At 51.6% G+C, this 135,940-nt stretch overlaps 4 protein-coding genes across 7 annotated transcripts; 1 reads left to right on the forward strand and 3 right to left on the reverse strand.

The window, feature by feature from the left end:
* Window positions 1-9,785: 9,785 nt before the first annotated feature.
* ADGRA2 (adhesion G protein-coupled receptor A2) lies at window positions 9,786-45,959 on the forward strand. Of its 2 annotated transcripts, XM_061134722.1 has the most exons (19): window positions 9,786-10,052; window positions 22,452-22,523; window positions 33,326-33,397; window positions 33,663-33,734; window positions 33,883-33,954; window positions 34,229-34,392; window positions 34,766-34,979; window positions 35,799-35,963; window positions 36,567-36,765; window positions 37,227-37,376; window positions 37,501-37,662; window positions 38,651-38,875; window positions 39,050-39,266; window positions 39,849-40,057; window positions 41,003-41,130; window positions 41,397-41,520; window positions 41,966-42,111; window positions 42,775-42,864; window positions 43,027-45,959. In XM_061134722.1, exons 1-19 carry the CDS (start codon window positions 9,787-9,789, stop codon window positions 44,285-44,287), a joined length of 4,008 nt encoding a protein of 1,335 aa, XP_060990705.1. In that variant the 5' UTR covers window position 9,786; the 3' UTR covers window positions 44,288-45,959. The 2 variants fall into 2 exon arrangements, with proteins under 2 accessions (XP_060990705.1, XP_060990706.1); XM_061134723.1 differs by lacking the exons at window positions 9,786-10,052; window positions 22,452-22,523; window positions 33,326-33,397; window positions 33,663-33,734 and having other exon boundaries at window positions 35,837-35,963.
* On the reverse strand, window positions 45,952-50,226 carry BRF2 (BRF2 RNA polymerase III transcription initiation factor subunit). Its single transcript, XM_061134724.1, has 4 exons — window positions 49,984-50,226; window positions 49,238-49,297; window positions 48,000-48,321; window positions 45,952-47,178 (listed from the first exon to the last, which is right to left on the reverse strand). Exons 1-4 carry the CDS (start codon window positions 50,135-50,137, stop codon window positions 46,458-46,460), a joined length of 1,257 nt encoding a protein of 418 aa, XP_060990707.1. The 5' UTR covers window positions 50,138-50,226; the 3' UTR covers window positions 45,952-46,457.
* Window positions 50,227-55,987: 5,761 nt separating this feature from the next.
* Window positions 55,988-93,430, reverse strand: RAB11FIP1 (RAB11 family interacting protein 1). 3 transcript variants are annotated; one of them, XM_061134818.1, is made up of 6 exons: window positions 92,968-93,430; window positions 75,629-76,068; window positions 71,280-72,069; window positions 68,454-70,172; window positions 67,604-67,712; window positions 55,988-59,378 (listed from the first exon to the last, which is right to left on the reverse strand). In XM_061134818.1, exons 1-6 carry the CDS (start codon window positions 93,342-93,344, stop codon window positions 59,160-59,162), a joined length of 3,654 nt encoding a protein of 1,217 aa, XP_060990801.1. In that variant the 5' UTR covers window positions 93,345-93,430; the 3' UTR covers window positions 55,988-59,159. The 3 variants fall into 3 exon arrangements, with proteins under 3 accessions (XP_060990801.1, XP_060990802.1, XP_060990803.1); XM_061134819.1 differs by lacking the exon at window positions 92,968-93,430 and adding an exon at window positions 78,939-79,070; XM_061134820.1 differs by lacking the exon at window positions 68,454-70,172 and having other exon boundaries at window positions 92,968-93,428.
* A 26,948-nt stretch (window positions 93,431-120,378) lies between these two features.
* GOT1L1 (glutamic-oxaloacetic transaminase 1 like 1) lies at window positions 120,379-125,767 on the reverse strand. The gene is made up of 9 exons (XM_061134762.1): window positions 125,589-125,767; window positions 124,283-124,464; window positions 123,302-123,413; window positions 122,932-123,041; window positions 122,609-122,701; window positions 122,365-122,515; window positions 121,382-121,547; window positions 120,805-120,947; window positions 120,379-120,544 (listed from the first exon to the last, which is right to left on the reverse strand). Exons 1-9 carry the CDS (start codon window positions 125,701-125,703, stop codon window positions 120,393-120,395), a joined length of 1,224 nt encoding a protein of 407 aa, XP_060990745.1. The 5' UTR covers window positions 125,704-125,767; the 3' UTR covers window positions 120,379-120,392.
* Between the last annotated feature and the right edge of the window lie 10,173 nt (window positions 125,768-135,940).

The raw sequence follows: 135,940 nt of genomic DNA on the forward strand, positions 1-135,940 counted from the left end.
GGCTTTGAAGAGGAAGAATCGCCCCCCACCACCCGACCTGGGCCCCGGGGGGAGGTGACCTGTGTCTGGCCAGACCCCAGACACACCAGGCCAGCCTGGGCCGACCTCCACCTCCCCGCCTGCCCAGAATAACACCGCATCCTCCACCACCAGCTGTCTGCTCCTCTTCTGTTTGCCTCAGCCTCCCTGGGGTACCACGGGGGCGGGCGGGCGAGCCTCGGCCCTGGGGTGCAGAGACTGACCCGGGACTGACACCCACCCACCACGGGGCACGGGGCAGTCACTGTGGGGGGTGTCCCGAGAGCAGGGCCCACCCAGTGGCTCCATGGAGCACCCCAGCACAGCACGGAGAAGTGGGTGGCTGGTGAGCCATCCCCACCACACACACTCACATGCTCACACACATATACACACTCACACTCACAATCACACACACTCACATGCTCACACACATACACACACTCACACACACACATGCTCACACACACACTCACAATCACACATACTCACATGCTCACACACACACTCACACACACACTCATATGCTCACACACATGCACACACACATACACAGAGTCACACGTTCACAATCACACAAACACTCACATGCTCACACACATACACACACACACTCACATGCTCACACACACACACTCACACACACTCACATGCTCACACACACTCACATGCTCACACACACTCACACTCACACACACATGCTCACACACATACACACACTCACACACATACACACTCACATACACACACTCACACACAGACTCATACACACACATACACTCACGCACACACATACACTCACACACATACATATACTCCCACACATACACATTCACACACACACACACACACATACACACTCACACACACATACACTTACACTCACACACTCACACACATACACACACACAGATATGCACACACACATACACACACACTCACACATACACATGTACACTCACACACATACACACACTCACACACATACACATACACACACACGCATACACACACTCACACACAGATATACACACACACTCACGCACACACATACACTCACACACACCCACACATACACATGTACACTCACACACATACACACATACACTCGCACACATACACATTCACACACACACACTCACACAGTCACACACACTCTCCTCACCAGAGCTGCTTCTCCTCCCTCTAGGCCCTGAGTACTCTGACCCCAGTGGGGCTCTGGGAGGGGTTGCCGGCCTGGGACTGAGCCCATCCTCTCCTCTGCCTCTGAGGAGAAAAGGCTGTGGATGGAGCAGCGCCTGGCTGGAGGGTGGGGGAGGACGATCTGAAGAACCAGTCATGACCCCGAGGAGCCCAGAACCAGGTGGGAAGTGAGGCATGCGGGGCACCAGGAGAGCCCACCGCACCTCGACCCGCCGAGAGGCCCCCGGGGCCTGAGCCACCTGGGAGATCCCAGGCAAGAGAGACGCAGCGTCCCCAAGCTCTGGGTGCCCAGGAGCTCACGGGGGGCTCGAGCGCTGGCCGGAGAGAGGCAGGTGCGAGAGGGGGCCCTCATCCACCCTATCTCCCCCTGCTCCCCCCAGGGACAGGCGTCTGTCCTCAGCCCAAGGCGCCAAGCTCCTCCCTGCCCCAGGCCTGATCATCCTCCAGGCCGCTTAGCTGTCACCTCCTCAGAGGCCCGTCCTGACCCCCTCAGGGTCCTCCACCCCTGTGGCGCTCTCAAAGGTCCCCTTCCCTTCCCAGCACTCATCACGGTGTGTGATTAGACACCCATTCGTGTCCTTCCCAGCCTCTCATAACTGGCTCATCGACTCCATGAGGGCAAAATCCAACATTCTTCCCATGACCTTCCTCACCCTACGCGACCTAGACCTGAGGTCAGGGATACCGTGACCACCGCCCTCTTTCCCTCCCTCTCACTGCCGGCGGGCGGCCTGGTCGCTGGCTCTTCCTTGATGGGTCACAGCTGGGGACCTCCCATCATGCTGCCCTGTCCCCCCAAACCCCTGGGCTTCTTCCCTCATTCCTTCAGAATTCGGCTCTAAGATCACCTTGTCAGAGAGGTCTTCCTCACCACTCTATTTTTTTTTAATTGAAGTATAATTAATATACAATAGTATAGAAGTTACAGGTGTACAATATAGTGATTCACAATTTTATTTTTTTTCCCAATTATTTTTATTAGTTGGAGGCTAATTACTTTACAATATTGTAGTGGTTTTTGCCATACATTGACATGAATCAGCCACGGATTTACATGTGTTCCCCATCCTGAACCCCCCTCCCCCCTCCCTCCCCATCCCATCCCTCCGGGTCATCCCAGTGCACCAGCCCCGAGCACTTGTCTCATGCATCCAACCTGGACTGGCGATCTGTTTCACAATGATTCACAATTTTAAAGGTTATATTCCATTTATGCACGCATGCTCAGTCACTTCAGTCATGTCTGACTCTTTGCCACGCTATGGACTATGGCCCACCTCCTCTGTCCATGGGATTCTCCAGGCAAGAATACCAGAGTGGGTTGCCATGCCCTCCTTCAGGGGGGATCTTCCTGATCCAGGGATTGAACCTGGGTCTCCTGCGTCTTCTGCGTTGCAGATAGATTCTTTATCGCTGAGCCACCAGGGAAGCCCATATTCCATTTATAGTTATTACCAAATATTAGCTATATTCCCTATGTTGCATAATATATCCTCAGAGTTTCTTTTATACGTACTGCTTATACCTCTTACTCTTTACCCCTATAGTGACCCTCCTCCCTTCCCTCTCCCTACCACTGATAACCACTGGTTTGTTCTATCTGTGAGTCTGCACCTTTTCTGTTATATTCACTAGTTTGTTACATTTTTTAGATTCCACATATAAGTGTGCTATCGTACGGTATTTGTCTTTCTCAGTCTGATTTATATTTACCTCTCTCCAAGTCCACTATGCAGTTACAAGTGGCAAAACTTCTTTTTTATGACTGAGTACTATTCCACTGTATATATACATCTTCTTTATGTACTCATTGTTTGATGGACACTTACATTGCTTCCATTCCCCCATTATTCTTTATTTCCTTACCCTGTTTAATTTTGCTTCATTGATCTTATCCTCACCCACTAGATTAACATATTCATTGGTTTATTTACATATTATCTGGCTCCCTCTGCTATAACATTACCTCCATGAAACCATGGACTTTATCGTCTATGCACGGACTGCTGTGTATTCAGTGCTCAAAGCAGTGTCTGGCACATAGTAAATGCCCAGTAACTGTTGTTTAAATAATTAGAAACTCAGGAACACTTTGCTGAGCAAGTTAATTAAATGTCTCTTCTCTTCGTTCTCTTCGTTGGTCACTAAAACAGGCTGGAAATCATAGAAATAAGGAATATAATAGCCTCTTCTTGGACCTTCCGTTCTAGTGGAAGAGTCAAATAGGTAAACAGTGAACTATAACAGGACAAAACCAAGCAGGTTCCAATAGGAAACACTGCAGCAGGCCCTATTGACGTTGACTGAGCATGTGAATGTGTCAGGCTGGGGTGTTTTGTTTTGTTTTTAATTTACTTTTATTTATTTGGCTGCTCTGGGTCTTCGTTGCGGCACATGAGATCTTCAGCCTTCCTTGTGGCACATGGAATCTTTAGTTAATGGCATGCAAACTCTTAATTGTGGCCTCTGGGATCTAGTTCCCTGACCAGGGACTGCCCAGGTCCCCTGCATTGGAAGTACAGAGTCTTAGCCACTGGACCACCGGGAAAGCCCCTGGGGTGTTTTCTGACTCCAGTCAACTCTCCAATTCTCCAGCCCCTACTGGGAGTCCTGTAATTTCATTCAACTTTGACACTGACTACTTTACACAGACCACACAAGCTAAGGCCTCAGTTCCCCAAGACTGCCTCTACTTCAGACATCTGGGTCACCCATACTTCTGACCGACTGACTATAAATCAGAAATTCCCGTGACCCCCTCTTCAAGTTCTATAGTTTGCTAGAACAGCTCACGAAACTCAAGAAAACACTTTATTCACATTTGTTGGTCTATTATAAAGGATACCACTCGTAAGTATACCCATGGCTGATTTATGTTGATGTATGGCAGAAACCAACACAATATTGTAGAGCAATTATCCTTCAATTAAAAATAAATAAATTTAATTATTTAAAAAAAAAAGGATACAACTCATCGCTTCCACTTCCAGCCAAGTGGAAGCAATGCGTAGGGCAGGATGTGGGCAGGGGGTGGGGCATGGAGCTTCCGTGCCCATCCTGGGTGGACTCCCTCCTGCCACCATGACTGTTCACCAACCCAGAAGCTCTCTGAATCTTATTGTTCAAGACATCTTATAAAGTTCAATGTCCAGGCCCCCCATCCCATCCCCAGAGGCCAGTGGATGGGGCTGAGACTGTCAACCCTGGGATCACTTGGTCTTTCAGGAGACCGGCCCCCATCCTGAGGCTAAGAGTACAACCCTCATTAGCATAAACTCAGCTGTGCCCAGAGGGATAACAGAAGATACTCCTGTCCCTCAGGAAATGCCAAGGGTTTTAGGAGCTGGGTGTCAGGAATGGGTGGGGATGAAGACCAAATACAGTACTTCACTGGGGGTCCAGTGGTTAAGCATCCACCTGCCAATGCAGGGGACACGGATTCCATCACCGGTCTGGGAAGACTCCACATGCCATGGAGCAACAGAGCCATGAGCCACTACTGAGCCCACGATCTAGAGCCCGTGCTCTGCATCCAAAGAAGCCAGTGCAATGAGAAGTCCGTGCACCTCAACTAGAGAGTAGATCCCCGCACCTAGAGAAAGCCCACACTCAGCAACTAAGGCCCGGCACAGCCAAGAAAATAAAATCCATTCATTAATTTTTTTTAAAGACCAAATCTCTTTTTATAGTATATCACACAGGCACCTATGACAAGTAATGACATCATCAACACAGCCCTCTGAAGTAAATATTTTTTTCACCCCATTGCACAGATGAGAAAACTGAGGCCAAGGCAGACTAAGTGAGTTGCCCAAAGTCACAAGATCAATAAAATGGAGAGCCTGGGATTTGCATCCAGCTTCAGAGTCTCATGCTCTTAAGCATGACAGTCATGGTGCAGAAAGTCATCCATCATTTCACTTAAAGGGTGAGTCAGATTTTCATGGAGACAGAGATTATGAGCCCCTCCTGTGGGATGGTCTAAAGTATACACAGGTACCCCATAGGGGGTGATGTCCGATCTCTGAAGAGAAGTCCTTAGAGGTCCAAATACTTATCTGGGTAGCTTCCCACAGTTCCTATTCATCCCTTCTGGGTTGAGGCATGAGCACTCTGCCATGAACCCTCAGTGTCACAGTTCCAACAGGACAGGTGGCTTAGCGGAGTCCCCACGGGGAAGTTCAGGACAGGAAAGAGAGGACAGAGCTCAGAGGACCACCCCAGAGAGCATTCCTGGCGGGCAGGTGGGATAAGGGGGTGGCGTTCACGGGCTCTGAGCCTTCATGTCTTTCTAAACTAATGGAGCCCTGGAGAAAAGTCATGCCGGCATTATCGATCCAATTATGGGCCATGACCTTCTCCACTGTTGTCCTGGGTCTGTGTTAGGCTCCTGCCTCTGGCATGAGTAGGCACAGAGCAAACTGGAAAAACTAACAATTAAATTCAGACATCCCGGGTGGGGCCTCTGACGGCCAGGAGAAGAGACCAGGACGTGGAACTGGGAGGTGCTGGATACTGTGAGCTCTGATTCTATATGTGTTTATAATCTCTCATAGCCTTTATTTTATTTTATTTTATATATTTTTATCTTTTGGCTGGGCTGCGAGGCACGTGGGATCTTGGTTCCCTGACCAGGGATCAAACCCAAGTCCCCCTGCATGGGCAACTCAGAAGTCTTAACCATTGGACGGACTACCAGGGAAGTCTCCCTCCTAGTCCTTAGAGACTATTCTCTTCTAGCCGAGGTGTGGAGCTCCTTGGGAAAGCTTCTGCCTCCCTTGAATCTGCTAGAAGAATAAGGACTGGGGGTCCCCATTCCACCACTAGCTATGGTTTGGGGGGTGGATGTCTGTAAAGGTTCAACTCAGAGAAGGCCAGAAAATCAAAATGGGACAACCTTAAGCGGAAGTGAGGGGATTTCTTGGGGTGATTACTGAGATTGCCCTCCTACCCCAGCAATTATAAAGCTCAGTGGTTAAAACTGGACTCTGGGACTTTCCTAGGGGTCCAGTGGTTAAGAATCCACCTGCCAATGCAGGGGGCATGGATTCGATCCCTGGTCTGGGAAGATTACACAAGCCACGGAGCAACTAAACCCCTCTGCCACAACTACTGAGCCCATGCTCTAGAGCCTTGGAAACGTAACTACTGAAGCGCCGAAAGCCCGTCCTCCACAATAAGAAAAGCCACCGCAGTGAAAAGCCCGAGCATCGCAACTAGAGAGTGGTCCCCACCTGCCGTGACTAGAGAAAAGCCCAAGCGGCAATGAAGACCCAGCACAGCCAAAACAAATAGATAAACACATTTATATTTACAAATCCTGATTTCCATCACTTCCGGGCTGTGTATCCTTGGGCAAGTTTACTATTCACGGTGCCTCTTCCCCTTTTGTCCATTAAAACAGCCATCCTCACCCTGCTATGAGGACAAAATGAGCTAATTCTCGTAAAATGTAGTCGCAAGTGCCCAGCACGTAACAAGCCCTCAGTAAACGCTGGCTGCCCTGTGCTAGCTCTGGTCTGCTCTGGGCTTGGAGGAAGGGGACACAGATCATGACCTCCCCATCTTCCACTCTCAGCTGCCCCCAGGGGAGGCTCTGGTCAATTGTGGGAGGAGAGCCCCCCACCCTGATGAAGGGGAATGGATCAGCATTGCAGCTGGAGGCGAGAGACAGGCTGGCCAGCAGCTAGCACCCAGCAAGGGCAAACTTTGTCCCTTTTTTTTTTTTTTTGGACATTTTTTCCTCTATTTGTTTACTTGGTTGAGTCGAGTCTTCGTGGCAGCACGCAGAATCTTTGTGGCGCCTCTCAGACTCTCTATTTGCAGGACTCAGACTTAGTTGCTCTGAAGCACATTGGATCCTAGTTCCCCCACCAGGGATCAAGCCAGGAAGTCCCGAGGAAAGCTTCTTTAGAGAGGGCTTAGAGGGTGTGAGCCCCAGGGCCGTTAAGGGGACAATAATGGCCTAGTAAGTTCCAGTGGGTTACATTTCTGCCCTAGATTGGACTAAAATTTTTGATCGGGCCCCCCTCATCCCCCATTTTGTTACAGGCAGGATTAATTCAGCCTCCTCCCTGTATCACGCTACCTTATCCCGAGTTCAATGACGAGGTTATCCCACGCGATCAGGGCCAGGGCCCAGCTTCCTAACCAGATGTCATGAGGGTGGGAACTCAGCTTGAGTCATCTTTTTATCCCAAACAAACTGCAACACATGCAGGCAACTCATTCATTCCAGCCTGTATCTCTAAGAACAGATAACCAAGAAGGTTTTTCATGGGGAAAGCTTTGAGTGGCTCAGAGAAAAGAGCATGCAAAAAAAGGAAGTGGAGGATAAGTCCCCAACCCTGTCTCTACCACTCATCTATCACCTTTCTGGATGGGAAGAGAGATCAAAAGCAATGACCAGCAGGACAGGACAGCATTTTGCAAATGTTTCCACCCCGCACCTCATTCCCACCTGTGAGGAATCACTGCCTCATTAAAAGTCATTTGGCCTTGATTCAGCCTCAGAGAGCGGCTGTTGCAGTGGAATTCCTTTCCGGACTTAAGAGTGTCTCCGCTGAACAAAAAAAAAAAAAAATGACAGGAGAGCTGTGTGACCCAGGACCAAGGCGTCCCCTGCACTCGTCTCTGAGAAGTTCCCTGGCCTGGGAACAGGAGGGCCGGGTGGCAGACCTGCCCGTGGCTCTCTGACGACCCTTCCTAGGAATGCAGGCCTGGCCCCTGCACCGCCCTGAGGAGGGCTCCTGCTGCGGGGGAGGGGGCCGTCCCCTTCTCCCTTCCTCCATTTGCAATCACTATTTATTTATCTTTGGAAGTTGAAGGAACCAGAGCCTGCAACTGGGAGAGGCTTGTGGAGCCAGAAGAAGCCCTGTGTCTGGGCTCAGCGTCTGCCGCCCACACAAGGGAAAGAAACCCTTCCCAGGAAAGAGGGTGGGAGGGGGGGAACCCCGCTGAAAGGCCACCGTGCTGGAAAAGGTACCACACAGGCCCGTGGCACCAAAGAAGGCGGCGGTCATCAGAGAGACCACTTTGGTGGCCCAACGGAGGACGGAGAAAGGGGGCTCACCTCAGGGGTCCCCCAATCCCGGGCAGCCTGCGTCTCCACCGCAAAGGTGCTATTAAGTGGCAGAAAAGGCCGCTTTCGTGGGGAAACTGAGGGAGTAGGCACACTGGGCCACACTCACTCGGCCCTTCCGTCCGCAGCCGGGTTCCTAGGCGGCATTACAGCCCATCTAAGACCCACGAGAGTTTTCATCGCCACCGGAGTCGTCCCCGCCCACTCACTCATTCGCAGGCCACAACTTGCAGTCACCAACTAGGGGGCGGAAGGGCCCCTTTGGACTGCGGAGATTTGACACCCCAGGATGTCAGGGACTGCGTCCTTAGTCAGAGCCGCCCAGACCAGACCGGGCCCTCCTGACTCACTGCAGTGCTCTTCCCACAGCCAGTGGGAATCCCTGCTTTCGCCTTCTCAGTTGTGCTCATTCCCACCCACCAAGCCACCCTCACACACACCCGCGCGCGCGCCCATGCGCACGCACAGAGACGTGGAAAAGGTAGGCCCCTAGATCTGACCTGCCTCGGCCTTTGACCCCTCCTGGCCCAGTGACATGCAACCCCCGCTGGGCGAGGTCACCCGGCGGGTCCGAGAGCCTCCTTCGTCTCCGGCTCTTATATCCTGACTGGAGCAGGGCTGCGAGAGTGAGCTCCGGGCTTCCAGCCTGGCCCACCAGGTCAGGGGTCAGGGGAAGCCGAGCCTCGGCAACCCCGGAGCGGGGTACAAAGTTCATTCCCACCCAGGGACATCTCTGGTCAAGCCCGCGGGTCGATGAAAGCCCCAGAAGCATCGGGGTGCAGGCTGGACGGGCAAGAGTGAGGCAGGATTCCGTGGGAAGTGCTAGCGGTTGGCTGGGGTTGTGGAGAGGAAGAACCTCGGCTCGGGGGAGAGGGGCGGCCGGGAGACGTCCAGGGTCAGGGCGGGCGTGGGGGACGCGTGGGGCCTCCCGCCGGCGGGCCGGCTGCGACTCGGAGGAGGGCAGCGGCCTGGCCGCGCATCGGGAGGCGCTAGGGCCTCGCGGACGGACGAGCTGGCGAGGGGAGGGCGCCCTCTCGGGAGGGCGGGTGGGGGCTGGAGGCGGCGGCAGCGGCGCCGCGCCGAGCTGCCTCCATCCATGGCACGGAGCGGCGGCGGCGGCGGCGGCGGCGGCAGGAGCCCGGCGCGATCCGCTAGGTCCCAGCCCCGCGCAGAGAGAGCAGGCGACGCGGAGGGGCCCGGCCTTATCCGGCCCAGGCGCACGGCGCCGAGGGTCGGGCCGCGCCGCCGGGGGCCGCCCGCGCCTCGCTGACAGCCGCGCCCGCGTCCTCCCCGCCGGGGCGCTCGCCGGACATGCCCCCGGGGCGCGGCGGCGGGGACCCCGGGGCTCGCCTCCGCCCAGGGCCCCCCGCCCCGCCCTCGGGCGCCCCGGGCCCCCGCTGAGCACGCCTCCCGCCCGCCCGGATCCCTCCGGCCGGCGCGCAGACGGGCCCTGGCGCTGTGGGTCCCCGCGGGGCGATGGGCTGATGGGCGCCGCGGGACGCAGGATGCGGGGGGCGCCCGCGCGCCTGCTGCTGCCGCTGCTGCTGCCGTGGCTGCTGCTTTTGACGCCCGAGACTCGGGGCGCGCCCGGCTGCCCGATCCCCATTCGCAGCTGCAAGTGCTCGGGGGAGCGGCCCAAGGGGCTCAGCGGCGGCTCCCCCAACCCGGCGCGCAGGAGGGTGGTGTGCGGCAGCGGGGACCTCCCGGAGCCTCCCGATCCCGGCCTTCTGCCGAACAGCACCGTTACCCTGTGAGTACCCTACTCGGGCCGGCCGGGCCCCAGTCCCGACGAGGGCACGACAGGAGACCAGACGGGAGGACTGGGGATTGGGGGACAGAGACGATGCCACCACTTCAGAGACTTCAGGCCTGAGTCCAGAAGCCGAGAAGGGAGGCTTGGGAGAAGCAGAGGAAAGATTAGGGATCCAGGCGTGGAAGGAGGGAGGAAGGAGCACTGGGGACGGATGCACCCCAAAGAGAGGCACTGCGGGGCTCCCACTCACCTGCACAGGTGAAGGGGAACGCGCGCTGGCGGGACGCCCAGACCCCTTGGCTTTCTAGCCGGGGCTGGTGTTGCGGACTTCGGGGACCTGAGGTGGATGGGATGGGAGGAAGGCTCAGCGGACATCGACGCCCGCGGCCCACTAAGTGCCTGTGGTCGTTACCACCGCGGACGCTTCCCTGGCCGCACTGGGGGAGTTGCCCGGATTCACCCCGCGGGCCTGGATCCTCCAGATGGGGGCGCCCCATCCGACCCCGGAGCCTGCCAGCCCCGCTTGCAGCCCGTCTCTCTAGCTCAGTCAGGATGGTGGGTTCGGAAAAATGTCTATCCTTTGGGTACACGCGCTTCTGATGTGAACGAGACCCCCCGGCGTCCCGATTCCTCTTGGGCCCCTGTCCCGCCGCGCGCATCTGTGAATTGACCTGCGCTCCCAGTCCTGCATCCCTTCCTCCTCTCTCCCTCCTCGGATGTGAAGACGAAGTGTGGCCGTTTCTCGATTGACTTCACGCAAAGATCGCAGAGAAAGAAACCTGGCGGAGGGGAAGGAGGCTGCCTCCCAACCTCCCTCCGTCGTCCCGTTTCCCTTCTCAGCCCGGGCCTTATTAAGCCCTCACTGGCAACCGGCTCTGCCCGCCGCGCCACAACCCAACCCCCAGCCTCCCCGATGGGGGTCCGAGATCCCGGCACCCCGCAGGAGAATTAGCGACCGCTCCCCACCGCTGCGATTTCCTGCGGGGACCACGTGCTCGGAGCTCCACGCGCGCCGTGGAGTGGGGGCTCCGGCCCTGGCGGCGGCCCCTTCCTGTCCTGTCCTAGACCCAGCCTCCAAGCCACTTCCCCTTCCCTGTCCTCCTGACCCCGGTGGCGACCGTTTCCCCACCGCCCCTTGCCCTGGAGTTGGGAGCTGGCTCAGGGTCTATCCGATTGTGTCCAGAACAATACAGTAAGGACTCTGGTTGGGTGAGTTCAGAGGCTGTGCGCTTCCTGACAGGACACGACTGGTCAGCCTCTGACGTTGGCCGCCTGGCCTGGGGTGTGTGTGTGCCTGTGTGTGTTAGTGGGGTGGAAGCCGTGTCTCTCTGCTCTCTACCGGGTTCTCGCCGCTCAGGGGATGGGGCCATGGCCTGGGAAGACAGCTGTGGCAGCTGATTCCCGCCCCCCTGAGAGTCCACTGGTGTGGAAGTGTCCAGACAGGCCTGGGCATTCCCCAGCCCACTCAGTTCTGGAGGAGAAAAATGCTTGCTGTGTGGAATGGTTGGGCCAGTGGGTCTGTGTGAGTCCCCGCTGGGTGATGAGAATTGAGTTCCAAGAGGGGTGTGTGTGTGTCTGCCCTGGATCTTTCAGCCCTGCTCACACACATCTGCTGAGATTAGGGCATCCTAACATACTGACGGCAGAAAGAAGGGGAAAAACATTAAACGTGGTTTTGCAGTACATCTTAGAATGATTTGGCAACTAATGCTTTCCAGCCACGGCTAATTCCTGTGGACGCCACTCCAAGGAGACAGAGTGGGGTGAGAAGATACATTCTCAGCAAGAGAGATGCTAGGTGAAAAGATCTGGGGACAGGTTGGCAGTCAACAGGATCCCTAGCTCACCTTTCCGTCCCTAACCATCCCCAGAGGAAGGGCCGCCCCCCTTTTGTCCCAGGCCACCGACCTACCTGGCTTAAGATACCTTCCAAAGAACAGCCTCCCACCCCTCAGCCAGGCTAGACATATCTGCAGGGACAACGGACAGCACAGGCCAAGCTGGAGCAGCCCCTGAGAGCCCGCTGGCCCATCAGCCCGCCCTGGAGTGGGACTGGGACCAGCCACGGACGTTTGCTTCAGAGACTACCCCACGGACTCCACCTAATCCAGATCCAGACTGCAACCCGTCCCCCAGGCTGGCTTCTAAAGGAAAAGAGCCCACATTCTCCTTCAGCAGAAGCTGGGCACAGATTCTCTTCTGGGGGCTCGGTCCCCCCAGTAAACCCATCCCTAGCCAGCATGCATCTCGAGGGAAGAAGGGCTGGGAAGGGGCTTCAGCCACTCCAGTCTGGCAGCAAAGGAAGGCAGAGAGCACAGAAACCTTCACACCCTCCCAAATGCCTCCCTCCTTTATTATTTCCGCCCCCCCCCCTCCAAATTTCTCCTTTCCCCTTTCTGCCCATGACCTAGGGCAGACAATGGACTCGGGCCAGTAGCCTTTGCATTATAGCTTTCCCCTCTCTCCTCCCCTGTTCTCCTCCAGAATGGGCCGCCAGCTCTCAGTTCCCTCACACACTGCCCTGCGCATGTGGGTCCTGGGCGGGCAGGGGGAAAGTCAGGCCTCTACCTTGGGAAGCCTGGCAGGCTCTCCAGGCAGATAAGTGCTAGATAAGGTGCCCGTCTGCAGCCAACCTCCAGGCTGATCAGGGGCAACCCTGTCAACAGAGCCGCTCACCTCCAGGGAAAACCCTTCCGCCCCCACCCTCTTATCTGCAGTCCCGCCTTCTGTTTTGCAGGCCCCTCTCTCCACCCTTGGCTTTTTTTTTTTTTTTTCCTCTTTCCTCTAATGGATTTTCATTCGCAGTTTTTCCAGGAAAGTAGAACTCTTGGCTTTCTTCCTGATCCATCTGCCCACCCCACCCCCGAGTCTCACAGCTGGTCCAGGGGGCAGCTGTGGGCATGTCCCCACCACCCCACCCCGCCCCCAGCCCATAGCAGGAGCCTTTATGGGCCTCCCTTGAGGGGCAAGTTCTCTTGGGGGGAGTGACTTATCACAGGCAGGGGATGGAGACACAGACCACTGTGAGCCCCCTACTCACCCCTGGGCAGCAGCTGATGCACCTGCCCTCTGATTCTGGGCTCTGGGAGTTACGGAGATGGGGAGAGTGGAGGGGGGGGTGTTCAGGGATTCCACGAAGAGACTGATAATGGATAACTCTAGAAGGAAATCTCCGATGAGGACCTCCCAGGACCTCTGAGCAGGCCCTCAGAGGATACCTACCAGGCAGGGTCATAAGTTTCTGGGCCCCTGAGCCAAAAAGAGCCTTAGAGACCAGCGGGTCCAACCCCTACATGAACATCTGACAGCTGAGCAAACTGAGGCCAGATGGGGAGAAGGCCACGTCTTGCCCAGAGCCTCACAGCTTAGCTGGATCATGCCAGCGTCAGGATTAGTTGGTGGGGTTCCCCTCATGTTCCTTTCAGGTGAGAGAGTGTGTTCACCTGGCTGGACTTGGGAGCCAAAGAACACAAAGGCTGATTTAGAAAACCCGGTTCCTTCCCAGCAGGACCCAGGCCCCTTTGACCTGGGAACATTCCCAGGCTGGGTGGGGATGGGAGGCAGGCATGGGACAGGGGATGAACCCTCATCCACTCAGTCTGGAGGGTTGCCCACCACATAGGCTGCACAGGAGAGAAGGAGCTTGGGCCATGCAGATGTGCCTGGCGGTGGTGAGGGCCCTTTGCTGTGAGTTTGGTGGTCTTCAGAGCACCATGGGGCAGGGAGGCCCCTTCCCAGCCCTCCCCCCGATCCCCTACCCCTGTGTGCCCTCCCTTCAGCGCCCCTGGCCCCAGCCGTGGGGTCCAGTTAGGGGGAGCTGGGGGCAAAGTGTGCCAACGGCCTGCAAGGAGCCCCAAGGGGAGGGGAGAGATGCTGGCTGGAGGGGCGGGCCCACGCGGCCTCCCCACCCCCTTCCCTTCCACCCTCTTTCCCCCATATGGTTCTCATAAGGTCTGGGCTCAGAGACAGCAGCCAGAGGAAGTGGCTCTGTACAGAGAGCTTTTGTGCGGGAGAGGAGGGGGAGGGGGAGGGAGTGAGGAGGAAGGAGGGAAGGAGGAAAGGAGGGAAGAGGCTGGGGACTCTAGCACACTCTCCCCTCAGGGGGGCTCTGGGACCCGCCCCCCCCCCGCCCCCACTTGTCTGAAGTGAGGGGCCCAGAAGAAATCCACGTGCCTCCCTGACTCTCCCCCGACCGCCTCCTGGACTTGCTGGAGGCCACCAGAGCCCAGATTCCAGGACTCATCAACCCTTTCTGGAGATGTTAGGAACCCGTAGGTGCAGGGCCCAGGGTCTCACCTCAGAAGCATTAGGCAGACAGCGGAGCCATCCATGCTTCGCTGGGTTGAGTCCTTCTTGCACCCGAGATGGTGGACCTAAAATTCAACCCCCATTCATCCCCGAGTGGGGCCAGGACTCAGAATGGGTTATTTACAGAATTATTCAGAACCCGTGCAAGAACCCAGACACTCCTGACCCCCCCAAGGAAGTCTGTGTTTGCTACTTCGGCTCACCCCTCCGGGCTGGGCTTTCAGGGGATGGGGAGGTGGGCTGGGATGCGATCCTTAGTCCTGGTGAGTCTGAGAATTTCCCCCAAAGGCACAGGCAAACCAGTGTAATTTGAACCTCACCATAAATTGACCCTTAAATTTGGGGTCATGTTTTTAAAGGGAGCGAGTGTTCCTAAGTTTATGCCACATGGGAGTCATTGGGGTAAGAACTCTTTCCTGAAGGAGAAAAAGTTCCAGCCACCTCTGAGTTGATCTCCATGCTTCCATTCCGGCAAGCATGTCATCCCCAAAGCCCAGAGAGGGGAGGCAAGTTCCCCAAGGCCACACAGCCTGGACTGAGACCCCCCTTCACTCCCCCCCACACCCCTGCGGTAGAGCCTTGGCCTCCAGGGGCTCAGACGGAGAGCAGGGGAGGGGAGGGGAGGGAAATGGCCCTGGGCTGGGGAACCAGAAGGAAAATCCGGTTGACGGCTAAGACAGGGCTGTTCAGAGGGGCTGTTTATTTTCATTCCCCCAGCCCAGCCGCTCTGTTCTATTTAGAGCTCAGACACTGACAGAACAAAGCTGCCTCCTCCCCTTCCTCCCTCCTCCTCCTCCTCCTCCGGGGGGCCCCCATCCTTCCCAAACTCCAGAACATTCCTTTGCTTTTAGGACTGGGTGATGGGGGTGGGGGAGCAGAGACACTGCAAGTGTAGCTAACGCCCGGCAGCCTCTCAGGACATCGCTTTCCCAGCCCTGGGAGTGGGGAGAGGCCGGCTGGGGGAGACAGGGGTGTGCAAGATGGATGGGGCCAGGTGAGGGGCAGGGGACAGTCTGTCACGGAGGAGCAAGGAACCGGCTGGAGGGAGCAGCCCGGGAGGGAGTTCCAGCCTGAGCTCGAGGGCCCAGACGTCTCCCAGCTGGAAAGCAAAGAGGAGGTCGAGAGCCCCCACCTCCGGCTTCTCTCTCTCCCGCTCCGCCCCCCGCCCCCAGAGCGCTTCGCCTCCTGGGAGCTGTGTGTTGGAGCAGAAACTCTAGACTTCAGGAGACTCAGGGTGGGAAAAGCCGTCACACTGAGGAGTGGGCGTTTCCAGTCCAGACCCTTCTTTTCCTAAGAAAGCACCCCAATTGCAGCTGACCTGCCCAAGGTCACCCAACTCCCAGCCGGATCCCTTGACTCGGGGACCAGGCAGGGAGATAACCAATCCACTTCCTCCACGTGGGGCACCCACCCACGCTGATACACGTGTGCTTAGGGGACCACTGGGCAACATCACTGCACAGAGGACTTGCTGGGGAAGCAGAGGCAAAAAGGAAACTGCCTCCTGAGTTGGGAAAACTGGGGGTTCATGGACCACCCCCACTTCACCTGGAGCTCTGCCCCACCAGACGCCCACCCACCGAGTCTGCCAGTTGCGTGTGCTGTGTGTCTGGCCTCCTGTGCCAGGGGTCCATAGAGAGCTGGTCTCTGCCCTCAGGGGCCTTGCAGTCTCACTGTGGAGGCTGGATACAGGCTCACAAAGCAGACAGGAGTGGAGCCTCCAGGTTCCCAAGGAGAATCTCTGGAGTGGAAGGATTAAAGGATTAATTGATACTTAGGTGTAAAAGACTGATAACGGATCCTTTCAGGTTTATTTGGGTTGTTGTTGGTTTTCTTTTTTTTTGTATTTAAAAAAAAAACCCACTTTCTTTGCCTAAAAGTCTGAGTCCCCAGTGGTGAGATTTTAGGCCGTGTCTGCAGGAAGTGTGATTGGGAGTAAGTTCCCAGCTTCCTGAAACCAAGTGGACACAGCTACATAAATAGTCCACCCTATCTGACACACCTTCTTCCACCTTCCCTGAGTGGGAAATGGTAGACATCAGGTCTCATTTGTGTTTGCAGCACTGGTGTGTTCCCCAGGGCCTAGCACACGGCAAGTGTTCATGTAAGATTGGTGTTGTTCCCCAGGGCCCAGCAAACAGCAAGTGTGCATGGAGGATTAGTGTGTTCCCCAGGGCCCAGCACACAGTAGGTGTACATGGAGGATTGGTGTGTTCCCCAGGGCCCAGCACACAGTAAGTGTTCATGGAGGATTGGTGGTATTCCCCAGGGCCCAGCACACAGTAGGTATTCATGGAGGATTGGTGTGTTCCCCAGGGCCCAGCAAATAGCAAGTGTTCATGGAGGATTGGTGTGTTCCCCAGGGCCCAGCACACAGTAGGTGTTCATGGAGGATTGGTGTGTTCCCCAGGGCCCAGCACACAGTAGGTGTTCATGGAGGATTGGTGGTGTTCCCCAGGGCCCAGCAAACAGTAGGTGTTCATGGAGGATTGGTGTGTCCCCTGGGGCCCAGCACACAGCAGGTCTTCATGGAGGATTGGTGTTGTTCCCCAGGGCCCAGCACACAGTAGGTGTTCATGGAGGATTGAATAATGAGTGAGTGGACGCCCAGGGGTAAATGCTTACAACAGATTCAATTCCAGTGCTGGGGGCTCCCACATCCCCTCAAGGCATATCAACTACCCACCACGAACAGTTGTAGGTTCGCCTTCTCCAGTTTCTTGGTTTCTGCCTGCTGATCGCCAAGATGCAGTGCCCTTGCAGAGAGGGCAGGTTAGAGAAGAGGACCATGGGAAGGCCCCGTGTGGAGGAGCCATTGCAAGACAATTTTCCCTCTTGACCTTGACCTCAGGCCCTGCCTGGACAGCTCAGCTTCAAGGCTGAGGTCAGAGGCTCTCTCAGGACATGGCCCTCTAAAGCCTGGGGAGAAGAAGCCCCAGCTGGGTGACCTCCTAACCAGTAGGTGTTCAGGGCTGACGGAACAGTCTTCTGGCCAAGGGAAGGATGGCAGGAGGTCTGGGACCGCTGTGTGTCCTCTCCAGCTCCTCTATGCCCTGCAGTCAGGCTCACAGCCTTTAGGCAAAGGTGTGTGTCAGAGCCAGGCCATGGACCAGAGGCAGTCTCACATTTGGAGGCCCCATTGTCCCATCAGTCGTGCTAAACTGCACCCACATCCTTCATGAAACTGAACAGTGATTGCTAATTGGCATAATACAACATTTGGTAGTTCTGTAGTTAAACCTTCATTTATTTACATTTGTAGCATTTATATTCAGTAGTGATTTTTTTTTTTAGGTTTCAGATGCCCTTGAGGGCCTGGAAATGCTCCAAGGCCCTGGGTACTGTGCCCACAGGAGGGGGGTCAGGGGAGGTGGGAGAATGGTCTCACATTGATAGTTACGAGCCTGGGGCCCTTCTCGCGTCAGCAAGCCGACCACCCTGCTCCCCGCACTGACGGTCTCCCAAAGACACGGCCAAGGTGCCAGCAGCAGCTGTTGGTGTCGGAGCCCCCCCAGCCCAGAGGACCCTGGCAGCAGCCTGCATTCCAGGCTCAGGATTCCTGGAGAGCGTGGGGCCATGGCGTGTGTGTGTGTGTGTGTGTGTGTGTGTGTGTGTGTGTGTGTGTGCTGGGTTGGGTGGGGGCTGGGAGGACATGTGTGACTCTTCTTGCACATGTGAGACCCCTTTGGTGCAGGCATGTGCTGGCCCCACGCCCCACGGAGCGGGGCCTGCGGGACCCCTACAGGCTCATCTTGGACGTCGGGCCGGAATCTGGCGAGTTCTTGCGGCTGCCCGGAGGCCACAGGGCCCCAGCCGACGCCAGCCACCCACTCCTGTGGCCTCCAGCCTCATTAGCAGTAATGCTGCTTGCTCCTCTTCCTTAAAATAGGACCCGAGCGTGGAGACAGTTCTGGAATGGACGCCGTGTGTCCCTCTCCTTGGCCAGATTTCAGATTCTGGGGTAGAGAACAGGGGCCTCCAGGGACTGGCCCCCCTTCCTGTGAAAATGTGACCCTGGGTGGTAGTCGGGGGCGGGGGGAGGGAGGAAGAAGTTGAGGATGTTGGGCTGGGCCAGCCTGAGAGGCAAGTGGCGTGGTTGGGAAGTTGGGAAGAAAGCCCACCTCATAGGCACCCTGAGCTGCGGCTGGGGAGGCTGCTGATGCCGACGCTGTTGGGAGAGCGGGGTGGCTGAGGGTGTTAGGAAGAAGGGGTCAAGACTGCACCGTGTCTGCGACTCTGGACAGAAGCGTGGGGCCGCCCTGCCTGTTTGCCTCCCATGGGAGCCGAGTGTGGTGGGAACATTTTGCTTCCTAATGGGTGAGGCTGTGTGTGTGTGTGTGTGTGTGTGTGTGTGTGTCTGTGTCTGTGTCTGTGTGTTTCTTTTACCCCCATAAGCAGCCTTGTGACTGCCAGCTTCCTACCTCCGCCAAACGCGGTCCCAAATTCCTGGCCAGACACACAAGGGGCACCTCCAAAGAACTGAACCCGCAGGCACCGTTATTTCAGTCCCCACGCTCTGGGATGGACATAAAATCTCCTCCACCCGATCTAGGTTGTTAAGACTAAAAGATCCAGTCCTGGGTACTTCGGGGCTAAACCATAAAGGTACTGGTGACATCTTTCCGAGAACTGGAGATGTGGCAAGAGGGGTCCATTTGTTGGCCTGGGGTCCCCACTTCTGTGAGTGGCTTAGAGGGTGGGGGATCAGGAGAGCATATTCTCAAACACAAGAGAAAAAAAAAAAATCTCATTTCAAGACTCTCCAGGCTGGGAGTTTGCCCTGGGCTAGCCCAGCCGGCCGCGTGGGCTGCAGCCAACCCCGCTCCCACACCACCGCTGTTCCCTCTCCTCCCCAGCCCACAGAGGCCGCTTCAGCCCACAGGGAGCCAGGAGGGAGCTCTTCTGGACCAGAGGCTCAGCCTCACTTGCCTCGGTCACTGGGCCCCATCCTTTGCTCTGCTCCCAGGCCACACGCACACAGACACACACACACGCACACAGCACCCCAGCTGCCTCAGGATCTCCCCGGCAGCCCAGACTTTCTCGTGCGGGGCGGTGCTGGCTACAAGCAGACTAAGTCAGGAATGAGGGTTAAGGTCAGCAGCCCCATGTGGCCTCCGAGTACTTGCAGTGTGACTGGTCTGAATTAAGTTGTGCTGGAAAAGGACAGTGCACACCAGATTCCAAGACAGTACAAAAGGGAGGAAAATAGTTCGTTCATAATTTTTGTTATGTATACAATTTTTATTTTGTATTTATAATATATAAGTATATAAAATATACATGTAATATTTTCTATTTATAACATATAATTATATGTTTATAATATATAATTCTATGTTTATAATACATAATAACATATTTATTACATGTTGAAATGATAACATTTTGGATGCACTGGGGTAAAGTCTATTATTAAGATTAACTTAATTTTTAACTTTTAAAAAGTGTGGCTGCTAAAACATTCTGAATTACATATGCAGCTGGCGTTGTACTTCTATTGACCAACTCTGGGTTAAATTTGGGGTATGTGGAAGGTGTTCAAGGGTTAAAAGCTAAAGAGTCTGGGGAATGTGGGGTACCTACTCCCCAGCACTACTTCTAGACTTGTCTGGATGGGTTTCTCCAGTTAGGATCCTGAGTTTTAATATCAGGGATTTGGGAGTTGGAGACTTTTTTTTTTTTGAGTTGGAGACTTTTTAAATTTTCTGTTTTCAATTCAGCAATCTTTAAACAAAAATCTTTTGCTGATAATTTTGAGATAATTGTTTCTTAGAAGGTATTTTAATAGCGTAAGATTTTCATTCCTAAGATCAGCGTTTCTCAAACTGGGATCCACAGATATATTTGCAGGATATAAAACAGCTTTCCCCTCCCTTTAACAGGTCCGTACGCCACTCAAGCTTGGCAGTGTTCTCAGGCTTCCCCCTTGGTGCTCTGGGCTGTGATAACCTGGCTTCCCCATTCCTCTGTCCTTCCATACCCCTGACCTCTCCCTGTGCCCCCCCACCCCCGTCAGCATCCCAATCTGTCTTCCTCCCAAGACCCAGGCAGGAGTCATCCCTGGCGAGACCTTGGGGTGGGGAGGCTGAAACAGATGCCCTTTCTCACCCTCCTCCTGCTATTTCAGGATCTCTCCCCCACATAAGGATACTGAGGGGTCCTCTCGCCTTTTTTGACAGTTAATGCAATCTCTGAGCCTCAGACCCTGAGGCTGTATGAAGGAATGAGGTGCAGATGATGAGGGGCAGGTTTGGATTTAAAACTCACACCATCAAGAGCCTGTCACCACCAAGGGGGCGACCCCAGCCCCACCAGACCCTTAGAGCCGTAAGAACTGACAATATTATTTACAATCTGCCACCATAGGTAATGGGAAATAAAACCGTCCTTGGGAAGATTGCCTGGAGGAGGAAATGGCAACCCACTCCAGTATTCTTGCCTGGGAAATCCCATGGACAGAAGAGCCTGGCGGGCTACAGTCTGTGGAATCACAAAGAGTCAGACATAACTTGGCGACTAAATGAAACAAGAACAAACCCATAAAAGTGAGAATAAAGGGGTTCAAGAAAGTTCTAAGTATTCATCTGATGACTACTGTGATGTGCTTTTTGAAATATCAAGGGTGTGTGTGTGTGTGTGTGTGTGTGTGTGTGTGTGTGTGTGTGTGTGTCTAACACTCTGGAAACACAGCACTTCCCCGGAACCCATCCACACGGTCACTGCGGATGACTCGGTGGAGAGACAGTGAGGCGGGGTCCAGGAGGGGAGGAGGGGCCTCTCTGCAGAGCAGAGAAAGCAGGGAAGGAGGTGAGCTGTCCACCTCTTTCCCTTGACCCGCAAAACCCCTCCTGTCCATGCCTCCATCCAGCCACCGTCTGTCCTCCACGTGCCCCTTGAACTTGGAGTAGCGCAGATGTCTGGCATCCTCTTACTGTCGGGCTGGTGTGTGCACCCACCCACTTCCAGGAGGCTGTGCGCAGAGCTCTGACAGCCCTTCTCATGCGCAGTCCCTGCCCCCTGCCCTCTCTCTTACTGTCCAGCCCAGAGGCTGTCCACTGGAGAGGCAGCCGGAGGCCTGCCCCTCTGGCCTTCCCAGGTCTGCTCTCCACCGCTCAGAGCAAAGATGGGAAACCCTTTGCAAGAACTTGGTCTGAGAGGCTCATAAAGCCTTTTTTTTTTTTTTTTTTTTTTTGGTCTCACATGGCATGTAGGATCTTAGTTTCCCGACCAGGGATCGAACCCACACCCCCTATAGTGGAAGCGTGGAGTCTTAAACTCTGGACCACCAGGGAAGGTCCCTCATTAAAGCTTTTTAATAAGCAATTAACTCAAGGGATGAGCCCTTTGGCTGGTCTGGAACTCTCTCCTCCCAGCGGGGAGCCTGGCAGAGAAAGACTGAGTGGGTGGGCAGAGTGGGTTCCGTCAGGAGCTTGGGGCCCCCTTTCTGCCTCCCGCCAGTACAAACGAATAAATAAACAAAGACTCAGAGGCAGAGCCTGAGGCCTGGGCTCCCCGGGGGGCCCAGGACTCCATCAGTTTCTGGTCAAGGTTGTAGACAGGCTTAGGGACCCATGGGCACTCTGTTCCTCTGAGTAGGGGGCCTTTGAGGGTGCGAAGGGAGGGGTCCCCTTCTGGTAAGGCCCTCAGCTCCCAGAGTGATGGAGACCCCATGGAAGGGCAATCCCTTTCACTTGCCCCCACACCTACTAGGCTTCTTGTTCTACTTGCCAGACTTTTCTCCCCATCACTGTCCCCAGGTCAAGGTGGATGGCTCGAGCAAGACAGAGCTATCGGGGGGGCGGGGGTGCGGGGAAGGGGGTGCTGTGGGCTTGGCCCAGTGATTCCCAGGTGGAAACAGCGTGGTGTGTTTGCTTATATAGAGCCCAAGTCAGATCCAGGCTGTGGGATCCCAGGCAGGTTGACACTTCCAATCTGGGGCTCAGTGGGCTGACTATATTCTGCCCGAGCTATCCTCCCCGTGGTCTCCTGGAGCCCAGGGTGGGGCTGCTCCTTGCACAACTTCAGGGGGGCGCCACTTACATGGAAGGCAACCTTCTCCCATCTCTGTTCTCCTCGGTCCTCCAGGCTCTTGAGCAACAACAAGATCACCGGCCTCCGGAGCGGAGCCTTCCTGGGACTGTCCCTGCTGGAGAAATTGTAAGCGCTTGGGCAGGGTGGGCCGGGGAGGATGAGGGGTGCTAACTGCGAGGGGCGCCGTGACCCAGAACCTGCTGGCCGAGCAGGGCCCCAAGTCCGACTTGACCACCAAGTGGAGGTCGGAGGGCCTGGTCTGGGAAAGAGAGACCTGCTCCCTCCCCGGGGACAGCAGAGAGGCCTGGGGACACCTCGCTGGTCCAGGCAGGGGTGGGGCTGTGGGAAGCTCATTAACGCTCTTTAATGAGCAATTAGCTCCAAGGGCTGAGCCCCTTAACTGGCCAGAAGCCACCGCCCCCTCTCCCAGCTGGGGGCCCAGCAGACCGGGCAGAGGGAGGGTTTAGTGTGACTGGGGCCTCTTTCCTGCTTCCCTAAACACAAGCAATAAACAAAGCTCCCAGGGCCCAGAGTCCTGGCCAAGGGTGGGGACAGCGGGTCACATCCAATTCTCCCGCTCCATGTTTCCCTACCACCCTGATTGCTGTTGCATCAGCTGCCCTATGGGGCTGGAGGTGGTGGTGGGGCCTTCTGTTGGCAAGGGTCCTGCTAGCCCGAGAGAAGCTCCTTCCCCGAGTTGGGGACCTGCCTCCATCACGGGCAAAGTCCATGCCAAAGGAGAGGATTGAATCAAGCCCTCTCTCAGATCCCTGTTCAGTTGGCAGCGTCCGATCCACGGCCTGTACAACAGCTTTGGGTTCTGTCTTCTCCACGGGACACCTGGGCCTCCTGTCCCCGCTGGAGCCACACCCTTTCTAGCTTCCCCACCTCCAAGCCCCCCTGTCTCCCATCTCTGCTCCCACCCACTGGGCATTCCCAAGGCCTCCAGCAGGGCCCTGTCCCCTCCAGTACCATTTTGCCTAAAAAGCTTAGATCAGAGCGATGGAGGCTACTCAAGGATAAGGCGGACGCCTGCTCTCAAAGAGCCAAAGAGATTACCGTCTCGTGAGACCACAGATCATGCCATATACAGAAAAATGAAGCAGGTCGGGGTTTCTGTGAAGTCCAAAGGAGGGATCAGGGAAGGCTAGAAAGTTCAAGGGTAGTAGAGAAGCAGTATCTACGTGACATCTTTAACTGGGACAACAATCTCATGAGATTATCTCTATGACGCCCACTTCTCAGGAGAAGGGCAAGCCCCTCTGCCAGTCCTCCTGGGGCTCCGGGACACCTTGGTGGCCTGGCTGGGCTTGTGGGGGTGGCAAGGCAGAGCATGTTCCATGTGACCCAGGCATCTTGGAGTTGGGAGGGGTCCCCGGATGCTGGCCGCGAACGCACATAGCCATGACCAGTCCTGCTGACCATCTGCTCCAACAGGGAGGTAGGGCTGCCACCAAACCTCTTTTTGAAAAGACTCATTAGGGACTTCCCTGGCAGTCCAGTGGTTGAGACTGAGCGTCCACTGCAGGGGGCACGGATTTGATCCCTGCTCAGGGAAGTAAGATCCCGCATGCCAAGTGATGCAGCCAAAAATTAAAAATAAGTTAAAAAAAACACTCATGGAGATGGAAATGGCAACCCACTCCCCTGTTCTTGCCTGGGAAATCTCATGAACAGAGGAGCCTGGCAGGGTAGAGTCCATGGGGGTCTCAAAGAGTTGGATATGACTTGGCAACTAAAAGATAACAACAAATATGCATTTTACAGTTATTTTCTCACACAGAGTATTTTTTTAAAAAAACAAAATGTTTTGTTAATTAAAAAAAAAAGAAAACTTTGTATAAAAGCAAAAAAAAGCAAAATGCTCATTAGGTACCAACAAAAAGGGAAAGATTTTCTCTCCCAGGAGCCGCTAAGCACTCGGGAGCTATAATTCCTGTGCTCAGCCCAGGTCTTAGAGGGCTGAATTGCCAGAAACCAGATGCTCTCTCCAGGGATCTTTTGGAGAAAGACTAACCGCAGAAGCGTCTGGAAGCCTCTAGGACATCCTTCCAGCTTTACTGTCTTGCCTCATCAGCCCCAGACATCCTGGGTCTGCCCGCTTGCTGGGTCTGCCAGGTCATTCTTCAATCCCAGGAGGGTATATTTTCTGATGAAGATGAGAAGATGGCCTTCTCCCCTACACCCCATGCAAACCTACAGTACCCACGGGGACCTGGATCACTGCACTGCAGGTGCATTCAAACCATGGTGAAAGTGAAAGTGAAGTCGCTCAGTCGTGTCCGACTCTTTGCAACCCCATGGACCGTAGCCCACCAGGCTCCTCCGTCCATGAGATCCTCCAGGCAAGAATAGTGGAGTGGGTTGCCATTTCCGTCTCCAGGGGATCTTCCCAACACGGGGATCAAACCTGGGTCTCCCGCACTGCAGGCAGAATCTTTACCATTTGAGCCACCAGGGGTGCCTGTCAAACCATGGAGGCAGGCAGAGAACAGTGGGGACAGGAGTTGGGAGTAATGACTAAATGCTCCTGCTCTGTTAGGAATCACCTAGTTGTGCACTCTTGAGATGTTTCTTGAGCCCCCTCTGTGTGCCAGGCTGCACGCTGGGCATCGAGAGTGAACACAGCAGGCCAGGTGCCTGCCCCATGGAACTCACCTGCCACGGACAGGACCCAGAACATAGCCAAGAACTGAACAACAGATCAGGAGACCATGAATGCTGCAGAGAAAAACAACCAGCAGGGGAGCAGGGACAGAAAGCACTGCAGTGAAGGTGCTGTTTGATGTAGTGAGGTTAAGGCCTTGCTGGAGGTGATGGAGCCCGAGCCCTCGGCGGGGAGGAAGCTGACCGGCAGGTAGCCATCTGGAGGCAGAGGGATCAGCAGGTGGGAAGGCCCTGGGGTCCAGTCTGTCTGGTAAGTTTGAGGCGCCGAAAGAGGGCAGCGTGACAGGGGAGTGGTGCGAGGTGGGGTCAGACGGAGCCTTAGGTTTGCTTGTTGGTTAAAAGTGGAGAGACAGGGTGGTTTGTAAAGTGCCTTCTGGATTTTAAACTCTATGATCCTTGTGTGTGGGTGATACCCACGGTGCTGCAGGAGAAGGAAAAAAATGTCAAAAAGCCCAGTGACGTGGCCACCTGGGCTTTCAGAGGAGGGGAAGCAGAGGGGGTGCTGGTTTCAGCAGGTGCCCGCACTTCCCTGGGATGGAGAGGCAGTGCGGGGCTGGAGGAGCCCAGGGCCTCAAGCCTGGCTGAGCACCACTGTATCAGTCAGCCTTCTGCAGAGAGCACCGAAAGGAGATGGATGTGTGTGTCCTTATATAAATAGGCAAAGAAATTAGTCAGTTGGGCTTCCCAGGAGGCAGTAGTGGTAAAGAATTCACTTGCCAATATAGGAGATGCAAGAGCCACGGGCTCAATTCCTGGATTGGGAAGACTCCCTGGAGAAAGAAATGGCAACCCACTCCAGTATTCTTGCCTGAAAAATTCCATGGACAGAGGAGCCTGGCGGGCTGCAGTCCATGAGGCTGCAAAGAGTCGGAGACGACTGAGCCTGCACACATATATTTAGTTAGTAGTTATATTTTTTAGCTGCACGGCAAGGCTTTCTAGATCTTAGCTCCCTGATGAGGGACTGAACTCAGCCCCATGGTGGTAAAAGTGCCAAGTCCTAACCACTGGACTGCCAGAGAATTCTAAGAAATTATTTCTTTATCCACCTGCTAACGCAGGAGACTTCCGTCAAAGTGAATTCGATCCCTGGGTCAGGAAGATCCCCTGGAGAAGGAAATGGCAACTCCAGTATTCTTGCCTGGAAAATCCCATGGACAGAGAAGCCTAGCAGGCTACAGTCCATGGGGTCTCAGAGTTGGACACGACTTAGTGACTAAACAACAATATAAAGAAATTTATTTTAAGAAAATGGCTCATGTAATTGTGTGTGTGTGCATGCGCCCAGCTGTGTCTGACTCTCTGTGATCCCATGGACTGTAGTGTGAATTGTGGGGGCTGGCAAATCCAAAATCTGTAGAACCAGTCAGCAGGTTGGAGAGTCAGGCAGGAACGGATGCTGCAGTCTGAAGGCAGAACTTCTCTGGAAAACCTCGGTTTTTACTCGAAGGGCCTTCAACTGGTTGGACGAGGCCCACTCATGTTAACAAAGTCATCTCCGTTACTTAAAGTCAGTACCTACACAGCAGCACCTAGGTTAGTGACTGATCAAGTCACTGGGCGCTATAGTCCAGCAGTCCCCAGCTTTTTGGGGTACCAGTTTTGTGGAAGACAAATTTTCTACAGACACGGTGGGGGGTGGTTTCTGGATGATTAGAGTGCATTACATTTATTGTGCACTTTATTTCTATGTAGTGGCAATCTCAGGATATTCCGTCTTGATTTTAGGGTGAGGGTTCATGCTCCTATGAGAATCTAACGCTGCCACTGCTGATCCGAGAGAAGCCGGAGATCAGGCAGTAATGCAGGTGACGGAGAGTGGCCGTAAACACAGATGGAGCCTCAGTTGCTCACCTGCCGCTCATCTCCCACTGTGCAGCCTGGTTCCTATGGGCCATGAATCGGTGCCAGTCTGCGACCCGGGGATTAGAGACCGCAGCTGTAGTCTGACATGTAAAGTGATCATCACAGTCACTCCCCAGAGGTGGAGAGAGGCCCTGGGCTCTGGTCCTGGAGATGCTAATGATCAGGTCAGCAAGGGCCTGGGAATCGTTGACAAGGTAGGCAGGCGATTCTCATGCCCGTCGGGGTTGGGAACCAGCGGACCAGATGACCCCAACACTGTGGGCCTATTCGTGGTGAATGAGACGCCGGGGCCTGGCAAGCAGTTGGTGCCAGGAAACACTGATCTCTCTGTCTTCTCGGTCTGGGCTGCTCCAGAAAGTGCCAGAATTGCCTGCCCATGCCGAGTGCCCGTCTGGCCTCTGCGGATGGGTGGGGTGTAAGGGGCCCCTGTTTTGCAGTGCAGAGCCCCGAGGTCGGGGAGGGGACACAGAAAGGGGACCTCGAGGGAATGTGCCTGAGAGGATCCCAGGGGAGGACCTGTGCCCCGGGGAGGGGACGTGGGGTGGGGAGACACACCTTTATCAGCTAGGCAGGCTGGACAGGAGAACCTGAAATAGCCGGGCAGCGTTCAAGGACAGTCCAAGCAGGTGACTGAAGAGCCCAGACTTGTGACGCCCTGCCTCTGAGCCCCGTGGCCCACCGCCCCTCACCGTGGACTAGCCTGTTGTCCAGAGGAAAGACCTTTGGGTGAAGGGGTGGGTGATGAAATGGCACAGGACTTCTCCCTGGAGTGAAAAGAGACTGGGATGGAATTGCTCCTCCATCCTTCACTTTCCTGGTGCCTGTGTGAGCCGCAGGCTTCTCGCCTGGATCAAGGGGCAAGGCGCGGCTCCCTGAGGGGCGATCACAGGGGTAAAGGGGCTCTCACCCAGGAAGACAGCAGGGGGACACGTCGGGCTCTCAGTACAGGCGGTCCCCTGTTCCTCAGAAGAGTTCTAAGTGGCAAGATGTCACACCAGCCGTCCCTGATGGTTTGATTTATCCGCAGCCCCCAGCCCGGGGAAGGCGGTGGTGGAGACGAAGTGTCTGCGCAGAAAGGTCTTGCCGCGATCGGATCGTCTCTCGGTCCCGCGCATCTCCGCGCGTTCAGCAGGGACCGGGCCACCGGACTTTCCCCGCAGACCCGAGCGGACCACGGGGCAGACAGACCCCGGGCGGGGGTGGGGGGGTGGGGCCGAGGGAGCCCAGGACTGGGAGTGCGGGCCTGCGTGTGGGTCCGCGTGGACGCGCGCACGCCCCCAGTGGCCCGAGCACGCCTGCAGCCGAGGGCCCGGGGTGGGAGCCTGGAGCCGAGGCCCGGGATGATTTGTCGTTGCCTAATGAGATTAATGAGCCCCGGGGGCTGGTATGCGGCGGCGCTGGGGCTCTCATTAGACGCGGATGCTCACGGGAACGGTGGGGGGCGGGCGGGGGGCTGCGGGTCCCCGGCCAGGTGGTTTCCATTAATCTGTGGGCGGGGCCGGGGCCGGAGGCCGGGCGCTGGCCTTCCCCACCCCCCCCACTCCCCACTCCCTGCCCTCCCGGCTCGCGCCGCCGGAGAGGAACGCGGCGCAGAGGCTGCCCGAGGGCCCCGGCAGGGAGGCTAATGGGTCCGGGGACAGCCCTCCTGCTCGCTGCTGTAGGCCCAAGGCCTGGCACGGGGTATGTGCTCCATAAATACCTATTGGATGAGGTCAGAGACAAGAGGGGCCCGGGGCATGGGGGGTGGGAGGGGGCCTCGGACCGTCTGGGTTTTCCTCCTGGACCCCAGGACCTCTCCCTCCCCCCCCCCCATCCCCGAGACATCCTCTGTACCTGCGGGGGTGTCGCGCCCACTCCGCAGCCAGCCCTCCCCACCCCCCCTTTCTAAGGAACCCTGAAAGTCCTGGAGGGCCCGAGGGAGCTGCTCTGCGGCCTCCAAACCTATAATTTGGTTTTCAAACCCACAAGCAGGGAGGTCTGTGGGGGCCAGAAGGAGCCAGCTTCGTGTGCTGCCCCACCCTGTCCGAGTGTGGGTACACACTCACACACATACGCACACACACACTCAAATACATACTGTCATACAAGCGCACACTCAATAGTTCAGTGAGACCTAATTTACGTGCCATAAAGTTCACCCATTTAAAGGGGAGGATCCAGTGGTTTTGAGTACACTTACAGCTGTGCACTCATCGTCATAATCTAATTTTAGAACATTTTCATCATCCCCTAAAGCAACCTTGAATCATTAGCAATCACTGCCCCCATCCTCCACCCGCTGCATTTCCCAGCCCTGAGCAAACGCTGGGCTTCCCAGGTGGCTCAGTGGTAAAGAACCCGCCTGCTAATGCAGGAGACTCTGGTTGGATCCCTGGGTCAGGAAGATCCCCTGGAGAAGGAAATGGCAACCCACTCCAGTATTCTTGCCTGGGAAATCCCATGGACAGAGGAGTCTGGCAGGTTCCAGTCCATGGGGTCTCACAAGAGTCAGACACAACTTAGCATCTAAACAACAAAACAACAAACAATGGTAGCTTTAACTGCCAAGCTGTTTTCCAAAGTGGCTGCGCCATTTTACACTCCCATCGATAACATATAAGGATTCCAGTCTCTGTTTTTAAAATTATAACCATCTTAGTGGACAAGTATTTCCCTAATGGTGTTGAGCACCTCTTCATGCATTCATTGGTCATTGGTATATCCTCTTTGAAGAAATGTCTGTTCACATCCCTTGCTCATTTTTTCAGCTGGACTATTTGGCTTTTTATCATTGAGTTGTAAGAGTTCTTTATATAATCTAGATAAAAGTCCCTTATCAGATAGATGATTTGCAAATATTTTCTCTCATCCCATGGGTTGCCCTTTCTTGGGTGATATTCTTTCAAGAGCAAAGGTTTAAAATTTTCAAGTCCAACCTATCAGTCGATCTCCTGTTTTATTGCTTGTGCTCACACAGTCTTACACACTCAGCTCCTTGCACTCACACACTCAGTCTTACACACTCAGCTCCTTGAGCTCCTTTTCCCCAAGAAGGGTATAAGGTGAGATTTGCTCCCAGGAGTCCCCTGCCACCCAACTTCTGTCATAGGGGGATCCTGCTTCTCCATGTGGGCACAGATACGGGGGGAGGGATATGTGTGGGGTTGGGGAGCCTGGTCTGGGTTAGGTGTGGTGAGGGTGGGGAGGGAGGTTCGCCCATAAGCTGCTTTTTCTCCAGGTTCCAAGAGCAGGGAGGGCCCTGTGGAATCAGACGGGGTGGCGGGGGGAGCGGGGGCGGGAGATTACAGAAGGATGCACATCACGGATGCATCTGTGCGTCCTTGTGACCTCACCTAAGAGATGAAGGGATAGGATGAGAAAGACCAGAGCAGGGGTTTGTAACCTGGGTTCCACGAGCCTCTGAAATCAGGTGCATAGTACTGGGGGGGTAGTGCGTTCTTCTGGGGCGGGACTCCATAGCCCACAACAGATACTCAAATAAGGATTCCGCTCAGCCAGGAAGGTGCTAAACCACCAATCAGCCCGTAGGGGCCTCAGAGGCCCACGGAAATACCCAAGTTCTATGTGAGCATCTCCTCCTACCTGCCACTCTGGAAGGTACAGCCCCAGAGCTGCGCCCCCACGTTGGGGACCAGGAGGCCTGAGCTGCTGGGGGCGGAGGGGAGTGGGCAGCCCCCTTTGGGCTATCAATTCAGTGCAGGGAGCTGCCCCTGGCCCGTCCCCCCCCCCCGCCCCCCCGCCCCAGAGAGGACCGGGTCAGGTAGATCCGGGCCAACTCTGAGGGCACTCCGTCCAAAGGCTGCCTTGCCCACCCCGGAAGCTGCTCTGCGGGTGTGAGACTAGGGGGTCAGGACCGCCAACACTCGCTGGAAGCTCCCCTCTCCGAAGGCCCCGGTCGCCGGCGGGGGCTGCAGGAAACCCAGGGCAGGAAGGGGCTGGGCCCAAGCCGCCTGCCTTGCTCCCATCTGTGGAGCATCAGTGGGGCAGCTGGGTGGGGGTTCTTGGGGGGGGGGGTGCCGGGGAGGAAATGAGAATAAACACAGTGAGCAGAGGGAAGGGGCGGGGGGCTGCGGCCCGGGCCCCTTGGCAGCCCATGAAGGGAAGTGACACAATGAGGAATGTGTTTCCCCCGCACGGGGTGGGAGGCAGAGCCCTGAGAACGGCCAGACCCCCAGAGGGGCCAGGGGGCACAGGCCAGAGCGGCATCGGAGGCGGGGGATGTGCGAGTGGGGCTCTGGGCAGCAAGGGGGGGTGGGGAGCGGGCAGGAAGGGCAGCTTGGGGTGGGGGCCGTCCCCATCTCCAGACTCCACCCTGCAGGAGCCTTCTGGGCGCTGCATTCTGGCACATTCCCCGCCTGCACCCTGGGGATGGAAGTCACCCCGTGGGACGCGGCCCTTCTGGTGGCTTCCTCTTCTTTCTCAAGGGGCGCAGGGTCATGGAGGTCTGGTCCTTGGTGGGAGAGAGCGCTGAGGTGTGAGGACCCCGGGCCAGGGGCAGGGCTGGCAGGGACGTGTTCCACTTCCCTGTGTTCATCTGTCTCTCTGTCTCTTTCTCTGTTTATGCCTTTGTCTCTCCGTCTCTCTGTCCACGTCTCTGTTATTGTTTGTCTCCGTCTCTCTGTCTCTTTCTGTCTCTGTCTCCATCTCTCCATCTCTCTGTCTCTCCATTTCTCTTTTTATCTCTTTGTTATTGACTGTCTCCATCTCTCTGTCTCTGTCTGACTCCATCTCTCCATCTCTCTGCCTCTCTCTCTGTTATTGTCTGTCTCTGTCTCTCGGTCTCTTTCTGTCTCTCTGTCTCTCTATGGGTGTTTTTGTCCCCAGCTGGGCTGGCCCATGTGAAAACAGGCCCCTTGGTGGGAAGGCGCCTCCCCATCCTGGACACCCATTTCCTCTCCCCCTGCAGGGAGCTAGCTCAGTTAACCCCCTCCTGCCCAGAATCCAGAGCTGCCCCCGAGGCTTTGGCCTGCAGAGCCAAGAGCCCCTTCCTGGGGCTGGGGCTGGGGCTGGGGGTGGCCAGGCCTTGGAAAGCAGGTTGGCCCCATCGGCCAAGCTAGGTGGGTTACTTCAGGACCACCACCGTCCCCACCCCCCCCCCAGCCACGCTGCCTCTCTCCTGGGCACTTGGGGGGCCTGCAAGGATGCTGGAGAGCAGGAAGCAGAGTGGAGAGCCTGCAGCCCCCTCCCGATGGGCAGTGAGGCCTCCTGGTGGGGTCTCTGTGAGCCCTGAGCTGGTTTGGTTCAGGAAAGACCTAGGTGGGCCTCGGGGAGTGTGGGCTGGACAAGGAGCTAGTCTGGCCAGGCCCGTCTCCCGCTGCTGTGACTACAGGAGGATGGGGCGCTGACACAAGCCGGGGGCCCGGCCCTCACCTTGGTGGTCCCAGAGGGCTGCCGGGTCTGGTGGGGGCGCTGGGGCCAGGTGGGGGTCTCTGCCAGCCCTCTGGGACGTGACAGAGGGGAGGGAGGGTGACACTCTGGCCGTGCGGTAGAGTCTGAGCCACAGACTCGGCTACCCTGCAGATCACTCCTCCTGGGGGTGCCCCTTGGCCCAGGGGAGCCCGGGGGGGGGGGCGGTCACCGTCTTGCCTTCCGTCCATCTGTGACCTGCTGGAGGCCAGCCTGAGGTGACACTTCCCCTGCCGCCTTCTGTCTGCACTGGGAGCTCCGAGGCGACCTGGCGGAAGGTGGCCGGTGGCCCCTGTGGCCTCAGCTTTCCCATCTGAGGGCTGAGGGGTGCGGCTGGGTGATAGATAGCAGGCAGCATCTTGCAGCAACCAGCCCGCCAGCCAGGGATGACTCCTCCCCAGCCAGGACGAGAGGGCCACAGGATTAACTCCAGCACATCTGCCCGCAGCCAGGCTCGAGAGGACTGCCTTTGTGTGGCAAATCCCCGTGCACGGAGGAGGAGCCTGGTGGGCGATGGTCCGTGGGGTCACAGAGAGTCGGACACGACTCGGGGCCTGAGCACGGGCGTGGCAGTCTGCCAAGGACGGTCACGCCCATTTTCAAATGCTGCGACGGCAGCTCTGAGAGATGGAGAAACTCGGGCCGCTCCTAGGAGCTGGGGCCTCCCGACACCAGGGTCGGGGGGTCGGGGCCCTCCCCTCCCATTTCCACCGGGTTCGGTGCCTCGTTCGTCCATCCGTCCGTCTGTCCAAGGCCCTTCTGCACCCTCCCTGCGCCGGTCTGACCAGGGAACCAGGGAGGCCGCGGGCACCCGTCTGATGGGCCAGGTGCTTCATGCGGCCTCCCGTCCGGCACTCAGGAGAGCAGGGATTTAGAGGGAAACAGAGACCCTAGCCCCGACTAGGGCAGGGGCTGCCCGCCCAGGCGGGCTGTGTGCCCCCCACCCCGAGTGGGCGAGGTGTCAGGGCCCCCCCGCTTGTCTCCCGCAGGGACCTGAGAAGCAACGTCATCAGCACGGTGCAGCCCGGCGCCTTCCTGGGTCTGGGGGAGCTGAAACGCTTGTGAGTGGCGTGTCCTGACCAACCACGCCCCCGCCCCCACCCCCCGCCAGGCCCCGCATCCCTGGAGGAGGTCCCATGGACCCCAGTCACCCACCGTCCCTCTTCACCACACATACGTGGTGGGGGGGCAGACACTTCACGCCCCAACCCCGTCTCCTTTTTCTCCGCTCCCCACACAAGCCCCAGCCTCACACGTGTGTCCCTCACACGTGGGCCCATGTGCTGCCACGTGGCCAACATGCTGAGGGTCTGCGTATCTCTCCAGGGACCTCTCCAACAACCGGATCGGCTGTCTCACCTCCGGGACCTTCCAGGGCCTCCCCAGGCTTCTCCGGCTGTGAGTGCGGGGCGGGGAAGGTGGGAGGTGGGGGCCAAGGGAAGGCTCCCCAGACCCTCACGGGCCCTGCATTCTCACGGCTCACCCCCAGCCTCCGCCCCGTCAGCCCAGGGAGAACCTAAGATCCTGTCTCCCTGTTCCCCTGCAGAAACGTATCTGGAAACATCTTCTCCAGTCTGCAGCCTGGGGTCTTTGATGAGCTGCCCGCCCTTAAGGTGGTGTGAGTATCCTTTCCCCAGGCCCCTGCTTCCTTCCTCGGCCGGGAGGGGGACACATAAACGCTGCGACCACGTGGCCAGCTCTCTGGGGAGGCCGGCAGACAATGGGCTGCGCAAAGCCCCTCCGAGTGCGGTGGTGATGGCCGCAGGGCACCGCAGGGCGCACGCACGCGGAGTTTGCCTTCTTCAGCCTCAGTCTCTCCCTGGGGCTCCATCCCCACCCCGGGAGCCCCGGGAACCCCTCTGCTCTACCCTGGGTCCCTCCACCCTCTGCAGGGACTTCGGCACCGAGTTCCTGACCTGCGATTGCCGCCTGCGCTGGCTGCTTCCCTGGGCCCGCAACCACTCCCTGCAGCTGTCGGAGCGCACACTCTGTGCCTACCCTAGCGCCCTGCATGCCCAGGCCCTGGCCGGCCTCCAGGAGGCCCAGCTGCGCTGCGGTGAGCAGACCCAGGCCCTCAAGGCTCCCTCTTGCAGGGCCCCCACGGACTCAAGGCTCCCGAGGCAGTGGGCTTGGTCTCCAGGGTGTCCTCTCCCTTAGATCCCACTGGGGACCCATCCTCCATCCGATTTTCTAAACTTCCTTGGGGAGCGCTGCTTGGTTTATATTTTCTTCTGGTCCCTCCTCTTGGGGTGACAAAGCGTGCTGTGGAAAGAAGCACTTTTACTCATTCAAAACCCAACTGCTCCTCTCCTCTGCTTTAGTCTCTGGAGATGCTCCAGCCCCCTCCTTCTGAACTAGGGTGGGCTCCAGACAGAGGGGCCTGGTCCCCACCTGACACTCAGTCTCACTCCCAGTGTCCCTGCCCACAGAGGGGGCCCTGGAGCTACACACACACCACCTCATCCCATCCCTCCGCCAAGTGGTCTTCCAGGGCGACCGGCTGCCCTTCCAGTGCTCGGCCAGCTACCTGGGCAACGACACCCGCATCCGCTGGTACCACAACCGGGCCCCCGTGGAGGGTGACGAGCAGGCGGGCGTCCTGCTGGCCGACAGCCTGGTCCACGACTGCACCTTTATCACCAGGTACAGGCCCCGCAGCCCCTTCTCAGCCCAGAGCACGGACGGGGGGAGCCAGAACCCTCACCCACCCACCTCCGACAGGAGCTGGTCTGCTCCTGGGAATACCTCTGGGCGCGTTTATGCAGATCCAGAACTAAGTCAGAAATGGTCTGCATGAGGGATACACATTGAATTGTTGTTTTAATCAGTAAGTTGTGTCCGACTCTTCTGCGACTCCATGGACTGTAGCCGCCAGGCTCCTCTGTCCATGGGATTCTCCAGGCAAGAATACTAGAGTGGGTTACCGTTTCCTTCTCCAGGGGATCTTCCCGACCCAGGGGTCAAATCAGAGTCTCCTGCATTGGCAGGTGGATTCTTTACCACTGAGCCACCTGGGAAGCCCTACAGATTGCCTGATAGGAAAAAAACTGATTAAATCTGACATTTCTTCAGTGCCTTTACAATGATACAGAGGGTCTCACCTATATTGTTGGACTTGCTCTCTGCAAACGATTTGCAAGAGAGGTTTTATTACCTCCATGATGAGGGTGGGGAGACTGAAGCCCAGAAAAACACTATCGTACGGCCAGCGTTAAAGGAGTATGAGCCTGTACCCTTGGCTCAGAGCCTGGGGGACTTGCTTGGTGGTCCACTGCCGGGGGCCCAGGTTCCATGTCTGGTGGGGAAACTAAGATCTTGCATGACTCAACCAAATAAGAAAAGAAAGAAAAGAGCCTGAAGCTGGTGCCCTGCGTGCTGCGGCACCCGGGCGCTCGGAGAGGGTGGCGCGGCCGCCAGGAGCGCCTCCAGCCAGACCTCGCCCGCCTGCCCGCCCGCCCGCAGCGAGCTGACCCTGTCTCACATCGGCGTATGGGCCTCAGGCGAATGGGAGTGCTCCGTGTCCACGGCCCAGGGAAACGCCAGCAAGAAGGTGGAGATCGTGGTGCTGGAGACCTCGGCTTCCTACTGCCCTGCTGAGCGCGTCGCCAACAACCGCGGGGACTTCAGGTTCGGGACCACCCCTGGCCGCCCCCATGCCCCCCAGCCTCTGAGATGCGGCTGAATAGTCTCCCTGCCTGCTCTAAGATGGAGAAAACACTTTCTGTTGTCATTCAGCTCCGAGTCCTGTTTTGGTGTGTTTACAGAAACCATATATCCTTTTGTATAAAATCACCCTTCAAGATGTGCTGTGCAGAACAGGGGTTTGGGGATTTTTTTTTGGGGGGGGGCAGTTGCTTCCTTACATGCATAGTTGACAAAACTCTCCCGTGACAGATGTCACATTTAATATCCCAGGGGCCTCCCCCTTAGTCAGGGCAGGTGTTACTCTCCCATCTTACAGCTGAGAAGACTGAGGCCCAGAAAGCATAAGTGACCTGAACTCAGGACTCCAAGGCCAGCCCCGCAGCAGTGACAGCACTCTCCCAACAAACACAGCTTAAGAACGCAGGGGGAGCTTGGGAAGCCCTTGAAGTCCAGTCCACGTGGCCTCTTCTGGACCCTGCCTCCAGCTCCCAAGGGGCCTGGCCTCACAGTTCTCAGGGCAGGGAAGGGACGGACCCTGGCCCTGAGGAGCCTGGGTCATCGGCAACCCTCCACCTCTGCCCCCAGGTGGCCGCGAACTCTGGCTGGCATCACAGCCTACCAGTCCTGCCTGCAGTACCCCTTCACCTCGGTGCCCCTGAGCGGGGGAGCTCCTGGCACCCGAGCCTCCCGCCGGTGCGACCGAGCTGGCCGCTGGGAGCCGGGGGACTACTCCCACTGTCTGTACACCAACGACATCACCCGGGTGCTCTACACCTTCGTGCTGGTGAGGCTGGGGTGAGGGTGGAGGCCGCGGGGAATGGGAAGGGGAAGGGGCTGGGGGCCCCTGCGTCCTTGGGAGGCACGGCGAGGAGCCACAGGACCCGCGCTGTGTCTCGTGCTCATCTCCTCTTCCAGGGGATTCAGACTCCCCAAGGCCACACTCGGGACGTGTGGGCCACCCCGAGCATCTTTGTCCCCCAGTATAGCAAGGTCAGCCTTAGGAGGAAAGCGTGAGGTCGTCCCGTTGTCCTTAAGCGGTGGCGCAGCTGGAGGGCGGCCCTGAGTCGTGCAGACCTCGCTCCTTATATCTGCATCTCCCATCGGGATCAGACTCAGATGTGGGCATGACCCTGCTCCCCAGGCCCCGTCGCCGAGCGTCAGCACAGAGAAGGGGGCTCCTGGGGGGCGTTTTGGGGGAGAAGGAGCCAGATTGGATGGTGCCCTTTCCTCCCCTCTCCAACCCAGATGCCCATCAACGCCTCCAACGCGCTGACCCTGGCCCACCAGCTGCGAGTGTACACGGCTGAGGCCGCCAGCTTCTCTGACATGATGGACGTCGTCTATGTGGCTCAGATGATTCAGAAGTTTCTGGGTTATGTCGACCAGATCAAAGAGGTGAGATTCAGTAGGGCCTCTGGGTGGGTCCCTTGGAAATCACCCGCCCCCCTTAACTGCTCAAGCCTCTGCTGCCCCAGGTCCCCTCCTGCCCATGTGACTCACGCCTCTCCCGCTCTCCCAGCTGGTGGAGGTGATGGTGGACATGGCCAGCAACCTGATGCTGGTGGACGAGCACCTGCTGTGGCTGGCCCAGCGCGAGGACAAGGCCTGCAGCGGCATCGTGGGCGCCCTGGAGCGCATCGGGGGAGCCGCCCTGAGCCCCCACGCCCAGCACATCTCTGTGGTACCGTGGGCCAGCTGGGAGGCTGTCCCAACCAGGGAGGGACAGGGAGGGGCCTTAGAGGTGACAGGGGTCAGCCCCAGTCCTCATCATCCAGGAGCAAGTCCAAGTGTGGGCTGGCCATGTGCCCGATTTATCAAGAACCCGAACGTGACTAGGGTCCAGTCCCGGTCATGTGGCATCAAATTCCAGCTTGTCAGGGGCAGTGCAGAGGCCAGGGAGGCCAGTGACACCATAGAAGATACCCAAGGCTTTGTGTGGGGAGCCAAGCTGAAAGGCTGTGTTGTTGTTTAGTCACTAAGGTGTGTCCGACTCTTTGCAAACGCATGGACTATAGCCCGCCAGGCTCCTCTGTCCATGGGATTCTCCAGGCAAGAATACTGGAGTGGGTTGCAATTTCCTTCTCCAGGGGCTCTTCCCTGCCCAGGGATTGAACCCACCTCTCCTGCATTGGCAGAAGGATTCTCTACCACTGAGCCACCTGGGAAAGCCCTGAGTTGAAGGGCTAGGCAGATGGAAATACACAAGAAGGGGCAGGGAGGAGGAGAAGGACCAGGAGGAAGGTTTGGAAGCAGGCGGCAGTGCTGGGATGGAGTGGGGGGCTAATGGAGACTTCTGTTCCCCAAGAAGAGGGGACGTTTCCAGTGAAGGGTGGTGAGCTATTAACAGTCAACAAGGAGACCACAGCATCTCCTCTGGGCACTGGTGCGGGGGTGGGGGGGGGGGGCGGGGATACGAGGAGGGGGCACATGGACCCTGCCCTCTGGCTTAGTTGGGGCAGGAGGACCGGGGTGTGTGGGGAGCTGAGCCGGCTGCAAGGTGGGGGGTGAGTGAGCGGGAGGAAGGGCAGATCAGCAATGGGGGGACTCCACGGCCGACTTGGGGCTCCCTGGCCCTGGGCAATGGGCAAGGGACTGGGGGTTGGTCGGAGCAGGTCTGTGGTCTTGAGCAGGAGCAGGCTGGGAGAAGGTGACGGGGTCCCTGTCCCTAGAACTCGAGGAATGTGGCCTTGGAGGCCTACCTCATCAAGCCACACAGCTACGTGGGCCTGACCTGCACGGCCTTCCAGAGGCGGGAGACGGGTGCACCTGGCACACGGCCCTTGGGCCCCGGCCAGAGCCCATCGCCCGAGCCGGAGCCCCTGGCCGACCAGCAGCTCCGCTTCCGCTGCACCACCGGCAGGCCCAACGTGTCTCTGTCGGCCTTCCACATCAAGGTGGGTGTCAGGGAGGCAGGGTGCTGAGCAGGCGGGTGGGCGGGGGGGAGGCGAGGTGCCTAGGGGGGCGGGGGGCACAGGCGGGGAGGCGGGGGGCCACATGGAGGAGCCCTGGGGGCCAGCAGAGTCCCGGGGACCCTGGGTGTCTCTGAGGAACTCCCGTGTCCCCCCCAGAACAGCGTGGCCCTGGCCTCCATCCAGCTGCCGCCCAGCCTGTTCTCGTCGCCCCCGGCGGCCCTGGCACCCCCGGCGCCCCCAGACTGCACCCTGCAGCTGCTCGTCTTCCGCAACGGCCGCCTCTTCCGCACTCTGGGCAACACCTCCCGCCCCGGAGCCGCGGGGCCTGGAAGGAGGCGTGGCGTGGCCACCCCTGTCATCTTTGCGGGGACCAGTAAGGGCCCGGGATCCTGCCCTCTGTCCTGCCCTGCCCCGCCCTGCCCTTGCCCGCACTCCTGATCCCCGCTGGAGGCAGGGGACGGTGGCCCCCACACCAAGGACAATGCTGGACGGGGGCATCCCGTGAAGGAAGAGATGGGAGGAGAAAAGGCTCCGGGGACCCGGGGTTTCACATCCCAGACTCTCACATTTCCGAAGGGCTCGAAGCACAGACCCTCCACCTGCCTGGGCCTCCCTCTCCTCCCCGTCATCACCTGGTGCCAGCTCCCGCCACGGGGTGCCTGCCCCCCCCCCCCGTATCCTCCCTTCACTCTCACCGCCCACCTTCTTGTCCCCAACCCCCGAGTCCTCCCTTCCTGGCCACATGGCCGCGACCCCTTTGGCACTAAGCTGGGCCACCAGCTTGCTGTGCCTTTACTTTCATTCATCCTTCCATCTCCCCAGTTAGGCTGAGGCTCTGGGGTGGGGTGGGGGGGCGGGCCTGCACGTGGCATCTAACTCTATCCCCCAGCACCCCCCCAAGCCCCCGCACACCCACCCAGGCCTGAGTGGACCCCCCCTCCCCTTCCCACCCTAGGTGGCTGCGGCGTGGGGAACCTGACCGAGCCGGTGGCCGTCTCGCTGCGGCACTGGGCTGAGGGGGCCGAGCCCGTGGCGGCCTGGTGGAGCCAGGAGGGGCCGGGGGGGCCCGGGGGCTGGCGCTCCGAGGGCTGCCAGCTGCGCTCCAGCCAGCCCAACGTCAGCTCCCTGCACTGCCAGCACCTGGGCAACGTGGCCGTGCTCATGGTGAGCCGAGCGGGCACCCGGGGGCAGGGGCGGGGGGCACTCTGACCGCCTGGGACCACAGGGAAATATGGAAAGAACGGGGGCCTGATGGGGCCTCGAGATGGGGAGTCCCTCTGGTCTGCCCCACATCTCTCCATCTTTCAGGAGACAGGGAGGTCCTCAGGCCCTCTTATCAGGAAAGGGAACGTATTAGTCACTAACTCATGTCTGATTCTTTGCAACCCAATGGGCTATAGCCTGTCAGGCTCCCCTATCCATGGGGATCCTCCAGGCAAGAATACTGGAGTGGGTCATCATTCCCTTCTCCAGGGGATCTTCCGGACCCAGGGATCAAACCAGGGTCTCCTGCATTGCGGGTGGATTCTTTACCGTCTGAGCCACCAGGGAAGCCCCAGACCCTTTTGGGGGGAAAAAAAAAAGGAAAAAAAGCCCCACGGCCTTTTGGGAAAAACAGATAGACAGGGAGGTCCTCTATTCCCATGTCGAGAGAGATGGCTCGGGGACCACCAGGCCGGGTCTCCACATCCTTCACTCTGACACCCGCGTTGTTAAAGTGAAAAATGAACCTGGGAATGTCTGCCCTCTGTCACCCTCCCCGCCCAGCCCTGTCCAGCCCCCCACCTCCTGCACACTTCATAGCCCACATTCCCAGATCCTGAGCAGGTATGCAGCTGTACCATAGACAGTACCTTCTTCCTCTTTCCTCATCACTGATTTTTAGGCTGGGAACCTGCCAAGTTCTCAGAAAGGCAGATCAGGAATGCCACCTAGACCAACTTTCTAAGAGTAGATGTGGTGGTGCCCGGATAGCAAAGGGCCAAAGTTGGCGCCCAAGGCTGACTGCGCTTGGGAGGGGAGAACCGGCGTGGGGGACTGGCCCAGACCCCACAGGAGGCCTCTCGGCCCCTGGCTTCCTGTTCCTCACTCCCTGTCTTGTCTCTCCAGGAGCTGAGCGCCTTCCCCAGGGAGGCGGGGGGCTCCGGGGCGGGGCTGCACCCCGTCGTGTACCCCTGCACGGCCCTGCTGCTGCTCTGCCTCTTCTCCACAATCATCACTTACATCCTCAACCACAGGTGAGCTCCTGCAGGAGACAGTTTACGGGGAAGGCCGAGGGGGTCGCTCAGCCCTGGCAAGTGTCCCTTCCCCAGGCTCCTGCCCAGCATTTCCTGCGAGCGTTCTGAGGTTGGAAAACACGTCTGGGGCTTAAGGTGTCTGTCCCATTTCACGCACGCACACCAATGTCTGCCTTCTTCTCTTCGACTCTCTCAGTGGTCTTGAGAGCCCACGGGCCCAACCTTGGGTTGCACGGTCCACTAACTAGACACCGTTTCTGCGGCAGCTCCATCCACGTGTCCCGGAAGGGCTGGCACATGCTGCTGAACCTGTGCTTCCACATGGCCATGACCTCCGCCGTGTTTGCAGGAGGCATCACACTCACCAACTACCAGATGGTCTGCCAGGCGGTAAGCAGGGGGAAGGGCTGGGGTCTCCAGGATGGGTGCCAGCAGCCTGGGCACAGAGGAGGGAGGCACACAGACCGGAAGTAGGGGTGGGTCATGGGCTCCAGCTCCACAGTTCTGGGCCTAGCCTTTCGGGGGGTGGTGTGGGCATGACAGTAGCGGGTGGTGAGAAGAAGAGAAACTAGGAGCTGGGGTGAAGTAGAGGGTGGGGGGCCTGCGATGGAAGAGCAGTCGGGGACGAGGCCGGCAGCAACGACAGGGTCATGGAGCCACCCCAGTGCGTGGAGCAGAGCCCTGGGCTGGAAGTAGAGAGGGTAACAGCAGGGACGCAACCCTGGGGATGGTCTGGGTGGAGCTGGGGGCCGGGCACGTGGGAGGCGGGGGAGAACACTGGGGGCTGAGGCTTCGGGGTGGCCGGCCCCCCAGCCCTCAGCCCTTGACCCCGCAGGTGGGCATCACCCTGCACTACTCTTCATTGTCCACACTCCTCTGGATGGGCGTGAAGGCCCGCGTCCTCCACAAGGAGCTCACCTGGAGAGCAACCCCCCCACCAGAAGGGGATGCTGCCCCGCCTGCCCCCAGACCCATGCTGCGGTAGGCGCTTCCATCTGTCAGCTTTGTGGTGGGGTAGGGCTCCGGGGGTGGGGGAAAGACATCAAAGGCAGTTCTCCCAGGGTGGATGCAGGGTGGGTCCAAGGTCCTGGGAGGTCACACTCCCAAGACACAAGAGGAGGTGGGGGGCTTCCCTGGCGGTCCAGTGGTTAGGACGCGGTGCTTTCATTACCATGGCCTGAGTCCGGTTGCTGGTCAGGGAACTAAGACCCTGTGGTTCTGTGGCCATTAAAAAAAAAAAAGGCAGGAGGGGCAAGGCCTTAGGTGGCACCCAAGTGTGCGCAGTGCTATGGAGGGGTGCCGCCTCAGGGTTTTCAGGCTTGCCATGGCCAGGCAGTAAGCGGCTTCGCGGGGCACTGGGCAGGAATCCTGGGAACCGGAGCGGCACTGAGTTCCATGCTGTTTAGGGGGACAGAAAGCAACTCTGGCCTCTGTCCCTTGGAACAGTCTTGGCCAAATCCCCTAGGGACCTAGACCTGCCCTAGAGGGGCCTTGCATCCCTGGAAAAAAAACAAAAACAAAACAAAACTCACACACGATTTTCCAGGGAAGAAGGATGGGGCGGAGACCCCTCGGTGAGGGTTCCGAGCACCAGGTCCCCTCCTTGTTCCCCATCTCTCTGACCCCCAAACCCCCTCTCTCCAGGTTCTATCTGATAGCAGGAGGGATCCCGCTCATCATCTGTGGCATCACAGCCGCTGTCAACATCCACAACTACCGAGACCACGGCCCCTAGTGAGCGCCTTGCCCCCGCCCAGACCCCCCTGCCTGGCACGGGGCACCGCCCACCCGCCCGGCCAGTCACCCAGCCCCAGCCCCTGCATGTGGCCCCAGCCGCCTCCCCACCCACCCGGCCTCGGGGCCCACCTCATACACGCCGCCCGTGTCTCCCCGCAGCTGCTGGCTGGTGTGGCGCCCGAGCCTAGGCGCCTTCTACATCCCGGTGGCTTTGATTCTGCTCATCACCTGGATCTATTTCCTGTGCGCAGGGCTGCGCTTACGGGGTCCCCTGGCACAGAGCCCGAAGGCGGGCACCGGCCGGGTCTCCCTGGAGCCGGGGGAGGAGCTGAGGGGTTCCACCAGGCTCAGGAGCAGCGGCCCCCTCCTGAGTGACTCGGGTTCCCTCTTGGCGGCTGGAAGCACAGGGGTGGTGACGCCCGGGCCCCCGGAGGACGGCGACGGCCTCTATTCTCCGGGGGTCCAGCTGGGGGCGCTGGTGACCACGCATTTCCTCTACCTGGCCACGTGGGCCTGCGGGGCGCTAACGGTGTCGCAGCGCTGGCTGCCCCGAGTGGTGTGCAGCTGTCTGTACGGGGTGGCAGCCTCCGCCCTGGGTCTCTTCGTCTTCACCCACCACTGTGCCAGGCGCAGGGACGTCAGGGCCTCCTGGCGCGCCTGCCGGCCTCCGGCCTCGGCCCCCCGCGCCTCCCCCCGGGCTGCGCCTACCGGCCCCGAAGACGGGTCCCCGGTGTTCGGAGAGGGACCCCCGTCTCTTAAGTCGTCCCCGAGCGGCAGCAGCGGGCACGCGCCGCCCCCGGGGCCCTGCAAGCTCACCAACCTGCAGCTGGCGCAGAGCCAGGCGTGCGAGGCGGGGGCGGCGGCCCGCGGGGAGGGGGAGCCCGAGCCCCCGGGCCCCCGGGCCGGCCTCGGCCCGCGCCACCCTAACAACCTGCACCACGGCCGCCGGGGCCACAAGAGCCGCGCCAAAGGGCACCGTGCGGGGGAGGCCGGCGGCAAGAACCGGCTCCGGGCGCTGCGCGGGGGCGCGGCCGGGACGGCCGAGCTGCAGTCAAGCGAGAGCGGCAGCCCGCACCACAGCCCGTCCGAGAGCTACCTGGGCAGCAGCCGCCACAGCCCGGGCGCCGGGCCCCGGCTCGAGGGCGAGGCCGCGCTCACGCCGTCTGAGGGCAGCGACACGAGCGCCGCGCCGCCCCCCGAGGCCGGCCGGCCGGGCCAGCGCCGCAGCGCCAGCCGCGACAACCTCAGGGGCGGCGCTCTGGAGAAGGAGAGCAAGCGCCGCTCGTACCCGCTCAACTCGGCCAGCCTCAACGGCGCCCCCAAGGGCGGCAAGTACGAGGACGTCCCCTCGAGCGGCGCCGAAGCGGCCAGCGGCGGCTGCATGAAGACCGGCCTCTGGAAGAGCGAGACCACCGTCTAGGGTGGGCGCGCGCGCCGCTTCGGCAAGAACTGGCCGTGCGGGCTCGTGGCCCCGCTTCTCGGGGCGGGGCGGGGGGCGCCTCAGAGACGTCGATCGGTACGCCCCCAGGTTGGAGCGGAGGTGCCTCGCTGTAGCTGGGCTCTCCAGCTGTAGTCCTGGAGGCCGGGGGCGGGGAAGGCGCAGGCCCACCACTGCGGAGAGGGCCGTCTCCCGGGGTAGCGACAGACAATCCTTGGACCGCAGGCGGGGTAGGGTTCCGTCCCGGCCCAGGCCGGTTTTCGGCAGCACCTGCCGTCCGGGCTTGAGGGCTAAGGTCCTGCCGGTCTGCGGCGCGACCGAGAGTGGCGGGGACAGCACAGCTCGGGCGGGCCCCTTCTAAGGTACACCCGCCTCCCTGGCGGCGGCCGCCTTACTGGGAACACTGGTGATGGAGCCTGAGTGAGGCGTTCTCGCCTAACCGCCCTCCTCTGAAGTCTCCTCTCTGTGTCCATACCCCAGAGCCTCTCTCACCCCGACTCTGGCTAACTAGGGAGCCTAGCGGATGCGCCAGGTGACCAGGACAAGCCGGAGGGAACAGGTGCTGCTTTTTGGAATTAACTATGCAAGAGGAGGGGTGGCGTGTGAAAGGCAGCTGCCGGGATCAACCAGCTCTCTGGGAGGGAGGGAGGGAGAGGGGCAGGTGGAAGGGTGCAGGATTAGGGCTGGAGGCCATCCCCACGGAACTGGGACAAGAACCACATGGCAGGATTCAGAGGGGGCACTTCAGGACAAAGCTAAGGCCCCACACCTAAGACGCTGACTGCCAGGCACCTGGGGAGGATGGGAGGATAGCAGAGCTAGTACTTCCATTTGGGGCTGAAGGTAGTCCTGCCTCAAACCTAGTCCTACTGAAAAAAACGCTCTGAAGAGGGGCGCCACTGCCAAGCTGCAGGCGGTGCTGGAAAAGCACTTACTGTTAATCGCAGAGCCCATATCCCCAGTCTCAGCCTTCCACCTCCCAGGGACTAAGAGCCCTCCCCACCTCCATGAAGTCAGACAGGAGAACCTTATCGATGATCTGATGTCTAGGTCCATTTTAGAAACCTCCAAAAAATCAAACCAGCTTCCTGCCCCACTGAAGCCCAAACCAAATCCCCAAGGCAAAGGGTAGGGCCCCTGCAAATCACCTGGGACCTGTGCCTCCACTACTTTTAAACACCAGCACTCATATTTTCCCCAACCTAGAGCAACCACCAGCCTTTGATTACAGCACACAATGAAAGTGGAGGGAACCTTGGGCCTCATGCAAAGCAACAGGGAAACTCAGCCCAGTGTCCATGTCACTCCAGCCTGATCGCCAAGGCGAGAGCAGACAGACAGGGGAAAGGAAGAAAACCCACATGCCCTGAGATGGATCCTGTTATTTATGCTTGCTGCACAGATAATATTAGACAGAAAAAAAAAAAAAGGCAAAAAAAAAAGCTTCATATTATTCTTCCACGTATGCTGGCTGCTGTTTACATACCCCGCCAATGCCTTAGCACTGGAGAGCTTTTTGCAATACGCTGGGGAAAGGGGAGGGAGGGGATGAAAAGTGCCAAAGAAAACATGTTTTTAAAAGCTCGGGTTTTATACAATAGAATGTTTTCTAGCAGATGCCTCTTGTTTTAATATATTAAAATTTTGCAAAGCCCTTTGAGCTATGACCTTACTCCTCCACCCACAGTCCTTTAGTGATGAGAGAGGATCTCTAACACTGTACGCATGAGCCCACAGGGTCTGTGAACAAACACAGGGCCGAGGGTTGCTGTTTCCATCCTCTGAGGGCTGGTAATGCTGGGAATACCCACAATCCACACCAGGAGAGGCCCGCCAGTCCGGCAGCAGCCATGTATCCAATCCAATCAGAGAGCAGGAGAGCCCGTCGCTGCTCCAGCAGCCCAAGAGAAAGCCAGCCCACAGAACAGGGAGGGAGGCAAGCTGCTCTCTGGGACCAAGGGATGGGACTCTCTCCAAGCCGGGCATCCCCACGCTCCTTCTGACTTCACCTCTGGGACTGCACAACCCCTCTTGGGTCCCTTAAACGAGAATGGAAACACCTGAGGGCTTGTGGACAGTGATTCCTCTGGCTGTGTCAGGCCGGTTAGCAAGTCATCAGATGAGGGGAAGCGCCCTCAATGCCCAATGTGCATCAGGGGGGATTCGGAACACTCTGGGCGGCTTGTCTAGCTGCCTGGGCCTTCTGGAAGTCCCTAACTTCCTGAGGGGTACGCAAATACTGCTCGATTTCACTATCAGAAATGTCTTCATCTCCAGTGACCGTGGAGACAGGGGGGGTGGAACAGACTCGCTTTGGGGGCTTCAACATGCAGGGTGGGAGGAGGAGGGCAGGGCTGGCAGGCCGCTTGACCGCAGGCAGCTCTAAAGAGCTACTCCCCACATCCTCCTCTTCTGGTCCTTGCCCCTGCCCCTGCAGCTCCTCCCCAGGGTCCATCTCGGCTGTTCCGTCCCGAAAGGCCTTGCGGACCAGCATGTGGCGGTGCTGGAGGAGGTCGCCGATGTGCTTGACCACAGACCGTTTGTCAAGCTTTAGAACCTGCAACCAGGCCAGCTGCTCGGCCATCCGCAGCAGCACAGCCAGCAGCTCCTGCAGGCGGGAGGAAGCGGGGTAGGGCAGGTCCACATTCGCCAATTTACAAAATCGGGCAAGGGAACAGGTCAGCCGATCTGAAGGCCGCAGGGACTGCCACGCCAGGAAAGTGGCGGCGGTGATGACGGGCAAGGGGTGCCGCCCGGTCACCAGCCACGTCTCATCGGCCAGCTCCACCAACTGCAGTGTTCGCGACAGCATCTTCTCCTTGTCTTCCACGTACTTGGCTGGCACAGACGGGGAGGCTTCAAACAGCTTGAAGCTGAAATAACCAAAATGAGGGTCTGGTCTCGGTACCTCCAGGAGACAGCTCCTCCAAAGCGCAGAAGATAGGCAAGCTATGCTATCCTTCCGGGAACACACAGCCTGCTGGGTAGCAACTTTATTCAGGTACCAAGAGAAATCAGGGTGAGTCTCCTGCAGGAGAGGTGAAGGGCAAGAGAGTGCAGAGGGGCGCTAATGTCTAATGACAATCCCGCCCGCCCCCACCATCAGCCATCATTCTGAGTAAGTGCTTTACAAAATGTTCTCCTTTACTCTACTCAACACCCTGTAATGTGTATTTAAGAGTCAAAAAACTTGCCCACAGTCATCCAGCTTGGAAGTGACCAAGCTTCAAACCCAAGGTCATTCAACACCGACAGCTTTTGCTTTCTACCGTATTTGTCAGATATAAAGAAAAGAACACAGCTACTTATTAAAGAAAAAAATTAGCTTCTAAGTCCAGCTCTGTCAGCTTGCTCGTACTCTCTCAGCTCTAATCACACACAACGTGATCCCGCTGAGGCAGGGCTGTGGCATTTCATCAAGCAGACCTGAGTGGTAGAACCCAGAAGCGCCGTGCCAAAGCTGATACCTCCCTACAGCATCAGGCTGCTGTGACAGCAAAGGGATCTGAAAATGATACAACATTCTAGAAACGTAAAACGGGATTCACCCGACCAGTGCCAGGCACAGGAGAAGCAGAAAAGATTTTTCCCCCACATCCTCGTAGAATGGACTTTGGTCAAAAAGAGACAACTAGAGTTAAAAGGATTCGGGTCTACACCCACCCCACCCCTGTGTCTCCCACCAGGCACGTACCTGCTACAGTAGGTCTTCACCAGGTCCACCAAGCACAGAGATGGCACGTCCAGCCCCAGGAGCTTCACTATCTGCATGTAGGTTCCAGAAAACACATCCAAATCTGCATACAGCAGGGTGCAGATGGTCCCCATGGTCAGGGGCCAGTTTCGCTGCCGGCAGGTGATTAAGACACAGCAACCAACCAACACCTCCTTCTTCTGCAGCCTGGCCGTGCGGATGCCAGCGTGCTGGTACGCCTGCTGATAGTAGGCAATTGCCGTGTCCTCAAATGTTGGTGGCAGCTGCAGCACTCGACAGAGGTCTCTCACTCGGCGAAGACCTAGGAAAACCCGCGGCAGGAGTTAGAGGGGTTCCCAACAATACGTTAACAGTACCAGACAATTTGATCAAGTGGGATTTTTCCCAGGGATGCAAAGGTTTTTCAATATCCCTAACTCAATCAGTGTGATATACCACATGAACAAACTGAAGAATAAAAACCATATGATCATTTCAATAGATGCAGAAAAAGCTTTTGATAAAATGCAACATCCATTTACGATTTAAAAAAAAAAATCTCTCCAGAATGTGGGTCTAGAGGAGACAACACATAATAAAGGTCATATATGACAAACCAACGCTAGCATCATCCTCAATGGTGAAAAGCTGAAAGCATTTCCTATAAGATTAAGAACAAAACAAAGATGCCCACGCTCGTCAATTTTATTCAACATAGCTTTGGAAGGTCTAGTCATAGCAAACAGAGAGGAAAAATAAATCTAAATTAGAAAGGAAGTAAAACCATCACTGTTTGCAGATGACATGATATTATACGTGAAGGAGTCAAAAGAGCTCCCAGCAAGTTTTGTTAAACTCGCCTTGAATACCACATGCACAAATAATGGATCTTTCTACAATGATAAGAGTGACACTTGGTAAAGCCATTTGAAAAGCACAAAGACATTTGTGGGAAGCAGTCAATACTTCAGTGCCTCATCTTTTGCAGCCTGGTTTGATTTGTGACCAAGCTTTGACCTGGGTTCCTCAAATCTACCTCAAATATACCCAAGCAGACTTAAACCTTACACCTAATTGCTACCTCTCTTAGAACCACCTCCATCCTTTATTTCTAATTATCATTCTCTTCTTCTCTACCTTTACACAGTAATGCTGGAAACAGAAAAGACAAGCAGACGAGCTGGACCATAAGGAGAATTTTCTTTAAAGCCACTGTGTCATAAAACGTTGATTCTCACCTCGTTGCTCGCTTCGACTAACTTGTTCATTCTCCCCGGTGCTTCGAGAATATGTTACTTCTGTAAGATAATGGACAACAAACAGCTTGTTTAGTCTCTATTCACGGACCCCTGCCCTCTCACCACACAAAACCAGGGAGCAGAATCCAAATCATCAGGTACCCATTCCCTGTCTCACAGAAGGTGCTCATCTTTGCAGGTAAAAGGTCCATCTGGTTTTCTATGACCACAAGCAATTCCAAATACACAGAAAGCTGAAGATTAGGACTAGCACTAAAACAGTTCTAAATTTCCAGCCACCCCTCCTGTACATTCAATTTAGGCAATTTTCCTGCCTGTAGATTGTGAGGGCTGCACTGGTCAGGGACTTGGAACACAAATGAAAAAAAGAAAAAAGTTTTTGCCGATTAGTTTTCCAAACTGCTTCAGGGTAGTAGTATTTCCGGCATTCGCACTGCATTGACCTATTGATACAATGCTTCCAAATAGGCAGACTAGGTAAATTGAGTGGAACTTTGTTTTTCTGTTTCATTTATTCAACGTTAACATCTACATGTAACAGATATGCTGCTAAGAAAACATAATGGCAGCCCCTGACCTGCAGTTCACTCGTTCACTTTCCCTGTTTTCTCCCATATCTAAGTGTGCTCATGACTGGGAGAGGGCAAGAGATAAGAAGCATCTGACGTCAATCCCTCCATCGCCCCAGGCTGTATCCACGGCCCTGGAAAAGCCCTCACAGGTACCTCGGAGGTTGCCCTCGTCACTGAAGGTGGTCGTAAGAACGCCCTCGGTGACCACGCAGCCGCAGTCGGAGCACACGAGCTGGTTCTGGGAATAGTGCGAGTCTTCCACGAGCTCAGCGGAGCCGCAATCGGGACAGCTGCCTCTACCCGGCATCGCACCAGCGGTCCAGAGCCTAGGCTGCTAACTGCCCCTACCGCCCACAACAGCAACTGTGCCCAAACAGGAAGTAGGAGCGGAGTCTTGTAGGGTTGCACCTTCCTCTTCCGGCTAGCGTAGCAGCCGTACTGTAGGTACCTCCTCTGCGGCTTCCGGTCCATCCTCTGCGGACTCGGGTAGAAACCTGATCGAGGAAAGGAGGTTCCTGAAGGGCCTGTATCTTCCGATTCCCCGCAATCTGTGCTTAGTTTGAGGTTGGCTGTCTAGGCTCGGGGTTACTCTTGAGTGAGCTTTATACCGCCGTGGACGCGCGTAACAAACAAAAAATTGTTGCCAGCCACAAACAACTCTTCCTTCTAAAGCGCTAAGGGTATCGCAGATTATCCTTTTCGCTTTGGTAACAAATGTTGATTCTGGCCATAGTACAAAATTTGTGGCCTAAAAGGGAGACTAGTGTATTGAGAGAGCAGGAAATTGCTCTTCCCAGAGCAGCTTCCCTTCAGTCACGTTGTTTCCTCTCTTTGCAGTTTGTTTTTCTCCCCTGTAGGATGAGGGAGTTGAATTAAAATCCAGAGTGACAACCTGGGATGCTTCCAGAGAGTAGGCAAAGAATGTCTAAGGGAGTTGGAGAGAAAGAATATGAGGGTTGGTGAGGCCCTTGGCAGTCTGAAGAGTTTAAGCAGATTGAGATGTTTTTAAAACCTTAAGCTTTAGGATGCTCCAAGATTCTAGCTCTGAAGTTCCTGGCGTGGTATAGTATAGATCAAAGAATTGAGCAAAAGTGTGCCTCTAGTAATGTTCCAGAAACCAAGCTCACAAGTGAGAGATTTTGTATGTCATATTTGAATATAACTTAAATGTCAGCAAAGAGTGTGTGTTTTCTCGTAAGTAAATCCCGACTGCACTCATCAAGAATAAAGGTTTTCAGGAATTCCCTGGTAGCCCAGTAGTTAGGACCCTATGCCTTCACTGCTGAGGGCCCGGGTTCAGTCCCTGGCCAGGGTGTTGTAGCCACGCATTCTGGAAAACAAACTCACTCAGGAGGACAATGCAGATAGTGGAGTGCAGTTTATTACACTGATAGACCCAAGGCCGAGTCTCCTCTTAGCCAAGGACCCTGACCAGTTTTTCTGAAAACCTTATGTACCCTAAGTGTATATGCCCAAACCCACCTCCCCAAATTCCCTGAAACTAGACTGAACAAAGGAAAAGAAAGATACAATCAAAGTTAACCCGTGATTCATATGCCTTAAGCCTAGGTAGTTAACAGTGGACAATTATCAATAGGCCTGTGGTCATACCCCAATAAACATAATAGAATGTATGATTCTATTCAGTTACACAGATAATTAGCGTATTCTTTTAGGCAACAGAGAGTCTAGGTATGAGCCCTGGTGCTCTTCCATCCAGGGGGCCTGGTTTTCCAGTTGGTATGTCGTTCCCATAGATACTGGGCATAGAGCTCAAAGTCCACAGTCTGGCCCAAGATGGAGTCCTGCTTTCAAGATGGAGCCTGTTCTGTCTGTTTCCTCTTTCAAGGGAACTAAAATTCCACAAGCCATGTGGTGTGGCATAAATACATAAATAAACAAATATTTTTTTACACTTGAAAGTTTTAGAATCAATTGTGTCTGAAAAATAAGACAATTGAGTTAAAATTACAAAGAACAACAACAAAAAAAAAAAATTACAAAGAACCGTGGCCAGCCCCTCTGACTCCAAGAAAACAGATGGGAGTTATCATAGCCAGTGCTGAAAGTATGTGGGGAATTTCTGCTTCTCAGTTTGATCTTGGAGAATTTCAGGCAGGCTCTGGCATTAGCAGATTTTAGATGTTAGTTTCAGACAGTGTAATCGACATCTTTACTGGGAGGGTAAACAGGTCCCTAAAAGGAACATAACTGGCCCTGGAAGTATGTCTTTACATTCCGATAGAGATGCCGCTCATCCCAATTTTGTGCAGATCATGAACCTAACTGCATTTTTTTTTTTTTTTTTTTGAAGTGGGATTTCACTACAGAGTCATCTTCCCATGACAGAAGCCTTGAAATTCTGCTTTCCCTGACAGTTTTCATAGTAAAGTAGAAGCAGTTTTATGATCCAGCAACTCTGGGGCTTCCCAGGTGGCACAGTGGTAAAGAATCTGCCCACAATGTGAGAGACACAGGAGACTCAGGTTCAATCCCTGGATCAGGAAGATCCCCTGGAGGAGGAAATGGCAACCCACTCCAGTATTTTTGCCTGGAAAATCCTATGGACAGAGGCGCCTGGCAGACTATAGTCCATGGGGTCCCAAAGAGTCAGACATGATTGAGCACACACACAGCTAGCAACTCCAGGGGTGGAGGGGTAATTCTCTTCCAGCCACAAGTGTGTGATGGCGTCAGAGAGACTCCCTCTCAGACGCAAACAGGCTGGGAGGTAGGCAGGATCCAGGCCAGAAGATGGCGCGCTCTACTAAGACATGCAAGTCTAGGGTTCGCGTTCTCACGAAGAAAACCATTTATTTAGGAAATTCATTTGTCTTCCTCTGGGAAATCAGGACATACACATCCTCCTCGGTGCCTTTCCTTCTGATACAAACTCTACTAAGATGTAGGGCTTTCCTGGTGGCTCAGACAGTAAAGACTCTGCCTGCAATGCAGGCGACCCGGGTTAAGAATTAAGCGTCCTTGGTGATGATCTGTTTAACAGATGCTTCTCAAAGCCCTCTCCCCAGCTCCTCCCCAGGCCTGTGAAGCTGGAGCCACATTTCTGTCCCTAAGGCCAGAGCCCACGGGTACTTGGCACATCGGCTTTTGGAATGCTGAGTGCCCAGATGGGCTGGATTAGAGCAGAAAGCTACTGAGGAGGGAAGGCCACTGGAAAGGATGCCTCAGACGTGATCCAGATGTGAAATACTGACCTGGAGGCCAGAGTTCTTTCTAGAGGAGGCCAGAAAGGAAGGCACTGGTGTCCTCACAGAAGGCCCCTGGCCAGTCATCTCTGGTTATATGTGTGTATTCATTACTGGTCTGCCTGTCTGACTTTGTTATGAGTCTCCCTGGGCATGATCTGGCTGTCTCATCCCTGTGTCCCAGGAGCGCCGGTTACACCAGAAGGCTGTTCAGCTCCTGTGGACACCCGTCCTGGGTAGGCCGGTCAGAGGCCATGCATAGATGGAATTCCTCAGAGGCAGGATCATTCCTAATCTGGAGTGAGTAACTGGGGGGAGGTGGGGTTGGGCTTCTCTCAAGGCCTCACCCTGGGCTCCTTCCAGCTCAGATGACTCTCTCAACCAGTTTCACTCTGAGCCTGGAGGACCCACTCTCCTCGCCTTGGAGCTTTTCTGACTGGGTCCCCATCACTGCAGCTTTTCAGCAGATGCTGATTCTCTTCTAACAACCGTGGTGACATGACCTCAGTCCAGGGCATGACCAGGGCCCTCGCTCATATTCACTTTCCCCTTTCCTATTGTTTATTCTCTCCCTCCCCCTGGCTGAGGATCACTGTGTTGGGTTTCTTGATCTCCCAGGAACAAAGGCACCTGGAAACTCTGAGGAGCTGGCCACAGGCCTAGAGCTCAAAGACAGCCAGAACTTCCCTCCTCGGGAGCCGTGGCTTATATGGCCTTGTCTTGAGTGGGCTTGAGTCACGTGGGCTCCACTTTCCCTGCCTGCTCCCATCCTTCAGTATTCCAGGTCACTCAGAATATTATCTCCTTGGCACCCGAAGTAATCCTAGACTGGATGTCCAAAGACGTTTTCTGAATAGGGCCTGAAAAGCAAATATTTAGGTTTGGTGACTGCGAAAGTTTTTATTTTAACTGCTCAAGTCTGCTTTTGCAGCATGGACTCAGCCATAGACAATTACTGAGACATAGACAATGAACTCGGCTGTATCCCAAGAAAATTGTGTAGACAATGAAATTTGAATGTCATGAATTAGTTATTTTGATTGTTAAAAGAAATGTAAAAATCTCCAGTATCCAGAACAATGCTGTTGACTACCGTCATCACTCTGGCCATTTGATCTCTAGACTTGTTCATCCCACATTAAAAAAAGAAAAAAGGAAAAATCATCCTTGTTTTTTGTTGTTGCTGGAGTTGTACTTTTTTTTTTTTTTTTTTTTGGCTGCACTGAATGGCTTATAGGGATCTTAGTTCCTTGAAGAGGGATTGAACCCAGGACCATGGCAGTGAAAGTACAGTGTCCTTCCCCTGGACTCCCAGAGAACTACCAGGAAAAATCACCCATGGTTTGAGGGCCACATGAACAAGAGTGAGGCCATAGTTTGACACCTGTTCTAGAACCCCAGGTGGGATAGGTGAGGAGTTCAAATCCTTTCTTAACTACCTGCTGTGGGACCCCAGGCAAACTCCAGTTCTGACGCCTCTGAAAGTCTCCATTTTCTCATCTGCATAATGGAGATATTATCTACCTTGATGAGAACTGGAAACAGTGCTGAGTGAAATGCAGGAACTCAATAAACAGGCCTTCCTTTTGTGGTCAAGTTTCAGCCTGAAGTGAGCACTTGATGTGCATGGACAGAGCAGCTTCCTCTCAGTTCTGAGGGCCTGCTGGTTTCACCAGGGTGACTGTTTCTAGGGCTCAGGATACAGGTGTGTGTAAGATAGTCAAACATCACAAGGCCACATGAGGACATCTTCCCTCAGATTTTGTGGCTTTGGGAGCCCCTGGCCCCAGAGAGCTCACCTTAGAGCTTTGAACTCGAATACAGAGAGATTGCTCCCACCTTCTCAGGACGGGGAGACTGCAGAGTCCAAAAGATGGCACCCCCGATTGGCTCGGAGGCAGGGTCTGAGGGCTGGGAATGTGCATGATGCTGATGCTTTGGCTGTGGTCAGAGTGGGAACGGTACCCTGTGATGTGTTCCATGGGGAGGTGGGCAGGGTGCCCCCCCAAAAGCAAGGGAGATGAATCTCAGGGGAGAGTTGGGGGTCATTTGTACAAACATTCCTTCCCTGGAGACCCTTTCCAGAGAGCTTTTTGGTTGTTTGGACCAAACCTGGAAAGTTGCATGTTTTAAGAGAAACCACCTTTGTATCATTTTACACGGTGGTTCCACCATCCACATCCGCTTGGGTAACCAGACCCCTCCACCCAAACCAGGGAGGCCCTCGGGAAGCTTCCCCAGCCCCACCCAGGAGCTACCCAGGCCCACCTGCATCTGTCCATCTACAATGTGACTTTCATCTCTAAGAGCATCTCCTCCGTTCGGAGAGCTTGGGACCCTTGGTTGAGGCAGGCAGACCTCTCACTTCTTCGGGGAAGGGTTGGAGATTAGTAGAATGAGCTCAGGAGGAGTCTTTTACAGCCATGATCCCCTCTACTCAGAAATGATTGAGCTATGTTTGTGGAACCAGAGACCTGGCTCCTAGATCTGGGCAGTCCTGAATGCAGGGTGAATTCAAATGAAGCTCCAAAAGTCAGGATTTCACTCTCTGGGGAATCAGTGGGGCGGGGGTGAAGAGGTGTGTGTGTGGTGGGAGGGGAGGTGGCACAGGGTGGAGGCAAATCAAAAAAGTGGCCTTGTTCATCTGCTCAGCTTAAGGAAAAGGTGGCAGCTTGTACCACTAGGGACAGGAAATTCAAACGATGTCCAGCTGATAAACGCCAGAGCTCCCTCCAGCCCAAAATATGGGGTGTGTCATAGGGAGGTCATCACAGATGTCCCAACACCCGCAGGAGAAACTGCGCTGGGGCCCTTGGGTACCAGATAGAGTGGCGGCAGCAGGAACCCAGGCGAGAGACCCATGGGTGACCCACTGGTCACCCCCTAAGAGAGACTCTGCAGGAAGCCAGAAATTCTTATCGCACCCATACAAAAAACCACAGACACAAAACTTTGAAAGGTAGTACCAGGACCATTTTATTTAGTGTTGTAGGAAATTTTTAGGTTACTTCTCAAAAACAAAAGCAAAGAAATTCAAAATTCCCAAAGTAACAAGGCAGGAGATAAGAATTCTATAATCCAGAAAAGCTGGGTGAGCTTTCAATCAGAGGGAGGAAGAGGTCACGTCAGTAGCTCACACAACAGCTACGGAGGAAACCACAGGGTTGAGATTGGGGTAGAAATTGGAGGTTAAGCTCTCCACGGCCCCGAAGGCAACACATCTTTCAGCCTAGAGGAACCGTTCGTCAGTGATTGGGTCTTAAAGATAAGGGGCACCGGGGGTGAAAATTGTGCCTAATTTTACATCAAGTTGCCTCTGGCCTTCAATCTGGCAGGTGGCTGCGGGTCATGGACCCTTCCCACTCCATGCCCTTCTGAGCTCCCGCCATCAGCAGAGCTGGAAACCACACACATGTGCCACTCACTGCCCACACACCCTCCACTCCGGGTCAAGGGTTGTTCATGTGGCGAAGGGCAGACTTTCTTGCTCTTCCATTCCGCTCCCTGGGGAGGCTAACCCACAGGAAATAAAAGGGGTGGGCAGGACATGTGTCAAAGCCCAACGGCAGAGATGATGTGAAACAACTGGGCAAAGGATTGACTTTTTCTTTCCAGATGCTGACCTCCAGTGCAAGGTCATCACAGCTGTTTGGTATTTTATTGGATGCTTCCCTGAAGTACTGACTGGTCTTCTGGGGCGGGGGCGGGGGGGGGGGGCAGCCAGGCAGGGCCAAGAAAGAGCTGCTCCTACTTCTGCACAGCATGGCCTCCTCCCAGGACCCATCAGTTCAGTAAGCATTCTCAGCAGCTAGAGGCTAAACCGGACTCTCCTGGTTTACACCTAGACAGCTGGGTGTAAGCCCTCAGACCCACAGTGGCTGCAGGAGCTCCAGCCCTCCAGTCCACCTGCCCCTGTGAACAGCTCAGAGCTGGCTCCAGCTTTCTCAACTGAGTTCTCCCTCACAGTAGAGTCCTCAAGGACAGGTGTTAACTGGCGTCCTTGAGCGGTGCAGGAATGCTACCCGTGGAATTTTTTTTCCAGCAGTTGGTAGAAACCAGACACTCTTGAAGTTGATTGTCCTTCATTCTCCAGAGTTCTCGAGTGGCATCTCAGAGCAGAGGAATTTGCTCTCTTAAACACGGACCGGGTCCCATCCCCAAGGTCCTAGCAGCAGATCTCCCACAATGAAAAGTTCTCGGGAAGAACTCAGGTCTCCACGTGAGCTCTTCCCGGGAGAAACCACTCAGAGCCCCCGCCACCCAGGGCACGAGGGTTATCACAGTCCAAGTACACTGACATCAGGTAAAAAACATTGCATAACAAATATATACACGTGTGTCTCTGGAGTTCAAGCGAACATCCAGTTCTCTTTATAGGGATGTAAATAAATCTCGTAGCGCTACAAAAATAACAAGTCGTCTGAGAGGTTTACAGTGGTCCCCAGTATGTAGGAGGGTATTAAATAAAACAGCTATCGATAATTAAAAGTGAATTAGTTCAATCAAGTTACAGTATCATCCTTCAGATTAAAGTGCTCTGATATTAACTAATGTGGCAGCAAACATGATCCTAAGAAGGAATCCCACTGCCAGTCATCTTGCCTCTTAACTTTAATACAACAAGAATGAACACAGAGAGAGTTCCGTTTAATAACTGCTCTCTCCTCAAGCCCTGCCCACGCCCTTGGCCTATGACATTCTCTCCCGAGGAGAGATGTCAGGATTTGATGAGATTCTGTCTCAACTGGAACAAACAAACAAAAAAAGAGTAATATAGAAAACATGCTAATATCGGGTTACTAACAATGAAATTACATGAAGAGTCTGAGTTGTTTAGTCGCTAAGTCATGTCCGACTCTTTGCGACCCCGTGGACTGTAGCTCATCAGGCTCCTCTGTCCACGGGATTCTCCAGGCAAGAATACTGGAGTGGGTTGCCATTTCCTTCTCCAGGGGATCTTCCCGACCCAGGGATTGAACCCCCATCTCCTGCATTGGCAGGAGGATTCCTTACCGCTGAGCCACCAGGGAAGCCCCAAAGAATCTGAACTGATGCTATTAGTTAAGAAGGGGTCCTAGTTTTTTTTAAAAATGTGTGTTAATCTAGTTTTAAAAACACAGCCATCTAAAAATAGGTATCATCTTGCTCTTCACAATGTTATACCAAGGGGGGAAAATGCCAGGAAGAGCTGCCAAGGAAACCAGGGAGCCAAGTGAAGGCATTGGGGGAGAGGGCCAACAGACCCCCTGCCATCGCTCCACACCTGGTAGAACCATTTTAGCAAGTGCCTGGAGCATTCGATTGATAATCAAGGCACTGTCTCAGCCACTCCAGTCACAGGGACCCTGCGATCACCAGAGGAGGGGCTCTGACAAACCCCCTCGAGGGCAAAGTGACTCTAAGTCCCCTGGTCTGCTTCCCGTACCTCCACAGACAGGCCCTCTCCATTGATAAAGAGCATATTTTAAAGGCTACTGTGGTGTAGAGGCTGATGTCTGGAAAAGGTGGCTTGTTATAAATCTCAAAGGCACACTCTGCACTCCTCTGCTCCAGTCGAAACAAAAGACCAAGTCCGAGGAGTCAAGTAGGTTTACACGGTATCAAAAAATTTAGCATCTGCAGCCAAAACGCCACGCCTGAGCTACTCAAATGCCAAGAAAGTATGTGCAACACAGCCCCGATCGCCTGGTCCTTGTCATCTCACCCCAAGCTTTAAAGACCGGGGGCGGCGGGGAGACGTACTTTAAAAATCTCAAATTCAAAGAAAGAAAACCCCAATGTTTGAAATACATTAATTAATACCCCCCCCCCCCCCCCCCCGCCCCCAGCGCCATCTGAACCTCAGGCCAGGATCAGATCTTATGACCATGTCTCCGGTCGGGGCATAAAATATTTACAACGTGGTTAAAGGCACAGTGGCATTTAAAAATAAAATCCTGGGAATGGACAGTAGAAAGATCCATTGTACTCATTGACCTGGCTTCCGTGGGTGGGGGGAACTCCTGCCGATAACCTGGGAGGGAGATGGCAATCTGTGCCCGGCTCTCAGGCACAGCAAGTCCTCAGCCTCGGGAGCGAGTGTCGACAGACCCAGGCAGAGTCTCAATGCTGGAGGCCGGCGGCTCACATCTTTCCTGCTTTTTTGCCGACCTGAGAGGGAACCCGGAGGATGTTCGGGGTCTCCTCCATGACCCTGACCAGCAGGTTGTCGATGTAGTCTTCCAGTTGGCGCACCTGACATTCCTTCTTGCTGATCGTTTCCTTCTGTTTGAGGACCAGCTGAATGAGCTCGTCGTGGGTCAGCTGCGCGTAGGCAAACGCGGGGTCCGAGGGCTTGTATTTCTTTGGTGGGGGCCAGGGGAGAGGGGACAAGAAAATTGACAATGTCAGCCAAGAGGTCAAACATCTCAGAGAAATACAGGGACTCCCTTGGTGGTCCAGTAGCTAAGACTCCACGCTCCCAATGCAGGGGACCCAGGTTCGGTCCCCAGCGAGGGAACTAGATCCCACATGCTGCAAATGAGAGTTCACGTGCCACAACTAAAGATCCTGTGTGGCACAGCTAAAACCTGGCGTAGCCAAATAAATATTTATGAACAAATAACTGTTTGTAAGTAAATAAATAAAAGAAATATAGAAGAGGTAGCTTTTAGTGATTGAGTCTATGATCTGAGTCTCCTAGGAATTCATTTTCAATTTCAGTGGAAACCTATGACAGATGAAGCTTTCTGTAAAGGGCCAGAGAGTCAGTATCTCAGGATGCCCAGGCCACAGATGGTCTTTGCTGCACATTCGTCTTTGTCATTTGGTTTTTTGTTTCAAGACCTTTTCTTTCTTTCTTTTTCTCCCTTTTGGGCCTACCATGAGGTTGGTATATTTAACTTATATTTCACTTATTTGCAGAGTACATCATGAGAAATGCTGGACTGGATGAAGCACAAGCTGGAATCAAGATTGCCGGGAGAAATATCAATAACCTCAGACATGCAGATGACACCACCCTTATAGCAGAAAGTGAAGAAGAACTAAAGAACCTCTTGATGAAAGTGAAAGAGGAGAGTGAAAAAGTTGGCTTAAAACTCAACACTCAGAAAACTAAAATCATGGCATCCAATCCCATCACTTCACAGCAAATAGATGGGGAAACAATGGAAACAGTGACAGACTTTATTTTCTTGGGCTCCAAAATCACTGCAGATGGTGACTGCAGCCATGAAATTAAAAGGCACTTGCTCCTTGGAAGAAAAGCTATGAGCAACCTAGACAGCATATTAAAAAGCAGAGACATTACTTTGCCAACGAAAGTCTGTTTAGTCAAAGCTATGGGTTTTCCAGTAGTCATGGAAAGATGTGAGAGTTGGACTATAAAGCAAGCTGAGCGCCAAAGAATTGATGCCTTTGAACTGTGGTGATGGAGAAGACTCTTGAGAGTCCCTTGGACTACAAGGAGATCCAACCAGTCCATCCTAAAGGAAATCAGTCCTGAATACTCATTGGAAGGACTGATGCTGAAACTGAAACTCCAATACTTTTGGCCACCTGATGCGAAGAGCTGACTCATTTGAAAAGACCCTGATGCTGGGAAAGATTGAAGGCAAGAGGGGAAGGGGACGACAGAGGATGAGATGGCTGGATGGTATCACTGACTCAATGGACATGAGTTAAACTCTGGGAGTTGGTGATGGACAGGGAGGCCTGGCATGCTGCAGTCCATGGGGTTGCAAAGAGTTGGGCACAACTGAGCGACTGAACTGAGGTTGGTGGGATCTTATTTCCCCACCCAGGGATTGAACCCGGGCCCTCAACGGTGAAAGTGCAGAGTCCTAACCATGGGACCGCTGGGGAATGACCGATTGAAAGTGTGAAAATCATACTTGACTCACAGGCTGCAGACCCCTGGACTAGCCTCTAGGCCTGGGGTTTAGAGACATCACCACTGGAGGCCTGTGAACACCAGAACTGGCACAACCAGGTATCCAATCGGACCTGAGCCCCAGGCCGAGGGGGCCCGTGAAGAAACGCTAGCAGCAGACGACGCAGTAGGCAACACTCTCCTCCCAGTACAATACATGGACGTTTATCCCAGACGGTCTGCTACTGCCTCCACGACGCTCAGGAGTCCTGGCAATTAGGAGGACGGCCTGGGAAACCCCAGTCTAAGTCTTCTCATTCTCAAAACCTATGCAGAGTCAAAGCCAAGGGCCACCACACAGCCATCGGGGGGGCCCCGTCGGGGTCCCGTGGCCGCGGCTGCCCCCTCCTGACCAGACCAGGAGCCCCAGGGATTATGATCATCACCTGGGAGGCCTGGAGTCTGACTGCAAACTGCTCAGGCCCCAACCACGAGGAGACACAAGATAAGCGTTATGTAAACTAACATGTTGTACCCAGTCTCCAGAGAGATGGGGAAAAAAAAATACCCAAACTGACTTTTCCTGAAGTCTGTGACTCAGGTTTGAAAGTTGAAAGAGACAAGGTCATGGGGCAACCTCAAGACAGTTTTGCCTGCAGAGTTCTGAGGTAATCATGGTTTCAACACCGTGAGGGTGGTGAGTTTCACTGAGGAAGGCCTAGAACCACCTGCTCCAAGAAGCAGTCACGTTAGGAGCAGGTGAACCACGACACAACACGAGAGATTGCCCTGTTCGGTCCAGTGATGCAAACTGCCGGCACAGCGGCCAGAGTTCCAGAGAAATGTTGTCCCTCTTGTCCTGGCTATAAGGAACAGCACAATGATGACTACTGACTTGGAAACACTCCTGAGACTTCCACACACGCAGCAGGCTGAACTTCACACAGGAGGCCTAGAAAAAGGTGAGACGCTGGTGGTGGTTGTTTAGTGGCTAAGTCGCGTCCTGCTCTTTTGCGACCCCAGGGACTGTAGCCCACCAAGTTCTTCTGTCCATGGAATTTCCCAGGCAAGAATTTTGGAGTGGGTTGCCATTTCCTCCTCCAGGGGATCTTTCTGACCCAGGGATCGAACTCATGTCTTCTGCATTGCAGGTGGGTTCTTTACCACTGAGCCACCAGGGAAGCCCCTGAGATGCTGGACCACTTGTCAAAAACTGTTTCTCTGTTTTAACCTATTTTTTTTTTTTTTTTTTTAGCTTGTTGAAGGCAAACACCCACAGGGTCCCCCACTCTGGACCTCCATCATCCTATTTGTGACTTTCAAAACAACCCTTTAGGGCTTCCCTTCTGGCTCAGCTGGTAAAGAATCCGCCTACAATGCGGGAGACCTAGGTTCGATTCTTGGGTTGGGAAGATCCCCTGGAGAAGGGAACAGCTACCCACTCCAGTACTCTGGCCTGGAGAATTCCATAGTCCTTGGGGTCGCAAAGAATCAGAGTGATGTATGGCAGAAATCAAAACAACCCTTTCAAAAAAGTTGCATGTCTGGGAAAGAACTCTGGAGATTGGTTGTGCAACAACACGAATGTCCTTAACACTGCTGAAATGGACACTTAAAAACAGTTGAGGGAGTAAATTTTATGTTATGTTTATTTGATCACAAGTTTTTTTTTCAAAGTGGCACGTCTGTTTACACATCCTACCAAGAAAACAAGTAGTCTTTGTAAAAACAATAGCCAAGAATATATCCTCAAGGAGTTTTAGATTATACCTCTGCCACAGAAGGATTTTATCTGTTCAACAATATTGATTACAGGACTTCCCTGGTGGCACGCGGATAGGAATCCACCTGCCAATGCAGGAGACACGGGTTCCACCTCTGGTCGGGGAAGATCCCACGTGCTGTGGAGCAACTGAACCTGCACACCACAACTGCTGAGCCCGTGGTCTAGGCCCCGCCAGGCACGACCACCGAAGCCCACGGGGTCGTGGGCTTCCCTAATAGAAGCGCAGTCACCACAAGAAGAGCAGCCCCTCTCGCTGCAACTAGAGAGCCCTCGGGCAGCAACGGAGACCCAGGGCAGCCGAAAATAAATAGATAACCTCCTCTTAAAAAAATATATATTGATTACAGAAGGCGTTCGCCGGAGCGTCTGGGAGATAGAAGCAGAGACAGACACCTGGAGGGAGAGTGCTCCTCGGGAGGAGGCGCCAGGCCCCCACAGGGTCTGACACGCCTGGGGCTTCACCTGGTGCAGGGCATCAGGGTCCAGGGGGACAGGGCGTGCTCCAGGAGCTGGACAAACCAGAGGCCGTGGCTGCCCGGGTGATGGGGGCAAGCTTCAAAGATGGAGTGGTAACCTCGGACCCAGACTCTGGAGATGAATTAACATTAATTGTCTGTTCATGTTTCACAGAAAACCACCAAGTTCTGTAAGGCAATTATTCTTCAATTAAAAAATAAATTAAAAAAATTAATTTTGCCCACAATAACAGGATTGTGTTTTGAACTGTAAAAGGAATAATTTATTTATCATAGAAAATCATGTCAATGTATGGCAAAAACCACTACAATACTGTAAAGTAATTAGCCTCCAACTAATAAAAATAAATGAAAAGGAAAAAAAAAAATCTCACATCCAGAAGAGGGGAAAAAGTTATTACCCATAACTCCAACACCTAACACTTGGGTCTCTTATTGGTAATGGGCGTTCTTTGTGATAACTTTAGCCTCATACAGAATCAAGTTTTATGGCTTTTGAAAATTGGGTATTTTGTGAGCATTTTCCCATTATTAAATTTTAGAAAAATTGCTTTTTAAATGGATGTTTTAAACTTAATTGTATTTTAACCATCTCTCTGTTGCTAGTCATTTAAGTTGGTTTCAGTTTTCACAATTATATAAGAACATATTTAAAGGCATGAACACAAATCTTCGGTCATATCCCTAAACATTTCCTTAAGACCCAGGCATAGAACTGAAGTGGCATGCATACTGAAGTTACCTCCTGAGTGTTAGTCGCTTAGTCGTGTCCGACTCTTTGTGACCCCATAGACTGTAACCCACCAGGCTCTTCAGTCCATGGGATTTTCCAGGCAAGAATATTGGAGTGGGTTGCCATTCCCTTCTCCAAGGGATCTTCCTGATCCAAGGCTCAAACCCAGTTCTCCTACACTGCAGGCAGACTCTTCTCCATCTAAGGCAACAGGGAAGACTAGCGGTACCTCCTACAAACTGTCAAACAGCTCTTCCATTTGGACTCTATAATCTGAAGAAGAAATGATGCAGGACTTTGAAGTCATCAGAAATTTCTATTTATGTTACGACTAAAAAAATTAAAAAGCAATCCAGCAGTCACAGAAAGTGAGCAAGGGCCATGGAGCGGAAGAGGTGCAAAGAAAATACCCATTAACTCAGGAAACGATGGTGCCCATCATCACGTGTTTCCTTCCGGGACTTTCACATTGGACTTTTCCCCCATCGTTTTACCAATAATGACGTATATTCACGTTGGTCTTCCACTTTTCCCATATAATTTGACAGAAGACTTTTTGGCTCTAGTTGGCTGTGCTATTTTTAAATGGAAGTGTGGAAGCCACCTGAATAAATAATACATTCCTAGTTATTAATCATCTACAAAAGATGGTGGCCCTAACACAATAACCAAAAAAGAAGAAAAAAAGCCACTATAGTAATGATTCAGCTAGGTTTCCTTAACTTTAGCCATGCAATTTCTTTCCCTTAATCTCTCTCTCACTTTGCAACATTCCAAAGAGTAGTTATTTTTATAAGTACTGTTTATGCCTTAGTACAAAGCGTCTATTCTATGGCCAGCCAATGGCAGTCTCCAGGAACCTTTCCTTATTTACTCAGAGGAGTTACTAGGTCTGGTCCGGGACCAACAGCTCTGTGACAGCCAGGCAGAGGGGCAGCACTGGGGCTTACAGATCATGAGCAACATAAGTAACGGCTGCGTTTGTTTTAAGCCAAGTTACTATCAGTCGGGGCCTGGAGATAAGCCCCTGATTAAGTGAGCCTGGACCAGTAAACAGAGGGGACCAAGGGTCTTGCTGACTTCCCGAAAGCTGGGTGTTTGTTTCTCTTTGGAGCCAAGCTGCATTCCACAGTTAAAGGAAGAGGGGTGGGGAGCTGCGAGATGACCCTGGGTTTTGTTATCGTCCCTTTCGTGCTATTCTTTTGCCCAATTTCCTGGTAAATATCATACATGCCAGGAAGACAAGTGCTGCTTCTTCTAACACAACCAAAGAAGCCAGCCGAGTTGGGCTGGTGAAGTTACAGCCAGTCCAACTTTAGACTCGGGCTAAAAGATCATAGGTACACAGTTCTGGCTACAGTTGATCATTTTCAGACTGATGCCCCATTAGCACAGACTATAGGGAGGAGAAGGCAAGATGCTAAGTGGTTTTCAGCAATAGTTCCTTATTACCACTCTGCCTCTTGACCCAGAACTCAGATCTCTGGCTTTCAGTGGACAACCTTCAGCCCAGTTCCTAGAGGCAAAGACGCAACAGAGCCAGAGGCATCAGCCATCACCCCGCGCTTAAAAATACCTGCAGGAGTGAAGGAGATGTGAGCAAAAGTTTTGTTTTTAAAAAACACAAAAACTGGGACTTCCCTGGTGGTCCAGTGGCTTAGAGTCCGCGCTTCCACTGCAAGAGGCACAGGTTTGATCCCTGCTCAGGGAACTTAGATCCTGTACGCTGAGTGGTGTGCCCCTGCATTGGCCCAAAAAAGAGAAAAAAAAAAAACAACCCACAAAAACTATTTGACATCCTGGAGTCCCGGGGACTGTACAATCTATGATTGAGTGAAACTTCTAGACACCTGCAGTAAAACAGAAATGAAGTTTATGTCTCCCAACTGTAGTCTGCAGGGTCGGTTAGGAAACATGTGTTTCCACGTGCCTGAAACACAACACACCTCGGCTCATTAATAGTCTCCTGTCACTCACAGATCATTCTCCTCCATCCATGTGACAATGAGTCAAAGACGAAGAGGTTGGTAGCAAGGCAGGACTCAATCCCTCTGGTTCTAGAACCGGAAAGGGCAGGATGGAGACACTCCCCAGCAGAACTCATGTGGGTGGGAGGTGGGGGGTAGTTTTGGTTTTGGGGGGAGGAGCTGCTTTTTTCAGTGGTAGCCACTCAAGCTTTTTAAAGAGCAGAGATCCTCTCATCAAGCAATAGTCTTCCTGGGAATTCAGCTTAAGGAAGTCAACTACGAGAAGGGAAAAGTCCTATGCAAGAAACTATGGACTATAGTGTTATTCATATTGAAAAAAAAGAGAACAAGCTAAATAGCCAATTACCCAACTGGGGAGTGGGTAAGTATAGACTAGAATAACCATTTCAAAGAATAATTAAGTAGCAACGTACACAAGTGTGTATGATAAAAACTAAGCAAACAAGAGGATTTTAGAGGGTTTCCACGCAGGCAATGGGGCTGGAGACCCATCCTTCTGCTACTATCTTACATTCATCAGAGGACACTGAGGCATATGAACCGGAGGTTGATAAACAGCAGGAGGTTGCATGGCCTGAAATGAATTCCTCACACATTTCCTGCTAACTGTGAAGGGGAAAAAATAGCTACTCTGCACTGAAGAACCTAGTGCATGCACACCACCTAACCTAAGTCACCAAGTTAACACCCCGCTAAATGGACAGGGTGCTGTGGGCCGTTTACAGGATGCACTGGGACGGGCGTGTTGTTCCTATAGTTAATACCTGCTGAGAAGGCCCAGTCTCCACCAAACCACGAGGAGACGTCAGGCAAATCCAAACGGGAAAATTCTACCAAACAACTGATCTAAACTCTTGAAAAAGGTCAACGTCTCCAAAGACAAAAAAAAGCCAAGGAACTGTTCCAGAATAAAGGAGATCCTCAAGATAAGACATCAGGGTCTCTCAGTGACCCTGGACTGGAAAACAAAGAAGAAAGGCCACCACTGGGACAAACTGGTGACGTTGAAATACAGACGACAGATGAGAAAACAGTGTGATATGCCTGTTAAATTTCTTCATTTCAATAAATGTCCTTATTCTTAGGAATTACACACTTAAGTATTTAGGAGTAAAAGGAGCATAACGTGGGCAAGTTACTCTCAAATAATTCGGGGCAGGGGGGTGGAAATGTATGTAGATACAAAGAGAATGGAGAAGGTGAGGGTGATAAAGCAAATCTGGTGAAATGCCCACAAGCTGGGGATTGGGGTGAAAGGCCTACAGGAGTTCTTTGTGCTATGCTTGCAACTTTTTTCAAGTTTGAAATCACTTCAGAATAAAGTTACAAAAAAAGTCTATCTGTGCCACAGTTAACAACTACAAGAATTTTACCTTCTTGCCAAAAGATAGGAAAAGATGCATGGGAAAAAGGAGAATGTCTGATTGGCATGACCGGGGTTGGGGAAGGGGGGTGACATTTTCTTCTCATTAAAAAGAAGTACTGGTTGCCAATCGTGTTGCCTGAGACACACACACACACAAACCCAACAACAGCCAAATAAATAACTGAGGGGAAAAACTGAGTATGCCATGGGAGGTGCATGGGCTTCCAAAGATCATCCAAAGACAGAGACATGTGGTTGAGTCATCCTGGGGTTCCCCACTGCCCCCAGGAGCTGTCTGCCGTGGTGACTCAGACAGAGGGTTTTCAAGATCCCTAACTAACCTGCCTGCTCCCGGAGAAGACATACCTTCATCCCAGCTTCGTTGATCAAGTTCTCACTCATGATCGCGGCAGTTCCCGAGGTGGAGTTAGTGACCTTGGGGGCTGTCGTGTTCATGGGCTTCACGGGATGAAGTCTGGAAGAGAAGGGGGAAGGGACCCTGAGACCTGCGGGAACGGCAGCACTGAGGGACCGCCTCTCTCGGGGGTGGCAGCCAGCGAGGCAGGCAGCAGGGGAGCCTGGAGACAAGGGCTCACACCTCGGCCCCGACACACGCTGAGGCTCCTTTGGGAAGGGAGGCAGTCAGCGCGAGGCAGCCGCACACGCACCAGTCAAGCCCCAGACACCGCTCGCGAATGGGTGTCCTGACCTTCTCCCGGGACCCTCGGCCTCGCTAAGCAACGTCAGGAGAACCCTGAAGACGGTCTCCTAGTCTTGGAGGCAACTGCGGTCCAAGCCTCCGCCCTGGAGCCCTGCAGAGCTCCGACAGACAAGCCAGCTTCCCACCGGGCGGGGTTTTTATAGAATAAGCTGTCCGCCTGGCTGGCTTTTCCCACTCAAGTCTCAGCTGGCCTCTGAGACCAGGAAAGAGAATTCGGCTCCCGATGCTTCTCTGCAAGGAGAGCTCCGTATCTCTGCAAGGAGAGCAGCGACATTCCTGCTCCAAGGTGCAGGGGTGTCGTCTCTGGGGGTCTCCCTGCCCAGGGGACGGCCCTGCCAAAGGCCCTGCTCTCAACACCAGGGAGGACATGCACCACCAGGATTGCTGTGCGTGAGCAAGCCCTCGCGCCGGAGACAGAAGCAGGGGTGGGGGGTCGGGGGGGGTGGCTGGATTACACTCCCGAGGACGGTCCCCCCACTCCGCACCGGCTCTCACCTGTGCTTGGCCGGCCTGCTTCCAGCGCTCGGCTGTGTCTCTGAGGGGGAGACCCGGGCCTGAAGAAGCGGCTTCCTCTTGCCGGGATTTTCCACGTTACCCGCGGAGCCCTTGGCTGTTGCTTTTTTTTGAGATTCTGCTGTATTGGTGTGGGGGGTGTCAGAGTGTGCAGAGGGGGGGAAGGAGTGTGTGGCAGGAAGCAGGGGAAGGGAGGGGTAGCTGGACACAGGGGACCCCAGGGCAGCGGACGGAGGCCGAGGCGGGCTCCCATCTCCCGCCGGTCCTGCCTCCCCGCCGTCACCGGGTGTCTGTTCTGCAGAAGCCGGGGCCGGTGCTCTGGATGCTCCAGGTGCTCCCAGCTTGGGGTCATGCAGGCTTTCTGCTGCTGACCCGCCGGCCTCCTCACTGGATGCCCTGTCCGTCTCAGGCTGGACAGGCCCCGTACTGGAGGATGGAGCCCTTCCTCCCTGGCCTGCCACCAGGGCCACCCCTCCGCCGTCTTCGGGCTGATCACCGCTCTCGTCGTCCGACTCGACCTCGGGGATGGAGGGCAGGGTCAGGTCCAGATGGGCCGCGCCGGGGGACTTGGCCTCGAAGGGGGCCTGGAGGCCCCGCAGGGGGTCGGACAGCAGACCCTCGTGGTCACTGGCTTTGCTCTGGTTCCATGCCATCCGGGTGTCGTCTCCCTGACTCCTGAAGAGGGGACTGTTCCTCCCTGAGCTGGTCGCCCGCTGGGGACCCCCGGAGAAGCTCCCCTTGGAGGAGGGGCGGGGAGCACAAGCTGCCAGGGCGGCGGGCTGTGGTCCGGTCGTGGCCGCCCCCTCCTGGGAGTCTCCCGCGTCCATCACATTTCTGGGAGCGGCCCCTGGTGGCATTGGCTCCTGGGGGGCCCCTCTGTCCCCGTGGACCAGCCTGGGGGCCTCCTCCCCCACCTCTTCCGCGGAGAGCTGCTTGGAAAACAATGCCTGCTTCTTGCTATCCTTTCTGCTGTCATAGGCATCCGGACTCATCTCTTCGTGTCCCTGCGTCATCGCAGAGTCGGGTGTGGGGGCTGACTCCCCCGCTTCTTTAACTGCAGGACTCAGCCTGCCACCTCCACCTGCGTCCCCCGCAGAGTCTAGGCCCTCCCCGCTTGGGAGCTTTCCAGGGGGGCTGCCCCTCCTGCCTCTCCCGGGCTCAAGGGCAGATGCTACTTCTCGGGCCTCGTCCGATGAAGCGATATTGCTTTGTGGTTCTTGCCGGGGAGACCCCAGAAGCCCTCCTTCTTGCCCCTCTTCAGGCTGTGTCCGGAGAGACTGTGCCGGATCGTTAGTACTGGTCTTGCCTGGTGAATAGTCTTCCCTCCCTCCAGTCACCGGAACGGGTGTCTGCTTGGAAAGCGAGCCCGCGGCGTGGGGATCAGTGTTTGGAACTCGTGTCCAAGTCTCCTTTTCCAGCTCTAGTTCCAAGAGCGAAGGCGGTTCTTTGGAGCCGGCCTGGCCCGGGTCTGCAGAGGGCCAGTTCTTAATTGGGGTGGATGTGGAGATGGGGGCCGCTATGGGAGAGGAGATAGAGGAGCAGCCTGAAGGGGACTCAGAGGACGGTGTCTCTGAGTCACACCCCGGCTTAGAAGGGACAGGTATCTGCCCAGAGCCAGAAGGGAGAGCGGAAAGAAAGAGGGGAGAGTTAGTGGAAGGAGGGGGCCTGGGTGCGGGCCGAGCCTCTGGAGACACTTCCGGCCTGCAAAAAGGACAAAATAAAACCTGCGGGTCAGTTGCAGATGCAACATGAGAGGCAAGAGATATGTAAAACTATAGTCTTTCCAAAGACAAGAACTCTTTTTTTTTTTTTTTTTTAATATATTCTGGGGGCAGTACCTTCAGAAGTTAAAGAAGGAACACCAGTACTTAACCCATAAAAGGCATGCTTTTTATCACCAAGCACATCTGCTACAGAAAGGTCTGTTGCAATAGAAACAAAAAGGTCCAGGGAAAGCAACAGCCCGCAGTCTCTTCTGGTGATAAAAAAAAAAAACCATCTAAAAAAACGCAAAGCCATTCAAAGCGCACCACAGGGCAAGAGGCAGATTTTGAAGGGGAGCAGTGTGTGTGTGTGTCTGTCTGTGTGTGTGTCTGTCTGTGTGTGTGTGTGTGTGTGTGTGTCTGTGTGTGTGTCTGTGTGTGTGTGTGTGTCTGTGAACTCAAAGTAGGCAGAATCTCAAAAAAAAGTCTCTCCCACCCCGGCCACTAGGAATACCATGACAGTGATTATGAGTCATGCCGAAAAGCAGAACCCCCGAGGCTCCTGCAACAAGTTGCAGAGTAAACACATAGAGGACCGCCCAGACATACTCGACAGGGGACAAAGGGGCTCTTGTGGCAGCAAACCCACACCAAAGTGCCAGGAGGAGAGATTACATCTGCCTCCAAAGGAATACGTGGGAAGAACGGACTGATCCCCAGTTCTGCACACACCACCACCACGCAAACCTGGTGTTCTTCCCAGACCCTGACACTCAGAATCTGCTACAAAACCTGGGCGCTCCACTGCGCTCTGCTTATCTCACTGAGATGGACAGACCAGTCCTGCCAACTTTTGCCAGAAGCAGAAAATATTTGCAGGGGAAACATTTGTGGCCAAGATATCTGGGGCAAAGATACTTACAGAGGATATACCGGACAAGGAATGGACCACGCCTGCTGGCAGAGGCCCCGGGATGGGACACGTAGCGGCTGGCTAAGAGTGACTTAGACTAGCATATACCCGGCTGCTACAGGGACCACCACAGACCAACAAGCAAGGCCTGCTCCACAGTAGGCCTTCTTGCCAGGAAGGGCCGAGACTCACCGGGGTTTCACGGCTCTGGTCTGGGGAGCCCTGGGCGAGAGAACAGGTGGGACAGGAGCAGCCTTGGGCTCTGGGTCAGCTTCTGGTTCTGGGAGTGGCCCATCTCCAAAGGGGTTCGGCGCTCGGCCCGGTCCGGAGGCAACAGGCGCGGCCTCTTTGTCCGATCTCTTCGCAAGGTCATCAGCAGGCCCTGGCTGGTGCTCCCCGGCCCTGAGCGCGGCCGGCTCTCCCTCTCTCTCCTTCCCGGAGGCGGTGGCGGGAGGGCTTTCACCCTCGCTGCCCTTGGCCGGATCCTTCTTTCCCGGCACCATGAAGAGCAGAGCGGACTTCTTGTTCTCCTGTTTTTTGCTCTCTTTGGTTTCCTTTGCAGCCTCCAAGGTCGCCGGGGGCACGTTCTCCCAAACGTCCCTGCTGACCTGCAGCTGGGAGGACGGCAGGGACATAGACTTGAGGGCATCCTTTGGGGAAGACTCAGGAGGCACAGCGCCTGCTTCCCCAGGCTCCCTCCAAGGCCGAGAGGCCAGGTTTTCCGAAGACGAGAACCACCGCTTCTTCCTGAGGCCTTGGGGGGACGGGGAGGGCGACGGGGAGCCGTCCTTGGTCTCGCTCTTGGCCTCGGGCGGCTCCGCGTAGACGTGGTTCCCGTTGATACAGACGTTCGAGCGGGAGAGGACGTCGTTCTTAGAACGGAGGCCGCCCAGGAAGGAGAGGCCTTCCTTCTTGGGGAGGCTGAAATTGACCTGGTTCAGCTGCTTAGGATCTGCGCTTGCTGTCCTCTTGTGAGATAAGACTGCGGGGAGAAGACCCAAGAACCAAGGGGGTTAGAAGTTAAGGGAAAGCACATCTGAGTCCTTTTTCTGATTGTCACAGCTGGGCGGGGCGTGCTATGGCATCCAGCAGGCGGAGGCCAGGACGCTGCAGGAGATGCCACAGAACACGGGAAGGCTCCCGTGACAAAGAGCTATCCACCCCCACTGTCAACGGTGCTGAGGTCAGGAAACTGCAAGGACCAGGGAGGAGGGCAGCGCTCGTGGCTGGGTTGCAGAATCTGGCCAGTAGTAGGGAACTGGTCACTGAATTTCAAAATACCCAGTTAATTCAGAGTCAAGGGAACTGGATTCCTCAGCTTTCATTAGGAATGTATTTCATGGAAGCTCAATACAATAACCGATGAATTAATGAACTATCAGAATTATTGTAAGGTTCTATGGTTTTATCCTTAATCTAAAAACAAAAAACAAAATCAAAACCTTACATGCTAGCCCCAAAAGCTTGTACTAATGCTCATTAGTTATACAGCCAGACATTATGAGAAAGGAATTTACACATTCCCAGAAACTAGAGGACTTAGAAATAGAGAAGGCTTCCTAACCCTTGTTAGTATTCTTAAGTACCCACCATCATCACCACTACAATGACCATTGGAACCAGTACCAGCACCAGCATCTCCAGCACCATCAGTAAAAGCATCATCACCACCATCACCATCACCACTACTGTAACCACCACCACCTACACCATCCCCCACCATCACCATCACTACTGTAACCACGACCATCTACACCATCCCCCACCACCACCATCTACACTACTGTAACCACCACCACCTACACCATCCCCCACCATCACCATCACTACTGTAACCACCACCATCTACACCATCCCCCACCATCACCATTACTGTAACCACCACCATCTACACCATCCCCCACCATCACCATCACTACTGTAACCACCACCATCTACACCATCCCCCACCATCACCATTACTGTAACCACCACCATCTACACCATCCCCCACCATCACCATCACCATTACTGTAACCACCACCATCTACACCATCCCCCACCGTCACCACTACTGTAACCACCACCATCTACACCATTCCCCACCATCACCATCACTACTGTAACCACCACCATCTACACCATCCCCCACCACCACCATTACTGTAACCACCACCATCTACACCATCCCCCACCACCACCATCACTACTGTAACCACCACCATCTACACCATCCCCCACCATCACCACTACTGTAACCACCACCATCTACACCATCCCCCACCATCACCACTACTGTAACCACCACCATCTACACCATTCCCCACCATCACCATCCCACTACCGTAACCAGCACCATCTACACCATCCCCCACCATCACCACTACTGTAACCACCACCATCTACACCATCCCCCACCATCACCATCACCACTACTGTAACCACCACCATCTACACCATCCCCCACCATCATCACCACTACTGTAACCACCACCATCTACACCATTCCCCACCATCACCATCCCACTACTGTAACCACCACCATCTACACCATCCCCCACCATCACCATTACTGTAACCACCACCATCTACACCATCCCCCACCATCACCACTACTGTAACCACCACCATCTACACCATCCCCCACCATCACCATCACTACTGTAACCACCACCATCTACACCATCCCCCACCATCACCATCCCACTACTGTAACCACCACCATCTACACCATCCCCCACCATCACCATCCCACTACTGTAACCACCACCATCTACACCATCCCCCACCATCACCATCCCACTACTGTAACCACCACCATCTACACCATCCCCCACCATCACCATCCCACTACTGTAACCACCACCATCTACACCATCCCCCACCATCACCATCCCACTACTGTAACCACCACCATCTACACCATCCCCCACCATCACCACTACTGTAACCACCACCATCTACACCATCCCCCACCATCACCATCACTACTGTAACCACCACCATCTACACCATCCCCCACCATCACCATCACTACTGTAACCACCACCATCTACACCATCCCCCACCATCACCATTACTGTAACCACCACCATCTACACCATCCCCCATCATCACCATTACTGTAACCACCACCATCTACACCATCCCCCACCATCACCATCCCACTACTGTAACCACCACCATTTACACCATCCCCCAACACCATCACCATCACCACTACTGTAACCACCACCATCTACACCATCCCCCACCATCATCACCATTACTGTAACCACCACCATCTACACCATCCCCCACCATCACCATTACTGTAACCACCACCATCTACACCATCCCCCACCATCACCATCCCACTACTGTAACCACCACCATCTACACCATCCCCCACCATCACCATTACTGTAACCACCACCATCTACACCATCCCCCACCATCACCATTACTGTAACCACCACCATCTACACCATCCCCCACCATCACCACTACTGTAACCACCACCATCTACACCATCCCCCAACACCATCACCATCACCACTACTGTAACCACCACCATCTACACCATCCCCCACCATCACCATTACTGTAACCACCACCATCTACACCATCCCCCACCATCACCATTACTGTAACCACCACCATCTACACCATCCCCCAACACCATCACCATCACCACAACTGTAACCACCACCATCTACACCATTCCCCACCATCACCATCCCACTACTGTAACCACCACCATCTATACCATCCCCCACCATCACCACTACTGTAACCACCACCATCTACACCATCCCCCACAATCACCATCACTACTGTAACCACCACCATCTACACCATCCCCCACCATCACCACTACTGTAACCACCACCATCTACACCATCCCCCACCATCACCATCACCACTACTGTAACCACCACCATCTACACCATCCCCCACCATCACCATCCCACTACTGTAACTACCACCATCTACACCATCCCCCAACACCATCACCACTACTGTAACCACCACCATCTACACCATCCCCCACCATCACCACTACTGTAACCACCACCATCTACACCATCCCCCACCATCACCATCACTACTGTAACCACCACCATCTATACCATCCCCCACCATCACCATCACTACTGTAACCACCACCATCTACACCATCCCCCACCATCACCATTACTGTAACCACCACCATCTACACCATCCCCCACCATCACCACTACTGTAACCACCACCATCTACACCATCCCCCACCATCACCATCACTACTGTAACCACCACCATCTACACCATCCCCCACCATCACCATCACTACTGTAACCACCACCATCTACACCATCCCCCACCATCACCATAACTACTGTAACCACCACCATCTATACCATCCCCCACCATCACCACTACTGTAATCACCACCATCTACACCATCCCCCCCCCCACCACCATCATTTTAACAACTGAGGAATTGAATGAAAACCGTTCTCCTAAGATTTGTTCATTTCTTCTCTCCCAAAGCAAAGGAGGGGGAGAAGCCACGTGCGAAGGAGGAGGAGGGGACTCACCATCCGAGGCAGAGGAGGACTCGTCCTCGTCATCGTCCTCCCACCGGGACTCGAAGTCTCCAGGACGAAGCATCACTTTGTCTGACTTTGAGGTCGGCAGGACGGACATGGACTGGGAAAGCGGCGTTCTCTGCAGGTTGGGCTTGGAAAACAAGGTCTTGATCTTTGACTTCTTCTTCTTGTCTTTGGAAGGAGACTCGTCATCGCTGTCAGCCGAGGGCGTCACGCGGGGGACGATGGCTGACACCGTATCGGACGCGCTGTCCTTATTCTTGCCCTTGATCTTGTCCTTCAGTTTCCCAAACGGGTTCCGCGACTTGTCTTTCATGGAAAGGTCAAACATGCTTGCTGTCATGTTGTTTCTCATAAACTGGATGTCAACCTCAATTTCTCCTCGCTCTTTATCCTTCTTCCCTGGTTTGGATTTCAAGGTGTACCACCTAGGAGGAGAAAGGCTGAGAGGTTACCTTTGAACTGAAGAGCCTAAAACAGGGTTCACAGTCCTTTATCTGGCCTCCCCTCTCTGCTACTGCCAGCCTCATATACAAACACATCCTCCGCTCCCTTCTTCGGGGAAGGTGGGGAGAGGGGAGGGGAGGGAAGAACTCGTAGTTTTATTTCCATATACTTCTCCAGGCAGGAATACTGGAGAGGGTTGTCATTCCCTTCTCCAGCGGTACTTAGTGTATAGTCACCTAAAATCCTGAGTCAGTAGAGAGTTATTTTAAGAATAATATACACATTCCATCAAATCATTTCCTATGACTGGCTCTGACTGGTTTTTTCCTTCAAAGGGGTAAAACAGTTACAAAGATAAAGTGCAAATTTACAAGAGTATCTCAGAGAAAAACAAGGGTTTGTAGAACAGTCCCTGCCAGGGAGTAATGGAAACTGCAAAACACAGTAAAAAAATATCTATTAAAGAAAAAAAAAAAGAGTGAAATTAAGCCCGAAACAAAGTGACAAGTACTGCATGATTCCAGGGATGTGAGGCTTTCCCTGGGCGAAAGTGTTCCTCGCTCAGCTGTGTCCAACTCTTTGCGATCCCGTGGACTATACCGTCAGGCTCCTCTGTCCATGGGATTCTCCAGGCAAGAATACTGGAGTGGGTTGCCATTCCCTTCTCCAGGGGATCTTACCAACCCAGGGATTGAAACCGGGTCTCCTGCACTGCAGGCAGATTATTTACCATCTGAGCCGCCAGGGTAGCTTAAGGCAAGTCAATTTCAGAGACAGGAAAGAGAATGGTGGGTGCCAGGCACTGGGGGTGGGATGAAGAGGAGTTAGTGTTTAACGGGTACAGAGCGTCAGCTGGGGGATGAAAAGTTTTGGACCTGGGTGGTGGTGACAGCTGATGATGTGAAAGTAACTAAAGCCACAGAACATGAACATGGTTAAAACGGTCACTTCTGTTGTATGTATTTTACCACAATGGGGAAAAACGAGAAACAAGAGGAGACACTCATCTCCAGCTTAACGATCAGAAAAAGGAGTGTTTCAAACATGATTCAAGTATTTCACTCGGTCCTTTGCAAACAACCTCACGATATGGCAAATGATATTCTATCAGCCCATGAAAGAAAAACTGCAGAGAAAGGAAACTTCTCCTTGGCATATTCCATCGGGTGAATTGCAAAAATGTGAGCCCGGTGAGTGGCACGACTTCCAATGAACAAGCTCCAAATACAGGGCCTCCCCACAGTCACCCCCGGGGTCACACTCACACGCTGAGAACCACACTCTGATGCTCTTCTCGGTGACCTATTTAAGAGCGGAGGGCTATGGACTTTAAGGAAATGATGGTTTTGCCCAAATAAACACAATTTCCTCTTTCAACTTCAGCTTGTCTTAGTCGGGTGGATTGCTGCCCCCACTGTCGTAGCTCATTCTGCACTTAAAGGGGCAGAGGGAAGCAGAAACGCACTTGAGAAACATCCTCCTTTAAGTCTCCTGAGAATGGCATGAAGCGGACAGTATACCCACTTTACAGATAAGGAAAATTGAGGCTCACAAGTTAGGTAACTTGTACAAGGTCTTGCAACTGTTACAAGGCACACCCAGGACTCTGAACCAGCTCTGCAATTTCCCCAAAGCTCCTTTCTCTACACCAAGATTCCAGCTCAGCACTCTCTCTGAACTCATCCTGCCTGGGCCATCTTTTACGATACACAGAAAAACAGGCTGGAATTAACATTGTTTTTGAGGGAGCCTTAAGCTTCCAATTTAAATGTTCTAAGTCAAAAGAGGAGAAGGGGGAAAGCCCCTGTAGCCCACCTCAGCCCTAAGTCACAGGGCTGCACGTGAAGTCCAGCACACAGTGTCATCGAGAAGGACTTATACTGGGTTGGCAAAATACAACCAAGACCTGAGAACATGGTGGGAGCTTCAGTTTTGGACCTTTAGAAGAAATCGTTTAGGATTTTCAAAACTACAGTTCACAGCTGGAGAAGAACGGAGATGCAAGGTCTTTACAGACAGCCTCGCCTCGCCAGCCTGGTGTGTTTCCATTACACATCCAGGGCCTCGAGGAGAACAGTTTGCATATCTGTCATTTAGATGTTGAGAGGATTATTTGTATCTTTCTCTCCTGACAGTCATGTGCTAACGTGGTGGCCTTGGTGATGAGGAGTGGCTAGCCTTAATAAATACCAAGGGTAGGCACCTGAAAAGGGGAAGTTGCTGAGAACTGAACTCAGAGGCTCAAATGACCACACAGGTCACAAGGGGAGACCTCACCTCTCCACCGGGGCCTCCTCCCAGCTCTTTCACACAGCCTCTCTGCTCACCCTCCAGGGGATGCAAAGACTCCCGACCTTCAAAGAATACCACTTGCCCATTCCCCTGGATGGGGCCGCCCTCCCCAAAGTATCAACGCCAAAGCCTGTTTATTCTGAATGAAGCTGCAGCCAACCCCAGGATCCTCCCTGAGGGCCTATTACCACCTGATGCCTGGGTTCAGTCCCTGGGCACAAGAGTGGGATTTGTTTTGGAAATTTCCAACACCACCAGGAGGTGTGAACATGCACTTCGACTGTTCCGATTGCTTATTTTCACCAGCAAACCCCAAACCAAAGGCCAGGTAGCCAAGAACAGCCACTGGACTATTTAAGGATGTGAAAGGCAGGCTGAATCACAGGCAGGGAGGCAGACCCCTCTCAATCTGGGCTGGATATATCAAAGCTGGAAAGGAAGATAGGAACTCTTTCAGCAACATTATCCTGATCATTAAATCCACACAGTTAAAGCAAAGGAGCTTTGACACACGAATAATTTGATAGTTCATGAAAACCATAATCCAGAAATGTCTCACCCTAAAAATTTCCAAACCAGGACATATTTGTGGGTTTCAGCACTGAAGCATCAGTTCAGTTTTTCAGTGCTTCTGTGAGCTTCTCAGCGCACTTAATTCCAGCATGTCAAGGAAGTAGTTCATAAATAATCAGATCCCAGTGTGGCCACACAGCATGTGATGTCAGCCTGGGTAGGACCCGGCACCACCCTTCACGTCAGTCCAGAAAGCTTGAGTTATCTCAGAAATTAGGGCTGGGTTTTCCTGGTACAAAGGGCAGAGTACAGACAGAAAGCCATAATTCTGATGCAGAAGGTTTATTTTTAAGCCTGTATTCTTAAAAAAATCCTGCAACCTATCAAAAAAGTGAAAAATAAAAGGATCCCCTCTATAAGCAATCATCTTTACTTATAATTAAAATTTAGTTCTTCCAAAGTTAAAAGGATCTTTGAATATACAGCAAGTGACAGGACACGTACATAAACTATATTTTTTTTCATAAACTATATTTTAAAGTAATAACAGCAACCGTTATTTTACAATGATGCTTTTACAAAATGAAGATTTTCAAGAAGACTCGTAAAAAGAACTTAATCTTAACAAATGTAAGTTTCTGATAGCCTTTAGATAATACCACTGAACCGAGTAACAAATGACAAAAATTTTGCTTCGCTGTGCTCAGTCATGTCTGACTCTTTGCGACACCACAGACTGTAGCCCTCCAGGCTTCTCTGTCCCTGGAATTTTCCAGGCAAGAATACTGGAACGGGTTGCCATTTCCTACTCCAGAAGATCTTCCTGACCCAGGGATCAAACTCTCATCTCCTGCTTTGGCAGGCAGATTCTTTATCACCGCACCACCTGGGAAGCCCAATAAACGACAAAACTCGACTGAAAAACCTGTTTACTTCATCCAGATCAACAAGAATCAACTACATGGGACGGAATGAACTGATGAATATGGTTTACAACTTTATGACTTTGGGGAAAATATACTAACTTTAATCTTTGCTTTGCAGAAAAACCTCTTCTCTTATGCTATGACCTACAATGAATTGATAAAGTATACCTCTGTAAACAAACAAATGAAAAAGTAATAACAGGCATGGGGTAAAAATTCCAATCATACAAAATGGTCCAAAATGAAAACTTTAATTTCCATGTCCCTCAGTCAGGCAAGGGTCTTGGGAATAAACATTCAAGCAAAAACTGCCTGTTATCCAAACAGGCTGCCCTACTGTTTGGGGTTTGTTTTTGGTTTGGGGTCTTCTTGGTCAAACATAAGCCAAGGCTAAACAGCTAAAAATGCAGGAAAATTCATTTAAGGCTTTTACCCTTTCAAAAAGATGTTTTATGAAGAAAGCAGTAAGGGAACATTAAAAAAAAAGAATGAACAGTGCGCAGGAAGGGAAACACAGAATGCAGGACACAGGGTCTGCCTCCCGAGGGGCCTGGCTGGGGGGCTAGAGTCCAGATGCGCATTGTCAAATCTCCTGGGATTTTAAACACTCAAGTTTTGAAACAGCTAAAACAACCCAGCCATGCGCAATTCTCAGGGCTGGTTCGCCTCAGCATGTAGGTTTCTCAGGACAAGGAAAGCTGATCCCAGGGGCCCTCGATCGGAATGTGGGCAGTGTGGTTCCTGCTCTGGGGAAATGAAAGGTCTCGCAGTGCATCCCAGCAGACATGCGGGCTTACCGTTGTGTAAAGGACGGGCTGGTACGCCTCCAAAATAATCTGTCTGCAGCTGAAGCAGGCATGTTTTTCCTTTAAAACATTCCAGAGGGTAGACACAGAAAAAAAAAAAAAATGACCGCTTCAGAGATTCAAGACGGAGACAGGGAAATGATGGCTACAAAGATGCGGTCCATGTGCTCTGGCACAGCGGGCATTGGAATGACAGAACCGAGAGGCCAGACAGTGGGAGAGGGGACAGGCTCACCCGACGGTCACGGAGTGTCTGTTACACTGAGCCAACGGCTGTTTTTTCTTTCTGATTATGAAGCGTGAGAAAATAATTGAACATGAAAAGAAATTCCTGCTCGCGTATACACTTTCATCACAGATAAGGACATGTGTGAAGTCACTCAGTTGTGTCCGACTCTTTGTGACCCCAAGGATTGTAGCCTGCCAGACTCTTCCGTCTATGGGATTTTCCAGGCAAGAATATGGGAGTGGGTTGCCATTTCCTTCTCCAAGGAATTTTCCCGACCCAGGGTTCGAACCGGGGTCTCCCGCATTGCAGGCAGACTCTTGACCCATTGAGTGACCAGGGAATCCAACAAATAAGGACTGTCATACACAAAGAAGTTTCTAAGCTAAGTGAAATCCCAAGGGGCTATAAAAACCACCTACTTGGGGACCCAGCAAAATGAATTAAGTGTCTACCCTCCCGTCAGACACAGGAAGCTCCACGAAACACAAAGGCAAAGACAACCACTAGCTCCTCATTTTAACATAGTAGTGTTCATTTCAAGGGATCCTGTCTATACGGGCTCCAGGGTCAAGGGCAGACCGCCTCATTCCCTTCCGGTGCAAAATCTCCACCCTGACTTGTAGCGTGAGTCATCCCCATGGTAACTGAACTTCAAGACACAGGGGATCATGGCCTTGGGTGAGGGAAGAAGTAGGAAGAACAGAACAGCACCTGAGTTTCATGTGTTTGAGATGGAGGATGCACTTGATGGAAAAATTTTAAAAATCAGTTCCTTCACTGTCTTCCTCGGGGAAGAAAAATAAGGCTGAGAATCTCACAGGGTCAGCAGAGGAGGATATCTAAAAGGGGTTGTGAGAAGGAGTGACTCCACGTGGGTGAAGTGTCCATACTCTTCTCTTGGTAGTACAGAAGTAATGCATAGCAAACAGGGACAAAGACGTTTAAGACCTATAAAATGTTTGTGGGGTGTACCCGGCAGAGGCTAAGTAGTTTAACAGGTTTTGTTACTGACCGAGGTAGCTGGTCCTCATTACCTAACTCTGAATACAGAATCACTGATCAGCCATTCTCACCGCCCCACTCCCCTCCCCCCGTGGACTCTCCCATCTGCCCATTGCCAGCTACGTGGTGGTAAATTATGAGGATTGCAAATGGTTCCTTTTTGATCCTAATCCGTGAAACAGCCATCCTGGCAGCACTGAAAGGCTACCTGTAGCCACCAAATTCAATCCTAAACAGTTAGAAAATGATATGGTAAAGGAGAGATCATATAAAAAGCAGGTTGAAAATGCTTTTGATCTTGCGAGACTATTTGCTCAACAGAAAGTCCCTTAGAAAGTAATTATAGCAGGTTATAGGAAAAAAATTTTAACTGACTCTCTTTAATGCTAATTCAACCATTCCCTTTTGATGTATTTTCTTGACGTCTTTTTCCTGCATGTTTTAACTGAGAGACTTCAGACAAATTACTTGACTTCTCTGGCTCCTCCTCTGAAACAAGGTTAACAGCACCTACGATAAGGTGCTTACAAAGATTGTGTGTGCTTAGTCACTCAGTCCTGTCCAACTCTTTGCAACCCCATGGACTGTAGCCCACCAGGCTCCTCTGTCCATGGGGATTCTCCAGGGACTAATATTGGAGTGGGTTGCCATGTCCTCCTCCAGGGGATCTTCCCAACCCAGGAATTGAACCCAGGTTTCCCACATTGCAAGCAGATTCTTTACCACCTGAGCATAAATGGCTTAATATATGTAAAGAGCTTAGAATAGTGCCTGTCACTTAATAAACACTTGGTGTTAGCCATGACTATGACTTGGTCATAACCAGAGAACACATGCAATTCTATTTGTAGTGTGTTAAATATAGCTGTCGTGCAGTCCCCATATCCACCATTTTTAATGGCTGCATGATATTCAGTGAGTGCATTTATACCATCACTCAGCCATGCACATGGTTCTCAGAATGGAATTTAAGATACAAGCAGTTCAGACTGATGGTATTCCCAGGGATCCAAACTGACACCATCAAACAAATAACAATGGTTTGCATTTGAAAGGAGTGGGGGGAAAACTCAATCACCAAATCAGTTTGTACGATACAATTTCCAAAATTAAAAAGCAGATACGGTATTTTAAAATATCATGTTGTTGTTCAGTCGCTCTGTCCGGTCCGACTCTTTGCGACCCCGTGGACGGCAGCACGCCAGGCTTCTCTGTCCTTCATGAAGTGAAGTGATCAGTATGTAATTCCGTAATTTATCATGAGATTTAATGACCCTCAGAACTCTTCAGAGCTTCTACAGAAGTGGGGGAGACAAGAAACGGGGCCCCCAAATGATTTCAGACACAGGCCAAGATGACATAGCTGGCTGAAGGGTAAGGATCAAGGCATATTTTCTAAGTTGAGAGCAATACTCAACTCCTTGTAGGTAAAGACTACAGGAAATAACCAAGCATCAGTATTTTAAGATTCGCTAAGAATTAGAAAAATTAACACATTTATAAACATGGAAGTCTACCACTCCTGCTACCATCTAGTTACCAATGTTTTACTTGACCATATCTCAAAAAACCACAAACATTAATATTCTAACATCAGATCAGGTACCTTGCCTTTTGCCCCAAGGTAATGTATTTTACGTGATCTGCCAAAGAAGGGTCTCCATAGGGTTCTTTGTCACTCAGGCACACAGTCCTTAAGGATGGAGAAAGGAAATGAGATGGTCTGGTTCACCACCTCTTGGCCAGGACGAAAGAAGACAAACTTCAGCACGGTCGATATCAAAGAGCTTTCGGTCCTCTCTAAGGCCCCCAGACAGACTCACACTTCTTTCTTTGGGAACCGCTGGTGGGGAGCGTGTGTGTTAGTCAATCAGTCGTGTCTAACTATTCTTTTCGACCCCACAGACCAGGGCCCCACCAGGCTCCTCCATCCATGGGACTCTCCAGGCAAGAACACTGGAGTGGGTCGCCATTCCCTTCTCCAGGGGATCTTCCCGACCCAGGGATCAAACCCCAGTCTCCTGCATTGCAGGCAGACTCTTTTACCATCTGAGCCACGAGGGAAGACTCTGCTTCCTGGTTGGGGAAGCAGAGCATCTGACTCATCTGCTTATCAAGGTGAGTCCCAAGGAGGGGGGAAAAAAAAATCCATACCGAGACTATTTCAAAATTCTGTTCTAACAACAAACATCAGTAAGAATGAAGCACTCCTTTCGTGTAAGAGGAAACCCCGGAGCTGTAGGAGGCGGCCCCCTTGAAGAAACAGCCCAGGGGCCCGCCTGTCCCTCACACAGGACATGGTACTCAGGATCACAAGAGGCCTTTTCAGGCCTTCTGGAGGCTGTGGTGGTTCTCCCCGGGCTAGCCACGTCTCTTTTAATAAACGAGAAGTTTAAAAACGAAGCGTGCAGTCGTCACACCTCTAGAAAGGTTTTCTGGGATTTCTTATAAAACGTGTTCCCTCGGCTCCACTGGAAAGGGCAGCATTCAGGAAAAGACACTTAATTCCAGCTGCCTTCTTTCTCCCCATGTGCACATTCCTAAATGTGTCCCTCAGGGACACCCTGGAGACGAAAGCCCTTGATTTCTCTCTAACAGATTATCTACACGCCTCTCTCTGCAGGAAAGGAATTTCTCACCTCATTGGTGCCTAAAAGCAGCTCCTTTGCCAAAGGCACCAGCAAGCCCCCGGGCTCCAGGTGACCTGCTTCTCCGGTGCTGAGCAGCGGCGCTGACGGGCAAGCCAGACCCCAAGTTCACACCGAGGCCACCCTTCATCTCTAATCCACTCAGCTAAATGTAAGATGGCTTAAAACTCAACTTTCAAATAACTAAGATCATGACATCTGGTTCCATCACTTCATGGCAAAACAGAAGGGGAAAAAGTGGAAACAGTGACAGATTTTATTTTCTTGGGCTCCAAAATCACTGCAGATGGTGACTGCAGCCATGAAATTAAAAGACACGTGCTCCTTGGAAGGAAAGCTATGACAAACCTAGACAGCAGATTAAAAAGTAGAGACATCACTTTGCCAACAAAGGTCCAAATAGTCAAGGCTATGGTTTTTCCAGTAGCCATGTCCAGATGTGAGAGCTGGACCATAAAGAAGGCTGAGCACTGAAGAACTGATGATTTTGAATTCTGATGCTGGAGAAGACTCTTGAGAGTACCTTTGGACTGCAAGGAGATCAAACCAGTCAATCCTAAAGGAAATCAATCCTGAATGTTCATTGAAAGGACTGATGCTGAAGCTGAAGCTCCAATACTTTGGCCACCTGATGTGAAGAGCTGACTCATTGGAAAAGACCCTGATGCTGGGAAAGATTGAAGGTGGGAGGAGAACGGGCAACAGAGGATGAGATGGCTGGATGGCATCACCGACTGAATGGACATGCAACTGAGCAAACTCCAGGAGCTGACGATGGACAGGGAAGCCTGGCGTACTGCAGTCCATGGGGTTGCAAAGCGTCAGGCACGACTGAGCGACTAAACAACAACAAATTTTTGAAATTAGAACACTAATTTTAAACTTCTTGTTTATTCAAAGAGACGTGGCTAGCCCGGGGAGAACCACCACAGCCTCCAGAGGCCTGGTCTGAAAAGGCCTCTTGTGATCCGGAATACTGTGTCCTATGTGAGGGACAGGCGGGCCCCTAGGCTGTTTCTTCAAGGGTGCTGCCTCTCATAGCACCGGGCTGTGGGTTTCCTCTTACACGAAAGGAACTCTTCATTCTTACTGAAGTTTGTTGTTAGAACAGGATTTTGAAATTCTCTCGGTATGTGTTTTTTTTCTCCTTCTCCTTGGGACTCACCTTGATAACCAGGTGAGTCAGATGCTCTGCTTCCCCACCAGGAAGCAGAGTCTTCCCTGGTACATCAGACAGTAAAGATTCTGCCTGCAGCGTGGGAGACCCAGGTTCGATCCCTGGGTCGGGAAGATTCCCCTGAAGAAGGGAATGGCAACCCACTCCAGTATTCTTGCCTGGAGAATCCCATGGGTGGATGAGCCTGCCGGGGCCCCAGTCTGTGGGGTAGAAGTGTTGAACAAAGATTAAACGCTTCTCCATGTCCCACTGGCAAATGACCGCATGCCCTATGTCTCCAGGGACAGCAACTTGCCCATTCAGAGATGTCGGAACACCTGGGCTGGGTCACACAGCAAATGAAGAGACGGCAGTGGGCCCTGCACAAGGGAAAGCGGGCCAGCTGGCCTGGTCTCCTGCTGGGCCCGCTGCAGCAAGAGGTCCGACCTAGGACCCCTTCAGGGGAGCACAACCAGCTCACGAAGTCTTTCCACACCAATGCTGGTTTTCTTCAAAGGTTGATCAAGCTTCTGGTTGTTAATTCTGTTGGAATTCAAAGGCCCTGAGGCTTAGAGACCCAAGTAGGCTCTGAACCAAAGGCCACCCAGGGCCCAGCTGGGAGATGAAATAAGGCCTTAAATACCCTCAAATCACTCCCTCTGTTCGTGAAGGACATCTGAACCCTCTAGAGCTAAGCCATGTCCAACATCCTTCCCAACGTACAGGGTGCAAAGTAGCTTTCTCGGACATAAAGCAATTAAAACCAGAGCAGTGAAATGGAGACCAAAAAGATTATTGTCCAGGGGGACGGAAGAATGATGTCAGCAAATACAGGTTGGAGCTGATGACAGTTTAATAAGCACATGTATTGTTTTTAATGTAATCATAACATTTTTAAGTTAATAACTACAATTAAAATGACAGAGATACTATTTATAAAAACCTTCCTCTGATGGTGGTTGTAGAAATACAACAGAGGTCTTTGTAACCAAAGGGAAGTTAAGCCAAACAAGGCTCTTTTGTTCGTTCACCTTCCCCTGATGCGAAAAACCTTTACATGGTTGGAATGGTTGACTTACTTGCCTCCAGAGTTGTGTTTTTCATTTAAGGGGTTTACTTCCCCTCGTGTTGTGTATTATTTTTCCTTTTCTTGGTCCTATGTTCCTTGGGGCAGTGACTCCACCCGCCGTGTTGGCGCAACCGGTGAGGTCACAGCAGCTACGCTATTACAAAACAAAGACTTGGCCTGTGCTAAAATGGCAAACACTTGAGGACACACATGCACACGCCCTGGTTTCGGTGGTGTTTCCTACTCATTTGCTCCAACGGAAGACTCCACACACAGGCATCAAGGCCCATGTTGTCTTTGCCAAGACATGTTGACCTCACTCTTGTATCACGGTGACTGCTGGGGAAAGCAAGCCGTCACCGTTTCCTGGTTCACGTTCAACAGCAAGTTCTCCTTATTTTATTTGTTCGTTCTTATCACTTCCTCTCGTCACCCCCACCCACATCCAATCCACCACCAGTAAGGCCAACTGAACCTCGGAAATATTTCTGAAAGCCACCCACCTCTGTCCGTGCCCACGCCTGTCACCCTACTCCTGCCAGAGCCTCCCATTTCACCTGTTGGGTTCCAGGCTAGACCTGCTCCAAATCTGCTCTCCATCAGACAGCCAGACTTTCACAACTGGATCACATCACTCCTCTGCTTTCAACACTCAGCAGTTTCCATTGCTCTTAAAGGAAGCCCGGCCTTCCTCTTCAGCCTCAATCTAGGCAACCTCTCCAGCTTCCCAGGTCTTCCTGCCTCAGGGCCTTGCACAGCCTGCTTCCCTTCCTCTACTTTTCACTGGAAAAATTCCTCTTTATCCTCCAGGTCTCTGCCTCAGAGAGGCCATCTGCAATCTTTGCTCTTTTCTCTTATGATACCCTGTTCTCTTCCTCCACCACACTCATCACAGCACAAGATTACTCATCTTTGTGTTCATCTATGTTCAGTTGCTAAGCTGTGTCTGACTCTGAGACCCTGTGGACTGCAGCACTCCAGATTCCTCTGTCTTTCACTGTCTCCCAGAGTCTGCTCCAATCCATGCCCATTGAGTCGGTGATGCCATCCAACCATCTCATCGTCTGTCACCCCCTAATCTTCTTGCTCTCAATCTTTCCCAGCATCAGGGTCTTTTCCAATGAGTCAGCTTGTCACATCAGGTGGCCAAAGTATTAAAGCTTCAGCTTCAGCATCAGTCCTGCCAATGAATATTCAGAGTATGTTTACTGTCTATCTCCCCACAAGGCTCTGGGCTTCCTGAAAGCGGGGATCATGTCTGTTTAGCTCGTCACTGTTAATGATGTCTACCCAGTGCCTCAAAAATAGTAGGTATTAAAAAATAATTACTAAAGGTATGGATGAACTTTAAAAACAAGGGGGGAAAAGGCAGTGAGAACTTTCGCATTGTTAACTGAATTACTTGTAATTCAGTTATGACAAAAAGCATACCTTTCACATCACAGGAACTGTGTCTTTGATGCGCCCTCCCCTTCTGAGTCACTCCATTCCCCCACTGTGAACAGGCTGGGGTTACTTATTCCAGAGCCCATAGATGACCGTCCTGGACACTGAGCTATCAGTTTCCCACACTGGGTGGGAGGGGCCTCTGCCAGTTTGGAGGTGGGAGGGTTTCCAGTAAAGCCCCAATGTCATCTTTAGGGCAAATCTCAAAAAAAAAAAAAAAAAAATATTTAACCAGTAACAGCATTGCTCAAATTTTCCAGTCTGTTACAAAAAGCTGAAAAGTGCTTAGGAAACCCAGAGGTATTCTATAAGCGCAAACACTGACGGCTCAGATTTGTGAAGTTGAGATCTCTGTGCTCATCTGTGACTTCTCTGCCTCCCACTCTCCCATAAAAACAATGGTCTCACCCTTCTTCTTAATCACTTGAGTTTCCTTTGGCAACATATCACACCATCTTACTATACTTATACAGTTCTTCAAAATGTCTAACCTTTATCAGTATCCAAATCCTTTCATATGCAACCAAATTCTCTCTTGAATCTTCAGGAAAGATGAGAAAATGACCCTCCATCATTCAGTCTCTCTCCATATCTGAAAGGCTATTGTGGTATCAAATTTCACCCTATCTGGTTACACAATGGCCTTCCAGTCACCAGCCTGAATATCTATTTTAATGTCTTTAAGCGATTACTGCCCCCACTTTTATTGCTGTTGGTATTCTAAAAAGATGCTTGGTTTTGAGTTTGTTTGTTTGTTTTTGTCCAATCTAGGACCCCAAGCTACTCAAGACCAGACAGCAGAGAAGTCCACATGTTGGTCACCTTACTCTGCCTTTCAGATTCATGTCTGTTTCATAATTGCGGGACTTAAATGATTTCCATTTAACCAAAGCTCAGCTGAGATGACAGAGAAGTATGGATGAATCTGCCCTCTGTATCCACAGGCCCTCAGATTCAACCAAAATATAAATATCTCAAAAATATTCAAGAAAAAAAAAAACTCTAGAAAACCCCAAAAAGCAAAATGAATTCATGCACTGGCAACTATTTACCAGCATTTCCATGGTATTCACAACTACTTACAAGAAGCATGGCATGCTGCAGTCCATGGGTTCGTAAAGAGTTAGACACAACCAACCCACTGAACAACAACATGGCATATATATCATATTAGGTATTATAAGTAATCTAGAGATGATTTAAAGTATACAGGAAGATGTACAGAGGTTATACACAAATATGAAGCCATTTTATATAAGGGGTTTCAGCATCCACAGATTGTGGCACTGGTGGGGGGCGGGGGGGCGCTGGAACCAATCACCCTTGGATATAAGGGACAATTGCATTAACATCAGTGCAAAATCAATTCATTTCAGTTTCTTCTTACCTAAAGGGGCCATACACTCTTCCCTATTAAACGGATCCTATCTATATGTCAATCTCTGTTTAGTGTTCTAAAGATATGTATCATCACACTGCAGCCATGAAATTAAAAGACACTTGCTCCTTGGAAGAAAAGCTATGACCAACCTAGACAGCATATCTAAAATAAGAGATGTTACTTTGCCAACAAAGGTCCGTCTAGTCAAAGCTACGGTTTTTCCAGTAGTCATGTATGGACGTGAGAGTTGGACTATAAAGAAAGCTGAGCACCGAAGAATTGATGATTTTGAACTGTGGTGTTGGAGAAGACTCTTGAGAGTCCCTTGGATAGCACGGAGATCCAACCAGTCCATCCTAAAAGAAATCAGTCCTGAATATTCATTGGAAGGACTGATGCTGAAGTTGAAACTCCAAAACTTTGGCCACCTGATGCAAAGAACTGACTCAATGGAAAAGACCCTGATGCTGGGAAAGACTGAAGGCAGGAGGAGAAGGGGGCAAGAGAGGATTGCAAGAGATGGTTGGACGGCATCACCGACTCTGGACATGAGTTTGAGTAAGCCCCGGGAGTTGGTGATGGACAGGGAAGCCTGGCGTGCTGTAGTCCATGGGGTAGCAAAGAGTCGGACACAACTGAGCAACTGAACTGAACTGAACTGATCATCACCCTAAATCTGAGGTTAACAAAATCTGAGTCATTACAAAAAGCATATTCTCTTGATTCCAAATATGTGATATGTGGGGTCTTACTAAAAGAACAAATGAAAATATCAGCACAGTTAGCTCTTAACACCTTGAGTTTTAACTTCTGAACCACAACTGTTTTCTGTAAAGATTAACATACATGCACACACACATACACACACACACATAAAACTATAGGCCAAGATGTGAGCTTTTCTTTTGGTTTTGGTTTTAATGTCTAAGGCGGAGTCAAACCATTAATAACCAGTTCAAATGATCCTCCTAGCCCAACCAGTTTCTTTCTGTTAAACTTCCACCCAACAGCGTATATCTTATGCTCCAAATCGCAGCTATCTTGAGCACCCAAGTGATGTACCAGGACATCAAACAGGCCTGGTTTAAGTGAGTTCCCCAGCATCTTGGAAAGTCCCAGGAAGTGACAGATGGAAAGCTTGTGATTTTGCCTATTGCTGGAGGAGTGAAGAAGGCTTCCTTTGCAGTTATTAAAAAATCAACTAAGCATGGTTTTCCTACAAGCTGATATTGTGACTAAGTGGTCACAAACTCATATAATAGGGACAGGAGTAATCACCTAGGTTTAGAATTACATCGGAGAGGATGAGAAAATGAAGGTGCAGAGACTGAACCCTGCCTGAAATAGGGAACTTGAGGAGGTTTTCATTCCTCCCAAAGCAGTAACAGGACCTTTTGAATCTATACATGGGGCTCCATTAATCCAGGAACCCAGAAACATCTTATAAATATCAGTTAAGTCTGGCCACAAGCTCCATCTGTACATGGGAAAACTTGGTTGTTTAGAGACGGAGCATCCTGAAGCCCAACAATGAGTCAGGGCCAGAGTGGGCACCAGACCCAGGGATCTGGAATCCCCATCTCTGACAGGGAGATCCAATCTACCTTTCAAGGGAATAAGAAGCAACAGATGGTAGAGACAGACATGATATTCACACATCTTCGGATGGGACAAGACAAAGGACAGTAAATCCAAGGCCCCAAATGTCATTTAATCAAGCAGAAAATTAGGACTGCTTCGGCCCCTGGTCAGCAAAGATGCTGCTGCTCACCTTACAGCTTGTAAGCTGATGCCACAAAGATACCCCATCCATCCTCTCCTCTAGGCTCTCCCTTTTTATCTGATTCGAGCTCAGAAATGCCTGTTCATCTTTGGCTGGATAAAGGAAGCAGTTATAACATTTGCAAGAACCTACAGAAAAGAGAGTCTGGTAACATCAAATCCTCTGGTTCTTCCTGCTTCCTTCCCAAGGGAAAGTTAAAATACCATTTATATCTAAAACATACAGCGTGAATCAGAGTGCTTCATAAACCACAGGAGTTAGGTGATAACATGACTAACATATTTAAGGTCCAGTCAAGTAACCAATTAAGCTAAGCGAGGCTGTGTGTGTGTATGTGCTCAGTCGTGTCCAACTCTTGTGGGACTCTTGTGGGACCTCACGGACTGTGTAGCCCACCAGGCTCCTCTGTCCATGGGATTTCTGGGCAAGAATACTGGAGTGGGTTGCCATTTCCTTCTCTAGGGGATCTTCCCCACCCAGGGATGGAACCTGCATCTCCTGCATTGGCAGGCCAATTCTTTACTGCTGAACCAGTGGGGAAGCCCTAAGGGAGGCTAGTTCTGGGTATACCAGATGAGCATAATCAAATGTTCCATTCCAAACACTGAGAGAAAACAAATTGGTAACACTTCAGAATGCACAGGGGTTTGCTTTGCTTTCCCTGCAGGAGTGTGATACCCTAACACAAACATCTTAGGGACGGAGGGGAGCTACAGGTGGGCAGCCATACCGCCCCCTCCAACCCCCGACTCAGTAGGACCAGAGAGAACTTTGCAAACCCCAGAGCGAAACAAGGCCTACTTTTCAGTTCAGCCTGGCCAACCGCAGGCCCTGGTTCCAGCCATCGCTGGGAAATCCTTACTAATTTGGGGCCGAGGGCAAACACGGTTAGTGTATTTCGGTCTGAAAGTTAAGACCAAACTGCTCCAGCATTCCTAGAGGAGAGGAAGGAGGGAGGGGCAAATTCTCCCGATCGATCCCTAAGGCGGTGGTGAGGTGGGGGTACGGGATAGCCCTCGCTGGGCAGCCTGCATTCCCCTTTCCCCACACCCCATCCACACCCACACCCACACCCACCCCGCACAGTAACGCCCCCAGCTCGGCCCCTGAGCGAGCCTCTAGGGCTTTAGTGTCAGTGGATTTAACTGCTCCAGTTGGTTTTCCCAGCGCCCCGGCCCAGCCATTCACAGCTCGGTGTCCAGTACAATGAAATAGCCAGGAGGCTTTCCACGTAAGCTAAGGCGTACATCAAATATACACAGCTACTCAGCTAATAAGAGGAATTCGTCAGCCCACACATAGTTTCAATTCATCAAAAATTCATGAAGTGATTACTAAATACCAGGCGCTGAGCGCCGTCCCGCAGATTCAAAAAAAAAAAAAAAAAAAATCCCCAGGTACCGGAACCGACCTACTGGGAGAGCCGGGGCGGGACAGCCCAAGGAGAAGCTAGGCAAGAATCCTAGAACCGGCCGAGAGGGTGGGGGGGTTGCGGGGGTCCCCTCTGCAAAGGCGTGGCCCTGGCCGTCCCCTTGGGGAGACACACTCTGCAAGGGTCTCGGCGCTCCGGCCAGGCTTCGTGCTCGCACCGCCCGTCTCCCAGCGCTCGACGCCCGCCCGCACACTCACTGGGTCCTCCGGCGGCCCTGATCCTGGTGCAGCCGCCGCAGGTCCACCTCGGCGCGGCCCAGGAACTTGTCGAGCCCGAGCAGCGCGCGGTGCAGCACGGTGAGCTGCAGGGTGGCGGCGGCGGCGGGCGCGGCCTCGGCAGACAGCAGCGGCGGCAGCTCGAAGGTGGCCTCCTCGCGCCACACGGGCGCGCCCAGGCTGCGCTCCGACACCGAGGTGGCGTACTTCTCCTTGCCCACCTGGATCACCGCGTACGCGTCGCTCGTACCTCCGGGACCCTTGGCCCTCAAGCCCCGCGCCTGCAGTACCGTCACCTGCACGTGCGTCGGGGACCACACGGCCCCGGGGCCCCGGCCCGCCGAGGCTGCCAGGGACATGGTGGCGGTGCTGCGACCCGACCGAAAAGGAAGGAGGCGATCGCCACGACAGGCGGCCTCTACCGCCCGCCCCAGTCGCCGCGGCCTCTTTAAGGCTTCCGGTCACGCCCCCTTGATGCCCCGTCCCCTGCCAGGCCCCGCCCACCTCCCCACCTGCAGGACCTGGCCGACTCCGCCCCTTAGGGCCCGAGTCGGCCCGCGAGGGCGGGGCGGGGCGGGGCGGGGCGGGGCTTGGAGACTTCTACCCTAAGAGGTGGTCAGTTCTGTTCCGTTCACTCGCTCAGTTGTGTCCGACTCTGCGACCCCATGGACTGCAGCACCCCGAGCTTCCCTGTCCATCACCAACTGCCGGAGCTTGCTCAAACTCGTGTCCATGCAGTCGGTGACGCTAAGAGGAGGAAGGTGTACCCAACGGCCAAAGGTCGCCCAGCCCAACCGGATCGGCCGGAGAAGCGATTAGGGGAGTCAGACCTCATTTCCAGTCTGGTCTTGCCCTCTGGCAGGTGTTTGGCTTTGTACAGATTCCTTAATTACCTTTGGGTCTCAATTTCTTTATCTGTAAAATGAGAAAGCAATCACCTCAGAGAATTGCTGTTAAAAAAAAAAAAAAAGTCATGTTACCTGGCACAGGGTGAGTTCTCAATCAATGGTAGCTATGAGGATGAGTGGTAAAGTATCCGCGTGCAATGCAGGAGACGCAAGTTCGATCCCTGGGTGGGGAAGATCCCCTGGAGATGGAAATGGCAACCCACTCCGGTATTCCTGCCTGGGAAATCCTATGGACAGAGGAGACTGGTGAGCTACAGTCCAAGGGGTCGCGAAAGAGTCGGACACGACTTAGCGACTAAACAACAAAAACAATGCGAGGGACTGCGAAGGCGATCCCAAATTCCTTGCTCTTCCCACTTTGGCCGCTGGGGCCGTTACTCCGGAGGAAAGTCGGTTCGGGGAAGGTGCCAGGTGGGCGGCGATTGATGAGGATGTTTTGAGGGCCTGAAAAGGGGGAGGTACACAGGGGGGCACCTGTGGTGGCTTGGGAGCGTTCTACTTTGCCCCACCCTCACCAAATTAGGTGAGGCTGAGAGGCTAAGTCAGGGAAGGGGGCTAAAGGAGGAACTGGAAATGGGATTGCCAAACGGACCTCCTCTGGAGCAGAGGCCCTCCCCCCACCCCCACCCGCGCAGTTCCCCATTTCTCCTGGCTGGACCCTCTGCAGTCTCTCCTCGCTCTTTAACTCTGGGCTCTTGATCAGGCACTTCCTGGTCCGCAGTTTCCTTTAGATTTGCGATTCCCTTCATTTCCAATATCCTGGGGACCCAAGTACCTATTGAGCATCAGATTGCAGAGGTCACGGAAGGTTTTTAGGTTTTAGAGTTAAGGAAAGGCCCAGAGAAGCAGAGAAGTGATTTGTTCAAGGCCCTACAACAGAGCCAGGACTAGAGCCCAGGGTGTCTGACTCCCATCCAGTGTGTCTGCTGCATCCCTTGCTTCTCCCAGATCCTCAGAACCTGGATCTTGGATTGCTGTTAGTTTCCCACCTGATCTGTAGGCTCCCTTCCCCTTGAGCCACACGGCACATTGCCTGCTGGGAATTCTGCAACGTTACCTCCCGATCAACTGCATTAACCTCAGACTTAACAGAGATTCCAAGGCATTCCTATCTGGGCCCCACCCTGATTCCCCCTCTATCTCCTGAACTAACTGTAGCCCAGATTAACTTCCCACTTCAGGCATTTACTCACTAGGCTGGCCTGCAGCTGCCCAGCCCATCTCTCTCTCTGGCCAACCCACATCCTATCCACTGCAAGGCTTCACTCAGATTTCTCCAAGCTTTGACTTCCAACAGTCCTCTACAGGGCAGGACCAGGTGGTGACTTGCTTCCTCCAGCAGAAAACCTGAACACACAGTAGGCATTCAGGAAGTGCCACAGAATTGAAGAGTTGGCAAGTTATGCCAGTCAACCATGTTGTGCCTGCTTTTTACCATGTAAGAAATTAGAAGACGGGGACTTCCCTGGTGGTCCAGGGGCTAAGGCTCTCGCTGCAAATGCTGGTGGCCTGGGTTTGATCCTTGGTCAGGGAACTAAATCCTGCATGCCACAACTAAAGATCAAAGATCCTGAAAAAAAAAAAAAAAAAGATCCTGCTTGCTGCAACTAAGACCCGGTGCAGCCAAATAAATAACTATTTAAAAAAAAGAAAGAAAGAGAGAAAGTAGAATACAGACATTTTGCCTCAGGTTTCCTCCTGAGAGGTGCTACAGTGTGGGAAAATCCTATTTAGTACATTGTAAATGTTTAACGGTGATCGGAAGGGGAAAGGAAAGGAGGTACCAGCCATCTAAGAGGCAGGAAAACCTAGCATAACTCTGTTGTCTTCGTGCCATGTCCCCTGTTTGACAATCTGTTAACCTCATTCAACCTCGTGGCTCCATTCATTACTTTAAAGATTTATTGAGAACTTACTTGGCGCCCAACGTGTGCTGGGTGCTACAGGCTGAGAGCACAAAGTTCTTTGAATGAGTCCTGGTCCCTCGGCACACCCTGATAAATGCCGTGAAGGGAGTCCTGTATCCATAAAATGCTTAGGGTATTTTGAGAAGATCATGATTTCTCTAAGCTAGTGCATTTTTTTTGAATCATAGTTTTTTACAATGTGTGAATTTCTATTTTACAGGGAAGTAATTCAGTTATACACACATTCTTTTTAAAATGTTCTTTCTGCTGTGGTTTATTATAGAATATTGAACATAGTTCTTCATGCTATACAGTAGGACCTTGTTGTTTATCCATCCTACATATAATAGCTAACATGTACATAGTCGGTGGATTTTTATGAAGGAAATGACATTGAGCTGGGCGCTAAAGGAGGTGGCAGATTTGACAGGCAGAGAAGGGAGTGTGGAGGAAGGGCTTTTCAGGAGAGAACAGACAGCCAAAGCAAAAGTGTGGGGGCCAGGGTACCCCACTGGGGCTGGACTGTGGGATACTTTAGGAGCACACTGGGGGAGATAAGACAGCCCCGGTAGACCAGCCCAGATCGTGCAGACCATGGACACCAGGCTAAGGAGTGTGCACAGAGAGCCAGACCAGGTGAGCCGGCCTCCAGGGGACTTTGAGCAGTGGCGTGATCAGCCCCTAAGGCAGTTAGGAGCAGAAGCAGCCCAGCAGCCAACAGCAGAGCAGGTCACAGCCAGGTACCTGCCGTCAGTTTCACCCGGGGACGGCCTGCCTCTGGCTGTATTCCACCCCACCTCTGATCCATCCACGGTGACGATTCTAAGTTGTGGGTGCGTGCTCAGTCACACAGACGTGTCTGACTCTGCAACCCCATGAACTGCTGCCCGCGAGGCTCCTCTGTCCATGGGATTTTCCAGGCAAGAATACTGGAGTGGGTTGCCATTTCCTCCTCCAGGAGATCTTCCCAACTCAGGGATCGAACCCCTGTCTCCTGCATTGGCAGATGGGTTCTTTGCCACTGAGCTCCCTGGGAGGCCAGTTGTACTGATTAAATAACTCATACCACACTCCCCTCTGGTTGCCCTGCCTATCCCCTGCTCCCCTGCATGGCAGCTGGACAAAGATTTGACATCAAAACTGACCCTGGGAGTCAAGTTTTTCTTTTTTTTTTGGGGGGGGGGCCAAGTTTTTCATCTCTGGCCTCCCCTTCTCCCCCACCCTCACATGGTTAGTGCCGCCCCCACAGGAGACAGAATCAGGAATGAAACCCAGCAGGACAGCCCCACAGGCTGAGTAGGACTCTGAAGCATCACTTCCCTTCAGGGAAAGGACTCGAGGACAGAGAGAGGGGGGTGGAGGAGGGGAGGAGAAACCTGGTGACCTCATGTATTTGGGTTTCTGTTAGACACAAATAGTCTCTGTGGTTAAACAGAAGCGGGAGGCTAGGGGAGAAGAGGGCAGCTTCGCCCCCCGCCAAAACCCCCTCCAGATCCTTCTCTCTAGACACTGGACATGGGCAGGGGTTAACTCAGAGGAGGGGGCCTCACGGGAGGCCGGAGTTGGAAACCCGTCAGAGGAGAGATGTCAAGAGGTCCAGCCCAGGGTGTGCTTGGGAGCTGGCTTCCTGCCCTCCCCACGCCTCGGGGTGGCTTACTCCCCTCCTCCAGACGGAGCACATTTTCGGTCAAGGCTGCCCGGAGTCGCAAGAGGCTGTCTTCCTCCAGCTTTATAGACCCAGAGTCCAGGTGTGGAGGCAAGGGCCCCAGCGACAAGAACAAGGCCGGCGCCAGGCCTGTGCTCCCCCCAGTCCCCGGGGCTCGCTGACCCCTGGCTGGCTCTCTGGATTCCCCGAGTGTTTGTAAACACCTCCCACCCCGCCCCGGGTGTGGAGGAGGGTTGACTGCTCTTCCCTCTCACCCCACCCTGCCTGGGTGCTCTGAAAGGGGAGAGGAAGGCGGTTCAGCCAGACAAGGTGCCTGGCAGGTTGGACTGGCTGGGTCAGCCGCCTGTGTTCCCAGAGCAGCAGAGCAGAGAGACCCGGGGCCTCTCCCTGGGCAGCGCCAGGCTTTGCAATGGGTCTCTAGCACGGATCTGCTCTTCAGCTCGGCTGGAAAGCTCTCCCGTTTTGTAAGACATCGTGCAGGTCTGGGCCAGGCGGGAGGCAGGGCCTGGGAACCACAGTCATCACTGCCCTGTTAATTTCGGCCTACCCCCTCGCCCCTCACCCCTGGCCCCTCGGCATCCCCCAGCAGCAGGAGCACGACCTCAGAAGTCGTCCTGGGGACCCTGAATGCGCCAAGATGCTTGCCCCCAACCGAGGATGAGACGGGCTGGCAGGGCTGTGCCTCCTTCTTCATCTCAGTCTCTGGGGTGTGGCGACAGCCGTCCACACACATGACTCATGCACTGGGCGCTGCCCAAACAGCCCTCTGACTTCTCCTGCCCACTCGGTGGACAGTTTCCTACAGAGGAGCAAGCAACTCGGCTTCCTTCATGGAGTCAGTGAGCCCCACACTCGGGCTCTTTTTCCTGGGCCCAGGGGGCTGGGAGGAGGTTGAAACCATGGTCAAAGTACCATTTCCCTCCAATCTCCACAACAGTATTCCTTTGTTTAACAAAGCTTGCCTCACAGATAAAGCAAACCTATAGCATTTCCAACTTGTCAGGTCCCTTCAGAAAAGGCCCCCAGACCCCGCCGCGGAAAGGCTACAAGGCCTGGGCAGCCCTCCCCCTCCCACTTTCTGCACAAAGCTTTTCCTGCTGCCTTTTCTGGCCACACGAAGGCTTGGGGGATCTTGGTTCCCAACCAGGGATTGAACCCGTGCCCCCTGCAGTGGAAGTGTGGAGTCTTGACTACTGGATCGCCAGGGAATTCTCTCTAGCTTATTTCCAGGGTTACCCTCTGAGTACAGCACCAGGTTCCAACGAGTTTCTCTCCTTCAAAGCCCCCTGCTTCCTGGCCTCCATCATACCTCTTACGAAGCTCTGCACCTCTTTGGGAAATCCTATTCCTTCCCCATCCTAAGACACATAATACCACTCGTAAGTCTGAATCATTCACTGTGGAGTAGCATTCCCACTCCAACTATCCACACTCTAGGTTTGGGGGCTGCCTTTAGCCAGGAAGTGTAGTGATGCTAAACTCTTAGAGAATAGCTGGGGAAACAAATTACAAAAGAGCCTGTTTCATGGCACGATCAGGTCCTCCAATTTAAGTTTTCTTCAAAACCTTTTGGACCAAAAATACATACACATGTCCCTTAAACAGACATTCCTGACAGAGGGTACCACCTAAACCCATAATGAGAATGAAAATATTGTCATAATCATTCATAATTTTAATATACATATGTATTGAAATCTAATATATTCAGGAAGGGCTTCTCTGATAACTCAGTTGGTAAAGAATTTGCCTGCAATGCAGGAGACCCTGGTTCGATTCCTGGTTTGGGAACATCCCCTGGAGAAAGGAAAGGCTACCCACTCCAGTATTCTGGCCTGGAGAATTCCATGTCCAGTCCATGGGGTTGCAAAGAGTCGGACACAACTGAGCGACTTTCAACAACAATATTCTGGAAATGAAAGAAAGGTGTTTATATAACATAGGAACAGATTTTGTTTGTTTGTTTGCTTGTTTTCTATTTTTTTTAACTTTTTATTTTGTATTGGGGTACAGCCAATTAACGAACAATGTTGTGATAGTTTAGGTGAACAGTGAAATGACTCAGCCATACATACACATGAATCCATTCTTCCCCTCCCATCCAGGCAGGAACAGATTTATTTTATTATTTTAGCCACACCTCATGGCATGTGGGATCTTAATTCCTCTCCCAGGGGTTGAACCTGAGCCCCTGCATTGGAAGCGAAGTCTTAACCACTGGACCACCAGGTAAGTCCCAGGAACAGATTTTTAAAAATAAACTTTATCATAACATTACAACAGAGCTATAATCAAGGAATAAAGAGGGAAGTGTGCTGTGAAGAGGGAAATGTACTGTAAATGTTATATGGAGAAACATACCAAAAAAGTGTCCAGCCTGGTGAATTTTCACCACCCAGATCAAGACACAGAACAGGGCCAGCCCCTGCGGAATGTCCTCTTGGCTCACCCCCAGTCACTGGGTGTCCTCCTCTCCAAATGTAAGCATTACCCAGACTTCTGTCCCACAGATCAGTCTTGTTATTTTTTGAACATGACGTAAATGAGTCATACATTAGGTATTTATTTGGGGCCTGGCTTCCTTCAGTCAATATTACGTTTAGGAAATTCACCAACGGTGTTCTTATAGCTGTCACGTGCTCACCTTTATTGTTCTGTAGTATTCCACGGTGTGATGATCCCACCGTTTTTCATTCTACAGTTGCACTTCTGGCTTCCAGAACTGACAGCCAGAGAATAAATTACTAGTGCTTTAAGCCACCAAGTGTGCAGTCACTGGAAACGAATACAGGCTCTCTTGCTGTTGTTGGTTAGTTGCTAAGTCATGTCCAACACTGCAACCCCATGGGCTATAGCCCACCAGGCTCTTCTGTCCCTGGGATTCTCCAGGCAAGAGTACTGGAGCAGGCTGTCATTTCCTTCTCCAGGGGATCTTCCCGACCCAGGGATCAAACCTGCATCTCCTGCATTGGCAGGTGGCTTCTTTACCACTGAGTCACCTCCTCTAGTAGGAATAAATTCGCTGTGCATTCTCGTATGTCTTTTGGTATGTATGCATAAACATACACACACAACTAAGAATGGAATTGCTGGGTCACAGGGTGGATGTATGTTTAGCGCTAAGAGAGATTGCCAAATCATTTTCCAAAGTAGTGATACCAATTTATACTCCCAGCCGCAATGTCTGAGAGACCTAGTTTCTCCACATCTTTGTCAACCTTCGTACTGTCAATCTTTCCTACTTTGTCATTCTGGTGGGTGTGAAGTGGTTTTGATTTGTACTTTCCTGATGACTCAGGGGATTGTGAGCTTGTTTACTGACTATTTGGATATGGTCTTTTGTAATATGCCTGTTCATTTCTTTATATACATATATATATATAAATTTTTAAAATTTTACTTATTTTTGGCTGCACTGGGTCTTAGTTGCTGCTTGGGCTTTTCTCTAGTTGCACCAAGAGGGGGCTACTCTCTTGTTGTGGTGTGCTGGCTTCTCATTGCAGTGGCTTCTCTGGTTGCAGAGCAGGGTCTCTAGAATTCGGGCTCAGTAGTTGTGGCTCCCAAACTCTAGAGCAGAGGTTCAATAGTTGGGGCACATTAGCTTAGTTACTCTGTGGCATGTGGGATCTTCCCAGATCTGGGATCGAACCCACGTCTCCTGCATTGGCAGGCGGATTCTTTACCACTGAGCCACCAAGGAAGCCCTGCCTGTTTATTTCTTTCGTCCATTTTTCTTTTCAGTTGTCTGTCTTATTGATTTGTAGAATATATGTAATATATGTGTGTATATTATACCTTTGTTAAAAAAAAATCTAATGCAAATATTTCCTCCCACTCAATGGTTTCCCTTTTCACTCTCTTAGTGGTGTTTTTGGGTGAAAAGAGGTTCTTACATTAAATGAAATCTGAGTTATCAATCTTTTATAGTTGGTGCTTTTGTATCCTATTTAAGAAATCTTTGCTGCCTCGGAGTCAGAAATATCAGCTCCTTTATAGTCCTCTAGAAGCTTTATTGCTCTACTTTTGCTTTTAAGTTAGCAGTCCATCTGAGATTAACTTTATTGTAAACATAATCTGTCAAAATAAAAAATGACTCATACAGATGTAAAAATGAACAAATGTTAAAGGTTTACTTAATGAATTAAGAAGGAAAAGTGGCAAGGTATTTCAACCTGTTCCAAGGTGAATCAAGAATAGACACATGTACACATCAGGAATACTTTAATAAATGTGCAAAACTGAAGCAAAACCAGTTTTTTGAAGATTGAGGGTGTGTCCCTCCACCAGACAGAATTCATCTTCATGAGTTTTGTATTTCTATCAGTAATCTACAAGTTGCAGAGTTTCCGTTAGTTTGAAGAGGGTTTTTACTTGGCCGAGCAACACAGCACGCAGGAACTTAGTTCCCCAGCCAAGGATCAAGCCAGTCCCCCTGCAGAGGAATTGTCTAGTCTTAACCACTGGACCACCAAAGAACTCCCTCAGAGTTCTAAAACAGCCACCATAAGATCAAAGTCAGTTAACCCAGAGGAGATGTTACAGAAAATGCAGTTTTCCCTGAAGCACAAAGTTTTCCCCACCAGATCATATCAGATAGAGGTCAATCTTCCATTGGTCTATTAGTCTATTGGTGGGGGGGGGGGGGCGAGGTATTTTTATATATTTATTTTATTGAATGAAAGATTATTTAAATTCTCACACACATGATTTCATATAATCCCATGATAACCCTTTTCTTAATCCTCTACCTTTATATTGCCCCTCTGTGCTTCCCTCTCCCGACTAGGAACTACTCGTTTACTCTCTATGAGTCAGCTTCTTTTTTTGTTTTATTGACCAATTTGTTGAAATTTTTAGATTCCATATATAAATGATATCTTATGGTGTTTGTTTCTCTCTGTCCGACCTATTTCACTTAGCATAATGCCATTTGCAGCGACATGGATGGACTTGGAGGGCATTATTAGTCTACTCTTGAACCAATGCCACACTGTCTTAATTATCACAGCTTTTTTTAATACATCTAGATGTATAGATACCTAGATATCTAGGTATCTAGTCACATAAAGTCTTCAGCCTTGTCCTTACTTTGTTTAGATTTCTTTATTATTCTTGGCCCTTTGCATTTTCATGTACATTTTGAAATCCATGTTTCAATTCTTTGAAAAAAATTTTTATTGAAATTGCATTGAGTTGATAGATTAATTTGGGGGATATTTGACATGTTTATAATATTGAATCTTCCAAATAATGAACAGGCTGAATAATAACAAACTTAATATAACTTAATAATAACGAACTTAAACCATCCTGTAGAGCATTTAGAAAGTGAGGAGAGGACTTCTCTGGTGGCTCAGTGGTAAAGAATCCACCTGCCAATGCAGGAAACACAGGTTCGATCCCTGGTCCAGGACGATCCCACTTGCCACGGAGCAACATGCCAGGAACAACTGAGCCCATGCAACTAAGAGTAGCCCCCACTTTCTGCAACCAGAGAAAACCCCACATTCGGCAATGAAGACCCAGCACAGACAAAAATAAAGAAAGAAAGAAACATAAAGGAAGGAGGACCTCACAGTCTACCATCATGAGATATTTTAGTCAAGCATCATTAAACATTCATATTGTACAGGGAATGATCTTTATAAATGTTAATCCAAAAACAGAGTAAGACTAAATTCTTCTCAGAATTTATGTCTAATAGAAAAAAACAAAATAGAAGGAAACATATTTGATGATACTTTCCAAAAGTTCATAAAGAGAAATAGTTACAGCATCGATGGTCCTTGATTATATCTTTGGTCTCATGTAGGAAGACAAACAAAAATTTACAAGTTGAAAAAACTTTAGGCAGAAAATAATTTACACACAAACGTTAAAATGAAACCACAATAAGTTCTATGAGATATCTCTTATCAGCATTTTTCAAGATGTTTTGACTGGCCTTCTCCATCAAATACAGTCTCCTCAGGACCCAGAGGACTTAATACTGTAAACTTCTCTGAGAGTAACATCCAGAGGATGAATAGAAGTTAAGTGGCTGAAGATAGTCCAAGCGGAGAAAGCAGTATGTGCAAAGGCCCTGTGGCAGGAGAGAGCAGTGATGGGAGGCATTGTAAAAAGGGGCTAATTGATTGGATCTAAAGAACAAGGGCAATCATAGTGTGCAAGGAGGCTGGAAGAGTGCTTGGCCTCAGAGGCCATGGCAAGAACACTTGTCTTAGGATCAGATTTGTGTTTTGAGAAGATCACTGGGTAGAGTGGAAGACAGAGGTCAAGGGAGGTAAATTAGGAGGCTACTGCAACAGGTCCAGTGAGAAGTTATGGGAGGTGGATTGAGTAGCAATGGTGGAGGAGGAGGGAAGTGAATACAATTTACAGACTGCAGGCAGTAATTAAAACCCACTCTGTTCCCTGCACTGTTGGAGGCCTTGAAAATACAGCAGAAAATAAGACAGGCCCAGGTCCCCGCCCTCCAGGAGATTATAATCTGGCTCCAGGCTGCTGGTTTACATAACTGTGTGGGTGATGATGCCATTACTGAGCTAGGGAACACTGGGAGAGGGACCAGTTTCCATTTGGACATGTTGAGTTTTGGGTACCTTTGAAACATCCAAGAGGGTGGTAAGCAGACTGGTGGATAGTGGGGAGGTCTGGACTGGGAATCTATTTCCTTCATCAGATGTAAACAGAACAAAACCAAGCGTTCCTTATGAGGCTACTGTGGAAAAACTGACTTTAAAGTTTTTGTAAGCCTGGCTTTTTCACAGAAAGGGTGGAAGTTGGCTTCATCTTTACCCTGAGGCCACATTTTTATGACAGCACCATATAATTGATTTCCCCTCCCCTAAGCCCTTTATTGGAGAAGGAAGTGGCAACCCACTCCAGTACCCTTGCCTGGAAAATCCCATGGAGAGAGGAGCCTGGTAAGCTACAGTCCATGGGGTCACAAAAAGTCGGACACGACTGAGCGACTTCACTTCACTCACAAGCCCTTTATACTGGGCTTCCCTAGTGGCTCAGATGGTGAAGAATCCACCTGCAATGCGGGAGACCTGGATTCGATCCCTGGGTTGGGAAGACCCCCTGGAGAAGGGAAAGGCTACCCACGCCAGTGTTCGGGCCTGGAGAATCCCCATGGACAGAGGAGCCTGGCGGGTTACAGTTCACGGGGTCGCAGAGTCAGACACGACTCAGCAACTAAGCTCAGCAGAGGCCCTTTATAACTCTCCAAACCCTTTGCTGTCTGTAAACATTGTCATAGGGTTTCTCCAGTGGCTCAGCTGTAAAGACTCTGCCTGCAGTGCAGAAGCTTCAGGAGACTTGGGTTCAATCCCTGGGTCTGGAAGATCCCCTGGAGGAGGAAATGGCTGGATGAGGAAATGGCAATCCCCTCCAGTATGAACAGAAGAGCCTGGCGGACTACAATCCATGGGGTCACAAAGAGTGGGACACCACTGAACAACCGAGGGCCCCCACACACACACAAACACTGTCATGACCTCTATATCTCCTTGAAATTCTACCTGAAATACACAATTGATCCAATTAATATAATGTGATTTTTTTTTACCCTGTTAATATGATGGATTATCTTCAATGAATTTTCAAATATTGATCAAGCCTTACATCACTGGAATAAACTCCATTTGTTTGCAGTATATACATATATATATAATATATATAAAAGCTGAAAGTGCCACAAGAATTCATCTCAGATGACACCATCCTTGCCTACTGGATACTTGGAATACAGTGAAAAAATGACATATATATGAATGGTCAGCTACTACATATCTCCACACACCCACTACATACTTATACACATGTCATTGTTTGTATTTACTGATAACTTTCCCTGTTTGTGTTGCTATTGTTGTTTCACATCCAGGGGTCCTGAACTCCTTTGTCAGCAGTAACAATGTTCATCAAAATCTGCTTTATGTTAGAATTATTTAAGCACGTCTATCCTTCATGAACTTATAAAGGATAGGACCAAGAATTCCCTGATGGTCCAATGGTTAGGACACTGTACTCTCACTGCCAAGGGCCAGAGTTTGATCCCTGGTTGGGGAACAAAGATCTCATAAGCCTTTGGGCATGGCCAAACAAAAGATAAAGGGTAGGGCCACATCTAAACTTCATTGTTTTCCCTAATTCTGCATTTAGTTTTCTTCTCCCTCAGACACATTCATTCTTTCCATCTACTAGTGGTCCAGATTTGCTTCTGTGCATATCTTGAGACAAACAGTTAAAATTGTGTACATAACACAGAGTCATTCCTTGAATACTTTAATTCCTAATTCTATTATCTCACATGTGTGTATATATATATGTATGTATTAAGTGTTTGTGTATATACATCATCTACTTTTGTAAAAAAAATTCCAGGCACAGTTATACTTCTGTTTAGATGTCAAAGAAACCAATATGGGCAGTGAGGTGAGAAAAGGAGCGGTCTGGGAATTGACAGTCATCAATCTTACTGTAGACACTTTAGCTCTGGAAACTTCAGCAGGTCCTCTAACTGTTTCCAGCCTCAATATTCTGCAAGGATGGTATCCAAAGACCTCTATGATCTTGAGTGTGTGAATGCTCAGTCGCTCACTCATGTCCGACTCCTACGACCCTATTGACTGCAGCCTCCAGATTCCTCTGTCCATGGGATTCTCCAGGCAAGAATACTGGAGTGGGTTGCCACACCCCGCTTCAGGGGATCTTCCCAGACCCAGGGGGTCAAACCCTCATCTCTTACATCTCCTGCATTGGTAGGTAGGTTCTTCACCACTAGAGCCACCTGGGAAGCCCCTCTATAATCTTAGTCTCAAAAATTCTTTGAAATCCAGTTTTATGGTAAAAATGACTTTTCAACATTGAGATATCTCTGACCACAGGTCTTTGGTTGAGACACCTCACTGAAGGCAGGGAACTAATTGTAAGTATTTGGTATGGCTACATTCATCTTTTAAGACTGGAGGGGAAAATTGTGAGTTAAAACCGAAAGCCAGGGCTGGTGCTGGAGGTTGTGAAGCATCATCTGGTTTGAAAGTGATTCTAGGAAAGGAAGGACCACCTATTGGGGAAGGGGATGGGTGGTCTTACAGTTTGAGAATAGCTCAGGTTTGTTCAGTTCAGTTCAGTTAAGTCGCTCAGTCATGTCCAACTCTTTGCGATCCCATGGACTGCAACATGCCAGGTCTCCCTGTCCATCATCAACTCCTGGAGTTTACTCAAACTCATGTCCATTGAGTCAGTGATGCTATACAACCACCTCATCCTCTGTCATCCCCTTCTCCTCCACCTTCAATCTTTCCCAGCATCAAGGTCTTTTCCAATGAGTTAGTTCTTCACAACAGTTGGCCGAAGTATTGGAGTTTCAGCTTCAGCATCAGTCCTTCCAATGAATATTCAGGACTGATTTCCTTTAAGATGGATTGGTTGGATTTCCTTGCAGTCCACGGGACTCTCAAGAGTCTTTTCCAACACCACACTTCAAAAGCATCAATTCTTCAGTGCTCAGCTTTCTTTCCATGAACAGTATGAAAAGGCAAAAAGATAAGACACTGAAAGATGAACTCCCCGGGTCGGTAGATGCCCAGTATGCTACTGGAGATCAGTGGAGATATAACTCCAGGAAGAATGAAGAGATGGAGCCAAAGCAAAAATGACACCCAGTTGTGGATGTGACTGGTGATAGAAGCAAAGTCCAATGCTGTGAAGAGCAATATTGCATAGGAACCTGGGATGTTAGGTCCATGAATCAAGGCAAATTGGAAGTGGTCAAACAGGAGATGGTAAGAGTGAATGTTGACATTTTAGGAATCAGCAAACTAAAATGGACTGGAATGGGTGAATTTAACTCAGATGACCATTATATCTACTACTGTGGGCAAGAATCCCTTAGAAGAAATGGAGTAGCCATCATAGTCAACAAAAGAGTCCGAAATGCAGTATTTGGATGCAATCCCAAAAATGACAGAATGATTTCTGTTCCTTTCCAAGTCAAATCATTCAATATCACAGTAATCCAAGTCTAAGCCCCGACCAGTAATGCTGAAGAAGCTGAAGTTGAACGGTTCTATGAAGATCTACAAGACCTTCTAGAAATAACACCCAAAAAAGATGTCCTTTTCATTATAGGGGACTGGAATGCAAAAGTAGGAAGTCAAGAAACACCTGGAGTAACAGGCAAATTTGGCTTTGGAGTACAGAATGAAGCAGGGCAAAGGCTAATAGAGTTTTGCCAAGAGAATGCACCGGTCATAGCAAACACCCTCTTCCAACAACACAAGAGAAGACTCTACACATGGACATCACCAGATGGTCAATACCTAAATCAGATTGATTATATTCAATCTGATATATATTGATTATATTCAGTCTTCTCCAAAGATGGAGAAGCTCTATACAGTCAGCAAAAACAAGGCTGGGAGATGACTATGGCTCAGATCATGAACTCCTTATTGTCAAATTCAGATTTAAATTGAGGAAAATAGGGAAAACCACTAGACCATTCAGGTATAACTTAAATCAAATCCCTTATGATTATACAGTGGAAGTGACTAATAGATTCAAGGGAACAGATCTGATAGAGTGCCTGAAGAACTATGGACAGAGGTTCATGGCATTGTACAGGAGAGAGGGATCGAGACCATCCCCAAGAAAAAGAAATGCAAAAAAGCAAAATGGCTGTCTGAGGAGGCCTTACAAATAGCTGTGGAGAAAAGAAGAGAAGCAAAAAGCAAAGGAGAAAAGGAAAGATATACCCATTTGAATGCAGAAATCCAAAGAATAGCAAGGAGAGATAAGAAAGCCTTCCTCAGTGATCAGTGCAAGGAAATAGAGGAAAACCATAGAATGCAAATTACTAGAGATCTCTTCTAGAAAATTAGAAATACCAAGGGAACATTTCATGCAAAGATGGGCACAATAAAGGACAGAGACAGTATGGACCTAACAGAAGCAGAAGATATTAAGACAAGATGGCAAGAATACACAGAAGAACTATACAAAAAAGATCTTCATGACCCAGATAATCATGATAGTGTGATCACTCACCTAGAGCGAGACATCCTGGAATGCAAAGTCAGTGGGCCTTAGGAAGCATCACTACAAACAAAGCTAGCTAGTGGAGGTGATGGAATTCCAGTTGAGCTATTTCAAATCCTAAAAGATGATGCTGTGAAAGTGCTGCACTCAATATGCCAACAAACTTGGAAAACTCAGCAGTGGCCACGGGACTGGAAAGGGCAGTTTTCATTCCAGTCCCAAAGAAAGGCAATGCCAAAGAATGCTCAAACTACCACACAATTGCACTCATCTCACACGCTAGTAAACTAATGCTCAAAATTTTCCAAGCCAGACTTCAACATTACATGAACTGTGAACTTCCAGATGTTCAAGTTGGATTTAGAAAAGGCAGAGGAATCAGAGATCAAATTGCCAGCATCCACTGGATCATCAAAAAAGCAAGAGAGTTCCAGAAAAACATCTCTTTTTGCTTTATTGACTATGCCAAAGCCTCTGACTGTGTGGATCACAACAAACTGTGGAAAATTTTTAAAGAGATGGGAATACCAGACCACCTGACTTGCCTCTTGAGAAATCTGTATGCAGGTCAGGAAGCAACAGTTAGAACTGGACATGGAACAGACTGGTTCCAAATAGGAAAAGGAGTACGTCAAGGCTATATATTGTCACCCTGCTTATTTAACTTATATGCAGAGTACATCATGCAAAATGCTGGGCTGGATGAAGCACAAGCTGGAATCAAGATTGCTGTGAGAAATATCAATAACCTCAGATATGCAGATGGCACCACCCTTATGGCAAAAAGTGAAGAACTAAAGAGCCTCTTGATGAAAGTGAAAGAGAAGAGGGAAAAAGTTGACTTAAAACTCAACATTCAGAAAACTAAGATTATGGCATCTAGTCTCATCACTTCATAGCAAATAGATGAGGAAACAGTGACAGACTTTATGTTCTTGGGCTCCAAAATCTCTGCAGATGGTGACTGCAGCCATGAAATTAAAAGGCGCTTGCTCCTTGGAAGAAAAGTGATAACCAACATAGAGAGCATGTTAAAAAGCAAGGACATTACTTTGCCAACAAAGGTCCATCTAGTCAAAGCTGTGGTTTTTCCAGTAATCATGTATGGATGTGAGAGTTGGACTATAAAGCAAGCTGAGCACCAAAAAATTGATGCTTTTGAACTGTGGTGTTGAAGAAGACTCTTGAGAGTCCCTTGGACTGCAAGGAGAGCCAACCAGTCCATCCTAAAGGAAATCAGTCCTGAATATTCATTGGAAGGACTGATGCTGAAGCTGAAACTCAAATACTTTGGCCAGCTGATGTGAAGAACTGATTCAATGGAAAAGACCCTGACACTGGGAAAGATTGAAGGTGGGAGGAGAAGGTGATGACAGAGGATGAGATAGTTGGATGGCATCACCAACTCAATGGACATGAGTTTGGGCAAATCCAGGAGTTGGTGATGGACAGGGAGGCCTGGCGTGCTGCAGTTCATGGGGTAGCAAAGAGTCGGACACGACTGAGCAACTGAACTGAACTGAACTGAATTTCATCTCTGCTTTTTAGTATGCTGTCCAGGTTGGTCACAGCTTTTCTTCCAAGGAGCAAGCACCTTTTAATTTCATGGCTGCAGTCACCATCTGCAGTGATTTTGGAGCCCAAAAATATAAAGTTTCTCAGTTTCCATTGTTTCCCCATCTATTTGCCATGAAGTGATGGGACCAGATGACATGATCTTAGTTTTCTGAATGTTGAGTTTTAAGCCAGCTTTTTTACTCTCTTCTTTCACTTTCATCAAGAGGCTCTTTAGTTCTTCTTCGCTTTCTGCCATAAGTGTGGTGTCATCTGCACATCTGAGGTTATTGTTTATAACTAGTATTATGAAAAGGACCACTACCCTGATCGACTTTTGTGTGAAAGTTGAAGTCATCATACAGTGCACTGTTTTGACAGGAACAGCCCTGAAAGGCGTCATTCCAAGTGTCAAGAGAGGCAGATGCACAGTTAGAAAATGAAACCAGGAAAGGGTTGGCAGATAAGGACAATCCCTCTTTCTGTCCAGGACTTGCTTGCTAGCTCTCTAGATTTGGAAGAGATGTGTGCGTATATCCTAAGATGGTAGCACTGTCTTAAAGCAGGCTAAAGACTAGGAAAGAGGGACCCCTCTAATGGAAAATGAAATAAAAATTCCTAAACTGTCACTCGGATGACCTAGTTCCCTGTTATTTTCTGCCTCCATTTTGCTTATTTCTTTAGAAGTCATTTCAAATGTTCTGACCTTCTGGGTTTAGAGCTTTAGAAGCTCTGCAGTGAGTTTTAAGGGAAAGACCGCAAGTCCACCTCAGCAAAACAGTTAAAGGGACACAGCATCCCTGGTCCCCACCCCACCCTAAGGCTTGGTGGTAACAGCATCAAGATAGAAAGAAGCTGGGGGAAGCCCCAGAAATGCCAGGATGGAGGTCAAAGTCAAGGCTGCGCTGGTCTGTCACCTTTTCCCATAAGCAGAGCCTCTCTCTGTCGTCAGCCATGGAAGATTCTGGATGTTATGGTGGCTGAGGGATGGAGTCATTTTCTTATATTAGCAAAAAGTTCAGCCGATATCAGAGCATCTAACCTTTCAGAGCCCTGTTTTTCTGTCTGTTTATTTACCCTGTCCTGTTTCGAAAAGGACTTAAGGCTGCTTATAAAACCACATAACGAAGTTAAAGCACATAAATTAGATCAGTACTAGGGAAAGGCGAAGCAGAGAAAAAACACGGGTAGGGGTGTGAAACTGTGCTAAGAGTGAGCAACAGCCCATGGAGCCCCAAAGTCACGCTGGGCTCTGGGCTTTTAAAAACTTGCTGAAGCTGTCGAACCAGTGTTGTTTTCATTCCCCAGAATCCTGTCATTGTTGGGGACAAAGCCCAGTGGAACAATCAAATCCGGATTCCCAGGACAGAAGGAGACCTCCTACCTAACCCAGTGTCCTAACCCGTGGGGAGAGCACAGCCAAGTTCACCGACCAGTCCCTGCACAGGCTTTCCGGAAACTGCAATCACTGGACCGAAGCCCAAATATTAAAAATACGTTTAAGGAGGGACTTCCCTGGTGGTCCATTGGTTAAGAATTCGCCTGCCAACGGAGGGGACAACTAAGCTGCTGAGCCACAACTACAGTGTCCCAGAACCCCAGAACCTGCGCTCTGCAACAAGAGAAGCCATCGTAACTCGAAGACCATGCCCTACAATAAACAGTAGCCCCCGCTCAATGCAATAGAGAAAGCCTCCATGCAGCAACAAAGACCCAGTGCAGCCAAACATAAATAAATAATTTTTTTAATAAGTTTAAGGAGATGGCTTTCAGGTGTTTGCTGTTTTACTATGGCATCGAAGATGCCTCAGAGCAGTTTGAGCTTTCCGCAAAAAGGGAGACCCCTAGGACCAGGGGAAGCAGGCAAAGTCATTGAGGCCACCTCCACGCTGGATGGAGAATGAGTCAACCTGGTGGGTGGAGGGCAGTGTGAATACGCCTCCGAATTTCCTGACCCCTCCCAGACAACTGCAGGTGGCCACCACCTAGGACTTCACCTGAACTGCATTCCAAAGACATCAGGGATGCCAACTGAGAGCAGATCCAGTCCTCCCCCTCCCTGGGGCCAGCTAAGGATTTGTTTAGAGGTTGAAGAGGAAGGAGGTTCCTGTCTCCCCCACCCTCCTCTGCCTGGCCGATGGAAGGAGAGAGTTGCCAGGCCAGAGCTGCCCCACTTCTCAAGTTGAGAATTCGGGGTTCTTCTTCCCAGTTTCTAAGTTTGCGAAACAGCACCACCTACTGGCTCAAAAGTCAGGAAACAGGAGAGAGCCAATGTGTGTGAGCCTGAAAGAGTCCGGTTCAGAGAGGAATGAGTTTCCTTCCCATTGCACCCATAAGTCTCTTAGGAGAAGCAAAGATTGAGCAGGACAACCAGGCAGACATGGAGATGGCTCCGTGTCCCCTGCCTCCTCCACTCCAACACCCCCTCCATCAAAACCCACCTGTTTCCCAAGGCTTGATGCTCACCTCAACTGTGGTGTTGGAGAAGACTCTTGAGAATCCCTTGGACTGCAAGGAGATCCAACCAGTCCATCCTAAAGGAAATCAGTCCTGAATATTCATTGGAAGGACTGATGCTGAAGCCAAAACTCCAATACTTTGGCCACCTGATGCGAAGAGCTGATTCATTTGAAAAGATCCTGATGCTGGGAAAGACTGAAGGCAAAAAGAGAAGGGGACGACAGAAGATGAGATGTTTGGATGGCATCATCAACTTAGTGGACATGAGTTTGAGTAAACTTCAGGAGTTGGCAATGGACAGGAATGCCTGGCATGCTGCAGTCTGTGGGGTCGCAAAGAGTTGGACACAACTGAGTGACTGAACTGAACTGAATGCTCACCCCATCCCCACACCAACCACATCAGCAATACCTGACATGCTGTTGATAAGACAGGTCCTAAACCCAAATTCTGTCATTGAACTTCTACACTTGCTGGTAACCAAGGGACTCGTAGGGTAGACCGCCTAAAGGTTCTCATGGAAGATGTGCTGTTGCCCAGTACCTTTTTTTTTTTTCCAGTAGTGGTAAAACACACATAATACAAAATCTACATTAAAAAAAAATTTATTGGAGTATAGTTGACTTACAATGCTATGTTAGTTTCTGCTGTATAGGAAGATGAATCAGCTATACATCTACATATATCCACTAGTTTTTAGATTCTTCTCCCATATAGGCCGTTACAGAGCATGGAGAAGAATTTATACAGTATAAAATTTACATGTTTTAAGTTGTACGGTCCAGTAGTCCTAGGGGCTTCCCGAGTGGAGTAGTGGTAAAGAATCCTTCTGCCAATGCAGGAGATGCAAGAGACTCCAGTTCAATCCCTGGATCAGGAAGATTCCCTGGAGGAGGAAATGGCAGCCCACTCCAGTATTCTTGCCTGGAAAATTCCACGGACAGAGGAGCCTGGCGGGCTACAGTCCGTGGGGTCACAAAGGGGCGTGCATAACTGAGCACCAGCAAGCAAGTCCAGTAGTGTTAAGGACACTCACATTCTTGTGCAACCAAACTCTAGTACGCTTTACATTTCGACCCTGGTATCATTTTTAATATCATTCTCCTCCTAGGTCTAACCTCTATTCCCTATCTCATAGCTCAAGTTCCTCTTGATTCTGAAAAAAAAATATGATCTTCAGATTTTTAAAATATTGTTTATTTACTTATTTGGCTGCACTGGGTTTTTGTTGCTGCACGTGGGATCTAGTTCCGTGATTAGGGATTGGACCAGGCCCCCAGCTTTGGCAGTGTAGAGTTTTAGCCACTGGATCACCAGGGACGTCCCCACATTTTTTTTAAATTGATGTTATGAATCCCCATGCAAGGGCCTAGGAATCCTGCCCCTCAGAGGTAGCTGACTTTGTCTCTAAGGGAAAATTCAGGAAATGAAAACCACACTTAGGTACCAACCTGATACCCCAGTAGACTGGAGCTGCTGCAGACAGGTTTCTGCCGAACTGCCCTATCCCGGGAGGCATCTTCTGGTCCTAATGTTCTAAGGAGCAAGGAGGCCATTAGTTAATAAAAATGCTATCACAAATACTGGAGAGATAATCTTATGTGCCAGTCACAGGCTTGACAGCACAAATATATTCCTTGCGCTATTATACATTAAATTGGCAAAGTCAGAGAATAAAGCAAAATAAATACAAACTGCACCAAGAAGAATAAAGACAGCAAGAAGGAAAGGCAATGAGGTGATTGCGGAGGAGGGGAGACCTTACTTTGTAGGTTGTGTGTGTTAGTCCCTGGGACCTGTCCGACACTTTGCTACCCCATAGACTGTAGCCCACCAGGCTCCTCTATCCGTGGGATTCTCCAGGCAAGAGGACTGGAGTAGGTTGACATTCCCTTCTCCAGGGGATCTTCTTGAACCAGGGATGGAACCCTGGTCTCCCGCATTGCAGGCTGATCTTTACCATCTGAGACACCAAAGAAGCCCATACTTTATAGGCTGGTTACATAAAAACCCTTGAGTGTGTTGAGGGAGAGGAGGGGGGCAACATTTAAGCTGAGAGCTGGAGCCCATATGATGAGAAAGAACAGACCTTGCAAGAAGCAGAGAAAGCAGGAGAGACTGTGCCAAGGCCCTGAGAGAGGAAGGCTTGTTTATACTGGAGGAACTGGAAAAAGACTGGTGTGGCTGGACAGTGGTCAGAAAGCGAGAGAATGGCGCTTAGATCTCAAATCACGGGATGGGATGAGGGTCCCTGTTAACACGTCCACGGGCGAGGAGTCGGCTGCCGGGGAAGACCCTGGTGCCCAGGCAGGAGGGGAACCGCGAGCGAACGCGAAGCCTGCTGGGGGCGCTCACGAGCAGTTCCGAGCCGGTCCTCCACCAGGGCCCTACCCCCCATAGCACCGCTGATCGACCCTCCAGCCTCCGGGGACGCGAGCCCCAGCCTTCGAACAGGGTCCCAGACCTATTCCTAAGTGGAGAACGCCTTTCTCCCAGCCGTCGGCTCCCTTCTACCCGCCGGCGGGTGGTTGGCCCGGTAACCCCGCCACCGCAGTCCGATGCTCTGCTCCGGGGTACCTTCCAGTTCTTCCAGGGTCCTCTCTGTCCTGGGGCCTCCTCTCTTGCGCCATCACAGAACCCCATCCTCGACTTTCCTCAGCCCAAGTTGGGCGTCCCCCCAACCCTGCCTCCCTCCAAAACACACACAGACACCCAGGATTTGGGGGGCAAGCCTGGGGCCACCTCTACCTACGGAGAACTGGGTTTCCTAGAAGAAGCGCTCTGGTCGGGCTTCTCCTGGTACATTTGCAGCCACTCGCTGACCAGTGAAAATCAGGAACAACCTCGCAGATTTTCTTTTAGTGGAAGGTCTTGCTGGGACCTACAGCCGATGGAAAAAGGGAGAAGGCAGCCCCAGAAATGCTGGGAAAGCTCAGGGCATGCAATCACAAACTGCTGGACTTGGCGCCTGCAAGTGTGAGTAGAAACTGGGGGACACTCGTCCCTGGATCCTTTGGAATCTTCTGGAATCCTGGCGCGCCCTGGCGGGGATAACCTTGGAGTCTCAGGGCACCAACAGAGGTGGATTCACTTGAGGACCAAGACCCCCAATGGTAGATGAAGGAGGAAAAGATGAGCGTACCGTGGAATACTTCCTCCCTGGCGCCAAGCTCCCCCAAACTCACACATCAGATAATTGAAGATGCCTGGGCCAGTGGGGTTCCCCGGCAGGAAGCTGCCTGGCACCAGGGAAAGCAGAACCGCAGGGTCGGTGCAAAACTGCCTGACCCGGAGCCTGAAACCTGGCTTCCCTGCAGTTTCGCCAGCCACAGCTGCTCATTTTATGTGCAGCGCAGCGTGTGGGAATCTTAGCTCCCCCACCAAGGGTCTAACCCGTGCCTCCTGCGTTGGGAACCCAGAGCCCGAACCACTGGGCAGTCAGAGAAGTCCCAACCCATTACCCTAGAGCGGTTGGTGGCGCCCATCTTCTCCAGCAGGATTTTCTGGTCCTAAGAAAGCCTGTGGACCCGTCCCTCCCTCTTACGGTTCCTTCATATCCTTGTCCTGATCAGCCCTCAGCTTAGAGGACTATTTGCTGGGCAGGGAAGGCAGGGGAGGGGAGGATGGGGGGTGGTGCTTGGGGGCAAGTAATTCTGCATCTCTTAATTCTCTGCAAGATGCAGGAGGTAACCTGACTCCAGGCTCATGGACCCTGGAGGCTCCTCTAGGCCCTAGCAGTCTCCCTCTGGGTTCTGCTCTGGGGGCTTATTACTTCCTGCGGGTTGGGGGGCAAGAATGAAGGGGTGATGGAAGCAGCCTGCCTGGGGGAATGCAGCACCCCGAAGCAGGGGTCAAGGCACCAGGACTGCTCTGCAGCTCTTGTCAGCTGTGTGACCCAATCTGGACAGGTTACTGGTGCTCACCAACACTGTAAACAAGGATGGTAATAATAAGATTAACTTAACTGCTTGAAATGTTATGAGGATTAAGTGAGAAGATGGACCTGAAGTGCTTAAATAGTGCAGCTTCAGGTAGCATTCCACGACCATCAGCTATGATAGTAAAGGTCGTTGTTGCAGCCTGGACTCCTTGGAAGAACTGGATGCATTAACTGACAGTTTCCTCAACCCAAGCTCCCATGTCTCCAGTGTCCTACATTGCGTTTCAAAGAAAGACTGGCTCCTAATAATAAAAAGTGAAAAAATATTTCTTCCTATGTTATCACCACCCCAGTATGAAGAAATTCAAATGGAAAAATTGCCCACCTCCTACTATTCCTAACAAACCATTATTTTCAGTCTTTCATATTACTCCTGGCTTATATGCATGGAATTTTGTATTCTTATTATATAAATATTTCCTTGGTTGCATGTAAGTGTACTACCTGGTATTAATAATGATCATTTTAATGAGTGCATAATATTCCACTAAGTTGATAAGTTGATATTATTGCTTCACTATATCCTTATTGTTCAGCTCTTAAGATTTTTCACAAACTTTCATTAGTAATGCCGCTATGTAATCTTCGTTAATAAAACTTTTAAAGTAAAAGTTTAAAATAACTTATTTTAGGGAGTTCCCTGGTGGGCTAGTAGGGCTTCCCAGGTGGCTCAGTGGTAAAGAATCTGACTACCAACGCAGGAGATGCAGGAGACACAGGTTCGATTCCTGGGTTGGGAAGGTCCCCTGGAGGAGGAAATGGCAACCCACTCCAGGATTCTTGTCTGGAAAATGCCATGGACAGAGGAGCCTCGCAGGCTGCAGTCCATGGGGTTGCAAAGAGTCAGACACAACCAAAGCATGCATGCCCATACTCTACGCACTGGTGGGCTAGTGCTTAGGATTCCATGCTTTCACTGACACGGCCCAGGTTCAGTCCCTGGTAGGGGAAACTAAGGTCCTGAAAGCCAGGTGGAGCAACCAAAAATAATAATTATTATTATTTTAATATTTTCTTTTAAAGCTTATTTTTCTGAAAGTTACGCAAATCCAATCTCCAAGACTCACCTCATACATAAATTTTTAAAAAGTAGTTTTTCATATAAAAGTTAAAATACACAAATATGTTATTTGTAATCCCATCACTCAGAGATGCCTTAGAAGCATATCCTTCCAAACTTTTTTTAATATAAATATATATCGATATATAACCTGAAAGTCACTAGGATTATTTTATTTTGTTTTATTTATTTTTTCACTAGGATTATTTTATTAGGCTCAGGAGGTTGGGGAGAGCCTGGATGAATAAATTCTATCTTTATGCTTTAAGGATGATTAAAAACGCGACCCACAGGCACTAAGGGTTTTTCTAGAGATCTTCTGGCATTCAGATTAGAAGCCCTTAGAACCTGGGATATAGGAATCTTCAAAAGACCTAAGAGAATAATCTTCATCTGTAGACAAACACTGACTCAAGATAAATTCACCTTTAAGCAACAGGAAACCAAAGGAGATGACCCCACTTGCTCTATGAACTTGCTTGCAATCCTGCTCACTTACAAGACCTCTAGACAGAATCTCTGCTTCCTCTCACAAGAATTACAATTGAGGGGAAAGGAACTATTTATTTTCCAGGCAGGAGCCCCCCAGCCTTTACAAATATGTTTGGGGATCTTAAGCCCAACCCCACGAGGCTGTTCACTTTGTCTGTGCTCCCTGTGAGAACAATCTTCAGGGAATTCAAAGACGCTAACAATGGACTTGCCTAAATCCTTGTGCTGTCACACTCATAGTTTAGTACAGTGAAACGATACAGACTGAAATTAGCAAAGGAAAAAGGCAGATAGGATGGAATCCAGGAGATACCAGGCAGAAGCTTCCAGTTTCCTGTCCAGCTGTCCTGTTCCAATTGCACAGACAGTGCTCAATTCTCGCAGCACCAACATGTGACAGTATGTGTGAGGTGTTGCCAATGAGGCACACCAAGACTTTGGTATCCCCAGTTTTTATGGGGGGCTCAATCATGTGGGCATGCAGGGCCTGTATAACTGACCTTAACTCCTCAGTCTGCAGCCCCAGACACCCAACTGGCATGGAATCACCCAAGGGCTTCATCACACAAAGCCACTCTTGTCAGGCAGGAAACTCTAAGCGCTCAGACTTCATTTCTCAGCCACCGGTCAAGGGCCATTCCTGAAGTCCCTTAGAATATATGAAGTTTGGGCACTTGAGTCCTGCTGGGTTAACCTTTCCCTGAGACTTACTTACATGTCACCTTTTATGATTAGCTCCATTTTTAACACGTGAGTTGTTTTTCCCCAGCTGGGGTGGAGGGTGTCATAAGAGCATCAGCAGTGTCACACCTGCTGGGGGTTTGCAGAGTTCTATGTATTAACAGACTCCCAATAGTCACTTTAGTGGCCACAGTGCATTGGGTGGCAAAGAGTCAGACACGACAGAAGCGACTTCGCATGCCTACATGCAAGGCTCATCCTCCAACGAGATTGTAAACTTCCAGAGGAAATGAACTGGACTGTGTCTACTTTTTACATTGCTTTCAATGCCTGGATGCTATGGTCTGCATATTTGTATCCCATCAAAATGCATATGCTGGGACATCTCTGGTGGTCCAGTGGTTAAGAATCTGTGGGCCAATGCACGGGACAAAAGTTTGATTCCTGGTCCAGGAAGATTCCACATGCCGCAGAGCAATTAAGCCCCATGTGCCACAACTACTGAGCCTGTGTTCTAGAGTCTGTGCTCCACAACAAGAGAAGCCATTGCAATGAGAAGCCTGGGGACCATAGCTAGAGAGCAGCCCCTGCTCACTGCAACTAGAGAAAGCCCATGTGCAGCCAAAAAAAAAAAAAAAAAGCATATGTTGGAACCTAATCTCCGATGTAAAGGCAATGGCACCCCACTCCAGTACTCTTGCCTGGAGAATCCCATGGACGGAGGAGCCTAGTTGGCTGCAGTCCATCGGGTCACTAAGAGTCGGACACGACTGAGTGATTTCACTTTCACTTTTCACTTTCATGCATTGGAGAAGGAAATGGCAACCCACTCCAGTGTTCTTGCCTGGAGAATCCCAGGGACAGGGGAGCCTGGTGGGCTGACATCTATGGGGTCCCACAGAGGCGGACACGACTGAAGCGACTTAGCAGCAGCAGCAGCAATGTCCAATGTGATGGTATTGGGATGTCATTAGGTCACAAAGGTGGGGCACTCATGAATGGGGTTAGTGCCCTCATAAAAGAGGCCCCAGGGATCCCTCACTCCTCCCGCCATGTGAGGTTGCAGTCAGAGATGCTGCTTATGAACCAGGAGATAGGCTTTCACTAGGCACCGAATCTGTTGGTAACTTGATCCTGGACTTCTCAGCTTCCAGAAATCTAAGAATCTTAATGAATTTCTGTTGTTTATAAGACACCCAGTCTATGATATTTTGTTACAGCAGCCCAAATGGACTATAAGACACCAGATTAGGCCTCAATATGGTATGTGAAAGTCACTCAGTCGTGTCCAACTTTTTGCAACCCCATGGACTATACATGTCCTTGGAATTCTCCAGACCAGAATACTGGAGTGGGTAGCCTTTCCCTTCTCCAGGGGATCTTCCCAACCCAGGGATCAAACCCAGGTCTCCTGCATTGGAGATTCTTTACCAACTGAGCTGCAAGGGAAGCCCTATATATGGTATGGTAGGTGCTCAACAAGTATGAGATGGTTAATGAATGCAAACATTCCCTTCTTCTCTGGGTCTTTTTTACCCCTCTTTGCTGAGGCCAGGCCAATGCTTTATAGATAGATGGGGAGAGAGAGAGTGGTCTGCAGAGAAATGAATAGTAGCAATGAATAATCAGTACAGGACTTTTGTAAAGACTAAAGCTTTTATTCCAATCAGGGGTCATTTACTTTCAGAAGCTATTTCTCTGAGTCCTTTGTGAAGCAGACAGCCTCATTGATGCTCGCAGTGATGTAATCTATGTTGTAGGAATTGATACAGGTGAAGTTGATCCGACCATTCTTGGGGATATAGATATGCTTTTTACTGATCAGGTATTCCACCTGTTGGGCTGGTGACAACCATAGCGTCTCAGATCCTAGGGTGGTCCCATCCCGCTCCCCTCTAGCCCAGGGTGAATTATGCACTGTAGGAAGTGTCAGCATTTCTGGGGAGCCACAAGAGTCCCAAAGCAGCTGCACTTTCCTCAGGAAAGAATCAAAGTCTGAGGTGAAGCTAGCGACGGGTTACCTGGTCCATGAAGATTATGCTCAAATACAAGCCCAAATCCAAGGTCAGAAACGAGAGAGCTGTCCCTTCCTAGGTACTTACAGTTGAGTCCAAGATAGCTATGGGACCCTTTCTGCTCAGTGATGTGATCCCAGGAGCCAGGGGTTCCCAGAAGCCGGAGCTTCTCCTTCACCTTTTCCTTGGTCATCATGACGTTCTCTACAACCCCTTCCAGGCTCTGTCGCCTGCCAAGGGAAGGACAGCAAGAAGTGGACAGCGTAAGGTCTCCCCTCGCTCTCGACCTCTTCATTGTCTTTCCCCTCTTCTCCCTTCAAAAGCAAGCATCCATCTGGGATGGTTATAAATGGGAGGGGGTTTTAGCCCATACTAATGTAAGCAAGGGAAGCAGACTCTCCAGCCAATTTTGCCAGAGGAGCAGGTCTTTGGTGCTTCCTCATCTCCTCTTGCAAACTGAGAGCGTTCAAACAATTCAATAATAAGCAGACCTGTGCCCCCAAAGAGCATCCCGTTACCCACTCCCCCAAGGCTGGGCAACCCTCAGCACTGCCACTAGGCAACACGGGCAGGAAGGGAAGCGGCCATGGCATCCTGTGAGTCGGTGGGTCTGTGGGCATGCGGAGCCTCTGCCCACCCGTCCTGCCCCGCTCCCCGCCCTTACCATTCTCCCTGCATAGCAGGGTTACAGAGGACGGAGGTGATGATGCGAGCGCCCGTGGTGGGAGGGTTTAGCCACAGGGCCCGCGCGAAGTTCGTCAGCTGGGAGAGGACGCGCAGCAGGAGCTGGTTGTTGAGCGCCACCACCACGAGGGTACCCACTCCTTCGTCTGCAGCGATGGGACAGACGGCCTGCCTCAGAGCCCCCACCGTTCCCGGGCGGTACCCTCAGTCTCTGCTTTCAGCCTTGCAGAGGGGAGGGCTGGACGACAGGGCCCTCCGCCCAGCCTCACCAAGAAGTCCCCATCCAGGCCCCAAGCAGTCGGCGCAGGCTCTTCTTGCCAAGAAAAGTAGGCGCAAGGAAGAGTCTTAAAGGTGGAAGGCAGCCCCTCCCTGTGGTCCAGTGGTTTAAGAATCCGCCTGCCAATGCAGGGGACATGGGTTCAATCCCTGGTCCAGGAAGATTCCACATGCCACGGAGCAACTAAGCCCGTGCACCCCAACTACTGAGCTTGGACTCTAAAGCCCGGGAGCCACAGCTACTGAGCCCCTGTGCCCGAGAGCCGATACTCTGCAACAAGTGAAACCACCGCAGTGAGAAGCCCGTGTACTGCAACAGAGGAAGCCCAAGAATGGCAGCAAAGACCCAGCACAGCCAAAAATAAATAGATTGCAAAAAGTTTTTTTTTTTTTTTTTAAGGTGAAAGGGACTTGAAAGATCGCTAAGTCCCACCCCCTCATCTTCCAGGTGAAGAAACAGAAGCCTAAGGGGTGTGAGATGATTTAACCGGAGTCAGCTTTAGCGGCTGAGCTGAGACCGCACCACAGACCCTAACGTGTAGCTCAGTGCCCTTCCCTTCTGCCTCCAAGGTGCCCTGGGTGCTCCGGGGCTCCGGGCTGTCTCCAGAGGGTAGGAGACATCAAAGGTGTTCTGTGCCCCAGGTGTGGCGCCATCAGGCCCTCCCGCTCCCCCTGCCCACAACGTACCATAAATGCCAAAATTCTTGGATAGAGACTGGCTGCAGAAGAACTCGAAGCCTTGAGACACAAAGTAGTGTAAGAATATAGCATCTTCCTCCAGGTCACCGGTGGATAAGCCTTGATAGGGAATGTCAAAAAATGGAAATATCTCCTTGCCCTGTAAGAGAAAAAGAGAATGAGAAGGGGGAGGGACTCCCGGAGGCATGGGAGGTGCTGAGACGGAGGAGCGCCGGGCGAGAGGTGGGCTCACCTTCATCAGGGTCATCAACTGTGTCCACTGACTCGAGGTCAGCCTACAGTTGCCGATACTCCCGATCACAAAGATGCAGCCGTGCGGGGCATGCTGCAGGGAAAGACCGTCCTGTCGGGCGCCTCCCTGACCACACAGGTCGTGGCAGGGGGACGCTGGGAGGAGAAGCCACCCTCCACGGGGATTCCTACTAAAGGGCTGTGAATCTGAGCCTATAAAAGGTCTTGGATGACCGGAGTCGGGGTAGAGGGGGGCGGTTAGGAGAAAAGGGAAGCTGTAAACCAGGTCTGGGGAGAAGCGGCTGAGAGCAGGGGAACCTCTACCTCCACCACATCGAGGAGCATGTTGGGGTCCAAGCACAGATGTGCGGAGTCCCAGAAGGTGTGCTCATAAACTGTAAAGCCCATGTCCTGGAAGATGAGTCCATGCGGTTCTGTGGGAACACAGCGCCCCCCGCCACCAGCTGGCACGTGAGAAGTGGAGAGACGGGAGGCAGAGACCCCAGAGAACGGGTCTGGGGGCAGGGGAAGGGGGATTAGTCTCCGAAGGGAGGACAGGAACAGGAAAAGGACAAGAATACCTCGGCCTGTCCACCGTTTTTCTCAGGACAGAGTAAGGACAGCAGTGAAGATAACAGGTGGGGTGGGAATCAAGAACGGGGCGAGGGGCGTGGGGCCAGAGTCTGCCACTCACCTTTTTGAGAAGAAACGATGTAAACTATCTGAGAATTCTGACACCAAGTTTTGAGGAACTGAGCCCCGAGTTGGAAAGCACCACTGTCCCCCACGGTCTGCACACCCCCTGCCTGCCAGCAAAAAAAAAAAGGTGCTCGTGTCTCCCAATGTTGGGGAAGGAGAACCACTTGCTCCAGGAGGTCAAGGCCACGTGCTCCCACACATGCACCTCCACTGACTCATCCAGCGGGGTTTACCGAGCACCTACGAGGTGCCAGACACTGTGGTGGGCGCTTGGGATACAAAAGGGAATAAAATGAACCCCCTCCACCCCTCGTGGTGCTCACGTTCTTACCAGGCCTGGGCAGCCTTTGTCTGCAAAGGACCAAACAGTCAACATTTTATGCTAAAATGGCAACCCACACTCCAGTATTCTTGCCTGGAGAATTCCACGGACAAAGGAGGCTGGCGGGATACAGTCCATGGGGTCCCAAAGAGTTGGACATGACTGAGCAACAATCACTTGATCGCTCGTTCACTCAGGTCATATAACTACTCAACACTGCCGTTAAAGCAGAAGGCGGCTCTTGACAAGACAAGTAAATGATCATGGCCATGTTCCAATAACATTTTTCTGGACACTGAAATTTGAATTTCATGTCATTTTCATACGTCCCCAAAATATCATTGCTCTTTGATTTTTCAGCCATTAAAATTCATAAACACATTAAAAAAAAAAAAGAGTGATGGTGATCCCAGCACCACTTCAGGTTCAGATCATTCCCTTCTGGAAAGAGCTGCCACCCCAGCAGTGGGGACTGGTTTGGAGACCCCTGGCTTTGGGTCTTGATCCTGGCCCCATCCTCCAAGGACTGATCTTGGGACTTTCTGAACGTCGCAGGGCCCTTCTAAACTCTTCACTTTTGCACTCGTACAATCCCAGACCCCCAGTCTCTACTCCTCGTGTCTCAGTGAGCGAGGGAAGGGCCCTGCTTCTCACCCTGTTCTCCACAATGACTTGGCTGTTCTTTCCAAAGAGGAGGTTCAGGGAAGCCTGGATGAATGATTTCATGCCCATCACCGGCGTGTACTCATAGTTCAGGGAGGGATCTTGGGCAATCTGCATTCGAGTCTTGCGCACCACGGAGGACACCCAGGGTTTGCCTTCGCTGGTCATGCAGACTGTGAGGGGAAGGGCAGAGGGGTCTCTGGAGGCCCACCGCGGTGCCTGCAAGCTTGTGGGCTCTGCAGACAGCCCACGAATCTGTCCTGCTTCTCTTGGGGCTTTGGGAAGTTGCCTAGGAAAAGACAACTTTCCTTTTCTTCCCCCTACCCCTTTATAAAAAACGATGTGTTGTTACTGGGTATGTCTAATTTTCATCTTTTTGAAAAAGACAACAGAAACCTACGCCGTTTTAAAGGGCAAAAATGATGGACAATGGGAGAGTTATAGGTTGGGCTTCCCTGGTGGCTCAGACGGTGAAGAATCTGCCTGCAATGCAGGAGACCTAGGTTCGATCCCTGGGTCGGGAAGATCCCCTGGAGAAAGAAATGGCAACTCACTTCAGTACTCTTGCCTGGAAAATCCCACCGACAGAGGAGCCTGGTGGGCTATAGTCCATGGGGTCGCAAAGGGTCAGACATGACCGAGTGACTAACGCTTTCACTTTTCATCTGGGACTGAACAAAGGTCACACTGACTTTCACTGTGGCAAGGGCTGGCTGCATCCCAGAACAGTTTAGGAGCCATTCTTGGTTCAGGAGCGGAGGAGGGAGAAGGGGAGAATGAACAGGTTGTAGGAAACGCAGGGTCCTCACAGGCTCCAGCATGGAGTGGGGGTGGGGGGGAAGCATACATGTGTGCGAGTGTGCTAAGTTGCTTCGGTTGTGTCCAACTTTTTGGGACCCTGTGGACAGTAGCCCACCAGGCTCCTTTGTCCATGAGATGCTCCAAGCAAGAATACTGGAGTGGGCTGCCATGCCTTTCTCCAGGAGATCTTCCCAACCCAGGGATTGAATCCCAGTCACTGACGTCTCCTGCATTGGCAGGTGGGTTTTTTGGCACCACTTGGGAAGCCCGGGAGAGGATACAGCCCTTATCAAATGCCAGGAACCCACGGAGAAGGGCAGAGGGCCCAGACCCACCCACGAGATTTTCTGCTCCTTTCCCCACTGGGCAATTCTGCTCACAGGAAGAGACCTCTCTGTCTAGGGAGGTTTGTGCTCTCTCAACCCCTCTGTGGGGGTCCTCCTAGAGGAGGTCATGGTACCCGGCATCTCACACCCCCAAACGACGAGGCTTCTACCTTTATAGGCCAGGAACATCTTGTTCGGGTCGTCATCTTGCTTGTAGGTCTTGAGCAAGCTGCCCTCTAGCTTCTGGGCCATGGGCACATCTGTGAATACAGACAGAGTAGGCATCGCTGAGGGAAAATAGAACCAGGACTACACTTCTGCTCCTGCGTTCTTCTCCTGAAGGCTTCTGCCCGCAGCCAGCCTCCAAGTCTGGGGCACCCAGATCCGCCTCTTACCAGAACCTTGGCGGCAACAGGTCACCAGAGCAACAGAACCCCATCACTCACTGTGTCCATGGTGGCCCTCCTCAAGGGCTATGGGAGTATTCCAAGACGCCTGGGGAGGACCCTCTGAGAGACGGGGCAGGAGGAGGTCACAGCGAGGACCTAGAAGTCCCAGGCACTTCTCCCTAACTCACTGCCTCCTCTAGTCACCTAATCCACCAATATTTTTTTTTTTCTTTTGGCTGCACAGCATGTGGGATCTTAGTTTCCTGACCAGGGATTGAACAAGTGACCCCTGAAGTGGAAGCACAGTGTCGTAACCACTGGACTGCCCATCTAAAATAACAGATCAGCCCCTTAGAAGACATAGCAACACAGGCCACCATGAGCCCAGAGAGGGCTTCTGCAGACGTGAAACCTCAGACCCAGCAGTAATGTGAGTCGAGGGACACATTTAAAAAGCTTCTACTTTCATTTTACTCAGGGGTCCAGGTGTTGAAAAGAAAAGAAAAACAACACTGCTTTCTTCCACAATTATTTTCAAGAGTCCTATTTCTCGAAAGAGTGTAATTTGCCATTCCTGTTGTTGTCTTAGTCACTCAGTCCTGTCCAACTCTTTGCGACCCCATGGACTGTACCCCACCAGGCTCTTCTGTCCATGGGATTCTCCAGGCAAGAAGACTGGAGTGGGTTGCCATTTCCTCCTCCAGGGATCTTCCTGACCCAGGGATTGAATCTGAGGCTGCGCTGCAGGTGGCTTCTTTACCACTGAGTCACCGGGGAAGCCCATTAAGACAATCCTATTTCTCTGTTATTTATAATGAAGAGTTCTACAATTGCTAACTCTTTCAGTGGTGGCCCAGCAGCAAGTGTAGAAGGCAGAGATCAAAGGCAGAAAGCATTGGCCTCTGTAGGATGTCTTACAATTTTTTTTTTCCAAGTGACTCTGTGATTGTTACAAATGTAGTCGGTGTCTCACCCAGATACCTTTACCAGCCCTGCTGGTGGATAAGAATTTTCTTTCTCATCCACCTTCCAGATTGTGCTTGACAACAGGAAACCACCCGGCAGGTTACACTCCCATCAGCAGGGACAGCCAATGACTACCTGATCTTGGTATACAAAAAGCCAGCCGTGGGACTTCCCTGGCGGTCCAGTGGTTAATACTCCAAGTTTCCACTGCAGCGGGCACCAGTTAGATCCCCGGTGGAGGAATTAAGATTCCCACATGCCTCAGTGTGTCCAAAAAGATTTTTTTTTTTAATTTAATTTAAAAAGTCAGTCCTCAAATAAATAAATAAATAAATAAAAATCAGTCCTCTTGACCTGGGGGATGCACGTGGCTCATTTTGCACTTCAGAGCCCATCCCCCAATCAGGCCATGGCTAGACTTGACCCAGGCCCCTTCTGTGGCCCCCTCCTCTTTACAATCCTGTTTCTTTCGCTTCCTTGTGGGTTCCTCCTCCAAGGCACTCCCTCTGCAAACCACATGCCCCAAATCCCTGTCTCAGCCTGTGTTTCCAGGGAACCTGCCTGGAGCCAAATGATTGTGCAAGTTATCCCTGCTACTACAGAAACCTTTGGAAGCATTAATTTATTTTTGGCTATGCTGGGTCTTCGTTGCTGTGCTTGGGCTTCCTCGTGTGGTGAGCCAGGTTACTCTCGAGTTGTGGTGCGTGAGCTCCTCATTGAGGTGGCTTCTCCTGTTGCAGCCCACAGGCTCTAGGGCACACAGTCTTCACTATTTGCATCACACGGGCTTAGCAGTTATGGCTCCAGGGCTCTAGAGCATGGGCTCAGTAGTTGTGGTACAGGGGCTGAGTGGCCTCTCGGCACGCGGAATATTCCTGGACCAGGGATTGAGCTGGTGTCCCCTGCATTGGCAGACAGATTTGTAACCACTGGACCACCAGGGAAGTCCTGTAGAAACCTTTAAAACTTAAAAAAAAAAAAATATGTATATATATATATATAAAACAAAGAACACAGATGTTCTACAAGCAACCCACAACCACAGTTAACATTTTGGTGTACCCTTTCTGGTTTCTTCTCTAAGATGTTTATATTTTAAGATGATATATATCAAAAGCACCATGTCATTTTTCATCATACTTTTTTCACTTCACATCTTGGTTGTGAGGATTTAATATCAGTGCCAATGAGAACTTTTTATGCAGCAAGTAATTAAAAAACCAACCCAAACTAGCATGAACGGGAGAGGAAGTTCATTGCCTCTGTAAGTGGGCAGGCCCGTGTTCATCTGACTTCGAGCATCGTTCAGACCAGAGCATAACAAGTCGTCAGGGTTCCAGCTTCATTTTCTGTGGTTCCTTTGGCTCTCCTCTTCTGGAGGCTTCCACTTTGTTCTTGGGCTGACTCTGCGCATGGGAGCAAAAGCAAATGTAGCACTGATGCAAAGGATACGCATTTGAGCAATTTCCACTGCAGCTCTATTTGCAAATAAGTTAAATGCTCATTACTGAAGGAATGTTTACATTGGAATATCCATATAATGGAATTCTGTGCAGCAGTTAAAGGCAGCCCTACAGATACAAATGTATAAAAATATCCAAGATACAGATACAAATGTATAAAAATATCCAAGATACATCGTTAGGAACAATGGAGGCACAAATGGAGAGCAAAGTAGAGAACCCTTTGGGAGAAATAAAAGATCATTTGCATGTATACACACAGAGAGGCTCTGGAGGTGTGCAAGAAGAAGCAGGTAACTGTGATCACCTCTGGAAAGTAGAACAGGCTGGCCGGACGAGGACAGGGACTAACGCTGACTTACTTTCCTACCCTACTTCATCCCTTGGAAATGTTAGACTACATGCAGATGGCTGTTCATTTAACAAGTGTTGATGTTTTCAAACAATAGCTGCAGCACTATCCAGAGGAAGAAAGAGCATCTCTTCTCTTGGCTCCTTGCAAGAACCAGTAAATTTCCCTCCCCAAAATCCCCACCACCTTCTTCTCGACTGCAGTGAGTCAGTCACTGGCCCATCCCTGACCTTATCGTGGCCGAGGATGGGATACTCTGATGAGTGTAATCCAACCACCTAGAGCTGAGGGGTGTGTTCATCCCTCCCAAACTGCACAGCTAAGAATGGACAGAACCAGGAGAGCGTGTTCAGTCATGTCCGACACTTTGCGACCCCATGAACTGTAGCCCACCAGATTCCTCTGTCTACGGGATTCTCCAGGCAAGAATACTAGAGTGGATTGCCATTTCTTTCGCCAAGGGATCTTCCTGACTCAGAGATCAAACCCGTGCCTAGAAGAGTTCCCTAAAAGAGATTCCACAAGTTCTCAGAAATGAGAGAGGGGAGAAGGGGTGCTGGGAAGGAAGTCAGAGAGTGTTCACAGAAGTATCCATTTCCAAGTCTTAGGAATCACCATCTTGGAAATTCCCTGGAAGTCCTGTGGTTAGGGCTCCACGCTTTCCCTGCTAAGGACCTGGGTTCAATCCCTAGTCAGGGAACTAAGATCCCATAAGTCATGAGATGTGGCAAAAAAAAAAAAAAAAGAGCCACTCTCTCTTTTTCTTTTTTAAAATTATTTATTTATTTGGCCACACCAAGTTTTGGTTGCAGCACACAGGATATTTAGTTGCTACATGTGGGATCTAGTTCCCTGACCAGGGATGAAACCTGGACCCCCAGCATCGGGAACACAGGGTCTTAGCCAACTGGACTCCCATGGAAGTCCCAAGAAGAAACACCATTTTTAATGGCTATCTTTTTTTAAAGACTATTTATTTTTTGGCTGCACTGAGTCCTAGTTGCAGCATGTGGGATCCTGGGGACTGAACCCTAGACTCCTGCAATGGGAGCTTAGAGTCTTAGCCACTGGGCCACAAGAAGATGGACCCAAGAAGAGCTGCCATCTTTAACGGCTATTTTTATATATATTGGCCTTGTGCTTCCAAACCTGTCCAACATCCATATCCCAGCAGAGGCAATGGGGAAGTCTCCTCTCTAGACTCTCCCAAGCTACAGAGAGTAACAGTAGGCAGCTGGTAACAGAGGCAGTGGTTGGCTTGTGCCTTGAGGCTCTGCCCTGAAGCTGATCAGCCAATAACTGGGGATGGAGTGTTCATGGCCCCAAGTTCCATTTCTCACCAGCCCAAGTACAGATGTGGTTAAATAAACTAGAATATCCTGTCTTTTCCACAGAGCACAGGACCACAGGCCTGTCTTAGCCTTTACCAGCTGTTTCTGACCATTCCTGGGGTGTTCTCAAGTGACTCTGGGGCTCACTCCCTCACATTCATCCAGTCCTACCCCCTCATTGATACTTGTTTCTTAGCCTGTCGTTGGCTCCAGCACTTCCACATTGCACAGGGACTGGCAACCATGCTGACGATCGCACAGTATCAGTGTGGATGCCAAGGGTTCATTCTTCTGAAGCCTCTCAAGCCACAATGCTCACCTCCCAAAGCAGCAGGCACCTGCCTGTCACCCTCAGTATCCACTGAAAATCCTTTGTTCCGTTTTTACCTGCCTCCCCTCTTGGCCACAGAACCGAGACCCTAACTAGAGCCTCCTGATGTTTGAACAGAGGAGAGTCTTTGGTCCTAGGGAACCTGACTTTCCATCTCACTTCTTCCCCTTAGTACCTACAGGGCCTTAGGTAAGTAATTTAAAATCTCTCCATCTCAGTGTATACATTTTTTTTTCTTTTTGGCTGCCCTGAATCTTAGTTGCAGAATGTGGGATCTTCAATCTTTGTTGGGGCATGCCAGATCTTTTCATTGTGACACGTGGGATCCAGTTCCCCGACCAGGGATCAAATCTAGGCCCCCTGCATTGGCAGTCTCAGCCATTGGACCACTAGGGAAGTCCCAGTGTATTCATTTTTAAATCGGGAAAACAAACATCACAGAATTGTGTGACATTTGTTATGGAAAGGGATGTGTCCCCTGGGCCGTCACAAGGAGAGAGCTATAAACGTAAGATCAAACACAATAATTCTTGATGATAGGGTTTATACTATAGAATTCTTGGGAGGTCTCCTGAAATAAAATGGACATGTAAAAAAACTAGGACTTTGATATTTCCCCCCAGAAAATTGCAGATTCCGGTAGTCACACTCACAGAAGCTGGCTGCTAAAGCAGAACAGCCCCCTTTACCAATCCACCCCACAAGCAATCTTTACTTAGCCCCTCTCAGGCTCAGCCAGGGAGACCAAAGGATAAAGGAAATTCCTGGAGGCTGGGGGAGAAGGATGCCTTCATTAACTGACCTCAAACGCTCACTCTAGTGCCAAGAACATGAATCCAAAAATGCTGCACTTTATGTCCGTGTCCACACAGTTGTGGGGTCTGCTGCTCTGGGACCAGGGACTGCTGTCCGTCACTTCCCTTCCCTGCTTTTCTAAATGGGGGCCTTTTAGCAGTTTTCCTCTCAGCACTGAACACTGGGTATCCTGAGGAGCGGGTAAATTCATTTTGGGTGTGTAAGCTACAGCGTCATGCGTAGCTACTTTTAGATGAAGAAAAGGCACCGTGAGGTGATCCTAAACCACAATGGATGTTGGATGTGACCTGAGTTGTTCCCTCTGGGGAGGAGACCGTGAGTTTCTTTGTTGTGGAAACACTGCATCATGTGAGGTGAGACCATTCCTAGAATTACATGTTGGAGGAAAAGAACACTGGCTGTTGAGCTGCCAAAAGTTGGAAGGCAGTGGTTTTTCACAAAGTTCGCCCAGAAACCCTTTTCCTACTCCTTCTGGTAAGAAACCCCACTGAGCCCCCCAGCCTTGGTTCCCAAGTCCTGGGGACTGCTCTGAGAAGAGGCATGTGACTGAGCCTGGCCTATTGGAGTCCTGTTAGAACTGGCAGAGAAGAGCCTTCTGTTACCCCTCTAGTCAGGGTGTTCTCAGAAAATGACCTCAAAGTTTGAACCTACTGGCCCCTGACATACAGGAAACACTGACAAATGCTGCCAATCGAATGAGAAGAAAAGCATGTTACTGGCCTCCAGCCTCTCCTTTCTCTCGGTATCAATCTGGATTTTCGGTTGCAGGCGACAGAAATTGACTCTTGACCGAAGCATAAGAGGGGGGTTTATTGAAAGGATATCTGGTAACTCACACGCTCAATGGGGAAGCTGGAGATCTGGGGCCAGGAACACGACCACGATCAGACCACAGAAGGAAGGAGGTGAACTGCCAAACAACAGACGAACAACAGACAGTGCTCTGATTAATTCCACCCTCACGTCCCTCTGTGGGCCCCGATGCCCCTGCAGGTTCCAGGACGGGGTCTTGGCCGCAGCCATCTTTTCACCCTAACTTCACGTGCTCCAAAAGCACAGACCCAGGAGCCTGTTCTGATTGGCTGAGCCCACTCACGTGACCCACTGGCCCCACCCTATTTTCCAGCCAAGGGGTTCAGTTCAGTTCAGTCGCTGCGCCGTGTCAGACTCTGCCAACCCATGGAGTGCAGCTCACCAGGCTTCCCTGTCCATCACCAACTCCCGGAGCTTGCTCAAACTCATGTCCATCGTGTTCGTGATGCCATCCAGCCATCTCATCCTCTGTGGGAGAAGTGAAAGTCTGTTGGTTTCAGCTTCATTCCTGAGAGGTGGGCTCTGCCTCCTGCCAAGACTTAAAGTGGAGACTTCTCCAAACCTTAGAAATGAAGTGAAGTGAAGTCGCTCAGTCGTGTCCAACACTTTGCGACCCCATGGACTCTACAGACCATGGAATTCTCCAGGCCAGATTACTGGAGTGGGTAGCCTTTCCCTTCTCCAGGGGATCTTCCTAACCCAGGGATGGAACCCAAGTCTCCGGCACTGCAGGCTGATTGTTTACCGGCTGAGCCACAAGAGCAGCCCCCAAAAGAAAAAAGGGTGGCCAAAATAGACAGAGTGTCACAATTACATTACACCTTCTCCTTTCTCTTTAAATATCCCACCCTCCCCCCTGGTAGTCTCAACTACCGATCTTACTTCTGTTCACAAAGACAATAAAAGTAATTAGAAGAGGCTCTCACATGTTCCCATCATAGCTACTAATCTCCTCCCATAGGTACTCACCCACAACTTAGCATCATACTTGAGCTCACCTCTTCCGAGCCCCTGTCGCCTTCAAGCTTTCTCTTCCTGCCCTGGGTCCCAGCTCCATGGCCCCTGCTGTTGAGCTTTCTCTGCCTTTTCCTCCATCTCCTCTCTCTACTAGAACATCCTCTGGAACGTACAAACAAGCACGAATCTCGAATCTTGAACACAAACACTTCCATGACCTCACATCCCCTCACCATCTCTTACCCCATGTGTCCTGCAGTGCTCAGCCAAGGAAACAGCACTCCTGGGAGTGATGCGGTTGTTACAGGAACTAGATCTCACAGGAGTGGAGGAGAATCTGGGGGAGTGAAGGTTCAGAGGGAGCTGGAGAATCAAAAGAATTATGCATCAAGCTGCTGAAGCCCCTGTATGTGAACATCTTAGAGTGTACAGGGAAATTCAAGAAACCAGACACATCCAGCTGCGTGGGGGGTTAGAGGCGGGGGTGCATGGAGGGGTCTACAGGAAGATGTGCAGCTAACCCCGTGTGGGGCGGCAGCCAAGTGTTTCATCGTGGGGTTGGGTGCTGCGTCACTCAGCAGGGCATCAGTCTGTGAGAAGAGCTGGACGTGAGCGGAGGGGAGTCTGAAGACAAGTCGGATCCCACCCGGTGCCTCTGCTTCCATATCTCACCCTGATAGCCTTTACATATTAGTGGACGCTGCTGCATTTCCAGCTCTCCGATCTGCGGCAGGTTCCTCTTTTGGCCAACGCTCACCCGGAATCTAACAAGGATTCTGGGAAACAGGGGTCCCAGGTTTAAGCAAGGTGACAACAGGGTCATCGACCACATCATGTTCTCTGATCTTCAGCGCCATAGCTACTGAAGGAGCATATGTAGTCTATCTCCTCTCCACTTTCCAAGGTCTGCTGAACCCACTCTGATCAACTCTTCATCACCTCCATCAGAGCTGATCTTGGGGTCTTCCCTGGTAGCTCACTGGTAAAGAATCCTCCTGCCAATGCAGAGGACACAAGATCCGGGAAGATCCCACCTGTCTCGGAGCAACTAAGCCTGCACGCTATAACTGCTGAGCCTGTGCCCTAGAGCCTGGGAACTGCAACTACTGAAGCCCTTTCGCCCTACAGCCCTTGCTCCACAACAAGAGAAGCCACCGCAAAGAGAAGCAATGGAGATGAGCCACACTCATCACAGCTAGAGGAAAGCCCGCCCAGCACCCAAGAGCCAGCACAGCAGAAAATAAGTCAATCAATCAAAATTATTTTTAAAAAGCCGCTCTTATCAAGGTCACAAATGACAGATCTCTGTGCTGTCTAATCTAAGTGCGTGTTCTCAGTCCGCTTCTTACTTTATGCTTCAGTAGCGTGCACCGCAACTCATCACTTCCTTCTCAAAACACCTCCTTCCCGTGGCCCCCAGGGCACTGCTTGCTTTTGTTTCTCCTTTTACCTCACGGCTGCTTCTCACGCCGCTTTGCTGGTTCCTTCCTTTTCTGACCTTTAAATGTTAGAATGCTCCGGGGCTTGGTCCTCTGAGTTCATTTTTTCCCCCATGCCTGGAGTTAATTTTTTTTCCAGCTTTATTGAGATGTAATTGACATACAATGTATAATTCAAGATATGCAATGCTTTGATTTGATCCACTCTGAATTCTCTTCTCTAGCTGTGGTCACCATGCAGGTGAGTTTATGCACTTCCATGAATTTAAATACTCACTTCCTTTTTAATGTTAATTTATTTTGTTTGACTGCATCAGGGGTATTGTGGCATGCAGTTCAGTTCAGTTCAGTCACTCAGTCGTGTCCGACTCTTTGAGACCCCTTGGACTGCAGCACGCCAGGCCTCCCTGTCCATCACCAACCCCAAGAGTTTACTCAAACTCGTGTCCATTCAGTCAGTGATGCCATAACAACCATCTCATCCTCTGTCATCCCCTTCTCCTCCTGCCTTCAATCTTTCCCAGCATCAGGGTCTTTTCAGATGAGTTAGTTCTTCGCATCAGGTGGCCAAAGTATTGGAGTTTCAGCTTCAGCATTAGTCCTTCCAATGAATATTCAAGACTGATTTCCTTTAGGATGGACTGATTGGATCTCCTTGCAGTCCAAGGGACTCTCAAGAGTCTTTCCTGACACCACAGTTCAAAAGCATCAAGTCTTCAATGCTCAGCTTTCTTTATAGTCCAGCTCTCACATCCATACATGACTACTGGAAAAACCATAGCTTTGACTAGATGGACCTTTGCTGGCAAAGTAACGTCTCTGCTTTTTCATATGCTGTCTAGGTTGTGGCATCAGGGTCGTCTAATTGCAGCCTATGGGATCTAGTTCCCTGACCAGGGATTGAAGCTGGGAGCATGGAGTCTTAGCTACTGGACCTCCAAAGAAGTCCCTTAAATACTCATCTTGAAGTAAGACATAGATAGGCCCCAGGCTGAGCAGCCACAACTGGTCTCCTGCTGATGGTCTGAGATGGGATATTAGGCAGAGTACTGGGCCCTGGTTGGATTCCCCAGCTCAGCACAGGCACAGAAAAGGCCCTCCATGTGGGGGAAGGACCAAAGGAGAGAGAGATGCCAGTTGGAATCCATCTTAACTGCTAGATGCTCACCCACACCAGGACCAAATATGGAGTTGATTGGACAGAGACAGTCCAGAAAACTGCCCCCATATAAGCAACCTAAGCCACTCCTGTGGCAGGTAACTCACTCCGAGTCTGCCCGTGTCTTCCACACGTATGCTGCCTCTCATAAATGCTTTTATCTTTTTCACTGTTTTGGTCTCTTTGCTGAATTCTTTCTTCAAAGAAGACAAGAATCGAGATTTTTTTTCTTCCAGCCTTTCACTGCCAAAATCCATCTATCAAACTTACTGTTGGGCTGCACCCGAAGGCCTGCAAACCCTGTACTTTCCCCAACCCAGCCTCAAAACCAAAGAGCGAGCCCGGAATTGGCAAAAGAGACATCAGCAGTGTATCGGATGAGGGACCTTACATGTCTGAAGGGAGGTCCTGGAGCGACACCCCACAGTGTGGGGCAGACAGCGGATAAGACAAAGTAGTAGTCTTTGCTCCCGGGGTGATAGAGAGATTGCATTTCTGGGGGAGCT

The sequence above is a fragment of the Dama dama genome, chromosome 32 (assembly GCF_033118175.1).
Source record: "Dama dama isolate Ldn47 chromosome 32, ASM3311817v1, whole genome shotgun sequence".
Classification (NCBI taxonomy): Eukaryota; Metazoa; Chordata; class Mammalia; order Artiodactyla; family Cervidae; genus Dama; species Dama dama.

Coding starts and splice junctions, on each gene's coding strand:
- ADGRA2 (XM_061134722.1), top strand. CDS start 9,787: ATGGGCGCCGCGGGACGCAGGATGCGGGGGGCGCCCGCGCGCCTGCTG. Junction 36,766..37,226: donor TGCTCTACACCTTCGTGCTG/GTGAGGCTGGGG, acceptor TCTCCAACCCAG/ATGCCCATCAACGCCTCCAA. Junction 40,058..41,002: donor GCAACGTGGCCGTGCTCATG/GTGAGCCGAGCG, acceptor TTGTCTCTCCAG/GAGCTGAGCGCCTTCCCCAG.
- BRF2 (XM_061134724.1), bottom strand. CDS start 50,137: ATGCCGGGTAGAGGCAGCTGTCCCGATTGCGGCTCCGCTGAGCTCGTG. Junction 49,298..49,983: donor TGACGAGGGCAACCTCCGAG/GTACCTGTGAGG, acceptor ATTATCTTACAG/AAGTAACATATTCTCGAAGC. Junction 48,322..49,237: donor TAGTCGAAGCGAGCAACGAG/GTGAGAATCAAC, acceptor GGGTTTTCCTAG/GTCTTCGCCGAGTGAGAGAC.
- RAB11FIP1 (XM_061134818.1), bottom strand. CDS start 93,344: ATGTCCCTGGCAGCCTCGGCGGGCCGGGGCCCCGGGGCCGTGTGGTCC. Junction 76,069..92,967: donor CAGGGCCGCCGGAGGACCCA/GTGAGTGTGCGG, acceptor TTCTCCTCCTAG/GTGGTACACCTTGAAATCCA. Junction 59,379..67,603: donor TCAACGAAGCTGGGATGAAG/GTATGTCTTCTC, acceptor CCCCCACCAAAG/AAATACAAGCCCTCGGACCC.
- GOT1L1 (XM_061134762.1), bottom strand. CDS start 125,703: ATGCCTACTCTGTCTGTATTCACAGATGTGCCCATGGCCCAGAAGCTA. Junction 124,465..125,588: donor GATGTTCCTGGCCTATAAAG/GTAGAAGCCTCG, acceptor TTCCCCTCACAG/TCTGCATGACCAGCGAAGGC. Junction 122,702..122,931: donor TGCTCCTCGATGTGGTGGAG/GTAGAGGTTCCC, acceptor CTTTCCCTGCAG/CATGCCCCGCACGGCTGCAT.